General features: G+C 39.3%; 3 protein-coding genes and 2 long non-coding RNA genes across 12 annotated transcripts in view; 3 read left to right on the plus strand and 2 right to left on the minus strand.

Moving 5' to 3' along the window:
- LOC139755768 (uncharacterized) overlaps nucleotides 1-24,185 on the plus strand; it is a 189,266-nt gene extending 165,081 nt beyond the window's left edge. The window contains exons 2-5 of the long non-coding RNA XR_011714158.1: nucleotides 4,588-4,819; nucleotides 5,097-5,180; nucleotides 8,686-8,770; nucleotides 24,018-24,185. This is a non-coding gene — a long non-coding RNA (uncharacterized lncRNA). The remainder of the gene's footprint in view (nucleotides 1-4,587; nucleotides 4,820-5,096; nucleotides 5,181-8,685; nucleotides 8,771-24,017) is intronic.
- Nucleotides 24,186-40,388: 16,203 nt separating this feature from the next.
- On the plus strand, nucleotides 40,389-49,502 carry LOC139755839 (uncharacterized). The gene is made up of 3 exons (XR_011714178.1): nucleotides 40,389-40,470; nucleotides 46,126-46,262; nucleotides 48,491-49,502. It is a non-coding gene; the product is annotated as an uncharacterized lncRNA (long non-coding RNA).
- On the minus strand, nucleotides 46,672-79,348 carry LOC139755835 (spindle assembly abnormal protein 6 homolog). 4 transcript variants are annotated; one of them, XM_071674441.1, is made up of 14 exons: nucleotides 79,183-79,348; nucleotides 72,098-72,263; nucleotides 68,727-68,911; nucleotides 67,514-67,679; nucleotides 65,740-65,937; nucleotides 62,731-62,888; nucleotides 60,414-60,535; nucleotides 58,236-58,342; nucleotides 56,552-56,695; nucleotides 53,436-53,643; nucleotides 50,539-50,786; nucleotides 49,746-49,852; nucleotides 49,513-49,647; nucleotides 46,672-47,921 (listed from the first exon to the last, which is right to left on the minus strand). In XM_071674441.1, exons 2-14 carry the CDS (start codon nucleotides 72,251-72,253, stop codon nucleotides 47,774-47,776), a joined length of 2,082 nt encoding a protein of 693 aa, XP_071530542.1. In that variant the 5' UTR covers nucleotides 72,254-72,263; nucleotides 79,183-79,348; the 3' UTR covers nucleotides 46,672-47,773. The 4 variants fall into 4 exon arrangements, with proteins under 4 accessions (XP_071530542.1, XP_071530544.1, XP_071530541.1 ...); XM_071674443.1 differs by lacking the exon at nucleotides 79,183-79,348 and adding an exon at nucleotides 76,228-76,486 and having other exon boundaries at nucleotides 46,672-47,934; XM_071674440.1 differs by lacking the exon at nucleotides 79,183-79,348 and adding an exon at nucleotides 76,228-76,480.
- A 25-nt stretch (nucleotides 79,349-79,373) lies between these two features.
- Nucleotides 79,374-97,850, plus strand: LOC139755836 (uncharacterized transporter slc-17.2-like). The gene is made up of 9 exons (XM_071674444.1): nucleotides 79,374-79,585; nucleotides 81,347-81,624; nucleotides 82,936-83,172; nucleotides 83,670-83,944; nucleotides 85,535-85,727; nucleotides 86,669-86,795; nucleotides 91,934-92,178; nucleotides 94,446-94,576; nucleotides 97,194-97,850. The coding sequence occupies exons 1-9, from the start codon at nucleotides 79,504-79,506 to the stop codon at nucleotides 97,297-97,299; spliced, it is 1,674 nt and encodes a 557-aa protein (XP_071530545.1). The 5' UTR covers nucleotides 79,374-79,503; the 3' UTR covers nucleotides 97,300-97,850.
- Nucleotides 94,465-120,847, minus strand: LOC139755837 (uncharacterized). 5 transcript variants are annotated; one of them, XM_071674449.1, is made up of 9 exons: nucleotides 120,290-120,424; nucleotides 119,099-119,255; nucleotides 118,551-118,624; nucleotides 115,108-115,525; nucleotides 111,776-111,902; nucleotides 108,550-108,662; nucleotides 102,033-102,509; nucleotides 101,113-101,146; nucleotides 94,465-94,601 (listed from the first exon to the last, which is right to left on the minus strand). In XM_071674449.1, the coding sequence occupies exons 2-9, from the start codon at nucleotides 119,241-119,243 to the stop codon at nucleotides 94,586-94,588; spliced, it is 1,404 nt and encodes a 467-aa protein (XP_071530550.1). In that variant the 5' UTR covers nucleotides 119,244-119,255; nucleotides 120,290-120,424; the 3' UTR covers nucleotides 94,465-94,585. The 5 variants fall into 5 exon arrangements, with proteins under 5 accessions (XP_071530550.1, XP_071530549.1, XP_071530547.1 ...); XM_071674448.1 differs by lacking the exons at nucleotides 94,465-94,601; nucleotides 120,290-120,424 and adding exons at nucleotides 97,774-99,651; nucleotides 120,741-120,847; XM_071674446.1 differs by lacking the exon at nucleotides 94,465-94,601 and adding an exon at nucleotides 97,774-99,651 and having other exon boundaries at nucleotides 120,323-120,442.
- Nucleotides 120,848-121,956: the final 1,109 nt, after the last annotated feature.

The following is a 121,956-nucleotide window of genomic DNA, read 5'->3' on the forward strand; positions in this document are numbered from 1 at the left end:
TCCCAGATGGGACGCCCTTGAGCACGCCAATAGCTCCTCCACCCTCGCTTACCCAGTTGAATATTCTGATCCATCTCCCTGAAGTTACCCTTTCTCTCTCTCTCTCTCTCTCTCTCTCTCTCTCTCTCTCTCTCTCTCTCTCTCTCTCTCTGAATGTGTGCCCGCATGTGTGTCTATAATTCACTTACTCATTAGTATTGTAAGACAGGGAGTTTATTCTTGTGACGCCCGTCTCTTGAACTTTCTAAACAATAATGGTTCAACCTTTTTTGAACTTCTGTGCGCTACTGGGATTTACCACATCCTCGTTCAGTTTATTCCACTCATCCTCCTCTCTTATACTATTAAAGAACTTCGTATATTTTCATTAACATGTTTCATGCTTAAGTTTATGGTATGTTCTCTGGTTGTTTTTATCTTGCATTCTTCGAAGAACAGTTCACTGCTGCGACATTATCCTGTTGGATTCAAAACTTAATGTCTGTCATCAGGTTGCCGGTTACTCCTCTTTCATTTCCACTGGGAACAGATTAAGATCTTTAACCCTTCCTTGTAAATTAGATTTCTTGATTGTAGTGCCCCTTTTTGTTGCCTTCCTCAAGACCTTCGCTGTTAATCCTTTGTGCTTCTGTAAATGCAATGACTAAACTTCAGAAGTTTATTGTATTTTTGGCCTTATGTAAGATGTAAAAGCTTGATAAATACTTTCCCCTACATAGATGTTTCCTCACATGGAGATAACTGCAGCTTCTTCCCTGCTACACATCATTCATACTGAGGCCTTCATGCTCTGTCTCCCATCCTCATTACCTTCCATCTACTCGAAATGAATTTCATTAATTAGATGTCAGAACAACTTTGTATCTTGACTATGTTCCCTCGTAGGTGGATGCAATACTACTCGCTCTTGTCTCTTTCATAACTGGCATCATACAGACATATTCAGGTAGAAGTCCAATATTTCCAACAGGTCATTTACATGGATTGATAAGAGCAGTGGTCCTACAATACATCCCTGCGGCACTCTGCTCCCGACCTTCACCCATTGCGACACGGCTCCTCTGACATATTTCCTTTGTTCTCTTGTATCAAGGTAACCTGAACTCCATCGATATGGTCTCCCCTTTTGTCCTGCCAGAAGATCCAGCTTCTTAACAAATATTCTATATGGTTCGCTGGAGTTTAACTTGTATCTTTTCTACTCTACACTGCAAAATTCATTCGCTTTTTGACATTTTGTGTGTGTGTGTGTTTGTGTGTGTGTGTGTGTGTGTGTGTGTGTGTGTGTGTGTGTGTGAGTGTGTGTGTGTTTGTATGTGTGTGCGTGTATGCGTGTGTGTGTGTGTGTGTGTGTGTGTGTGTGTGTGTGTGTGTGTGTGTGGTGTTACCCTGTATAGTATATGTTAGAGTCACACATCATTCATTCTCATCAGAAGGCAGCCTCCAGATACTTCCAGATGATACATTTCTATTTTGGAAACAAAAAAAAAAAAGAGTTGGTCAATTAGAGCTCGAGGGAGGAGCTAAAGCCTCTCAGGTTCCAGAGAGGAATCTGGTTAATTAATTACATGAGTTCAAGATTTGGTTGCCTCTCTTGGTGAGGAACTCAGGTGTAAGACGTTCAGTTCCTCACGTTACCTGTAGGGTGGAGTAGGCCTACACGCCTGGTATGTTCCTCTACCCATTATCTCCCTCGCTCGTAAGGAGTCATTTTAGATAACCTAATTAGAACAGGTTAATCAGCTATATAAGTTACCTTAGCAGTTCATCTCGGGGCTTCCTCGTTATCTTAACTCGAAAAGGGAGGGTACATGGAGACCGTGTATTTTTTTCTTTGTAGACTGATTACACACACACACACACACACACACACACACACACACATACACACACACACACACACACACACACACACACACACGCACACACACACACACACACACACACACACGAAAACACACACGCACACACACACATACACACACACACACACACACACACACACACACACACACACGAAAACACACACGCACACACACACATACACACACAGCTGTACAGTAATATCCCTGCTAGTCTGACTCAGGCAGCAGCAGGGTTAAAGGTTTTGAGTAAACACTCATGACAGACGACGTGTGAGAGGTCGCCATCATATCACTTTACCATGAGGACATGATATGAAGTGTCACTCCAGCCACATACCATTACCATTGAGGAGATTCCCCATTACCTTCATTACCTTACAGGCCTACGTCTCTACAGCCCTCATGTAGTTAGATATGTCGCATAATGGATCACATGATGTACATTGCGAACTTGACAGTAACTCTTTGAAAGGTTGCCACAAGCCATGCTCACCGACCTGTATCGGTCGATTTAGAAATGATGTAAAGCAGTTGACATTTAATTGAAATTCCTGACTCATATTGTTGACAGGGACGCTGTGTCCACGTCAGAGGAAACGATTAAAGCTATAAACAGTTTCCCTCTACATGTTAAATGATTATCATAACCCAAGTATTACGCTCTTCTACAAGAACAAAAGATCATCATCTGTTTTATAGGTTCTTAACCTGTATGGTCTGAATTGTTGACCAGAATAGATTCATTATTTTTCGCCTTGGGTTTTCACGGTCGTCGTAACGAAGAGTAATCATTACCACTTTACATGAACTGAAGAACAATGTAATTTCTTCAGTTCTTCAGCAGTTGTTTCTAAAGCCTCATTATTGTTCCGTGACGTCACTCTCGAGGTTACCCATCCCTGGAGAAGGTCCTTATGGCAAGTGGCGAGAAGGGAAATAATCCTTCCACTAACAAGGTTATCATAACCCCAGAGGTCAGAGTTAAGCTGTGGTACGGCTCACGCGTCACATCCTGCGAGCTACCGTATGGTACATTAAGCCAGGCTACGTGCAGGCCGAGCATAAGTAACATGTTAATAATTACCATTTGTATGCAACTCATACAACCAGGTTGATGCGTCTCGCGCTGATACGTATGTATCCAATTGCTTCTTGATCTTGGCAAAGCATTCCCACGGAGGTCTGATGTGAAATGACATCAATACAAAGCGCCAGCCGGCATTCATATGTGAACAGCTTGAACATTTCCTCGAGGCATGCAAGCACATCTGCACAGAACGTAGACTCTACCAGTGATAACCCAAGGAAGGAATAAGTAGATTGTTGAATGAGTAAACTTGCTTGCGATTCACTTACCAGTCATGACTCAAGAGAGACTCAGTTATCATTCATGAGTATACAATCGTGTGTAAGGCAGAGCTAACATAACTCACCAGCCACAAGGGTACCTGTATGTGAAGCGAGATAAATGCCTAAAACAACATGTTTACTCACCTGTGCTTTACACTCATTAACTAAACCCGCCATTACCAGGTGACAAAATAATCACAACTGATGATAATGAAATTTCAATCATTATTGAATCAGTACATATGTTTGCGTTGTTAGGCAATACATCATTACTGCTCGCTGGTACAAATTGACATGCTCGCATACAACTTATTATGAAAAATACAAACAAGTTCCTGTACAATAAAAATCATTCGTACTAATGATGATTTGGGAAAACCTTTATACCTTAAAAGATTACCTTTTTTCAGCATTAGATTGGAAGTAATTTTGTGACAGTTTACATGAAGAAGTCTTAACAAATAACAAAAAATCTGAATTCTAGTGACTGGAGAACGCAGCAAAATAGAGATTCATTGTTTGAGTGAACTAATAGTGCCATTGTGAAGCAAAATATTTCCATACAATGTCAGGGGTTTACATGAGAGATTAAGAGGAAATGTTACGTGTGGAAGTGTGTAATGCAAGGATACAGTGGGAGCTACAGCTGCTTCCTGGCTGCCCCTGGCAACTGACAGAAATGGAGTCAGATCTGTAACTCATCACATATATCGTTACAAAATACGAACTACTGTTTGGTGTACAATACAGAATATATATATATATATATATATATGTGCCAGTATCTTTAGCTCATTCTATATCTTAGTCGTAAATGATCTTTTGGATAATAGTGTCAAGACAAAGGCTTGAGTCTTCTCTGTGTCAACACAGTAAAGTTTTATCGTCTATGTTTTTTCCGGACGTTCCTGTCGGGATGACAAACATTATCACGAAGCAAAATCACGACGAGATGAGATGTTAAATTTGCACATAAATTTTGCCCGGCAGTGTTTCGTTAAAAGTTTATATTTATTTGTTGCAAACAATGTAAACATTTGATTGAGATACAGAGGAATGTACTACCAACGCTTTACTTCCACAAAACATTTTTAAACTGCGTCATTACACCATGCCGTAAAAACAACAAACAAACTCCTAAACTGAAGCTTTCTGAAACATAATTTCTTTAACATTTGAGAGATGTTACTGAGCAGCAGCTGGAGGAGGGTTCAGCTCCACCCTCAGAACAGGAGGTAACAAGACCCACTGCTGTTCTTTCACTTCTTCACACGCACGTAATTGTATACATCCTTACGTGTTTATATAACTCTCTGAATCATTTTTAAGTCGTTACAATCTATCTTTCTGATTCATTCCTTTTCCCGTGCAGGACTGTGTAGCGTCTGTTGACGTGTGGCAGACGTGAGGCGTCACACAGAGGAAAACCAGAGACACATGTAACGACTGGTATTACGAGCAATCAGGTCGTTAGGCTCGTTCCTCACTAGTCCCACTCACTCTGCAATTACAAACAACTTTCATCCACTGGGTCGCCCGTCCTTACACTTCACTATTCTTGCCAGTAGTGGCTGTGTATCCTAGTGCTGCTGCTGCCGTGCGAGGTGAGGTCAAGTGCTTGTAGCTTCTCGTGTGGATTCCACACTGGTGCTTTGTGTGTGATGTAGGCCAGTGTGTTTGTGTGTGATGGTAGGTCTGTAGTGACACTTATAGGTTTAATGACGTAATTTGAACAGATATCATTTTACAATGTAACTATAAGTTAGTCTAGAACCACCCATACCCTTCCTTACCCTGGCCCGACTCTCTTGTCCCCCTGACAAAACCTGAAAGCAACCCACGGCTCTGGAGTGACAAACTTGGTCTTGACTTCTTCGACAGAGTGACTGGTGGCGTCGCTGGGCGGCGCAGGACCCAACGCGGCTGACGAGGAAGCAGGAGATCGAACGGTAATTTGGGTTTAAGGTAAGAAGTGCAGCCCAACCACTGGATGGGTGTTCTTGCTCAGGTCCGGTGATGGAGGAGTTAAGGAGTTCGGGGGAGATGGCTGAGGGAAGCGGTGGAAGGCAGGAGGGGAAGTTGGGGCGGAGGGAGAGAATGCGAGGGGTGGAGGTGAGGGGAGGAGATGGTGGACGGTTGAAAAAGAGGGAGGAGTTGGCTGGTGGTGGAGGTGCATCACAGAGGAAGTTTGTAGAAAATACAAAGATCCTGCAGAAAAAAGAGATATTGCCAGAGTTTAACACAGGGATAAAAGAGCATGACAGAGTACAGATATATTGAAGATTTATCTGTATGAATAAAAGAATCATAAAAAGAAATGTATCTTTACCTGAGAAAGAGAAACCATAAATCATTTACTTAAGATGTGGCGAGGAGGTTGGGATATCTGATAGAAACATCTGAGGCAGACAAAATGCTGGAGTTTTGGAAAGATTAATGAAAGGAAAGCTGAGGATCTCAGGATATATTTCAGGATTCTCCTGTGTGGGTATTAGCGAGTTCTGATGCAAGCTAGGGACACGCGAACCAAATTTCAAGACAGGTATATATGGGACGAGGGTGATGTAAGGATATATATATATATATATACATATATATATATATATATATATATATATATATATATATATATATATATATATATATATATATATATATATATATATATATATAGTTAGAAGAATTAAAACCGCTTATACACAAGTGTTGAAATAGGTGAGACCAACTACTTATATGATATACATCAGCCAATACATTGATGTGCGTTCTCAGATTACATGTTTACAGACACAGAAATGTACTTACAAAACAACGGTTGTCTTTGCAACACTTGCTAGAAGACACAATGGAGAGACTGTGGTAACCCCGTGATCTGCTACTGTTTGACTTTCTTGGTATTCCTCTGTAGATCAGTGTGGGAGTTCAGAGGTAACAAGCAAACTCAAAACGAAAATACGTGAGACAAACACGGACAAGAGTGTGTGTGAGAAAGGTGAGTGAATGTACAACAACAGAGTGACGATGATGCGAGAGCGCTAGGAGAAATAATAGCTGAAGCTGGTAGGGTCCATCCCGAGTGTTTGCATGTCATACAGAGGCCACAGTGCTTCCCACACGTCACCAGCATGGCTGAACAAAAATGTTATTTCTGTCAACCTCAGCAAGCATCTCTTATTTCTTCTTTTATTTCTATTGTGTGATCTTCTCTCGGAAATGCTGTGTTCACATCTAAAAAAGACATCGATACTGATACCTTTCATCATTCCTAGAATTCCCTTTTACCCTGAAGTTTTTAGCGTTAAGACTTGTAGTAAAGAATTCAATTAATGTCAGATATGTGATCAACTGCGTAAATCATATTACACCAGGAAAGCTACAGAAGGAGTTATCATGTTAACTTAAAAAACGTAAGTGACTAGGAAAATTTACGGTGTTGTTTCCCTCGTTCGCTGTAAAAGACAGAGATGATATATATATATATATATATATATATATATATATATATATATATATATATATATATATATATATATATATATATATGTGTGTGTGTGTGTGTGTGTGTCTGTGTCTGTGTCTGTGTGTGTGTGTGTCTGTGTCTGTGTCTGTGTGTGTGTGTGTGTGTGTGTGTGTGTGTGTGTGTGTGATCAATGAAATGGTCGGAAAAGAATGATAGACATTACTTTTGTGATGATGATTAATTTTTCTGCAGGCATGCCTGCACGTCCAAGCATGCCTGCACGTCCAAGCATGCCTGCACGTCCAAGCATGCCTGCACGCCCGCAGGCATGCTTGGACGTCTATTGGAAATTCTAATTAGCTATTGTGAGTGATAAACCTCATTTCGAAAATGGATTCTTCCTAATTGACTTTCTATTATTGTATTAAAAGTTTTTAACAGGAATAATTTCTCTCTAACTTTGATATATTGTTGAGAATTCGGACACAGCACTTAATTCCTAATAGTGTTAAAGAATATAAATATATATATATATATATATATATATATATATATATATATATATATATATATATATATATATATATATATATATGTATGTATGTATATCATTTTAGGATTTATTTTACGAATGAAAGCTTCAAGCACCATACCTGTACACACCCAGCAGGTGATCATTTCATGTAGGTGACGTGTTTCTCCACATTCTTAAAGGGGAATATCCTCTTTACGTTCCTACTGTCCTGTGGCTCACGTCTGCCTCCTGCCATACCTCACTCAGATGGCCTGCAAGCATCCTGTACAACTCAGGTTCTCCTTCGCAGATCCTTTTTCACGCCATCTTTGATACAAGAGACATCTGGACTACTCCGTGCCTAGTGTACCAACAATATCTATCTTTCATGTGTGGTTTTCAGGGAACAAATCTCCCTTAGTCTGTCTCCCTCCTGCATGAGACCTGTGCTACATCCTTAAGTTATTGCTGTGTGGAGCGCGCGCGCTCGCACACACACACACACACACACACACACACACACACACACACACACACACACTGCCGGCCACCCTTCATCCACATGTTCCCTCCCACATAACTCTTCTCACGCCTTTGGTAATTTCTGTGCCTTTCAATACTCCTACAGTTGTCTCGTCCTTCATAGATCCGTCTACACTAAACATGTTTCCAGATAATTCAATTTTCTGAGTCTCTTCGTAATGTATTTTCCTTCGCTCTGTAAACACAATCGTTTTGTTTCTTTTTCCAAAAAAAATATATATTTTTCACATAATCACTTCCAAAATTACTAAAAGAGTTTAGTAAGTGTGGGATATGCATTTCTAGAGTTCTTCTATAAGATCCATCAGTCCCCATTGTCTTCCGTCAAAACTTATCCACTTCTATTGTATATGTATGAAACAAGTTGTCTCTCATCAGACCATCCATGAAAATATGATATTTTTCTGACATTATAAAGATGCCATACCTTACCCCTCTCCTCCCCTGAAGCCATCTGCTTATCGTCTGCTACTGTTGTCAGAAGTTAAGCTCTCAACATGACACCACTCACAGCTTGACAACACCAACAGCCTCGAGTCACTTCTTACCAAGAATTGTGCTCCTGAGGCACTCTGTATACAACCAAATCTTCACTAAAAGTTTGCCAGTAAATCAAGAAAATACAGACAACATAATTCTTGAATTATCTTTCCGATAATGATGCTAAGCCCATAAATTCATGTCAATCGTTTCATTCTTCTCATTTGTCTTCTTTCCTTATAATTTGCTTGACCACTTCTAGATCACCTGTAACCTTGTATCATATACATCATAAGATCGTGTTTATAATGTACCTTTCATTATCCATACCTTTGTCAGTGTTGCAACCATTGCGTCAATAGTGTCCTCCACTGCCCTCCATCAGTGGTGATACATGTGATCTGTAGAGAGATGTTGCACCGCTCTCTCGCTGTACCATCCCTTCTCTCAAACGTTGTCTTTCTTTTTTACAGACCTAAAGTGAAGTGTATTCTCCATTTGCGTCTACGACACGAAGATGATATTCAAAATCTCATCCCTGATCCTCACTAAGAGCATGTAAGTACACCAACGATGTATTGTTCATGTCTACTGTGTACCGTACCGCCACCTCTCACTCTCTGTGCCTCACTCTTAACCATCACGTCATCCTCGTAGATCCTTGTGCTCAACCTCATCCCCATATTCTTACCATCATCATCTAATACGCAACAAGATTTCCATCGGTTGCCACCTGCGCTTCTCCATCCATCCTCCTCCTCGTACCTCCCACTTCCTCATTCCTGCCCCTCACACGTCCTTTCTTTTCAGCAAAACTTCCCTGATTGTTTCCATATCTACCTAATATTGTTCATATTCTTACCTGAAGTTCAGTTTTCTTCTGTCTTCTCTCACTGCTTCACTGGAAAATCTACGGTTATGGAAAGCGAGTCATGTGAATTGCGTGTTGTCAAATGTTTTGTGTGAGACGAAGAGATTGTGTGTTTGTGGACGGAAAACCAGCAGCCCATTTAAGGGTGACGTAGGAAATAAAGACAGTTACCTAGGACAAAGGAGCGAGATTTGACAGCCATTGAAGTGCTATCTCTGCGCAGCCGTGACTAACCCTCCCGCCGCTCAGGCGGGCAGCACCGGTGGTATATCTATCTGGTCGGTGGCTGCCTACCACCTGGAGAGAGAGAGAGAGAGAGAGAGAGAGGGGAAGTGAGGGAGAGAGATCAAAGGCAAGAGGAGAGAATTTACGAGAATAGAAAAAAATTTACTGCTTTTCTTAAGTTTTCCGTCACATCATTTTGAAAAAAAACTTATCTGTTCAGTGAATATTTTCACTTCAGTCGGCTATCGTTGGCCTTCTCTTTTCCTGCGTCTTTTTCTTTCTTTTAGTTAATATTCTCGTTTTTTTTTTCACTCACCTTCGCTCCAATTCATCCCAATTCATCTTTACACTGCTGGTTTTTACCCCAACTCCAGTCTGATTGGCTCAGTCTTGGCGAGTGTGGCCCCCTCCCCCTTACCCCACCCCGTCCCAGCGAGTCACCAGCAGCAGACTGCCAGCGGAGCAGAGGCGGCTTTGTGTCGTGATGCAGCTGTGTGGGTGATGCAGCTGACGTACGTACGTACGTACGTACGAATGATCGGGTGTTGTCGGTGTATGGAATACGTTATATGGTCATGGCCATCAACAGTCTTCGTAGGTACGCAGTGCCCGACAAACATCACGATAGATTATACATAAATGATCACCCGAAGACAGATGTCCATGAATGAGTTCTGGTGTTACCCAGGACCTTTCTGAAGGCTTCTGCAGCCCAAGGCAGCACTGCATTCAGAAGCAGGGAAACGTAGGCTCCTTTGGAGTGAGAAGCTCTATAACGAGACTGTACTCCTAGTGATACAGCCCCACCCATGATGACTTTTCACTCGTGGTGTAACCTCGAGCAGGCGGAGTCTGGTAACACCAGAAAGGTTCCTGTGTATATATATAAGTAAAGGTCAGTCAGAGATTTAAACCTATATATCTCACTTTAGTCGTTCCCTCAGAGTCCTTCCCAGGAAAGACCACAAATATCCTCAACCTCCTGATATCTTAAGTTGATCACAGACTTCCCTCAAGTATTGGCAGGTTATCTTTAAATGGCTTACCTGCGTTGCCCTGAACCATGAATCTCAGGAGGCAGCGTGCGCCCGGGCGGATGATGGGATGTGGTGTGGAGGCGAGTGTGGCCAGCCTGAGGTTGTGTGCGTGTGTGCAGCACACCCACCTCCACCCTACGGTACATTCAACTCCACTCTGCAGCACACTCACCTCCACCCTAGAGAGCCACTCAAGAACTGCACTACGGAAAGTTTTCTCTCCAAGTTACGGGTTTTTCCCAGCTGTTGGCATCTCTCTTGTGAACTTGCCTTTCTCGGAAGTCAAAATCTTTTAATCTTTGCTCGAGGATTCTGCAAGAAATTGGTTGAAGCTACGCGACTTCTTACTGACTCTCCTTGACGATGTTCCTCAGTATCCCCTCGTTCATTTCCTCACGTGAGAAAAATTCTGGCGTTGATTCTATCTGATACATCAGGTCAATGTGGCTTGGCATTGTCTCGCGGATATCCTCTTTGAGAATGGCAGCCTAGTAGACGTCACTGGTAAAGTTTCTGTTTTCCATGACCACTCAGTATTTTCTTCACTAATTCTGCTCTTCACTATCATCGCTACCACCACCGCCGATCACCAACGTTCACCATCACTCAAAATTGCCTCCTTACCACTCCACCAGCAACAACTCGCCATTCCACCATCAATCACCTCACCTCTCCACGACCTCCACCACAAATGCTCCACCACTGCCATTATATATACACGTTGAAGACTCCAGTCATGCACGAAAGTCTACATCAGGGCCGGGCCTTACTTAGGATATAGAAAGCATTACGAAAGGAAAAAATGAAGTGACAATGCAAAACATTAACGAATTTTGGAGGAAGTTAAAAACCTGTCTCTGAATATGTGCCAAGTCTTAGTTGCAAAGAAAGACACGAGACTGTAGAGATTTCCAAAGCTTTCAGGTGTAGGGAAAGAATGAGTTCCCATGATCGTTTCAAGTACAGAACCTTTCCATTATGTTATATTTCAGTTTTAATACAAAAAGCTTTTGGGAAAAAACCAAAGAGCCATTTCCTGCAATTTTTAGAATATTCTCAGGTTAACAGATTTCCTTGAAAATCTCAGTATAAGAACCATTTTTCATTCTCAATAAGAATCTTGAAGTGAAATATTCCTTGGGAGATATTAAGTCCTGTAATTAAGCATTTAAGGGATTCCATGTTTCAAAGATTTTTGATGATTAGTTTCGGATTAACTGGGTATCTGTCGATCTGGAGTAACATGAGGAGATATTACCCAAGATCATTTCAAGTCAGAAATAATAAAACAAAAGGTTTTCGAAAAAAAGATTACGAACTATATTACCTTCAGTTTACGGTATTTTCTTAGGTTAATAGATTTCCCTGTAAACCTCAACATAAGAACTACTTTTCATGCTCAACAAGAATTTCGGGATGAAGTGCTGTTTGGGTTACATCAAGTCCTACAATCAAGCATTTGAATTATTTCATGTTTCAAAGATTATTTCATAATTAGTTTCCAATTTATTGGGTATCAGGTGATCTAGGGAAAATTATGACCATTTGGAGTATAAAGCCTTTCGTTATATTTCAATTAGAAAAAATTATCATTGGGGAGCAAAAGATGCCCAGAATCATTACCTGCAAATTTTGAGATTTACTTAGGCTAATATATTTCCTTGAAAACCTCAGCATGAGGACGAATTTCTCATGCTCAATAAGAATCTGGAGTTGAAAGTTGTTTGGGGCCATGATGTCCTGTAATTAAGAACAGATTATTTCATGTTTAAGAGAGAGAGAGAGAGAGAGAGAGAGAGAGAGAGAGAGAGAGAGAGAGAGAGAGAGAGAGAGAGACTCTGGAAACCAAGATCATCTGGACAGCGAAGGATGATGGAGTCTGATATTTCTTCTTTAACTCTTAAATCAGTTTGCGTGTGAAGGGGCGCACTTGGGGCGCAATAAACAAGATGGACCCTCGCCTAGCCTTATTTCTTTGAGGTATTTTCGTCATGACGAATTGCTCTCTGGAAGGCATTGGTCTCACGACGCGAAAAATCGTCAGAAAAAGACTTGGAAGTGTTGGATAATGACCTGGAAACTCCTGGAAGGAGCCCAAAAAGAGGTACAAAGTAATGTCGTTTGGGGCTACGCCTTGACTCCCCCGCCACGCGTCAAGGATCATTGGAACTGGAGAAAGTTTTGATGTTAAACCTTTTTCTTATAAAGAGTAGAACTGCTGGATTTTTGCGGAACGAAGAGGTGTTACGGTAGCTTCATGCGTGGCATTCCAACCTTATCAACGAAGTGGTGACAAATTAGCCTTGTGTTAAGGGAGCAGCAACGTGTTAGTTTCGTTTATAGCAAAATGATATGATATGTTGATCTTGCCTTTAGCGAAATGGAAACACGTTAGTTAGTCTTGTCCCTAACGATGTGGAGTCGTGTTAGTCTTCAACAACGTCATCTCATATCTGGTCTCCATCATCAAGAGAGGAGGTACTCTACTATACTGTCGACAAAACATTCTCTTGTGTGTTTTGTCTGTTGTGTGGCGTGGCTTAGAAGGCAGGACGCCGCGGCTGAGGCACATGATCCCCACATGATGGCTCCACACACACACATACACACACACAAGCGCATCACTCACGCTTACATTATACATACAACGCATAGACAAAAGGGAAAGAAACAGTATATATATATATATATATATATATATATATATATATATATATATATATATGTATACAATATTAGATGTCCTGAAGTAGTATGGAAGAGAAGTGTGGGTAATACCACAGTCTTACCAAGATCGAAGAACCTTACCATTACGAGGGTGCCGGGAGGACTCGGGCTGGGATTATTGTCATATTATGAGTCACGAACGCCTGTATAGCCACGACGGTCGTGTCAGCACGGGAATTATTCACGACCGTATGCGAGGCAGGTCACGAGGGATGAAGTGAATCTACATCACTAGGACTCTTTGAACGGTAGTTCTTATCAGTCATGTCTTTGTTACCTCGGCCACCTCTTTCAGCTCGGTCCCCTACCCTACCCAGTGAAGTGGCCGGCTGTTTCGTCTATCTCACCAGTTAACCTATCCTGCCAACCTCCACGCCTAACCTACCCAGCCAACCTTAACAACTCGCTTACATAAACGATCCCAACCCACTTCCGGGTGTGCGACCACCCTAACCGACCTATCCATCCAGGCGACCGTCGACCTGCACCACCAGGAAACTTCCTCGACCTCAGGACGTCGTTTATAGAAGGCCAATACATCGATAGCAGGTATTGTTCCCCAGAACAACGTATCCCGCCACAATCCGCGGATAAAAAGAACAGAACCTCGACAATTGGAAATCATTATCGACTCTGAGCTCTCGTCCGACCACTCATAGTCTCCCGTATTTCTTTTCTTTATGAAAACAAAAAAGAAAGTTATTGTTTAGTCTCGTTTAAGTCTCTGTGATAAACTGGTCAGACACCTGCCCTGGAAGCCTGAGGGCTCTTGTCTCCTCATCCTTGAGAGAGAGTCCTCCCCACTCCACCTGGGTTGAAGAAGGTCAGGGCTGGGACCCCTCGCGATACACGTCATCTTGGGTCATCATGCATAGTGTTCCTCACACTTAGTGTCCCCTCACACCTGGTGCATTCCCACTAGGTGTCACCTCATACATGATGTATCTCATACCTATTGTTCCCTCGCACTTGTTGTTTCCTCACACTTAGCGCACCTACGTAACACTTCCTGATCATTTATCCTTTTAAAGTAAACAACCAGAAGATAATCATGCAACCTGCATCTCTAGTTTGTATACCAAAGGTGGAATGTAGTCTTATGTTGCTGTCGTTTATTGTTTTTTGGCAGCTGAACAAATTCTAACAAACCACAATTGGTGATTCAACCACAAGAGGAGTTTTTACCAAGCAACCAAATTTTCTCCGAACTTCTCAGCGAAGGTGGGGAAGTTTGTATACCTCTTCTTTGTAAAGGCAAAAAAGAATTTTTGAATTCCTCTTGTCATAAACTCACGCCTATCTGTACGTACCGTAAATATCCAGTCAAACATTAACACGTCTAGACTGAAAGCTGTATGTACGTTGTGCGAAAAAGAAAAGCAGTAAAAATATATCATAGTTTCTGCCCAGTGTTATCCTACTGTCACACTCTAGCATCTCATGTAACAAATGGAATCTTTGTACCTTTGTTAGTAGTTTGAGACCGAGGGTTCAAATATATCTTTCTGTAGTTTGTAGTTTTGTGAGTCTACTCAATCTTTTTTTTAAGTTCAACACAGAATAAAGAGTCTATAGACTCTCTCTCTCTCTCTCTCTCTCTCTCTCTCTCTCTCTCTCTCTCTCTCTCTCTCTCTCTCTCTCTCTCTCCCCGTCCCATCTCGTAAAATATGAGCTGCAGTCTTTATCAGCATCATCAGTGGAGAAGAAACCGTCGCTAAGACGACTCGAATCATCAAACTTTTGCAATTGCACTTTCAGGTTTTATCTGTGAGGTCGCAATTTTCGCCACGTCCCAATGAGATCAAGGAACTCTAAGGTCCAGAGTTGAAGTTGGGAGGAGGAATGGCATGGGATGAGCGTGTGGGAAGAGGGATGGTGTTTGGGCGTGGGAGTGAATGGGATAGGCTTGTGAAAAGAGGGATGGATGTGGAATGGATGAATATACTTGATACAGGATCATAATGGCAGAGGAGTGTGTGTTATTGTGAAACAAATGAGCTGAGTGACTGATAATCACGTGTTTTCTTTTATACTTTTATCAGTGTTGTTACTGACGGATCTATCTTAGAGGTTAGAGAAAATTTAGAGATGTTGACACATGTGAGAGCATATAGATGTTTGTCCGTTTATATTTTGTGAGAATAGTGATCGACCTAATTCTCAAAAAGATTTATAGCATAAGTTAGAAATGATCAGGCCGGTACTTTGACCTTTCAAGATCAGAACGAAAAACTAAATCTGAAAAAAATGAGAAATCGGTCTGGGGATCTTGTTAGCCAAGGAACTTCTGAAAAGTTCAAGATCGATCGTCTTAGGTTCACGCAATAGTACCTCGTTACAGCTATTTAAAAGACAAAAGAAGGAAGAAAATTGGAGAAAAAATGGGCTTCCCTCTCCCGACATAAAGTCATGTAAGAGAATTAATGCCTGAGAAGTAGAAGAATGGGGCTGGTACAGGACGTGTCCCTGGAGTCACACTGCTGCAAGGCATCGAGACGTCGGACTCTCACACATGAATCGTAAATGAGGTGTTGACTGACAACGTACCGCTGAACACTACTGGTATGAGGGAAGAGGAGGAATCCTCACGAAAAACTGAGTCATGTCAGCTGGGGTCATACTGGTAGGTAGTACTCCTTGTGACGTGATAATGACCGGGAGGAGAGGGACACCACAGTAGACCGTTGTGGACAGTTCTGGACTCGGCCAGAGCTTTGAGTAGTGCAAGAGAGACGCCATACAGAACAGGAATCAGCTTTGTTGACTCGGCCACAGATTTAAGTAGAGCAGGAGAGGCTCCATACAGAACAGGGACCAGTTGTTGACACAACCAGAGTTCTAGGTAAGGCAACGGAGACGTCAAACAGAGCAGGACAATACCATAGTCGGAATGAAACCTTAAGGAGGTTCAGTAAGGAATAAGAGAAGCGAAAATTAATGACTGTGTTGTAATGCGACTCGACTCGGCTTCACCTCACATTTTGTTCAATTTGACTCCAGACGGGATGAAGTGGACTGAAAATGGAAAATGTAATTGAATTTGCATTTTAATCTTTAGAGTTAACAACATTCGTAAATACAACTTCCCTTTAAAATGCGTACACGTTTGTATGCATATCTATAAATGAGTATATGTGTGTATATGTATGTGTGTGACTGTCTGTACCTTAGTTTGAATATACGTGTGTGTGTGTGTGTGGTGTGTGTGTGTGTGTGTGTGTGTGTGTGTGTGCGTGTGTGTGTGTGTGTGTGTGTGTGTGTGTGTGTGAACACATGACTGTGTTATTGAGTTAGCAAGCATTAAGGTGCATTGTATGAAAACTGGGTGTTCATGATTTCCATATGCATATACCCTGTGTGTCGTATGTATGCACGTATCATGTGTGTCGTATGTATGCATGTGAGTGTTTGGATATGTGTGATTTTTTGTTTGTGGGAGGAACGCAACATGGGGTCATGCACCTGTGTCTAGCATTGCCTTGATGAAATCTACTATGCACCTGACGTAGCATATATATATGAACAGTATGCATACACATATGTACCGGTATGCATGTATGTACACATAATGTATGAATATATCCACATGTGCTGTTGTACACATACAGCAACAAAATGTCATCACCGGCATCCACCGTGCACCTGGCACCTTGCGGCAATAACAAAGGCACAATTATGAGAGGAAGGCCAATTACTTGTGTCAAAAAGACAACTGGAAAGAAATTATGATTGATGAGGACGTTTACAAACCAGGGTACAACATGTAGGAATGTGTTCCTCTTAGAACATTTCTCGTAGACGCGAGATCCTCCAGGAGAGTGAGGCGAGTGGATGACCAGATGGGGAGATGAGACAAAGATCAGGTGAATGAAGAACACAGCTGATAGATATTCAGGCAAATAGAAAACACGCGTCTACGAATGTTGGAAGGGAAGAGGAGTAGATATAGGGAAAGGTGAAGAGCTTGACACATAAATATTCTGAAAATGGTGATAGAAAAAGAGAAAAAGACAGGAGAAGGTGGAGAGAAGAGGGTGAAAATAGGTGGCGATGCGGGATACATAGAATGTCGAAGAAGGAAAACGAGACATATTAGGAAAACAAGGAACAGAAGATAGATGAATAATATGAATAATTACTAGAAAAAATCATAGGAGGAAGACGCGTAAGAATATATATATATATATATATATATATATATATATATATATATATATATATATATATATATATATATATATATTTTTTTTTTTTTTTTTATACTTTGTCGCTGTCTCCCGCGTTTGCGAGGTAGCGCAAGGAAACAGACGAAAGAAATGGCCCAACCCCCCCCATACACATGTACATACACACGTCCACACACGCAAATATACATACCTACACAGCCTTCCATGGTTTACCCCAGACGCTTCACATGCCTTGATTCAATCCACTGACATCACGTCAACCCCTGTATACCACATCGCTCCAATTCACTCTATTCCTTGCCCTCCTTTCACCCTCCTGCATGTTCAGGCCCCGATCACACAAAATCCTTTTCACTCCATCTTTCCACCTCCAATTTGGTCTCCCTCTTCTCCTCGTTCCCTCCACCTCCGACACATATATCCTCTTGGTCAATCTTTCCTCACTCATTCTCTCCATGTGCCCAAACCATTTCAAAACACCCTCTTCTGCTCTCTCAACCACGCTCTTTTTATTTCCACACATCTCTCATACCCTTACGTTACTTACTCGATCAAACCACCTCACACCACACATTGTCCTCAAACATCTCATTTCCAGCACATCCATCCTCCTGCGCACAACTCTATCCATAGCCCACGCCTCGCAACCATACAACATTGTTGGAACTACTATTCCTTCAAACATACCCATTTTTGCTTTCCGGGATAATGTTCTCGACTTCCACACATTTTTCAAGGCTCCCAAAATTTTCGCCCCCTCCCCCACCCTATGATCCACTTCCGCTTCCATGGTTCCATCCGCTGACAGATCCACTCCCAGATATCTAAAACACTTCACTTCCTCCAGCCTCTCACCATTCAAACTCACCTCCCAAATGACTTGACCCTCAACCCTACTGTACCTAATAACCTTGCTCTTATTGACATTTACTCTTAACTTTCTTCTTCCACACACTTTACCAAACTCCGTCACCAGCTTCTGCAGTTTCTCACATGAATCCGCCACCAGCGCTGTATCATCAGCGAACAACAACTGACTCACTTCCCAAGCTCTCTCATCCCCAACAGACTTCATACTTGCCCCTCTTTCCAAAACTCTTGCATTTACCTCCCTAACAACCCCATCCATAAACAAATTAAACAACCATGGAGACATCACACACCCCTGCCGCAAACCTACATTCACTGAGAACCAATCACTTTCCTCTCTTCCTACACGTACACATGCCTTACATCCTCGATAAAAACTTTTCACTGCTTCTAACAACTTGCCTCCCACACCATATATTCTTAATACCTTCCACAGAGCATCTCTATCAACTCTATCATATGCCTTCTCCAGATCCATAAATGCTACATACAAATCCATTTGCTTTTCTAAGTATTTCTCACATACATTCTTCAAAGCAAACACCTGATCCACACATCCTCTACCACTTCTGAAACCACACTGCTCTTCCCCAATCTGATGCTCTGTACATGCCTTCACCCTCTCAATCAATACCCTCCCATATAATTTACCAGGAATACTCAACAAACTTATACCTCTGTAATTTGAGCACTCACTCTTATCCCCTTTGCCTTTGTACAACGGCACTATGCAAGCATTCCGCCAATCCTCAGGCACCTCACCATGAGTCATACATACATTAAATAACCTTACCAACCAGTCAACAATACAGTCACCCCCTTTTTTAATAAATTCCACTGCAATACCATCCAAACCTGCTGCCTTGCCGGCTTTCATCTTCCGCAAAGCTTTTACTACCTCTTCTCTGTTTACCAAATCATTTTCCCTAACCCTCTCACTTTGCACACCACCTCGACCAAAACACCCTATATCTGCCACTCTGTCATCAGACACATTCAACAAACCTTCAAAATACTCATTCCATCTCCTTCTCACATCACCACTACTTGTTATCACCTCCCCATTTACGCCCTTTACTGAGGTTCCCATTTGCTCCCTTGTCTTACGCACTTTATTTACCTCCTTCCAGAACATCTTTTTATTCTCCCTAAAATTTACTGATAGTCTCTCACCCCAACTCTCATTTGCCCTTTTTTTCACCTCTTGCACCTTTCTCTTGACCTCCTGTCTCTTTCTTTTATACTTCTCCCACTCAATATATATATATATATATATATATATATATATATATATATATAATCCCTTAGGTAAAGTAGATACTCGAAAAGAAAAGTGAATATACTTCTTTTGATACCAGATAAGGAGCATCCAAAGCCAGGTACCCACTTCTCAACCAGCCACAAGTGGAGGATGAAGAGATGAGTTGGCCGTGTGTCGAATGCAGCACCCAGGATTCGAACCCGAGCTGGCCCATGCGCGATTCATGACCGACAACCCATCATCTCCATGAAATCTGAACTATAAATCTGTGCAACGGAAAATTGTGGAATCTGGCCATAATCTGCAATTAAGGTCTGAGGTCAAGCACTGCCAAGAACCTCAAGAAAGGTTACAGTGGTGCACCGGCAACGTCTAAAAACTCAGACGTCAGAAATTTTCAGAAAAGTAAGGCAACACTGGGAGGACCAGGCGGTACTGGGAAGACCCGGTCATACTGGTGAGGGCAGATGTGCAATGTACACAATGTGTTCAGACCACATGCCTGCTTACCCTCGGACCAGGACACGTCTGGCTAGGACCCTCCACCACCAGCCTCACACCAGGACACGTCTGGCCAGGACACAAACACCCCCCCCCTCCCTCCCCCCCCACCAGCCTCACACCAGGACACGTCTGGCCAATTTTTCCCACGAGACAGAACGCCTCGCCACACTATTTATGTTTACATAACCTTCTGCCTTACATATATTCCAAGACTTTTATTAAATTCCTCACGAGGCGGGAAATATTTGCGTCGAATTGCTGTCGTTCCTGGATGTATTTGCATGTGTGTGTGTGTGTGCGTGTGTGTGTGTGTGTGTGTGTGTGTGTGTGTGTGTGTGCGTGTGTGTGTGTGTGCGTGTGTGTGTGCGTGTGTGCGTGAGCGTTACTAGAGAGAGGTTTAAACTCGTGTCGACCCATTTCTTGTAAATATTTACCATCTTTACTTTTATGAGTCTGCACATACTTACAATCCAGTTTATGAGTCTGCACATACTTACAATCCAGTTTATGAGTCTGCACATACTTACAATCCAGTTTATGAGTCTGCACATACTTACAATCCAGTTTATGAGTCTGCACATACTTACAATCCAGTTTATATCAAGTATGTATGTATAACAATAAAAAAAGTGATGATAATAATGATAATAGTAATGATGATAATGTTAATGATAACGATAATGATAATAATGAACATGATGATAATGATAATGATATTAGTAACATTAGAATAGTAATGATATTAATATTGATAATAATGATGATAATAATAGTTTAATGATGATGATGATGATGATGATGATAATATGATAATAATACTAATAATAGTAATAATAATAATAATAACAATAATAATAATAATAATAATCATAATAATGATAATAATAATAATAATAATAATAATAATAATATTGATAATAATAATAATGATAATAATGATAATAATAATGATGATAATGATAATAATATTGATAATGATAATGATGATAATCATAATGATAATAATAATGATAATCATTGACTTTCAGAACTAACTGCGGTCAAAGGTAGAAAACATACCCAGAAAATATATGCAACACTGAAGGGTTTGGGAGAGAGGGACGAAGGGGCTGTAGAATGACGGGTGTTGAACATAGAGTCTGTACACATATGTAAATGTGGAGGTTAGCACAGAGATAACTGGTTACTGATGACGTGTACAGTGGTTGGTGTGAGGCAGTTCTCGCAGTGGTCTGCATACCTGGTGAGGGATGATTGCTGCAACTCAAGGACAAGAAGGTAGTAGTTAGATGAGGTCCAGGTGGTGGCTGGTGAGGGTCCGGAGGACCAGTGTGTTCAGGTGGTGTATAAGGGACCGAGGATGATGTGACATGACCGCCTCTACACCTCCAGTTGCTCCTGTCGTGTGGGAGACACAGGGGAAGATCAGGCAGGCAAGGCATAAGTGAGTTAAGGATGACTGAGAGTTAGGTAGATGTTCTTGATATCAAGTGCAGGTAGCTGAAGAGTCTTGACTAGACGAAAAGTGTGGAAGTGATACAGTAAGAATTGAAGATGGTACAGATGAGTTCCTACCATCACTGCCTTACATATATCATCCATGAGGAATAGATAGGAATAACTTTAGATATTTGGGCACCACAGTAGTTGGGACGTCTTGGTCTGGAGATCTAGACCTCTGCATGTGGTAGATGTGTCGTCGTAAACATTGTTCAGCAATAGGCTTCCTGTCCGGGTGGCGGCCATTGCTTGTGTCTGGCTTCCTTCGGAGATGTTTTCTTTGTATTAAACTTTTTGTTGTTCTTACTTGGGAGGTATGCGAGCTGTGCGTGACCTTTCCACCGACAACAGATCGCGGCGCTGTTATTACCGTCGCATGGCATCAAGCACGTAGCATAGCTGCACGCTAGCTGCCTGCAAATGCCTCTTTATCTCCATATTTGCCGGGGAAAGCTAATAAAACGTATCGGATATGTTGCATCCGGGGTTTCCATAAGATAACATAGGAGATCTATCCACACTCAAGACTGAGGTCAATCGTCCTCGACCATTCCAGTCATACTCATGGCCATAGTACAGATAGGGTTTTCTTAATATTCCTTCGAGTAAGCTAACATTATACTGGGTAAAGATATACGTCTCGGGGTAACATACGCCAGCCAGCCTGACCAGATGCTCCTTGTGGAATATAGTATTCATGAGACTCCAAATGGAACGCTGTGGAACGTGTCTGTCTGTGCATCTGTAAGTAACATGTGTCAAGCGTTGTAAACTGAGTTGGACATGGTTGACTTCCCCATCCTCCCAAAAATGGTATCTGGTTGTTCTCAGACGTTCACATACTTCCCAGTATATCACTGCGTCTTATATAATTGCTATACAATAATTCGTTATATCTATAGTTCGTTCATTCCCTTCTGTGATTCTACACACGTCTTTTCAAACTCTCTTAGATAACTTTGGAAGACACAACACACTAACACATGAGCGACATCTGCAGCTAAAAGTATTTCTATTTCCGAAAGTTATTCCAAGACGGATATGTAAAGCAGGTGAATACGTCTTCTTGGTGGGCCCAAGATATGTCTCAGGAGGGATCCAAAAGAAGGGGAATCATCAGATAGGATGTTGTGCAGTGAGGAGTTGTTCTGTGAGGTGGATTTTTTTCATCTTGCTCATGGTAGGTAGAGAGCCTCAGAGAGGAGGGATGGAAGAATTCTCTTTAGGGACTCTCAGCAGACGGACCTGCGGTCTGTCAAGACAGGATCAACCCTAAGGGAAAGGAGTTTGGTTAGGAGCTACACCACCGGAGGGTTTGTTTCCTTGGGAACTGTCCTGAGCAGGAGACCTGGGAATAACACTAAGCTCAAGACCAAGAAGGAGTTGTCTGTTGAGGACGTATGTGAATGGCAGTGACATATAAGCTATTTTGTGGGCAACCGTCTGGCGGGGACTCGCTCTGAGGGGCAGCTGTTTGATGAGAGTTTGAGTAGCAATGAAGTATTGTGGGAAAATGTCAGATGGTGAGTTATTCAGTGGGTACATGCCTGTCTCGATGATAGTCACTGGTTGCGACACAATATTCTACATCTACCTACTGCGTGGCCCACGCCACTATCCCTCCCACCGTGTATACCACATCATACCACTCCCACTGTGTAGCCCTCACAACACTCCTCCCACATTACACCAGGTACGTAGAACTTATCTTCCTCTCTACACCTCTCACATTGCCTTACATAAATACCCCAGTTTGTGAGACAGCATCTGTTAAAAGCTCCTTATTCACTCATAATAGAGTCACAAACGTTTGGGGAAGTTGTACTTCGATGGTGAGGTGCTGTAAAGATCCTGTTGGAAGGATGATGTGAGGAGCAGCTGTGTTGGGGAGCCTTTTTTTAGCAAGAGCAGTACAGCGGGGAGCACCTTATGATATGAGACAAGAGAGGTTGCGTGACAGTTGATAGGGAATATACTGTGGTGGAAAAAAAAGTGAATGGAGAGGGTGCTTAGAGAGTGGACGTATGTTAGGGTTGTTATGAGTGAGAGATGTTATGTGGAAAGGAGACAGTGTGGTGATGTTATAAGGAAGGTCGGACGGTGCAGTGGGGAGATGTTGTTGGATGGGGAAGATGGGGCTGGAGGATGGACGAAAGGAGATAATTAAGGAGTCTGCCACAAAATCATGCGTCTGAATGGACTTGAAAAGGAAGAAAGGGAGGAAGGAGGAGCCAAAGGAAGGGACGTACACGTGTGGGTGACCCGCAGGGATGAAGGAAGAAGGAGCCGGCAGCGGCGGCAAGAGAGCCACACGTCCGGGCGACCTTACTCTCCTGCAGGGGAACGCCCAGTGTTTAGCTTTAATTACAACCAACCGAACACAATGACACTATTCTCATGTCAGTAGCGTCACGTTCTGGATTACTGTGAGGGGCTCTCGCTCTCGTGGTCGCTGTGGGTTATCACGTTGATCCCCCTTGTTTAGTGTGGGCAGTAATAGCAGTTTCAGAGGCTTTGATCTGTGTCCCGCCATCATCGAAGGCTTCTGCACCGGAGGCATCCGAAGCTCCCTGAATAAATATTATGCTATTGCTAATGCATGTGTCATCTTTGGTCATTTCAGGGTAAACAAACATAATGCTACTCATGCAGACAGCAACTGATCGCCGCAGGTGAATGTTGATCTCAAAACAATGCCGCACTCAAGCAGTAATATATGTTGAAAATAGTGGAGGTGAAAGATGTCTTGCCCATATCTCTACTGCTCTGTAAAAGTGATATCAGTATCCCAGGAAACAAAAATGTCCAAGTATTGTGCTTTTCAACACATCCTGTGCTCACGTTTGAACCACTTGCCGACGGCAAGATACAAGCATACCCATAATACGTTGAAACTAAGCTCTGAGTACGATTGTACTTCACAAGTGCTCCGAATCAACAGGTGTTAGTCGTCCTGCAACAACAGAAAACACCCAATCTTTAATATTTCTCAGCTACAACAGCGTCACAACAAAGAAATCCTATTCCATATTTCTCAGCACTAACAAGAAGTAGTTACCACTCTACATTTCTCAGCTACAACAACAAATAGCTACCACCTTATATATCTAAGCTACAATAAGAGGTTAGCCCCCACTTTATATTTCTCAGCTGCAGTAAGTGGTAGCTCCCATTCCAGATTTCTCAGCTGCAGCGAGAGATGGCACCCACTCCATGTATCTCAGCTACAACAACAACAACAACAACAACAACAGCTAGCTCCCACTTCTTCATAATTACACAAGTTTTGCAACAGTTGCCAACAAAGTCTGACAAGAGAGTCTTAAAGAGAATTTTAACAAGCAATGTTGACGAGAATTTTTATTCCCACTGATCTTGTGAAATGAGGACAATGGTGCAACTTGTTAAGAAGATTTAGTAATACTTACCTGCTCAGGTTATTGCTCATACTCTCAACATTAAGGCTCCTAACGACGACTTTATTCATTAATAACACAATTTCGCGCATCTGTCAACTCATGTCCAACTCTTCAGAGAAAAAAAGTATTTTTCTTTTCACGGTAACACTGTTGAATATACAACAACACACACTACACACACACACACACACACACACACACACACACACACACACACACACACACACACACACACACACACACACACACACACACACACTTTCATAGAATATTGATGAATCAAAATAAAAATACAAAAATAACAACGAAGTAACAATGAGGATGGTATATAGATACTGAAATATGCACTCATCAGAGATGCTGAAGCTCATATAATGGGGTATTTCAGTTAGGAAGTGACAGACTGTGAGAATTTAAATTCTCATGAAGACAGAATCATGGCGATACAAGTTCTTACTGAGGATACAGGAAAATTTCCTGTATAAACATGGCATTCAGCACAGTCGAATCAGCTGGCTTATCATCAGAGATAGTAGGACGAAAATTGACATGAGAAATGTGATCGTATGATGAGTATGATTATGTGGTAATCAAGGACATTAAAAAGAACAGAAACCACACCAGACTGAGAGAGAAAATATAAACGTGAAAAATACATAACGAAAAAATTTCTTTGGAACATATATTAGAAAATGGAGTTCTGTATCCATGATACAGGTCATTGTTGCCGAAGGTTCTGCGATACTAATAATGAATGAGTGGGAGCAAGAGCACCTGTAAATGTAAATACAGACCGGAACCTAAAAAAGAGAATGAGTTTGTTCAGTGAAAGATCAAAAGGCGAAAGATATGAGGAATGTGCTGTGGAGGTAATATAGTCGGCACTACGGTCAGCCAACATTCTGAACGTATATGAGAACAAGGAAGGAATGTGGAAGCGGGAGGAGAAAGGAGGAAATTTTCATAGATAATTATGGATGAGGCAGTAGATAATCGAAAATCTTTCCATAGATACATCAGCATTAAATCGTCCATTAAAGAACAAGTGATCAGACTAAGGGGATTCACATGGAAGAGTTGTGGAAGATGATGATAATGTTATGATGATGATGTGAGGGTGTGTGACGAACTGAATGACAAGCTCAAAAGTGTTGTCACAGTGGAAGACACTACAGCGCCTCCACCAGTGAGATGGTTTTAGAAGGTCTTGAAAATCATTAAGATTACTAGAGAAGGTATAAACAAATTGCCCTGACCCATTTAAGGCTCGTAGTCTTCATTAAATTTCTCCATGTAAGCTGATGTTATGTGCGCATTATGCTTAGCAGGACACGTGAAATGTTTATTATGTCGCTGGAGAATGATAAAATGTCTGGGGAGTGGAAGAGGATACATGAGCACTTGTAAAGGAGCGACAACGCGAATTCAGATAAAGGAGGTCGTGTGTAACAAAAGTTTTAGATTGCTATGAGAGAATGAGCTACGCTGGAGACAAAGGAGAAGGATGGGTGTAGATGGACAACCAAGAAGCATTGGACAATGTATCATGTACGAGCCTAGTAAAGAGACAGGATCTTCAGGTAGGAACAAGGGCCAGGGTCCTTCGATGGACAGAATATTATACATTGGAGGGTAACAAGACCCAGTGGGTTGACTGCATGACTCCATCGTGGGGCCACTGCCCTTCTTCATCCATGTAAATGACTCGCTAAATGGACTGGCCTAATGCTTGAATATGAGTGATGAGATTTGCATCAAAAGCTCCCCCCTCCCCCCCCCCCCCTCTCTCTCTCTCTCTCTCTCTCTCTCTCTCTCTCTCTCTCTCTCTCTCTCTCTCTCTCTCTCTCTCTCTCGGGACTCATAGTTAGCCATGCATTACGTTCTGCATTGATGATACTCTGCGGGGATTTTCAGTCATAGATCATGGAAGGATGATTGCTTGAGGCGATGTTGGGCCCGAGAGTTTGTGTTCACGGCCAACACCCGCATGACTTACGGCTGTAGTACGCACTATAATGCCTCCCCGCAGACTTGTATCACCAGAGAAAATTCTGATAAAACTCGAAGCTCAAGGTCATAAATCTCACTAGGTTTTCGGACCGCTAAACATGCACTTAAGACGGCGCTGCACCCTAGCCTTTTCGTCAAACGTTGTAAGTTCCTCTGAGGATTCAGGGCGTCACGCTAAGCCACATTCACGTCAGGATATTGATGTTGTGGCAGTGCGGAATGTTGTAAGTCTTTCCTAACTGATGCCCGTTAACACTGTGGGTGGGGGCAAGTCAGGATGTGAGCTCCGAAATGGGACGATGTGCAGGGGACGATACGCTGGGGTTCAGAGTCAACTGCCTGGTGATGAGAAGTCTTCGTAACATATCTTGAGCTACTCAGCAATCTTCATAAACTTCATAACTCCACTCCAGCGAAATACGAAACCTACAAAGAGGAAGCACGGAACTACCGGGAGAAGACTAGACAAATGGCAAAATAGGTTTCCGAATATACCAAAGATGCAGACTTATGCCAATGTTTTGTATTTCACTCAATTATTTCCACTTTGATCTTCAGCCACTTAATCCTTCGTTCGTCACTGCAGTTTACGCTGTTCCTTACGATGCCTCCGGTTTTGATGCACAGAACCTTCTTAGATCAAAATAAACCTTACGACGTTGCATCTACAACGGTGCACCTGTGTCATCTGCCTGCCTGGATATCCAGACACAGGCACTTTCGCTCAATTTCAGAAATCATTACAGATAGAGCACGTTCGTGCTCAGTGAGCCAACAACAACGACATGATTATTCAGAGGGCATCAATTTTTCCTTATCCACCAAAAGTTTTCTGTTACGGAATGGATCTCATAAAAAAATCCTAACCGTAGAAAAGGTGTTTTCTTCCAGCAAAACTGAAAAAGTAATAGTTTTGAACAACAATGAGCAGAGGAATTGTTCATGGCCGGTATGTACCATGGTAGCTGCCGGGGACAATCATGGAGAGAAGGCTGCAGTATTTACCTAATAGTAACCTTTGTTCTACGTGGGAGCAAGATTGACCTACATAGATATTGCAACACATGGTTGTGGGTAGGGAGCTGTGGCTTCAGTGCATTATACATGACAGCCAGAGAATGACGTGAGCGACTGCGGTATTTCTTCGTCTGTTCTTGGCGCTACCTCACTAATACGAGAAACTGCAATCAAGTGTGTAAAAGAAAAAGATTAATATATATATATATATATATATATATATATATGTATATATATATATATATATATATATATATATATATATATATATATCATCTGCATCACTTTTCAAGAAAATGTCTGAGATAAATATCAGGAAACCTTGATTTAGATACTGACTTTCGAAGTTTCAGAATAACTGTCTCATTGTTTGATTCCAGGATTCTAATTCCAGTCTGAGTTCCTTACCCGAAAAAAGTTTGGATCAACAGGTTTCTCTTTTCTTTGCGACTCCTTATCGCATCTTCATCATCTACTTGGAAGATTGAAGTATTTTTTCCAATGTATCCTTAAGACTACTTGTAGTAGTGCCAGAAGTAGTGGTTGCAGTGATGCCGGACAGTGTTAAACACTGTGCAGTTGATGTAGTTGTTGTTGTAGTAGAAGTAATGACCTAAGTGGAAGCTCTGTACCTCACAGCCTTACGTGGATGATTCTTTATACGTTTTTGCCTCAGGATTCTTTCTACAGGGCTCCTGCAGCTCTGAGAAAGCTGGCTATATACACCGGGTGGGACTATATAGATCAAGACATGCCATGATTTCCCGTGCATGTCCTTGTAAAGTGGATCCAGACCAGTTTTAGAGTATGTTCTCAGTGTCTTCAGCGTGGAATTTGACCATGAGGAGTCTAGTGATATGTTAAATCGAGTGTTGTAATGCTGGAACGATGGGCGTTGTTCATAATACAGACGACAATGAGTAACTCGTGCACGTCTGGGGAGTGTAGTTTTAGACGGAATAATGTCGAGCCAGAGGTTGTCTGGGACATTGTCCAGTCATCACAACGTCTGTATGTTTTATGACAGCTGTGTTTTTTGGGAGACGGATGGGGGATCCGTGAGTATAAGATGAAGAAGTGTGAGGCAGGAGTAAGATCTTACCATTGTTAGCATGGCGGTTGGTCATGTTTTGGGTGGGAGGGTTCAGGTGTTGCTGCGAAGAACTGAATTCTGAGCAAGTTGTTGCTGGGATGGTACTGGGAGTATTTTGTATCGTAATGGTGTTGAATGTCTCTGAGTGTAAGAAAGTCTATGATTGTTGTGATTTCCAGAATTAGTGCCAGTGAATGTTTTGAGGGCGTTCAGTTTGTATACGGTCATTGTGTTGATGTTTAAGAGAGAGAGAGAGAGAGATGAATAGATAGATAGACAAATAGATTGTGTAATGTACGAGAGATAATAGCCACCCATTATGGGAGAAGCACACGAGAATCAACTATTCTGTTGGATAGTAAGTTAAAGTTAAATTGAGTTAAGCTTGACTTTCAGCTTAATCTTCCCTCACCAGGGTAGCCAGAGTTAAGTCTCCTGTGAGGTTTTGCTTCGCATAAAGGAATCTCTTATGCATTGTGTTCCTGTTTTTAATTTCTTTAGTTAAACAATTATGTGCCTAGATGTAAGCACACACACACACACACACACACACACACACACACACACACACATATGTACGCATGCACACTCAGGAAAAGTCACCAAACACTCTGGTCCTCCAAATTCTTCAACCATCCACCTGAACCTTACACAACAGTTCAGGATGTGGCTACAGCACCATTCTCACCACCACCATCTCCTTCCACCTGAGATCCCTAGTCCCTGAGTTGCAGTTCGACACCACAATCGCATCGACCCCATCTAAGCTACAAGAACACCACACATCCCAACCACTGTGATCCCCAGTAGACTGTCATCTCAATGTTTATGTAAAGACTGTCTGTTTAGCCCTCCACCCCTAACCCCTGTTTTATAGCCCCATAGTCTATATCAGATGGACTTTATATTTCTAACCTCTGGCTTCAGTTATGTCTGTCAGTAAACCGTGGATTATCATTCTACTGTCACCATGATCACCATATCTCCCCCCACTACCAAGGGAAACATACTGTTCGTTTTGCTTCTCCTCACTTCTGTAATCAGCATCTTAACCTTGACCTTTGACCTACTCTTTATCGTTCATGTTGAACTCCTTCGGTGTCGAGGGTGAAGTGACGATCGGGGTGTAGAAGTCTTTGATCACACTTATGTTTGAGAAAGAAAGAGAGAAAAGTGGGTCGTGACTTGAACCAAATGATTAAGCGAGTTTGGAGATGTCGACATTTCTTGAAAGCTTCAAGCATGTTGAGATAAGCAAACACATTAAATAGCAAGAAGCTAAGCAGGGAACTTGTCTGAAAGATGTAAAGAACTTTTATATTATCGGAGTTTTGCATCAGTGGAATAAATCGTGTGAAACAATAGACGATGAGAGTGTAGAAAAGTTGAAAATATTGCATGATAAAGATCCAGAGATGTGGCCCCACAAGAGTAGATCTTCCTCCTCCGCACTGTTCAGGTAGATAATTACAAACGATTTCAAACAACACTTTTACTCCTACGACGCATTCACTCCAACACAACATATTCATCCTAACAACATACTCCAACAATACACTCACTCCAGCAACGCACTCACTGATCCATCAACATACTCATCCCACCCACCAGCACCAACTTGTGCACTCCGATACTTTTATCGTCGAGAGTGTCAACAATAGAATGCAAAGTAATTAGAGCGCTATTGTATCACACAGCCTTTGATGGGCCTCCCAACTTTGTGAGAAACAAACACCAGAGTTAAAAGACTACGCGATGCAGGCACGTGTCCTTTTTGGCCAGACATGGCGGTGCCTCTCATACCCTTCTCTGCAGCTGCAGAGTCGAACCCACCAGGGCCTGGCGCGTGTTGGCCAAGGCTCCTCCCCATGGGCCTGTGCTGCCCCACCCTGGGTTGAAGAACTCGTCCATCCCACCTGGGGGTGTGTCCGGCCTGTGCTGAAGACCTGGCTCACCCGAGCACCTGCTAGTACTGAGGATGTGCCTACCATATGCTGAAGGTTCGTCTGTGCTGAGTGATGTTCACGTTATATCCTTTTCGAGTAATGGACTTGCTTGGAGTCAGATGTACCGTAAACCATGACACATAGACTAAAAGACAAACACTGGACTTCTGGCATAACCTCCAAAAAAAGGAGTTGCAAATTACAAATGTATTTCCTGTTCTCCAACACCCAGAGACTTCGAAGGAAGAAAGACAGAAAACACAATCCCATTCATAAATGGCCTAACATAGGAGAGTCCAGTATTTACAGCTTTCACAACCTCACACAAAGGGCTGCGGTGACAGCGAAATGTGAGATCCCGACTGACAATCTCCTCAGGTATGAAAGAACGTCAGTAGAGCATGTTGCAACTGGACTCTGTGTTCAAGATTAACATGGAACTTTTTAAGATCTTCACGCGAAACTATGAAAGTGCTAACCAATGAACTGAAGAAAGCCTACGATTTTATCTGAAGAATGAGAAAAATCTCACCCAAAACAAAGGAAATATCCTAAAACAGTTTGCTAATCTAATGATGACAAGCCAGTTAATCAAGATGACCTTTCGTAACGTTACGAGTTAACAGCTGGAGATAGACCTCGCATGAGGTTGTGGATGTTAACCCCTTGTATGAGATAGACCAGTTCCAGAGGGTCAGTCACTATTCACCAAAGTGGTGACCAAAACGATGACCTGAAGCTGGTAAACATGGCAGGAGGGTTCTCTCGTCATCCCGCCTCTGTCGACCCCACGACCGTCACGTCGCCTGCTCTGGTTCCTGATGCCCTGTGACCTTGCCCGCAGCAGCGAGTGTTCTACCTCCTCGGGCATTACACCTCCATTAACTGACTACAGTATCTACGTAAAAGAAAAGAGAAAGTTATTCATCCTCGCTTGATGACGCCCACATCCTGACAGGAACTAAAGCAAGAATAAACTCTCTCTCTCTCTCTCTCTCTCTCTCTCTCTCTTCTCCTTATTTCCCATGTTATCTCTCTCTGTTCTTCACATGCGCTCTCTCTCTCTCCCTCTTACTTCCTTTGTCTTTTCTTCTCTCCTTCGTTCTCACGGTCTGGAACTCCAGAAGCATACCGTTGAATATTCATTACTTCCCATGATGATACGAGTTGCCACAAATTTTTCAGACATAAAGTATCAAAGTGTGAGCATGTGGGGGAGGTGTGGTGAGCGGCGGTGGTGGCGTTTATGGTGGGAGCAGCTGTGGTATATTGTTATAACACCCGCTATATTGTCTAGGCCCAGGCTCTTTATCTATAAGTTAGGTGTCTGGTGCCGGAGGAACGCAACCTACCAAAGGTGCCACTGGAAATCGTTATAATATTATTCTGGAGGTAGACAATTATTTCTTGACCAGTGACAGTGTACCTTGGACTTACAAAAGTAATAATATATGTTCCTGGACCCCAAGAGGAAGACCAAACTATAGATGGAAAGATGGAGTAAAAAATGTTTTGAATGCTCGGGGTCTCAACATGCAGGGGGGTGAAAGTTGTGCACGAGATGGAACTAATTTGTGCGATATGGTGTATACGGGGGATGACGTGCTGCCACCGGAATGGACCAGGGCATATGAAGCAACCGGGAGAAACCACGGAAAGGTCTGTGGGGCGTGACTGTTGATAGAGAGTTGAGATTTCTCTGCGTTGCACATGACAGATAGAGAATGGATGTCAACTAATGCGTCCTTTCTTCATCTGTTCTTAGCATTACCCCGCTAACGCGGAAAACGGTTTACGCGTATGAAAATAATATTCTTTTATATTGACATGAGAACGATCAATACAGTCTTCCTATGAGCACATACGTAAACACAAACAGAAACAGCAGGTAGAAGAAATTGCAGCCTTAGAGCTGCAGAAACCCTGCAGATAAGGTTCTGACTGAATCCAGAACCCCTGAAGATGAAGTTAGACGAGGTTTTCATATGATAGAGGGAGCCACATTATGCCACTCTTCTACTTACCATCCAAATTGTAGGCAACGCAGCTTGTGTTCCAGTGTACAGTTAGTTCTAAGACAGCATTTTGTGGCCATCAGTAATATAGGTACTTTAGGAACTAAACTCTGTCAAATTCAGATTCTCTGACGATAAGCAATACGTCATGACCCATGAATCATAGGTCAGAACACTCACGAAGGAAGCAAACTAAGATACACAATTTTTTGGTTACACAGAATCAAGATCAGATCGATGAGATTTTCTGATCAAGATTATCTTTATTAGGACCAAGACTTTACTTTGATCATTATTTTTAAACAATCCATACAAAAATATAGTCCTGTATATAGTAGCAGGTTTCGTCAATGGTTGATCATATGTATTCACATGCTGTCAAGGTTTTACAGTGAAGCAAATGTAAACCTGATTAGGTTTGATGTTTCTATAACCCAGCTTCTGCCCATCTCTCCTTCCAAAACCCATCATAGACCATATCTCTTAATGGATCTGTGATTCCACCAGGCAAGATAAAGTGTAGTGGAGATGAAGATGTACCGAAGATGCAGTGTTATGAAGATGTAGTGTTGTGGGGAACAAGAAAGTAAGATCCCTGGGCCTTACAAATCTATGACGCTCACTCAGTTTCTCAACTGTACCGTAAATAGCAAACCAGATGACGCTAATAAAAATGCACCCTTTAGCAGAGGAGTAATGATGTGACTACGTCAAAGAAACGTACAGTAACTGCATATTATGACGCGTTTGTCGCACACCACCCTCAACAGTACGGAAAAATGTATACAATTCAAACAACAGGTGGGAGGAGTGGAGAGATTGAGCGGGCCCCGGGAGTCGTCTCCCCATGAGGACAGAGTCTCACATGTAGTACACGTAGTACAAATACGGCCCGATGGTAACGAAGAGGACGAGGCAGAAGAAGAGCCTCTGGTCCTCGGGAACGTCGAACCCAAAGTAGTGCACGGGGTCTTCGTCCAAGGAGGACTTGACATTCGGCCCTTCGCGCCACCACTGACCACACTCCCAACAAACTTCACGACTACTGAACAGCCACATATTTATTGATGTTCTTTGAGTATTATCACTCAGCGTCCTCAGACGTGATTCGGTGTATGTTTGCCGTAACAACAAATATTGTACGGGGTGAAATATTCGAAGTTACCACGGTAGAGTGAATGGTAAGAAAGGCCAGGAGGGGGATTCACTCGTATCATTACAACCCTCCTACTGTCTCCCTCTCATCTTCCTTATGCTCTTTCATAACAACGTCTTTCTTTTTCCCTTTCTAATAAAAAGTTGAATGTCATTGCTGCGTTCACTACTCCTGTACGCCGTCCACCTCTGGGTGGCAATGTTTCATGTGGTCTTGTTTGAGTCAGAGGGGTCGAACATACGTTAACCTCTGAGTCCCCTCTGTTCTGATTTCTAGCTCCTTGAGACTGTAACAGATTCCGTAAACGATGAATGATCAATTTCAGAAAGAGTCGGAAGGATTAAAGAGATTCCGAATACAACTGGTCAAGAGGATAATGAGATTTTTCATTGACAAAAAGGAACGGTCGGCGTGTTCAAGGAAAGAAAACCTTATTTGCTTGTATGTTCTTAGTCATCATTCTTAGCTAACTTATTTGACCAAAGCTTCGTCATCGCTTCATTTATGGAACAATAAAAGAGGTGGAGTTCTCCTCGCAAACTATATAAATGGATAGATACATAAAAATCACGTAATTTACTGTCGTTCTTGGCAATGTCGGACAAGCCCACCCCTAACTATATAACAGATTTTTAGATGAATATTCGTCTCTCCTTTTTCATAGCTTCATACTTAACACACGACTGTGGCAATCAAGTTTATATACAAACTGATTGTCAAAATGTGGCAGACGTCGTCTGTTATATCTGCACTTCCATCACCAGCGGCATTTGCTGTGACCCCATAAAAAGCGATGATCATGCTCCTTTAAAAAGTCTGCGCCAGCTTACAATGTTGTGATCTATATCAATATTTTGGTAAGAAGAAACATATCATCTCAATAAGAAAGAGAAGTCTTGTGGCATCCAGGGATAACTGAAAAATCCGAGTATCTCTCCAGTTCAGTGTCTTGCTTGTTGACTCCCTCCCCGCTCACTGGCCATCGTCGTAATTCATGAGTTCGTTGTTAAGAGAAGTGCTGTTACCTGTTACTGGTGAGCGTAAATACCTCAGGCAAATAGAAGTTCATGTATGAGCCTCATATGATACCGGATTACTCACATAGTGACTCAGGATGGTGTGGGGAAACTGTCTGAATGTTAAGCAATGAAAGGGAGCGACATGACACTGACCAATGGGAACACAACGTAAGTTTGTTAGCAATATTCATGGCCGATATATCAGTTCTTGTATATAATCATAGTCGTGTAAAAAACCTATGATCAATTAGTAGTATGTGTGTTTAGCAATTTACTGCTCGTTTTTGTGTTACGTTATTATTCCATGACTTTACCACGACTTCAAATTAATCCCAAGATAATTCAGAGACAAAACAGGGTTTCGGAATGAAATGATTTTCAGGTTTTACCTCCAATGCACGTAAACTTGTAATGGACATGAACCTTAGAGATGCCCTTAGCATATGGTGCACATTACACTTACAAGGAAGCAACAGTCGCTGAAATTAGAGCAATGGAGAATCAAATAAGCAAACGACCAGTACTACTGTTAAGACTCTCGTCCGTATGCAGTTTCATTCCATTTCATTTGTTTGAAAATTGTTGAGTGTCGGTCATGAGAACCTTAAGTAGTCCACACTGCGGATATGGTTAAGCAGATTTTACGTGTAATTGCCCATGCGCATGATGGTCAACAAGATGTAAAGATTTTAACTTAGTGATAACCTAACATTTTTTCTAGTCCATGTCGCAAAAACATTGCTTTGAAAATGTCTTTAAACAACTGATGTCCTTTACAAAATAATTTGTTTCAAAATGATTTAAGAATAAGGAATTTTTCATTTATTGCGTATCTCAACTACGTAAACAAACTTCCCAACACCAAAGATGTGAGCAACACAGGACCAAACCAGCTACGTCCTGGACGTAAGAGAGTCTATTCAGAACTGTGATGTGAAGACCACATGAAGACATAATGCTGGTACCGCTCACACGCGTCTACAAAATCTATGCAATTTATATAAAAAGAAAAAACGTCTATAGTCGTAGCCAGTTATCTAATTTTCTTTGAGGATTGATTACTTCTTATCATTGATATATTAGATAGTTACAGATTTGTTATTCAGGTTTCGTATTGAAGAGCATTGTGAACTTTCCCTACAAATTAGCTAACCTTGAAAATCTTTTAACATATAATTTACTGTTAATTGTTTTCCTGCAGCGTCTAGACAACCATTTAACGAGTCACGATCGCATTGTTTGATGATGGATATAAAACTGTGGCCACAGTCGATAAGGAAATTATTTCCAAAGCAGATCTGGGGGGCCAAACATGTACATGGATGCATGTGGCCTAATCCTTTTCGAAAATGTTAAAGAATTTTCGGGTGGTTATGATTTGACTGACGGCCTTGATGACCCTTGCAATTCAGTGGCTTAAATCTCAACTACTCATTCATCCACCAAAACCGCGTAGCGTTTTATTATCATTATTATTATTATTATTATTATTATTATTATTATTATTATTACTGTTATTATCATTATCATTGTTATTATCATTATTATTCAGCATAGCAAGTGGTATCGTAACTTTGGGCACCCATGAATATCCGATGTGGCTGGTCCAAGCTGCATCGAACCCTGTTTCTGTCTTTCGAGACTAGAAGTTGGATTCATGTTCGATCGAAAGCGTATCGGGAACTTGTCAACCTCTGCACATGGAATACCTACGTTAGGTTAAGATAAACACAATATCACTTTATTAGACACATTTAAATCTAATTTGTACCTTAATGAAAGCCTAACAATACCATCTAGAAGTGGCTTTTCACTTAGTCATTAGGATGGCCTGAAACATTCAGAATGACACATTCCTAGACTCTTGTTGAATGCATTTGTCTTTGGATAGATGATATTGACACAAGACTGTTTTCCAAACGACTTTGTGAATCCTGGGATATTAATTGTTCACGCTAAGGTTGAAGACGTTTTAATCCTTTGATCATGATGGTATGATCCTTCAACACAATGGTATGTAAGTTCAGAATGAAGGTACGATCCTTTGAATCGATCCTGGAACACGACAGTACGATCCATGGGCACACGGTATGGTCAGTGAGCACGACAACAACAGTACAATTCGTGAGTATGATGTCCTGGCCCTTATCCTGCATAAAGGTCTTACTGTTGTGGTTAAGGATATCACTGCTGCATTCAAGGGAATAAGAAGTAATGTTGAGCTGTTGCCGTGTTAATGATACTGAAGACATACATTCTTTTCGAGCGCTTCACGTTTTCTTTCACCACTGTAAATCAAATCAGTGAACCCGTGGCTTCAAATTGCCCTCCTGCACTGTGATACTTATCGAGTGTCCCACATTTTCCATATTCGTCAAAGGATGAGCAAGGCTCTGGCTCAGACTCGGATGACCGAGAAATGGGAAGATCCTGCCTGATGCTGGAGTTGTCTGAAAGACATGCCTCAAGCGAGAGTGTCAGTAGGGTTCCGTCCAGTGGATATCTGGTTCGAGTGTATCATGCGGTATAATCTTTTTTTTCGAATGCCATCGTCAGTCTACGCTGGTAGAGACTGGGAATTGTAAGGTTGAACCTGGACCTCAATAGATCCCCCCCCCCCCCACTCAACGGAAAAATCAGGTGACTGATGTAGTATTACGAATTAAAAACAAATATGGAGTACTTACAAGTATCATTTTGTTCACTAGCCATGGCCATTGTTCTTAAAAGCATTTTCCTCTATAAAAAGATACAGTTACCGCTTACTTCACAACTCTCCTGGTGGAAGCAGTTATTTCTGGAGGTCGTGTTTCATTTCACATTTATACATTATCCAAAAACTTCGAAAAAAGCCAGTTTGTCTATCATGCAATCCTTTCTAGAAGTTTAGAGTTCTTGAGAAAGTCATGATACTATATCATCCGCCCTATGTTTCATACTCTGGTGAGGATTCTACCTTCTACAAAGCAGCATTTGTAGAAGCAAGTTTTCTATCGCTGGAGGCGTCTCCCGCTAATAACAGCCATGAACAAACCCCAACCCTAACCAGCTTTTGGGTAGCCTTTGAAAATGGGAAGGGGGAGAAAATTCTTTCTTTTTACAGGTACATGCGGAGATGCTTCATGAGTACTTAGTAGGGTCATAGGTGTCACACACTGAATTACTCTAAAAGATGCTGTCTTCAAGTGGTAAACCAGTACAGCTGCCAAAAATGAGCAGATTGAATAATTGCTTAAGTTCCCAGCTTAATTTCAAAGGTGGCTCCTCCAAACAATTCACGTTATATTAAGTCTGATTTAGCTCCGCATCGAAACTAGCTTTGGGAGACTATGAACTGCATGTTAAGAGCTTTGTTTGGTTTATTGTAATCACAGAAATACTTGCAGAGGACCAATCTATCTTTTGTAAGGAACGACATTATAGCATGCAGTAATTGTATATCATGAAAACTGATTAATCACTGAAAAGTAAAAACTCGCATGAAAACCAAATCTAATCTTACTAAAAGTCAAGAGCTATCTATCTATTTATTTATTTATTTATTTTCCTTTGTCGCTGTCTCCCGCGTTTGCGAGGTAGCGCAAGGAAACAGACGAAAGAAATGGCCCAACCCACCCCCATAACATGTATATACACACACACGTCCACACACGCAAATGTACATACCTATACCTCTCAATGTACACATATATATATATACACACAGACACATACTTATATACCCATGCACACAATTCACACTGTCTGCCTTAATTCATTCCCATCGCCACCTCACCACACATGGAATACCATCCCCCTCCCCCCTCATGTGTGCGGGGTAGCGCTAGGAAAAGACAACAAAGGCCTCATTCGTTCACACTCAGTCTCTAGCTGCCATGCAATAATGCCCGAAACCACAGCTACCTTTCCACATCCAGGCCCCACAAAGCTTTCCATGGTTTACCCCAGACGCTTCACATGCCCTGATTCAATCCACTGACAGCACGTCAACCCCGGTATACCACATCGATCCAATTCACTCTATTCCTTGCCCGCCTTTCACCCTCCTGCATGTTCAGGCCCCGATCACTCAAAATCTTTTTCACCATCTTTTCACCTCCAATTTGGTCTCCCACTTCTCCTCGTTCCCTCCACCTCCGACACATATATCCTCTTGGTCAATCTTTCCTCACTCATTCTCTCCATGTGCCCAAACCATTTCAAAACACCCTCTTCTGCTCTCTCAACCACGCTCTTTTTATTTCCACACATCTCTCTTACCCTTACATTACTTACTCGATCAAACCACCTCACACCACACAATGTCCTCAAACATCTCATTTCCAGCACATCCACCCTCCTGCGCACACCTCTATCCATAGCCCACGCCTCGCAACCATACAACAAATGTTCAATATTTTCGTCCAAATATAACCATCACACTCATGAAAATAATCCGCCAACATGGCCACAGATATCAACAAACAGATGACACAGTAGCATGAAACAAATATAATATTGCTCTGGTTGAGAAAGTTGACTGAAGAGGCTGTACTAAAATGGTTTGGACATATGGAGAGATGAGTGAGAGGCTGACAAAGACGATGTAAGTTTTAGAAGTAAACGGGACCTAGAAAAGAGGGGAGTGAAAAAGATTTTGAAGAAGCTGGAGAGGTAAAAGGCATGTATGGTATTGAGTGAATTGGGGCTTAATGCTGTCGGTGGACTGAACAAGGGGATGTGAAGCAGAAGGTAAAACCATGTGAAGGTCTATGGGGCCTGATTGTGGATATGGGGCTGTGGTTTCGGTTCATTATACAATATGGTTGTTAGCAAGTGAGGCTTTTGCTTCATCTGTTCCTGGAACTACCCCACTAATGTGAAAAATGGCAAACATGAAAGAAGAAAAGAAATATTTCTGCCATCATTTCGGTTCCTGGGTCATATTTTTGTATAAACTCTAGTGATATTGTATAAATGTTATCTACTTTTACATTGAATAGTCTTTCCATCTCCCTTGCTGGGCCCTTGTGTGGTTTGTGAAATAACTTTTTTTTTCCAAGCAAGTAAATTGATCCCACATTTTCTGTTATACATAACCTTTCCTGCCCTCTCCAGTATGGTTTGATAAAATGCAATACCCCAAAGCAAGTTCCATAACTGTCAATGCATTCTCTTAACACTATACTGGCACTGCAGAACACAATTAGTGGATATTTGTGGCTAATAGTGATGCAGAACTTTTCCAATTACAGTGTATTATCATTACTCTATTATGAGAATGTTGACTTTTCTTATAAAATTGCACCTCTTTTAACATTTCACTTACCCTTTTTTTCAGTGATATAATGCAGTTCAGTTTAAAGCAGATGTATGAAAACTAATGCATCAAAATAGTGCTCCACATCAACTAGGTACTAAGGTACTGATACTTTACCACTTGTGTTTTCAAAATTCTGCTGGTTAAGAATCAGTTTAGTCCTGCCACTTACTTCTCCATGGAATTGAACCAAATTCATATCATTAATAATCTTGTATGTAATGGAAAGCAGCAAGTATGGATTATCATATTATTATTTTGCTTTGTCGCTGTCTCCCGCGTTTGCGAGGTAGCGCAAGGAAACAGAAAGAAATGGCCCAACCCACCCCCATACACATGTATATACATGCACGTCCACACACGCAAATATACACACCTATACATCTCAATGTACACATATATATATACACACACACAGACACATACATATATACCCATGCACACACTTCACACTGTCTGCCTTTATTCATTCCCATCGCCACCTCGCCACACATGGAATACCATCCCCCTCCCCCCTCATGTGTGCGAGGTAGCACTAGGAAAAGACAACAAAGGCCCCATTCGTTCACACTCAGTCTCTAGCTGTCAAGCAATAATGCCCGAAATCACAGCTCCCTTTCCACATCCAGGCCCCTCACAACTTTCCATGGTTTACCCCAGACGCTTCACATGCCCTGATTCAATCCACTGACAGCACGTCAACCCCGGTATACCACATCGATCCAATTCACTCTATTCCTTGCCCGCCTTCCACCCTCCTGCATGTTCAGGCCCCGATCACTCAAAATCTTTTTCACTCCATCTTTCCACCTCCAATTTGGTCTCCCACTTCTCCTCGTTCCCTCCACCTCCAACACATATATCCTCTTGGTCAATCTTTCCTCACTCATTCTCTCCATGTGCCCAAACCACTTCAAAACACCCTCTTCTGCTCTCTCAACCACGCTCTTTTTATTTCCACACATCTCTCTTACCCTTACATTACTTACTCGATCAAACCACCTCACACCACACATTGTCCTCAAACATCTCATTTCCAGCACATCCACCCTCCTGCGCACAACTCTATCCATAGCCCACGCCTCGCAACCATACAACATTGTTGGAACCACTATTCCTTCAAACATACCCATTTTTGCTTTCCGAGATAATGTTCTCGACTTCCACACATTCTTCAAGGCTCCCAGGATTTTCGCCCCCTCCCCCACCCTATGATCCACTTCCACTTCCATGGTTCCATCCGCTGCCAGATCCACTCCCAGATATCTAAAACACTTTACTTCCTCCAGTTTTTCTCCATTCAAACTTCCCTCCCAATTGACTTGACCCTCAACCCTACTGTACCTAATAACCTTGCTCTTATTCACATTTACTCTTAACTTTCTTCTTTCACACACTTTACCAAACTCAGTCACCAGCTTCTGCAGTTTCTCACATGAATCAGCCACCAGCGCTGTATCATCAGCGAACAACAACTGACTCACTTCCCAAGTTCTCTCATCCCCAACAGACTTCATACTTGCCCCTCTTTCCAAAACTCTTGCATTTACCTCCCTAACAACCCCATCCATAAACAAATTAAACAACCATGGAGACATCACACACCCCTGCCGCAAACCTACATTCACTGAGAACCAATCACTTTCCTCTCTTCCTACACGTACACATGCCTTACATCCTCGATAAAAACTTTTCACTGCTTCTAACAACTTGCCTCCCACACCATATATTCTTAATACCTTCCACAGAGCATCTCTGTCAACTCTATCATATGCCTTCTCCAGATCCATAAATGCTACATACATATCCATTTGCTTTTCTAAGTATTTCTCTGTACATGCCTTCACCCTCTCAATCAATACCCTCCCATATAATTTACCAGGAATACTCAACAAACTTATACCTCTGTAATTTGAGCACTCACTCTTATCCCCTTTGCCTTTGTACAATGGCACTATACACGCATTCTGCCAATCCTCAGGCACCTCACCATGAGTCATACATACATTAAATAACCTTACCAACCAGTCAACAATACACTCACCCCATTTTTTAATAGATTCCACTGCAATACCATCCAAACCTGCTGCCTTGCCGGCTTTCATCTTCCGCAAAGCTTTTACTACCTCTTCTCTGTTTACCAAATCATTTTCCCTAACCCTCTCACTTTGCACACCACCTCAACCAAAACACCCTATATCTGCCACTCTATCATCAAACCTTCAAAATACTCACTCCATCTCCTTCTCACATCACCACTACTTGTTATCACCTCCCCATTAGCGCCCTTCACTGAAGTTCCCATTTGCTCCCTTGTCTTACGCACTTTATTTACCTCCTTCCAGAACATGGATATGTACATGTATATATATGTATATGTCTGTATGTATATGTATGTATATGTTGAATGTATAGGTATGTATATGTGCGTGTGTGGGCGTTTATGTATATACATGTGTGTATGGGTGAGTTGGGCCATTCTTCCATATGTTTCCTTGCACTACCTCGCTAACGCGGGAGACAGTGACTAAGTATAATAAATAAATAAATAAATGTAGCAGAAGTAATTGACCATGGTTGCACTTTGTGGAGCATTTGTCTCTTTTAATCCTATGATTAAAAAGAGGTAATGGAGAAGGTTATGAGGGTAAAGAAACTGGGTTTAATTAATGTACAAGTAGGTGCAAAACTTGTAGAAATCAAATAAATGCATGAGTACCTCACATGAATTCCTCAAACAACAAAGATTAATAGCAAAAATATAGCATTATCAATGTATGCTGCTGTCAGGGACTGTGTGGAATGGCTGCTTTTCAGTTGGCAGGTTGGCGTGGCCATCAGCTTTCTGGTTTATTGCCTGTCTATCTTGCATGCCAGTTGAAAAGATATTCATTTGGAAGTTTTGGGAAATAGGTAAGGTTTCCATTGGTTTTGTCATTTCTTACCTACTTCTTTGTTTTCTTAAGCCTTTCTACTTAAATTTCAAGTGGACTTGTAAAGTCTGTCAGTCACAACCTCCTAGTAAGTCCTCTACACTCTATCCTGTTGTCCTACTCTCTCTTTTCTTCAACTTCCTCCACTGTCTTATCTCTTCTCTCTTGTGCTCTTTCTTGGCAACTGCAATCTGTCTCATTTTACTAGATATCTTCTTTCAAGTTTCCTTTTCAAATGCTTTTTACCATTTATTATTTGTATGTAGCCATACCACCTTAGCTTGTCCTTTTCATTTATTTTTGATATAGATGTAACATTTATATCTTCTCACAAGATATTCATCCCCCTCATATTCCTTGATCTTATCCCTCACCATCATCGGGGAGGAGGGGGGTGTCATTTCATGTGTGGCGGGGTAGAGACGGGAATGAATAAAGGCAGCAAGTATGAATTATGTACATGTGTATATATGTATATGTCTGAATGTACATATATGTATACATTGAAATGTATAGGTATGTATATGTGCGTGTGCAGACGTGTATGTATATACATGTGTATGTGGGTGGGTTGGGCCATTCTTTCGTCTGTTTCCTTGCGCTACCTCACTAATCCAGGAGACAGCGACAAAGTATAAAATATAAAATATAAAAAAATGCTGGTCTAAATCACTTCTACTATGCATAAGGAATGTGCTCATGCTACTTTTCACCCTTTTCTTTATGGTTCCTGATACGATATGGACAAAAACATGCCCTAGTCATGGTTATGTGACTGTGGCATGTCTGTGGGAAAAAATTAAGGAATCAACAAAAAATATTCAGAGGTGTTTGCAGGCCTGAATTTTAAAGGTGGAAAGGTAAATCAAGGATGAAAAGACAAATCAATGAATGGAACTCCACAAATAGGCTGTTTGAGGAAAGAAAGTGGTATCATAACGGACAATGTTCATGTGGCTGGTCTCCGTGTAGAAACTGTGGGAAGTGCAGCTAGACAATTACCTTGGCCAAAATGGTGATAGGAACACACACATAATTTATGAAAGCAGAGTTTGAAATAAAAGGAAGAGGGCATCAGTATAATGGCAGATGAAAAGATAACTGAGGAGAGTTGCAAGACAGAGAATAAGTACATTGGTTACTGTCGAAGTCACTGTGGACCTAGACTCTCGAAGAGCGCCAGAGAGAAGTTGAAGAATCGCTATATTCTTATTAGAGGAGGAACCTGTGAAGCTGAAAATCAATCTGAGAAGAAGGTTGCAATTCCCATCTCTGTCAGGCAGCTTGAAGCTATTGTTCATGTAGCTGAGTCAATGGCCAAAATGTGCTTGGAGTCATTTGCTACTGAAAGAGATGCTGATGAAGCTCTCAGGCTCTTCCAGGTCTCTACCTTTGATGCTGCTATGTCAGGATCTCTAACTGGTGCTAAAGGCTTCACAATAGAGGAGGATCAAGAGATACTGTCACACATTGAGAAACAGCTAAAGGGAAGATTTGCTATAGGATCCCAAGTAACAGAAAATGCTGTTGTCTAGGATTTCCTGAAACAGAAATATCCTGAGAGTGCTGTGTACAAGGTGCTACACTACATGATCCAATGAGGGGAACTTCAGTAGCGTCTTCAGCGTAAAATGTTTTACTGTATCAAATAGAATTTTGAGGATATTTGCATTATTTATATACTCACTTTAGTCTCCTAGTATTTGGTAGGGGACCCACTGGGGCCAACTGTCGTCTTTCATCTACACATCCTGTTTGGGACATTTGTACACTGCTCTTCTTTTTACTTCCACCCATCAAAGATTACTTTTTATCCAAGTATTTTTTAATGTTCTTCAGAACCAGTCCTGATGAATGCTATTAACTTTATACTTATACATACACACACATAAGGGACAAAGAATACTTCCCATGTATAGTGGTTCTAACAGTGTTATATGGTTGCAAGGCACAGGCTATAGATAGGGTTGTGCAGAAGAGGGTGGATGTGTTGGAAATGAAATGTTTGAGGACAATATGTGGTGTGAGGTGGTTTGATCAAGTAAGTAATGAAAGGGTAAGAGAGATGTGTGGTAATAAAAAGAGTATGGTTGAGAGAGCAGAAGAGGATGTATTGAAATGGTATGGACACATGGAGAGAATGAATGAGGAAAGACTGACAAAGAGGATATATGTCAGGTGGAAGGAGCAAGGAGAAGCAGGAGACTAAATTGGAGGTGGAAGGATGGAGTGAAAAAGATTTTAAGCAATCAGGGCCTGAACAGGAAGGTGAAAGGCATGCAAGGAATAGAGTGAATTGGAACAATGTGGTGTACTGGAATCAATGTGCGGCCAGTGGATTGAACCAGGGCATGTGAAGCGTATGGGGTAAACCATGGAAAGTTTTGTAGGGCCTGGATGTGGAAAGGGGGCTGAGGTTTCAGTGCATTATTACACATGACAGCTAGAGACTGAGTGTGAACGAATATGTCCTTTGTTGTCTTTTCCTAGCACTACCTCGCGTGTGCGCAAGGGGAGGGGGGGGTGTCATTTCATGTGTAGCGGGGTGGCGATGGAAATGGATGAAGACAGCAAGTATGAATATGTACATGTGTTTATATGTATATATCTGTGTATGTACATGTATGTATATGTTGAAATGTATAGGTATGTATGTGTGCATGTGTGGGCATTTATGTATATACATGTGTATGTGGGCGGATGGGTTGGGCCATTCTTTCGTCTGTTTCCTTGCGCTACCTCACTAATGCAGAAGACAGCAATTAAGTATGATAAAAAAAAATAATATATATACCCTTGCCTAAGCCAGGTACCTATTTTACAGACCAATCCTTAGGGAAGGATGAATATCTGGGTTGACCATGGACCAACTGCCACAACCACGATTCGAACATATGCGCTTGACCCCAGGCAGCCTATGAATACATCACGGTCAGCAGCACTAATTACTACACCACTGAGGTCTGTATCTAACCTTCCTTGTTTTTTTCCAGGAGATAATCTAAAATTGCTTTCAGCTCACAAGATTAGAAAGAGATACATAAAAATTATGTTTAAAGAATAAACTTTGGAAAGAAATTGAATTAAGGATATTCAGTTTGTTCACAAGAAGAAAAAGTAAGCAGTAAAGATATGGTAATAAGACAAGATGTCAATATGTTTTAAAGCAGCATTAGTTTGAATGACAGACAGTAAAACCTGGGAAGATTTTCTACTAACATTGCGGTATCTTAGGAAACAAAGTAACATAGAGATACATAACTCTCATTATGACATTTTCAGTTTCTTTGGCTACTTGATTCTATGTCTGCATTTTTTCAGTAGCTTTAATGTTGCCAATAATCTCATGTAAGGATGATCACATACTGCATGATTTCTCCACCTTTATATACAAAACTTTATACACAAAGTACAGTATTATTATCAAAAGATGAGATCACATACATCCTTTAAAAATATCAAATTATATTATTCTACAATAATAGAAATTTATTATGTATGCACTGGATTCATACAACTTTAAAACTTTAATTACAAAACAATGATAGCACAGAACATGAAAATCCTCTTTGGACTTACAGATGCAAAGCAATTTTCAGAGACTTTCCATTCTTATTCTGATCATCCTTATTACGGAAGACTGACTTCAAATTATCTCACTCTCTGGTAAATACTCTGGGGGGATGGATTATGGTGCATAATAAGACAAAACTAAGAAAGCAAGTCATAACCCTGGCTTGAAGATCTAACTAGCAAGATTTTATACAACAAAATTTACAGCTTTATTTTGAGTGTGAACAAAAGTGGCCTTTGTTGTCTTTTCCTAGCGCTACCTCGCGCACATGGGAGGGGAGGGGGTTGTTATTTCATGTGTGGTGGGATGGCAATGGGAATGAATAAGGGCAGACAGTATGAATTATGTACATGTGTATATATGTATATATCTGTGTGTGTATATGTATGTATACGTTGAGATGTATAGGTATGTATATTTGCGTGTGTGGATGTGTATGTATATACACGTGTATGTGGGTGGGTTGGGCCATTCTTTCGTCTGTTTCCTTGCGCTACCTCGCTAACGCGGGAGACAGCGACAAAGCAAAATAAATAATAAATACTATAGACAACATTAGCTAACTTCTTTAATTCATAAAGTTCACCAGAAAAATGTTGAAAATGGATTGCACTTCACACCATACCAATATCATTTGTCAATAAATCTCAAGTAAGAATAATTTCATAATGGTCTTATCCAGTACAAATATAAAAATATGCCTAAAAATGGCAATATCATTCTGGTCCATAGGCTCTAACAGCAGTGTTATATAACCACATGACCAGACAGTTCCCAGTGAGTAGTTATGAGTGAACAATTAAACACAGATATCATTTAGTCCATAAACCCCATATATATATGACACAAAAAGAATTTAATGATGGTACGAGTCATAAAGCAGTATTTATATATTAGTTTATGGAAAATAGTTTGAGGTATGTTTCGTCAAAACTCCAGGCTTCTTTCTCTGAGTCTCTAATTCCTTTTTATCTCCTCTACCAGTAGCACGTCTTCCATCTCGTCCTCCTCTTGTAACATCCACTATCCCTCTGTTTCCTCTGGGCCTGCAACAAATAACTGTTATTATACATAAATGAGTAACATTCAACAGTCTAGTTCATCAGGCTTTCACCCTAAAAGATTGTTCACAAACTAAGCTGTGGAGATGAAGAAAACACTTCTTCTCAGTGTAATGTATACACATATAATCCGGGAGACAGCAAAGTATAATAAATAAATAATAAAGGATGGAGTGAAAAAGATTTTGAGCAATTGGGGCCTGAATATACAGGAGGGCGAACGGCGTGCAAGGAATAGAGTGAATTGGAACGATGTGGTATACCGTGGTCGACGTGCTGTCAATGGATTGAACCAGGGTATATGAAGCATCTGTGGTAAATCATGGAAAGTTTTGTGGGGCCTGGATGTGGAAAGGGAGCTGTGGTTTCGGTGCATTACACATAACAGCTAGAGAATAAGTGTGAATGAAAGTGGCCTTTGTTGTCTTTTCCTAGCACTACCTCGCATGTGCACGGGGGGAAGGGGATGCTGTTTTTCATGTGTGGTGGGGTATCCCAAAAAAATTTACTCAATTTTTGACAACCTATAACACTGGATTTTTTTCTTTTTTCAGATCCAGTTGACCCTAGAAATGGTAGAAGTCCCCCAAAAATGTACTCACTCTAAATGACAATAAATGCAGTGGTTACTGATTTAAAAACAAGATCATTGGTGGAAATTAACCAAATTCAGTGAGTTATTGGGTGTCAAAAAATGAGTACATTTTTTTGGGACACTTCTGTATATCTACTCCAAATGCCTCCAATGTCAGTGTATGGCATATTTACGGTATTGCCTCCAACCACCTCTGCCTATTAACCCTCACACCCTGGCAATCTTGAGTCTTTTTCTGCATGGCATGATGGTAGGCAACAGTGTTTTTACTATTAGATATAAGGCTTACCTTTCATCATTCAAAAAGCATGCCACTTTGCCCAAGTGCACTTGCATTTCTACAGCATATAAAGCTATAGAATTTACAGTACATACCCAATTTCATGAAAATATGTCATTCGCACATTATGTATACTGGGAGAATGGATGTACAGTGCCACTGTATAAAGGCAAGGGGGACTAAGGTGAGTGTTCAAACTACAGAGTAATAAGTTTGTTGAGTATACCTGGTAAGTTGAATAGGACAGTATTGATGGAAAGGATGAATGCATGAACAGTGCATCTGGTTCGGGAGGAGCAGGGGTTTCAAAAGTGGTAGATTATGTATGAATCAGGTGTTCGCTTTAAAGAACATCAAGCTTTCTTTCCTTAAACACATTACCTATCTGTCTTCTCTTCTCACTGGTGACATCCACACACATGTAGACACCTGGGTGGATCCATGAATGAATTCATAGGAATGCTTATCAATACAGTGCATACACCTGTAGAAGCCTTTAAAACAACAAAGGAGAGCACTAAAATAAGTTTGTCTATGGAGAATGAGAAAAGAATAACACTGATCATGATGTATCAATTCACCTGTGTAAAATACAACACTGCACGCATCCTTTCCAAATAGCATGACACGTACACTTTTATAAATGTATAAATGTTTTCATCCTAAATCTTTAACTATCAAAATCTTGTATCATCACTTACTTGCTGTCTTTGAAAATCCCTTTTGGGTCTGATTCTGGAGACGAAGCTCTACGGTAATTTGCTTGAAGTAATCCACGAACAGGAACAACAGGTGGATTAGCTGCCTCCAAGTACTTTGGATTCAGTCCACCCACACTTCAAAACAATAAAAAAAAAGGCATCAGAAGCTGTGTGCTATTCATTCAAAGACAATGCAAGAGAATGTTATAAATATACTAAATTTGAGCACTTACTTTTCTTTCTCAGTAGGAGACTTCTTGTTTGCAGGAGACACAAGTGAACTCTGTGGGCTGATTTCCTCCGGTATGGGTTGGATGCTACCAAAGTTACGAATGGAGCCCTGCAAAGGCAATGCTTATGTGTCAGACAAAATTCTTAAACATCAATCCTTTTTCTACAAACAGTCTGACAGGCTATTCCCCATTTTCACTAAACCTATTTACCCAGTCTCCAAATTTCACCTTCAATAGCCACATCATCCACTCTTGCTTTCAAATCCTCCAACAGGAGGATTCAATCCCTTGCAACAGAATTGCCCAAAATCTCATTCATCTCCTGTGAAAGAATTCTCTCCATCACTCTTCCAGCTACCAAGAGTGTAGACACTGACAATCACCTATTTCTTGCAGTCTATTTTCATCTCATTTGTCTTGAGGTCACTTCCTTATGCTCTTTAACACATTTCCAAAGCTCCTCCTCCACTTGTCCTCAAACTAACACCTGACTTTACCTTTTAAAGATTCCTAAACTATTCTTCCCCATTACCCTTGAGTTTAATTCCACTCAGAACCAGAATGTCTGGATTCCTCTCAAAACACAGCACCAACCACCTCTTCTCATCTTGGTTACATCCACACACACCAGCCTGAGCCTTCAAGGTCTGTCTACTGTTCATTTTTTTGGATGCATCAATACTCAAATTGGTTATACTTCTGAAAGCTCAAAACTTTGTACTGAATCTCTACAAAAATATATATCTTAGATACATGCAAGGCTGCATGAACATATCTTTAAGTGAATACAAACCACAGATGTCTGAGCAGATCCTGACCATCCACCATTGATGGTGGGAAGTGATCCTGGAGTATTTGAAAGAGGTGTGGAATGTGCCATCATTCCTGGTAATCCACCTGTTGTCAGACGTGAACCTTGCTGAGTCAGACCATGAGTAGAAAGCTTTTGTGAATTAAGATATGCTTCTGTAAGTGGTGCCCGCTTTGCAACTGCTCCTGCCATTTCTGCTTCATTAAGTTGCTTGTTGAGCCAGGAGATTACTAAACATAATATTACATTAGTTTCTAAGAATGCACTATTTCTAATCTTAGTCACAAATCTTTATCTACACACTCTTAATGTACCCTTCCAGCATGCATTTTTCCCCTATGTGCTTTAATAATGTCTTACTTATCAACCTCATCCTAACATAATCATTTCTTACTCTTATCAGTCAACCCTTCTCATACCACATCCCAGTCTCTATGGAAATCCAGCTCCACAGTTTCCAATCTCTCCCCTAATCTGTTACAGTAAACTCATTTTTCAATCCCATAGATCAAGTTAAGCTTATGGATATCTTTTAAAATCTCCAGTGTGCAACTTATTTTCATGGATTCCCCAGCATGCAAAAAGCACTTTTTTTTCTTATTTATGAATAAATGCACAAAAAATATAAAATCATAATGGTTTTTTGTTCTCAAGAATTAAGACAACCACTTCTTGAATAGGATAAACACCTCACTTAGTGGACTGGACAATACTAAGTATATAAAAAACTTTATCTATGTACACAAAAAATCAAGACTTAACATTCCTAATTTAGGAAACATTTATGACCAGAATGGTCAGTTGTAATTGCATGTACAAGGAAATGGCACCACAGACAGCAGGGATAATCAATCAATGAATAGAAAAGTAGTAGTTGGTAGGTAGCCAACAACCAGGGAGATATATTACCAGTACTACCCGACTGGGCATCAGGAGGGTTAGTGACAGCTGTATGGTAAGCCAGCACTTCAGTGGTTGTCAAGGTGAACTCCTCTGACCCAGGAAGATGCCTTTTCTTTCTGCCTCACCCATATGTGGACTACAGGCATTCTGTCCACAAACATACAGTCTATCCTTGTCACACATAACACTTAACTCAGTTCATTCTTTATAACTAGATTTTTCCTGTGGTGAGTACTATGTGCTAGCCCTGCCTTTTGGAAAAATGGTAGGAGCAATAAAAAGAAATAGTAGCTAGGAACATTTAGGTATGAGCATTAAGTTGGATTATTAGGCAGAAGCATTCGGTAGAAGTAGTCAGTAGGAACATAAGGTAGAAGACTATGTTAGCCTTGCCCTCTGCCAGTGGCCTGTTAAGGGTGAAGCACTAAAGGCTAAGAAGTGGCAATGGAATTCACTGCTTATGAAGACTCTATTGCCATGGCCACCCTCTTGAGGGAGTTCCAGAAGGGAAAAGGCATCAGAGATATAGATAGATTGAATAAATAATGGTGCATTGGATGTAGGCAGCCATTTGGCTGAAAATATGCAGTTGAGATACCACAGATATTACAGAATTGGGAACCCATGATGGTTGCTAGTTACCTAATCATACAAGAGCTTAAAATTAGTGTGAGTTGGATACTCTTCATTTTGGATAAGCATATGTTATGTTTTACACATTATGAGCTTAAGTGAACAGTAAGAGACGAATATATTACCATAATACAGTATTTGACATACCACATAGCCCAGTTAACAGGAAACTGAGTTGTTCACTTGCATAGCTATGAAGTTGTTCATGGATTGCTTAAGAAGTTCTTAATGATAGGTATAGGACTGTTCTTATAATTGTTTGCACAAGTTCTGATTGACCAAGTTGACTGTGGTGACAAATGGCAGTCTGTGGTGGCGGTATGGGAGGGGTCTCTATGACAGGATTGTGTCAACAGACTTCAAAGAAATGGATTCTGTAAAGAAAAATAAAGCAGGTATGTTTCTGTATTTTTGAAGCAAAACCCTTCACAAGGACCACAGAGTGGTGCCACCAAGTGGTCCATCTGCAAGCACTCTTAGTGTGAATGACAACAAGTTAATAAGGTGTAGCAGGGAGGTAACACACAATGGTTTGTGAGTGAAGTTGAATGGGGATAACATGAAAAACGTGGAATCTTTTATGTACCCCGGAGTGATTACACCAAATGATCGAACCTTAGTAATGGAAGTGCATCAGAGTGTGAGAGAGGGGGCACAGGTCCTGGGTGTACTAAGTGTGAGAATGGAGACATCATTGTCTGTTATGGCAAAGATAGGTATGTCTGAAGGTATACTAGCAACAACAGTGTTGAGTGAAAGTATATTTAGGTCCTAGGTGCAAAAGATTAGAAGAGTGGGGATGAGTTGGAAATGAAATTCCAAAGGACAAAATGTGATGTGAAGAGGATTGATCGTGGAAGAAATGACAGCATAAAAGCGTGTTATGACCGAAAAAAAGTTCACCCAGGTAGAAAGATTGAAAAAAAAGAGACATTGATAGGGCTTACATGTCAAAGGTGGAGTGAGCACGAGGGAGGGGGAGACCGAGAAGGCGATGGAATGATAACAGTGAAAGAGGCTTTGAGGTGCTTGGCTTGAACATTCTGGATGGTAACAGACCTGAACGGGATATAATAAATTGGAGTGATGTGGCATATTGGGGTGTGATGTGCTGTCAATGGGCTGAACCATGCCATAGAAGGTAGTCAAAGGAAACTACTGAATAGTATTTGGGTGTAGGCTGTGGATGGCAGATTCTAGTTATGGTGCATATTACATGACAGATAGAGGGAGAATGTGAGCAAATGAAGCCATTGCTTCATCTGCTCCTGGTGCTACCTAAATATACCAAGAGGTGGCAAAGAAATGTGAAAGAAAAAATATAAAATTGGTTTGTCTTTTACCATTTTCATTTGTATGAAGTGTCATCTCCTGCTCCCGTAACTTTTCTGTTGTGTCCTGCAATTGCTGTTGAAGATTTTCTTTGTCCAAGGTGATCTGTGACAGCTTGGTTGTCACCAGCTGCAGTTGTTCGCTCAACTGTGATATTCTTGAGTCCTTTTCTGTAACAACCTTGTCCTGCTCTACAAGTGCAGCCCCTCGAACTTTACTCTAAAGAAAAAAACATGCTATATATCAAATAAAAATAGTTGAACATACAGTTTCACAGAGTTGAATCCTGAAAATTTTTAAGCTCAATTGCTACCAGCCAGGAAGGGGTTATATACCCTAAAAACATTGCAGTTAACTTAGAGAAAGAAAGGAGGTTTATTTTTCATAAATGATTGCCGTTTCCCCTTGTTAACAAGGTAACATCAGCAACAGACGAAGAAAGGCTGCATCCACTCACATCCATCTCTAATTATCATGTGTAATTCACTGAAACTACAGCTCCCTATCCACAAACAGGCCCTATAAAACTTTCCATGGTTTACAGATGCTTCACATCCCCTGGTTCAGTCCACTGACAAAACATCATGAAGGAGATAAACCCATATAAAGCTCAAGGAATAGATGGTATCTCACCATTTGTACTTTACAGTGCACAAAGACAATTCTACAATTTCATTGGATACAGTAATGTAACCACCTGCATGGCACCACCCCATCTACTTGCATAGTTCCTATAGCAAACCTACACCACTTATTGCCATCATCAACACTACTCTACACAGTCTTACCAGCTCTGAATCTAGCCCACTGATGTCTGCCCTACATAGCATCAACAGCTCTGTATCTAGTTCACTGACATCTACTGTACATCACCTCACCAAGATTGTCATCACCACCAATGCCACCCGGGCAGCTTGGCATCTCATTGGACTACTTTAATCATTATAAGCTTTGCCACCATCAAAAATATTAATGCCTAACGTTATTGTGTTGGCTCTGCATGTATGTCTTCAATCCATGAGGCTTTGATGGAGTTACACTGCTTCTACAGGTTGTTGTAAAAAGTGGGGAATTCACTTACCTAAGTTCATAGGTAAGTTCACAGGGAGATCTCCCTTTGGTTGACTAGACATTCATTAGAAATCATTGACTGCATCATAACTAGCTGACACTTCTGCTTACTTAATAGCTTGATTCAAGAACTCACATTCTAACATCTACTGCATACAAGTGTTCAAGTGTAGGTGTAGGAGACAACTGCTGGATGGTGTGAAAACCTTCTACAGAGGAGCAAATGCATGTGTAAGATTGGATGGAGAATTGAGCAAAAGTTTTGGTATACGTATGGGTGTGAGGCAGGGCTGCATAATGTCACCATGGCATTTTAATATATATATGGATGGAGTGATAAAAGAGATGAAAGCAAAACCACAGAAAGGGGGTGCACAGATGAAGAGTGGTGGTGAGGCATGGTGGCTTGTAGCAAGCTTGTTTGTAGTTGATATTGGGTTGTTTGTGGACGATATCGTGTTGTTTGTGGATGGTACTGTGTTGTTTGCTAGGAGTGAGGAGACGTTGCACTATAAGCGTGCTTGTGTCCAGAGAGAGAAGAGTTTAAAAAGATATGACAGGTAGGCGCATAGGGTTAGTAAGAGGACCATCAGAAATTTTACAGTTGTCCAAGATACAGCTATAGTACCATCAGAAAGGAAATGAGAAGGAAAGGTAGAGCAACAGAAGTTGTTAGCAATGCCCTTGCTAAAGACCACAAAGACCTATCAGTGGATGAAGACAAGAAGTTATCACACTTCCTTTGAATGAAAGAATATTTTGCCTCACAGATAACATACTTGCAATGAATATGGGCAGTGATAAATGCTGAATGGGAATCAGAGAAAGGAGAGTTTTCCAAGCCCAATATGCCTGATCCCATGCCTTTATAGCCTGAAAACAGGAATAATTGAACTATGGGTTGGAAGAAGAGGTCATCTTGGAGGAATAGGGGATACATGCTTCCACTGTCACAACAATAATCTCTGCTATGCCTCTGGTGGAGATTGGAGCATCACTACAATAGGGAGTACTTTGCCTAAAGTATGTCTGAAAAGAATTTACTAAAGTTATTCCAGTCAGCTTTGTTGAAGTGCCAATATTTACACTTAAGAACTGCTTGAGGGGCAGGTGCCATTAGAATAGATACATCTATGAGAGTGTGATCACTTAAACTAACTTGAGGTGAGATTGTGTAGTTAAAGCAGGATGGATTAGAGGTGAAAAATAGACCCAAAGTATTAGAAGAGTGGTCACAGCTATCAGATACATGGGTAGGGTGGGAGATAATTTGCACTTGATCCTTGAAAATGGAGAGCATGAAGGCTTCAATCCCCCTACCATTAATATGGGAGGAATTCAATCACTCCCAGTGGTAAACGTTAAAATTCCCAATAAAAGTAGAGGATCTCTGCTTGTGGGTGAGAAGATGCTACAGTCTCAATGCAAGAGTTTAGACAGTCAAAGAAAGATATAGAATTTGTAGAATTAGGAGGGCAATAGACAAAACATGGAATATGTAAACACATATACATATTCATACTTGCTTGCCTTCATCCATTCCTGTTGCTACCCCGCCCCACAGGAAAACAGCATTGCTACCCCCTGCTTCAGCGAGGTAGCGCCAGGAAAACAGACAAAAAAGGCCACAATCATTTGCACTCAGTCTCCTAAAACATTGACAGAAGCACACAAAATTGTAACATACTCTTAATGAAAAGATATTGTCATCCATGGGATGGAATAAATCAGGCTTCTAGCAAACATTCTATCAGCACTCAGTCCCAAGGCACTATGTGCTGCTGAGCAGCTGGAAGTGAGTGGGTTGATAATGTCATCCCAGTGGACACAGATGATTGGCTGAAGGTGAGCTGAAAACGAGCAAGCCACTTATACTAAGGATGAGTGGTCAGCGAAGGATGAAGAAGGCAAGTGCTTCACCAGAAATGCTAAGGTTTGAAAAATACTGACCCTAATTTTCTTAGATATATCTTGTAGAATCTCTAACACTCACAGGGCAGATCAGAAGAAAGGAAAAATCTAGTTGCTAAAGAATTACATTAAAACTATTACTGACCGTCATGTGCTCTTCCTTGACTCTTTTCTGGAGCTTCTTGATGACCTCAAGACTTTTTTGTAATTCAGCATATAGCAACTGAATAGAGTTTTCCCGTTTTGCTAATTTTTGTCGTCGTTCCTCTGAAACTTCTTCTAGATTTTCCTACAAAGAAGATAACTTTCATCAAGTTACATCAAGGACTATTAGCACACTAAAACTAAAAAACTAACATATGTGAAAGTTAAAGTCACTTCAATTTTTTACTATGCCAAAGGCTCCAATCATAGACATAAGTCCTCTTGGGGTCTACGACTTAAGTGAAAAATATCTGAAAGCAGTAATTAGCAGCCGTCCAACAACCAGGGAGGTATATTACCAGTACTAACCACCTGGGCATCAGGAGGGTTAGTGATGCCTACATGGTAAGACAGCACTTCAGTGGTTATCCAGTTGCACTTCTACACAGGTAGCTGTCTCTTCTTTCTGCCTTACTCACACGTGGACTCGTGCAACACATCCTCAAAAATACAATCTCTCCTTGTCATATATAACACATGAAAACACTTAACTCGCAAAGCTTATTCTTTGTAACTCTAGATTTTCCAACGATGAGCACTATGTGCTAGCCCTGCATTTCGGCAACATATTAGGAGCAGTATATAGTAATAGGCAGGTACATTTAGGCAGGAGCATTAAGCAGTAGTAGTACCCTGGAGTGAGCATGCCAACTGATGGAAAAATGAAGGATGAAATAAGTCACAAGCTGAGAAAGGGGGCTAAAGTCCTGGTACATTAAGAAGCGTGTGTGTTTGTTATGGCAAATATGGGTAAGTTTAACGGTATAGTACTCCCAACATTGTAGCATGGATGTGAGGCTTGAGCCTTGAACACTTAATAAAGGAAGAGTAGATGTGTCAAAAATGAAATACCTGAAGATGGTATGTGTGTAAGGAGTGACAGTGTAAGAGACAGGTGTGGCAGTCAGCAAAGTTTGAGTGAGAGGGCCATCAAAGGTGCTGAAACAGTTTGGGCATATGGAGATGGTGAGTGAAGAAAGATTGATAATTAGGATCTACATGTCAGAAGTGGAAAGAGAAAGGGAGAGATAAAGGCCAAAAAGGAGATGGAAGGACAGACTGAAGGAAACCTTGAGGTATCAGGGCCTTAATATTCAGGAAGGCAACATTCAGGAGAGTGTGAATATGAATGATGCAGTATATTGGGGGGAGGGAGGGATATGCTGCCAATGGGCTGAACTAGAGCATATGAAGTGGTCAAGGCAAATCATGGGGCTACTCTGTAAGGCTTGGCTGTAGATGGTGGGTCCTGCTCCCTGTGCATTATAAATCATAGCTAAATATGTAAGCATGCAATTCAGGTCACTTTTCATCTGGTCCTAATGCTTCCTTGTTAAGGTAAGGGAAGGCGATAAGATAAAATATATGAGTTTATAATGAGCATGAGGTTCATGTTTCACTTTGCCAAATTGGGCATTGGCTAAAGATGAGCATAAGTTATTTGAAAGGCTGTTTGCATTTGATTCATTCACCTGTAAGGCTGTATGTATATGATCTTTCTCATGGAACTGGGGACAAAGAGATGATGATGACATAAAACAGCCAGAAGTAAGTGCAGTACATACAGCATTTGTAGTACCTTACAGTTAAGATTCAAACAATAAGACTTAACCAGAATAACTAACCTTTTGTTGCAGCAAAGTTTCAACTTTCTGTTGTGCTTGTACTAAACTTGTCTCTTGATTCTGTAACTCTCTTTCAAGATGAGACACCCTTGATTCTAACTCTCGTGCTGTGTACAATAAGGCAAATTTCTGGTTAACATTTTTACAAAAAAATAGGATTCATTCAGTTCAATTTAAAGGGCATAATCAACAGTATATTAGTTGAACTAAATATATACCTAAACTTGCAATGTTTCAACTTGTCATTTCAAACCTGCAACACTTTATAAATACGGTATATTGTATCAATGTGCATATTGCACACTGACTTGCAACAAATTTGTAAAATAAAATGCCTTTACACTGACAGCTAGAAAATGGATGTGAGGAAATGCAGCCTTTCTTCATCTGTCCCTGGAGCTATCTCATTAACATGAGAAATGGAAAACAAATGAATTATATATAAATATGAGGGCCTGGGAAGTGAGTCAATTGTTCGCCTATGACACAGCAATGGTGGCTGATTTGAGTGAGAAACTGCAGAAGATGGTGACTGAGTTTGGAAAAGGATGTGAAAGGAGAAAGTTGAGAGTAAATGAGAAAAAGAGCAAGGTTATTAGGGTCAGCAGGGTTAAGGGACAAGTTAGTTGGGATGTGAGTTTGAATGGAGAAAAATTGGAGGAAATGAAGTGTATTAGATATCTGGGAGTGGATTAGCAGCAAATGGAACCATGGACATGGAAGTGAGTCATAGGGTGGGGGAGGGGGTGAAGGTTCTGGGAGCAATGAAAAATGTGCGGAAAGATAGAACGTTATCTCAGCAAGCAAAAATGGTTATGTTTGAAGGGATAGTGGTCCCAACAATATTGTACAGCTGCGAGGCATGGGCTATAGATAGGGTTGTACAGATGAGGGTAGATGTGTTGGAAATGAAAGATCTGAGGACAATATGAGGTGTAAGATGGTTTGATCAATTAAAATGAAAATGTGAGAGGTAAGTGGTAATAAAAAAAAGTGTGGTTGAGAGAGCACTCTCTGCTTATGCTCTGGACATCATCCATCACTGTGACATTACAAATACCATTTCATCATATCCCAAGATCCTTCTTGCCCACTATGTAACCATCATAAAGAAGAAATCAAGCACTTACTACTTAATTTCCCTAAACTTTCTGAACAGTGATGCACACAAAACATCACAACACTTTATGACATATGGTTCTAAGCAGAGGATGTGGGCAGCTTCCTGGGTGGTGCAGGACCCTCATACAGATAAAAGGGATTCTTGGAGCAGGAAGTATGAAAGTATGAAGCACTGATCCCGGGCTCTGCCTGCAAGAGGTTACACCAACAAGTAACCTTTGGTTAAGCTGTATCATTAGGAGTAAACTCTTGTCAAAGAACTTCTCATTTACAGGAGTCCACATCTCCCTGCTAATAGGAACAGCATGGTTTTGGGATGCTAAAGCCTTTGGAAAGATGTCCTGAGTAACAACAGAATTCTTTCTAAGACTGGTGTCCTGGGGGAATTATAAATAAATAAAAGTGTATGAAGTTACAAAAGTAATGAAAAGAGTAGAACTTATTCCAGAATACAAAATGGAATATAGAGGTAGAAGCAAAAATTGAAACAACTAATCACAATTGCTAGGTTTTTAAGTGCTATATGTAGCTGTGTTGCACAGAAAGCTTCACTTTTCCAATTTCTCTTCTCTCAAACATTTTTGTCTGAAGCTTTTTGGATGTATTTTTGGGAGTTATTTTTTCATATCTATGGTATATGTTAAGACAAAACAAAAAAAAATTCAAGAGCCCAATAAGAAAGATGGAGAGACTCCTAAGTATGATGCCTTTGGCAATGAGATATATGCAAGGAATGTATAGACAAATCTACAAGTAAAGAATAGATAAATAGGTGATAGTAGTGCCAGAAAATCCAAAACTGAAACCTTTGCAATATACCTGACAACACAGATTAACAGTATTCTGAAACAAGCAGCAATACACTCTTGCCTTGCCTCACGACAAAATCTTATCATGACCACTCTTCCTCCCTCCCTCCCTCCTCCCCTTCTTTCCTGTAACTCTCTCTAACCTCTTTTTATCTATTTCTCCTCTCTATGCATTTCCCACAGTTCAATATATATGGGATCAGTATAAAAGCAAATAGCAGAGACAGATTTCAAAAGGTCTACTTACCTGCAGTGCTCTTCACATGATTTTCGTGGTCAAGGCGCGCATTTTGCTTTTTTGTATGAGTAAGCTCTTGCCGACATCGGTCTAAATCCCCCTCAGAAGAGTTTAATTTTCCTCGGAGTTCTCTATATATGAAACAAATTATCTATGTGTAAATGCCTAAAACCTTCCATATTACATTTCTGTCAATACAGCTAATAAAATTTTTCACTCTGGTTTAAAAGCTTTTGATAACCATATATACACAGTAATTACCCCCATTAGTCTCTCTTAAAACCTGTGGCATTCTTGTGCAAACCTCCAATAAAGCTCACTCAAAATCATGCAATCATATCACAATCAACATATCTCCAAATAAAATTCAGTACCTTTCTTGTTTATAGTGACTGACATGGAAGGGGTAAAACATACCCCAATCAAAGAGAAAAAGAGAGTAGAAATTAAGCATGGCTCTGCAAGTGCTTATATACACGACTCTTAAAGGTAAAAGCTTGAAACAAAGAGGGAAAGACAACAGGAGGAAGAGAATTCCAGAGTTTTGCAGTCTGAAGGATGGAGGTATCATAATGGTCATTTCTCAAGTGGCTGGCCTCCACACAGAAACTGTAGGAAGCAGCAGCAAAATGTATCTTCTATCTACTACTTTGGGGCTGGGACTCTGTCTACTACTTCAGGGTTAGGACACATGCACACAGCTCACTAGGAAAGTGACCAAAATAATACCAGTAGAAAAGAGAGACAGCTGCATATAGAGAAGGAAGATTTAAAACAGGTGATGCCTGTTAATAGCCTTTATCTTACCATGAAAGAGCTAAAGAAAAACTCTAAACATAAGGCTTCAGCCACATACGAGATGTCACATTTTTAAAGGAAGGATTGAAAGGCTTTCCAGACCATCTGGAGTTATCTTAGAGTTAAGTACAAATGTTATGTTAATGATATCTGTTAAGCATTCACCAAACCTTTGCCTGTACAAGTGTTTGAGACAATCCATATGTGTTAATTCCAGAATCCAGGGCTTTAAGTCAGGGTCCTGCAACAAAAAAGCTGTGGAGGTTTAAATGAACCTGAGGCATCACAAAGGCCCATGGAAGCACTGAAAGTCTCTGGTACTAAGGCTGTCTTTTTCCATTTGGGGGCTACGACATCAATAAATCTATCCCTGATACCTGTTCCCACCTAGAATTCCCTCAAGATGGTGGCTAAGGCAATAGAGTCTCCATAACTAATGAACTCCAGTGCCTCTTCTTAGTCTTCAGTGCCTTATCCTTAACAGGCCACCTCTAACGCAGTGTTTACAGAGGCCCCTACCTAATGGTTCTACTGACTACTGTTACCCAATGCTCCTGCCTAATGTTCCTACTGACAGCCTCTACCTAATGCTCCTACCTACCACTTGTATCTATTGCTCATACCATAATGCCAAAAGGCAGGGATAGTGCATAGTCCTCGCCACAGGAAAAGCTTACAAGTTATGAAGAATGACCTGTGCGAGCTAAGTGTTAAGCATGACACGGAAAGATTATATGTTTGTGGACAGGGTAGTTCACTTGTGGGTGAGGCAAAAAGAAAGACACCTACCTGGGTCAAAGGAGTGCACCTTGATGACCAGTGAAGTGCTGGCTCACTATGCACCTGTCACTAACCCTCCCAATACCCAGGTGGGTAGTACTGGTAATAAAATTCCCTCGTCATTGGTTGCCTACCATTTACTACCTACCTACATACATCAATGAACATCCATAAAATAACTAGTTGAGATATAAATGCCCACACATTCGAAACTGGAGTTCCGTATGTTGGTAGTAACTCATTGGTTCTTGTGGTAAAGAAATCCATACTTAAGGAAAAGATCCAAATGATATCTTCCTTCCTTATTGATATTTCTGTTGACATTGCTTCTCCTCATGACAGGGGATCTGCCCTAAAACAACATTCTCCTAAGAGACCTGAGGCTTGGACAAAGAAACCGTTGAAAATTGCTACGGGGAGAAACTTTTACACTAACTCTAAGTGATATGCAACAGTGTTAATTCATCAGGCAGTGGAGAGCCACAGCAACATCCATCAGAAATAAAATTCAACACTGGACTCGGACACATCAGGAGATGGAAAATCAAGGCCTGGAAAACTGTAATCCTGGCTTTCCATGAGATATTCAACTGAATGTCTCTCATGCTCACAGGACAGACTGCAGAGAAGAGATACACAAAATATCTATCATAAGGAAAATAAGTACCTGTTGCTTTTAGATATCCTAAGATAAACTTTTATCTTTCTCATCACTAAATGTTAGCTTATATCTGGATCATTAACTTACCTTATATTACTTTCAAGTCGATACTTCATTTCTGAGAGATCTTTGTTTTGTGAGGTGACTGAAGATAATTTTGTCTGGAGCTGCTCAATTCGATGATGCATGCGTGCCTCCAAATCACGGCGCTCACGGTCAGCTTTCCTGTCTGCATCACTCTGAACCTGAAATAACAAGAGAATAATTTCTCCTATGAGTTTACAATACCAGTGATCCTATTTCACTCACTGCTAAAAAGGCCTATTGAATGACATATGTTGCTCAACAGACACAATGCCAACATCTAATAGTAACCTTCATCCATACAGAAATTTCAAGGGAACATACTTCCTAAGTAAGAGAAGGAACAAATAAGCAGATCAGCAAATATCTATGTTGAAGACATTGCACTTATTAAAGAGGTACAAGAAGATCCTTCATACTCTTTGACAAAGTGATTTAAGTATGTTCCATTTATCTATCATTGCTTCATATGTAATTTCCCACAGTTTATGCAAAATGAAACATAAAAAGTAGTTTCTACCCATCTTAGGCCCTTCACTTCTGCAGATTATGATGACTGAAACCAAGCAGCAGTCCTAAACATATTTGACAAAAAATTCAAGCTAGGCTGGGCAGCAGATGAGATATAGTTGCCAGCTCCTCACTTTATAACTAGAAGGGTGTTCTATGGAATACTTGTGTCACCTGCAGTAAAGGTGAAATAAGAAAGGGTGGGAATGTTATTTGGAAAGTATCAATAAAACATGCATCAAGTTCCTTGGTCTACGGAGGAATTTTCTTCTAGTCACGAATTAAGTTCCTGTTAAATATTCTTATAAGTGACCTAACTCAGGCAGAAGTCATACAAGAGCTATGGGTCTTATATCAATCATTCCTTAGGTGCTGGGATCAAACAAGAGGTAAGGGTCTCATATCAATCATTTTCTTATATGCTGGAAAATAAGTGGATAAAAGTGTCACAGGTACCATATTTAAACTTTTCAAGGTACATCCAAAGTTAAGTTGCTAGTTAAAGTGTAACTATCAAAGATGGATGTCAATGATGAATGGATGGATGACAGATGGCAAACAAAACAATCCCTTCGTATCTGCCATGCTACTTGAACAACAGAAAAATTATGCTATTGAAGCATAACAAAAAAGTATGGCATAATCACCAAGCAGGTGAGGAGGTCAGGTAAGATACAAGCACGATAAAAAGGAAATGGGAATCACAAGAAATAGTTTTTTCTTTTTTCTTACATGCGTGTTAACTATTTCCTGCATGAGCAAGGTAGAGTCCAGAACAAATGACTGAGCCTTAGAGGATAAAAGATTCTCATTTCACTCTTTCCTCTGTCCCTTCATTTGGAAAGTACAACAGGAGGGGAAGATTTCCAGTCCCCTCCCACCTGGTTTAGTTGCCTTCTTCGACTTATAAGAGATACATGGGCAGTATTCCTTCTCCCCTATCCTCAAGGATACACAAGAGATAGTAATGATTATAAGCCTGAACTAAGTTTCAGTCCCTATGACAATACATCAGCTGAGAATGAAGTGTTGATCAGTGAAAGAAAGTCAATAATACAATGTAAGAAAGGTCATAAGGAGAGCAATCTTTCTTCTGATCACCAAATCTTCCTCCCAGCAGTGCATGCTTAGGTAACTGTGGCCAGCCATCATGTCATAAATCCACAATAATCATTTACATGAAACTCATAATTAACTAATCATGATACAGTTCATAAAAAGTTGAAATGTCAGAGAACTAAAAAGTTAGAAGGTTGACATAACACTGAGAAAAGTTATATATGGTATGACAGTAAGCCTAAATGTAAAAAAAAAAAAAGTTTGTCATATGCTCTTGAGCTTATGATGATACTTGGGAGGGAAACTTGGGTAAACATAGCATATAGCTGGGAGAATTAAATGTGAAGAAAAACCTCGAATTAAATGTGAAGAAAAACCTCCCGAGACTTGGACATGGAGTAAAGAAAGTGTGAGGACAAACATATTCTAATCGTATTTTTTATCTATAAACAGAACAGCAAAACTTTTGCTACAACCTATTTTTCTTTCCCCATCCATCACTGAGCAAAAATTACTCGGAAACCATGCTATCTATTTATCTATCTGTCTATATCTCTGATGCCTGTTCCCTTCAAGAACTTCCTTGAGGGGATGGCCACAGCAAAAGTCTCCATGAGTGGTGAACTCCAGTGCTGCTTCTTAGCCTTTAATGGTTATCTATTAGCAGGCCACTGATAGAGGGCAACTCTATCACAGTGTTTTCATGGTCTCTAACCTAATGTTCCCACCAAGTACTATTACCTAATGTGTTTACCTATGTCCCAACCTACTGCTTCTACCAAATGCTTCCACTTAATATTCCTACCAATCATTCCTATCTAATGTTTCTACCTACTACTCCTGGCTAATGCGCCATCCTATTACTTCTACCTATCTATCCAACCATTTTGCCATAAGGCAGGGACAGTGTATAGCATTCATCACAGAAAAATCTAGAGTTAAGAAGAATGAGTTGTGTGGGTTAAGTGCTTGTCAAGTTTTATGTGTGCCTAATCAAAACATCAAGCCATCCCAACATGACTAGCTCACAAACTCTGCTAAAGAAAATTCACTATAGCCTAAGTCAGTAGATAATTAAAAAAGAGTCAGGGTAATGCTGGAAATAAATGGTATCCCCCCACACACCATTAGGCTCACTATGAACTTCATTCAGTAACTCAATTATTTAAACAACTATGTAAAGTAAGACTTTTCACATTCAAGAAGTAGAACATCAAATTGTAAAGGAGTGAAACACAGCTTGAGGTCATTTTACTTTTGTGCAATATAGCTATTCTAAGACAATTATAGAAATATGAAGTATCTGTTGCTCCTTCAAATAATAATATCATGTTTATTTATACCTCTCTTGCTTCTTTTGTTGCAGCACAATCAACCATATAATAAACTTCAGACATGACATCTTTTGTTTTACCATAAAGCATGTCCATTTCAAACACAAACCTTTAATAATTTCTCATTCTCTTGGCTAATGAGCTGAGCCTGTTTCTCAGAGGATAATGCAACTTGCTGACTGATATCTGTCCGCAACTGTTGAACCTCTTTTGAAGTTTTGTCAAGAATTTCCTGTTTATGATGCAACTGTTGCTGGAGAAAGATCTCAGTTTCTGCTGCCTTTCTCTCTTTGGTAGCTATCTCAGCCTGTGTTTGGGTACAAAATTTCTTAAAAAGGTGTATGGCACATTTGAATCCTAAAATTGTGGCTTGTAAGATTTTCTTAATATAATCAATAATATAGAAAAGGTTGATAAAGCCAGAAGTGGAGGGAACAAGGAAAAGGAGAGACCAATACTGCTAATAGTAGCTTTTTTTTTTTTTTTTTTTTTGCTTTGTCGCTGTCTCCCGCGTTTGCGAGGTAGCGCAAGGAAACAGACGAAAGAAATGGCCCAACCGACCCCCATACACATGTATATACATACGTCCACACACGCAAATATACATACCTACACAGCTTTCCATGGTTTACCCCAGACGCTTCACATGCCCCGATTCAATCCACTGACAGCACGTCAACCCCGGTATACCACATCGCTCCAATTCACTCTATTCCTTGCCCTCCTTTCACCCTCCTGCATGTTCAGGCCCCGATCACACAAAATCTTTTTCACTCCATCTTTCCACCTCCAATTTGGTCTCCCTCTTCGCCTCGTTCCCTCCACCTCTGACACATATATCCTCTTGGTCAATCTTTCCTCACTCATTCTCTCCATGTGCCCAAACCATTTCAAAACACCCTCTTCTGCTCTCTCAACCACGCTCTTTTTATTTCCACACATCTCTCTTACCCTTACGTTACTTACTCGATCAAACCACCTCACACCACACATTGTCCTCAAATATCTCATTTCCAGCACATCCATCCTCCTGCGCACAACTCTATCCATAGCCCACGCCCCGCAACCATACAACATTGTTGGAACCACTATTCCTTCAAACATACCCATTTTTGCTTTCCGAGATAATGTTCTCGACTTCCACACATTCTTCAAGGCTCCCAGAATTTTCGCCCCCTCCCCCACCCTATGATCCACTTCCGCTTCCATGGTTCCATCCGCTGCCAGATCCACTCCCAGATATCTAAAACACTTCACCACTAATAATCACCACTAATAATCTAAAAGAAGGCATTATAGGGCAGGAAGGTATGGTAATAATCTAGCCATTTGTGTTCCTCTACTATTACAACTGTTGCTCCACTGTTAATTCTCTTCCTCTTATTACTAACTTCTTTTCTGTCATCCTTCTCATCTTCTTCTACAGTGTATACATTGTTTGGAACCTTCCCTAATTATTTCAGTCACCATACATATCCGGTTTTACAGAGCCATAAGCAGTCACAAAACTTGTGCAAAAGAATTATGTAAACTTGGTTGGCTATCAGTAAATAAAATTGACTCAATCACATTACAAAAAATCAAAAAAATAAGTTTAGGTGTCTTAGCACATAAAGAGAACTGCTCAGGTTAACTTAAAAAGAGAATGGAAACAGTTTGAGAATGTGACAGATATGTCAGGAATAACTGCCATGCTAATCTAGCAAATAAAGATACTAGCAATAAACAGAGGGGCATTATACAGAACTTTTGAAAATCATTCTGTTTCTTAGGATACCTAATTATATATATGCTCTAATACTACATGAAATTCAATCCAGGGGATTGCCATAGGTAAAGGTGTCCTTATAATCTTACACAGCCTTACTGGTTAATAAACATACCTTTAATTTCTTACAACAGTCTGCTAGATAGGTAAGCTTTAACTGAGTGGATGCTGGTGAAAGGTTCAATGCCAAGTGACATAAGTGCTTGAATATGTTCACTTCCACAATTTCCAGTGTAGCATTGCCTCCACTGTCACCAGAGCAGCGAAGAACAAGTAAAAATCTGAAGACAAAGTATGTGCATAAATACCCTTAAAATATTATAACTTACTCAAAATATAAAATAAATCTTATTTTTCAGACAGTATACACCTAAAACAAAGAAGTAAACAGTTTCAACAACAGTATTCTTTTGTATATCAACCTTAATCAGGAACTACAGAAGGAGCTGCTTAGCAGGAGTTCCTAAAGTAATGCTACACAACAGCAACACTCTAGAATTACGATACAAACCTTTAGAATGAACTAATGCTTTTACACTAGCAACAGCCATCAAAATCTTCACACATTAAATTTACAGTGAAAAATATTATTTTCCTTAAATAATGAAATATTCTCATTGATCTAGAGCAAATCATCTGCCAACCTACCCATATTTCTGACCAGTGTGACCACTCTTCTAATATTCTGGATCTGTTTTTCACCCCTAGTCCATCCTGCTGTAACTCATAATCTCATCCTAATTGGTCCATCTGATCACATTCATAAACATAAAGAAAATGAATGACAAAAATTTGAAAAAGAAGATATATGTCAGAAGTAGAAGGAAAAAAGAGAATGGGAGGTCATATTGGAGATGGAAGGCTGGAGTGAAAAAGATTTTGAACAAAGGGGCATGAACGGGCAGGAGGACGAAAGGCATGCATGAAATATAGTGTACTGGTATGGACTGAACCAGGGCATGTGAAGCATCCATGTAAACTATGGAAAGGTCTGTGGGGTCTGGTTGCGGATAGGTAGCTGTAGTTTTGATGCATTACACATGACAGCTAGAGAATGAATGTGAGTGGATGTGGCCTTTTCTTTGTCTGCTCCTAGCACCACCTCACTAATGCAAGAAACAGCAATTGATTATGAATGAAAGAAGGTAAAGAAGGAAAAGGGCTCAGTAATTCAATCCAAGTGCTACATTGCTAAGGCAGGAAAAGCAAGTGAGTATATATTAACTTCTTAATCGTAGTTCTAAAACTTCTGTACCAAAAATCCAAGGGTAGCAAAGAAAAGAAAAAATTCTTGGGAAGAGGAGTTTCTTCATTAATTCAAAACTTACTTAGGAGACTCCTTTTCATTTTCCTTGATGCAAGAATTGACAAGTTCTACAAACTTGAGTGGGAATGCATTAAAGTCAATTAGCAGTCCTTGACGCTGACGAAGTGTGTAGTAATCATCCTCATGAACAACACATGTATAAAGAACAAAGGGATCACAGTCGTCTGTAAATTGCACAAACAGTTCCTGAAAATCAAGAAATTCCCTTACTTAAATTTCAAGTTAGAAAATTAATGTTGCAACATGGACTGAAAAAAATTATTTTTCATACGACTGAAAAAAAGGAACACTAATATAACAAAATTGATAAATGTTGCTTTCAAAGTTTCTCAGGGATAAAAACAAATCATACCCTCAAAAAATAAACATATACAATTCCTTTTGTTTCCACATATGCAGGTTCCCTGATACTCACTTCTTAGCTCTGAGACAGCAAACTGATAATGCTCTCTTACATGCAGCAGGACAGCTAATCCAGTGAAAAAAATTTCCATACAATGTCATACTGATATTACGACTATTTAAAACAGCATATTTGTATTCAGCACTTAACACACACACAAAGAAAAAAAAAAAAGCCTGCCAAATCTGTGCCTCTTTTTGCATGAAAACCAGTTAAAATACCTGGGAAATGCATTTTGGCTCACAGATGATGTAACTAGGTATAGTAAAGTTTTGCTCCTATGGAGTTCATGTTTTTAAAATTAGAACAGGATTAGCAAGAACTCCCCATATTCATCAAAATACAAAACATCTATCTTTTGGTAGTCCCTAGACAATGAAATGCTTATGTAAGAACTTAATTCTTTTTTCACTCAAAACTATGCTAACAAGGTAAGATAACTTCATAAGGCCTCAACATAATCTTGATCATAAGTTAATCAAAGTTCACCTATATAACTTAAAGTGGTAAAAGAAGCACATGAAATAACTCTAGAAATACTAGATATGTTAAGAGATTTTTCTCATAATTCTGTTCCGATTATACTACAGTTCATAAAATTGATTAGAAGACCATAAGGGTAATAATCCAATCCAGAATACTATAACCAATTTTGACTGTATCAGGCATGCACCCCTATGAAAGTCATATACATGACTTGCCAGAGGCAGGCATAAGCCTGCCAGAAGCAATTATATTGACAAAAAGCACTTCACCCCACATTAAATAGTGTTGGTGTCCACTAGTGAAATTAGCATCCTCTAGCTTGTAGTGAGAAATAAATAACATGCTAGCATACCACATGAGCCTAACTCAGGAGCAGTTTAGTTATTGTAGGAGGTAATGACCTGTTGCAGTCTCCTGGATTATCATTGTTTTTCCCTTTTCTCTACCATGGTTTGAAATACTCACCTTACAAGTGACAAAATAGCTTCTATGGTTGCACTTTACAAGGAAAATAAACCACATAAGTACACTGACCCATTTGAAATGGCCTGAGAAGGTCAGAAAAACCCCTTCACTCTGAATGTTCTAAAACATCAACGGGATGCAGATCTATGCCTGAGAGCAAAAGAATTGAAAGGAGGAGCCTAGACTGTTCAGTGATGTGTCAGTAAGGACAGAGTAGCGCCGCTTACACATGGATCTTAAGTATCAGAGCTGCAGGCCGCATCCCAAACCACTCATAACCTGTAAACTGAAGGCAAGCTGTATGTAGTGTAGCAAACGGCTAAGTTTAGAGGTGTCTTGTGGAGTGATGAGTCCCCCTTTCCTGTGGAAGGTGGCCATGTTGGGCATGTGTATAGTCGACCAGGCTATGATCCATTTGACGACAAGGACATTGCAAGCATTGTAAAGTTCCCTGCTTCACTTATTGTATGGGACTGTTTCAGTTATTATGGTGTTGGGAATGTTGTACTGTTGCCAAAGAATGAAACTGCAAACAGAAATAGTTACCTCGAGCTAATGTACGACCATCCTCCAGATTCATTAAAAAAAAATGTAAGGTCAAAGTGTTCATGCAGGATGAGGCTCCCTGCCAAACCACTAAACTAGTCACTGATTGGCTTAAGGGCTGTGCAGCGAATTTTTCAGTGACTGGCATGGGAATTTACATGATATGAATCCAACAAAAAATCTGTGGGCCCTTCTGAAAATAAAATTATGTAGTAGAGATACTTCATTGCTACCTAAGCTGGAGACAGCCATTCATGAAATCTGGGCAAAGATGAACCCAAAATGGCTTCAGGACCCTGCTGATTCAGTTCCTGTTCATTTCAAGGAGTTTATAAAAAGGAAAGGGAAACCAAAACAGTACTTGTTGGTGGTGAACACACAGTTTTCATTGTTTTATTTCATGTTTATTTTTGATGGTTGTGCTGCAGCCCACTCATCCCTGCTTCACTGGCAGACGCTGTATATTGGAATTCATGAACTGGTAAATGAATCTATTCCTGAATACATGGCATCCTAAAATTCCTAAGCTAATCTGATAAAAAATGATCTGAATATGTTACACCCACTTAGATGAGAAATGATTGTAAAATCATATGAAATCTCTTTTCCCATTATTGTTTTAGAAATCATTGTGTTCTCTAAAGGACAGAAATGAACTACTGCACACAAAATCCATCAACATATCATATCTGGGTAGTACTTTCATAAACATTTCATTAACAGATAAGTCTGCTTCTTAGAAACTGGGAGTCCCATTTAGATGTAGAAATTCATTTTCTTTCGAACAGTGGCTCCGTTTATACAAAGGATTGATCTGTCCTCATATAAGGCTCTGCTCTTACATCTGGGGTGGCTCTCGCTCTGCATCCTTACTTGACAAAGTTGAGTCAAAAGCAGTCTGATTTAAAAAATGTTCCAGGTTAACTTCAAAACATGATTTGCCTGCCTTACACCACAATGTTGGCTCAGAGTCCCTCTTCTACAGGTTTTACTTTGGTATTTGCTCAGAGGGAGCCTGACTCTCATGGAGGCTGGGTGGAATAACAAGCCCAACACCCTACGCCCAGTGCTTAGGTCCCTCACCACAGGCGGGCCACCCTAGTGCACTAGGCCCACACCTCCTGAGTTTTGGGAGGTTTAATCTCAAACAACAACGGTATTTGCTCCTAAGAGTTGGCTGTTTCTGTACCACCCACCAATAGCTAGACCACACAATACTCAGTAATCTGCTGTGTAACATGATTACAACTCAAGGGTGGGCTGGTTAGATAACTGTTTCTTTCCATATACCTTGAAGCCTTGGAAATATCTACCCTCTCTTTTTAAAAGACAAGTTTTTTACCTTCTCCAAAATTTGTAAATACTTTCCCTTGTCTCTTCTTTATCCCTTTCATTATTCTCTCTATATTTCACAGGAGTGGACTTTTACTCATGACTGGGGCCTCCCAAATAAAAAAGTAAATAAATTCTACCTTTGATGAAGCAGGAGGATTAACTCGTAGCTCCACCACCATTTTTAAAGAGCGCCTGATGGCTGAAGCAATGGCAGCACCACCCTCCACAACTTGCACCACCACCTCTCTGTCTGCTAGGACGTCTCCACTGGTAATACATCTGGGCTTCTCCATGGTACTTCACCTGAAATAACATCAGTTACATCATGAAGCCATTTTAGGATCTAAAAACACCAAATTGTTAGAGGTAACACTGAATCATAAAGCATGGGCAATATTATATGAATACATCAGGGTATAGTGCTATAACATTATTTTCTAATAGAAAGTAAGATATCTCCTTTTTTTTTTTTTGCTTTGGTGTGCTACCAAGACTCATCTTTCAAAACAATGTTCTTCATACCATTAATACAAATATAAGGCCGTTCTTAGTTTACAGATATCTTACACTAAAGATTTAACTGGATATCATCCTAAATGCTTCATTTTGCTTCTTATTTCTTATGAATATTTTTTCAGCAATCCAATTACTTACTGTAAACCATACAGAGGCCACTAGAATTAAAATACTGGTATGAGTCAAACAAGTTCTTCTTTAGTAAAGTATACACTGGATGGACTTTGAGATGATTTAGGCCACTCAGGCTGCCCACAAGCCAGACCCCAAGCCAAGCATGATGCATAACTCTCGAGGGTATACAGCATATCTATATAGTTAATGAAAATGTCACAAGGCTTAAAATCTGATTGAATGTCAACCTTTTTTAACACAAATACAATAAAAAAAAAATTCCCATATGCTTGCTGCAATACATGCCCACCCATTCCTTGCATACAGAATGGAAGATTATTTGTTGGTTCATATGATCCTAATTTACATTGCATAAGCTTCTCCATTTCTATGTACAACATACAGAAGGACAACATAGATCTTTCCTTTCATCAAATTCAACCACTGTACTATGAATATGAGCTGATGCAGAGTTCTTCATCTGTTCCTGGCACTATCCTGCTAGTATGGGAAGCAGCCATCAAGTATGAAAAAGGAAAAAACTTTTTGATTTCAATGTATGTACAGTGTACTGAAGATCAACACAAATTCTTCCCTTCATCAAACTGAAACAATCAGAAGTGCAGCATTACCCTATGCTCAGCACATAAGCTAACCTGAGGTCAACCTTGCTGTGTAATCCACAAATACTATAAATATTATCAGTACTCAACTACAGCATAAAACTATTAAAGCTTAAATACTTGATATAAATCAAAGTTGAACAACTAAACCAATTTTCCTTACTATTTTTGACAGGAAGCAGGTAAATATCTAAATCTGCAAGTAGACAAAAATGGTTTGGTGTCTTGAATGACATATTTCTACAACAACCTACAAGAGGTTAGGTTTCATTTGCATCAATAGCAAACCTTCACACCCTTAACTTAATCCATGTCAATTAATGTTCTTGGAAGTTCTATCATCTTTAACAAAATATGAAAACTAAGCTAAAATTGCTGCAATTGTTTTATTCACTGTAATACACGTAATCATAAATTTTACGTCATCTTCTAACCCCTTCCCGTCTTAGCCAAAACTTACTTCTAACATGATAAATAGCAAAACAAATATAAACAAGTCATGCAAATGTTAATTCCTTTTCTGCATAGTAACTACAGCCTTAAAAAATATCTAGAGTTGTTATGGAAAAGGTAATTATCTCCCTAAATAGTAATTACAGCATCAAAAAATATCTATAGTATTATCCATGCCTCTTTAGTCCTACAATCTCCCTAATCTGACAAATCCAGTGCTTCACTGTCAAGATTTAAAGTCTGACACAATTCCCACATATATATTTCTTTTTCATACTATTCGCCATTTCCCGTGTTAGCGAGGTAGTGTTAAGAACAGAGGACTGGGCCTTTGAGGGAATATCCTCACCTAGTCCCCTTCTCTGTTCCTTCTTTTGGAAAATTAAAAAAAACAAGAGGGGAGGATTTCCAGCCCCCCGCTCCCTTCCCTTTTAGCCGCCTTCTACGACACGCAGGGAATACATGGGAAGTATTCTTTCTCCCCTATCCCACACATATATATATATATATATATACATTTCAACATACACATATATATACATACACTGACATATACATATATAAACAAGTACATAATTCATACTTGCTGCCTTTATTCATTCCTGTCGCCACCCCGCCACACATGAAATGACAAACCCCTTCCCGCATGCACGCGAGGTAGCACTAGAAAAAGGCAACAAAGGCCACATCTGCTCACACTCAGTCTCTAGCCGTCATGTGTAATGCACCAAAACCACAGCTCCCTTTCCACATCCAGGCCCCACAAAACTTTCCATAGTTCACCCCAGATGGTTCACATGCCCTGGCTCAATCAATTGACAGCACATCGCCCCAGGTATATCACATCGTTCCAATTCACTCTATTCCTTGCACGCCTTTCACCCTCCTGCATGTTCAGGCCCCGATCGCTCAAAATCTACATATTCCTATATGAGTCCACAGGGAAAATGAAACATAAGTACCCTGTGGACTCATAGGAATATACTTGATAATTCAATCACTTTAGTTAATTAACCCCTAAATTTTTCCCCCTTGTCAAGTTTTCAATTTTGACATAACATTAAAGATAAAAAATATGTAATCTCAAACAATATAGAAATTTTTCAAGAGATATTGTAGATCCTAGCTTCCAATCAGTAGCCTGTGAAACATGATCAACCTAGTAAAACTACATTTCTGAAAAATAAAGAAATTTTTCAACAATAATATCCCCAATTCCATTTAGCAGCTTGTTGGACACAATCAACCCAGAAGCATTATAGTATTTTGATTTCCACAGGATAATATGATTATAACATCCAGTAGCTGCCTGGATGATAAAACTTGGGTCATTGGTATTCAATGAGTTTACAAGCACAGGGAATTGATTGGTGGAATGTTACAACACCAAGAATGTTTTGCAATGTTCGTTTAATGTACTTTCAACAGCATGTGACCTGCACGTCATCCTATTAACTATCTGTCTTATTCTGCAACAATGGATAATTCAACAGTGGGAAAGGCAATGATGATCAAGAATAATGTGGGAATACAGAAATAAACAGGGGGCAACACCTCTAAAACTAATAATCAACAAATCCATAAAAACCCTACTTAACTTTGACTAAGGATCAAGAAATACTGTAATTTCCAACACTGTCAAAATATACCAATGAAATTCTCATCAGCTGCCTCCAACCACACGGCAAAGTGTGTTCGTTGGACTTATTTCATTTACTGAATCATTTGTGTGCACATGAACACTTAAACCAAGACGTAAACAAAAGACCATGTCAATTACATATTTTTCGACGGACAAAGATGAAGTAAATTTTGGGTGCTTGAAAAGTTGGTGTAGTTTTCCCATACTTTGCTTTTCATAAATTAATCATTCATCTACTTTTATATTATAAATCTAACTTTATATTTCCTGCAGTTTTCAAAGGCATCCTCACTATCAACACAGCCTCTGTCAGAAGATAAGTAGGAGTAAAATTACCACCTGTAGATCAAATTCTACTCTTCTTACAGTAAACTGACTATGAAAGCATCCTACAGTTCAACTTGCCTGTACTTTCAAATATCCATATCAGCAAGAAGACTAGGTCGATATTGAGCTGTAAAGCTTAAGAACAGTCACCTTATTTCAAAACTATCTAAGGACTATTTGTTATGATTATGCTCGTCATTTTCACATCAATATGTTGTGGACATGAACACATAGCAATATCATAATTTGTACATATTCTTAATCACAGAATCATAAATTGTTACAAAATAAACACTTTATTCTATCCCACAATTCCAATTTTCCTATCTTTCATAGCAAGTCTCACAATTAGGAGGTAAACTAAACTTTTACCACAAGCTCTAACATGAGTCAAACAGTCCACTGTTATGCTTTTCTTCTACTTCCAAGACATACCTCCGTGCTAGTAGCATCATTAAAGTAAGATATTAACAGTTTTGTGGTTTAGATGTGCCTGCACAATTTTGATATCAGGGAAATGTGAGTATGATTTTCAAATCACCGACCGAAAAATCGGCTGTAAATTACCAAACTGTCAAAATGAAGGACTTACTTTATGTGACAAACCGTAGTTCTGTTATGAGTGCCATGTGTACTTGGAGATGATTTATACATAAGCTTCAAATTTCTCTTTTATCTTCTATTCTACAAAACAATTAAAATTCACGGCTACATGACGTTATAACCTTCAACGTTAACCTCAGATATTTTGTTTACGTTTAAAGTTGGTGGCAGAGGATACGCATGTATTAATATTTTCATACAGTTGCACAATAATTTCTATATAGTAATGATAATATGAAAAAGAATAATGAGAGTAAGAATGATACTAATATAATGATAACAACAAAATAGCTCTCTATGCAGATATGAACGATTTTGAAACACTGTAAGGCGTATCAGATTCCGTACGTTGATTCAACAATCACTCGAATATATATATATATATATATATATATATATATATATATATATATATATATATATATATATATATATATGTGTGTGTCGGAGGTGGAGGGAACGAGGAGAGGAGGGAGACCAAATTGGAGGTGGAAGGATGGAGTGAAGGGGATTTTGTGTGATCGGGGCCTGAACATGCAGGAGGGTGAGGGGAGGGCGGGGAGTAGAGTGAATTGGAGCGATGTGGTATACAGGGGTTGACGTGCTGTCAGTGGATTGAATCAAGGCATGTGAAGCGTCCGGGGTAAACCAAGGAAAGCTGTGTAGGTATGTATATTTGCGTGTGTGGACGTGTGTATGTACATGTGTATGGGGGGGGTTGGGCCATTTCTTTCGTCTGTTTCCTTGCGCTACCTCGCAAACGCGGGAGACAGCGACAAAGTATAAAAAAAAAAAAAATATATATATATAAATATATATATATATATATATATATATATATATATATATATATATATATATATATATATATATATATATATATATATATATATCCACTCCCAGATATCTAAAACACTTTACTTCCTCCAGTTTTTCTCCATTCAAACTCACCTCCCAATTGACTTGACCCTCAACCCTACTGTACCTAATAACCTTGCTCTTATTCACATTTACTCATAACTTTCCTCTTTCACACACTTTACTAAACTCAGTCACCAGCTTCTGCAGTTTCTCTGGCAGCGGATGGAACCATGGAAGCGGAAGTGGATCATAGGATGGGGGAGGGGGCGAAAATTCTGGGAGCCTTGAAGAATGTGTGGAAGTCGAGAACATTATCTCGGAAAGCAAAAATGGGTATGTTTGAAGGAATAGTGGTTCCAACAATGTTATATGGTTGCGATGCGTGGGCTATAGATAGAGTTGTGCGGAAGAGGGTGGATGTGCTGGAAATGAGATGTTTGAGGACAATATGTGGTGTGAGGTGGTTTGATCGAGTAAGTAATAATAGGGTAAGAGAGATGTGTGGTAATAAAAAGAGTGTGGTTGAGAGAGCAGAGGAGGGTGCTTCGAAATGGTTTGGTCACATGGAGAGAATGAGTGAGGAAAGATTGACAAAGAAGATATATGTGTCAGAGGTGGAGGGAATGAGGAGAAGTGGGAGACAAAATTGGAGGTGGAAAGATGGAGTGAAAAAGATTTTGAGTGATCGGGGCCTGAACATGCAGGAGGGTGAAAGGCGGGCAAGGAATAGAGTGAATTGGAACGATGTGGTATACCGGGGTCGACGTGCTGTCAATGGATTGAACCAGGGCATGTGAAGCGTCTGGGGAAAACCATGGAAAGTTCTGTGGGGCCTGGATGTGGAAAGGGAGCTGTGGTTTCGGTGCTTTATTACATGACAGCTAGAGACCGAGTGTGAACCAATGTGGCCTTTGTTCTTTTCCTTGCGCTACCTCGCACACCTGATGGGGGAGGGGTTTTTTATTTCATGTGGCGGGGTGGCGATGGGAATGAATAAAGCAGCCAGTATGAATTATGTACATGTGTATATATGTATATGTCTGTTTGTGTGTACATATGTATACGTTGAGATGTATAGGCATGTATATTTGTGTGTGTGGACGTGTATGTATATACATGTGTATGTGGATGGGTTGGGCCATTCTTTCGTCTGTTTCCTTGGGCTACCTCGCTAACGCGGGAGACAGCGACAAAGCAAAATATATATATATATAATATATATATACATATATATATATATATATATATATATATATATATATATATATATATATATATATATATATATATATAGAGCTGAAAGCTCTATTCACGTGGGGACCAAAGTCCGCATCAAAGCCGGGCCTTAATTGAAATAAAGAGAGTTATGAAGTGAAAAAAAAGACGAGAAAGTATTTACGAAGAAAGTATTTTTGAAGACGTTTGAAGACGTCTTGAAATGTGCCAAGTCATAGTTACTGGGAAAGACATCAGAGGGTAGAGCTTTGACGTATAGGAAAAGAAGCAGATATCAAAACGCTCCACCCCTGAGTTACTGATGGCCACACAATAATCATGTGACGCAGTAGCTTGCCGAGAATTGCGTGGTTTGGCTAGTGGTGTGGGAATACAAGCAGCTAACTCTCGGGAGCTAAAAGCAAAGTAACACCTATAGAAGAGGGGGAAAGTGAACCAGCATTGTGGCGTAGGAAAGGGAGGTCAAGTTTGGAAATTAGTCTGGGACCGCTTTCGACTCAACTCTGTCAAGCAAGATAGAGAACTACAACCACGCCAAATGTGAGAGCATTACTTCTTAAAAGGATGAATCAATCCCTTATATAAACGGAGCAACTGCTCAGAAGAGAAGTTTCAACATCTGAACAGAACACCAAGTTTCTTAGCCTGTAATGTATAGAGTGGTTGTTACAGTATTACCAAGTATGTTCATTGTGTGAAGAGGTGGAAAATATAGCTACAGCTATAATGAAATGGCCCGTGCCATCTTAACTATCATAATAAAAAGCAGGTAGTATTTTAAGCCCTTACTAACCTTTAGAAGTTTAGCTTCTGAATAGTTCACTGAAAATCAAGATCATTAACGTACCTAGTTTCAGAATTCTTCTAGTCATTTTCCTACGTCTTCGTCCTTGGTCACTTGACAACTTCCCATATACTGTTGATGTGAGGTGTCTCCCATGCTGCAGTGTTTAGCGTGGATTAATGATGAATTGTATTGTACAACGTGAGATGTGGCACAGCTTGGTTGACTAAAAATACTACGTCACATGGCTGGAGTATGCGCATAGCGTCCCACCCACACACACACACACACACGCAGTCTACCAGATGGACTAATAGTAACCTTGAGCTTTGTGTAACACCAAGCAATAACTTTTAAGAACAGTTTTTGTCATTTTTCAACAAAATGAGCAACAAGTTAACAGTACCTTCTGAAGATTACGAACTGGATATAAATGTGCCGGGGGACGAAGCCACTGAAAGCGACTGTAAGAGTGTCCGTATTTACTGTAGATTTGTTTTCTGAAGGTCATGTTTAGCTGCTTGATATGATAAAAACAGAACACTGGAGAGTGATCAATGAATAGGTCTGGACGGTAACTGTGGTGTAACTGCGAAAGGAAGAGTTACTCGAGGAAAAGAATGGAAAATAAATGATAATGTTACTAGTTGTACATCAGTAGTATCAAGATCCTTATTGTACTCATTCTATTATATAACGGAAGAGTAAATTCTAGTGACGCACGATAAGAATATTGCTTCATTTTCTTATTGTCCTCATATCCTACGAACATAATGTGGCTATGTCTCTTCCATACTGTTTCTGTAATCCTTTGCCTACTTGCGCCTGTTTATCTCAAAACTATTTTGATCCACTATTTACTTCTTACCCATCCGTTCTAATTTCCCTATATTGTCACCAGCTCTTGCACAGCTCTGCATGGCTAAGCTCCTCTACTGTGATTGTTTCCTCCTTATCCTGTTTGGAAAGTGCTCTTACTTGTCCAGCCTCCTGAATCTGGGTACATTCTATTCACTGTACTTTAGATTTAAACCATAAGACCATCGTTTATCTTTACTTCCCGGAATTTGATAGATTTCCTTAAGTAGACAGAAGGCATTTTCTTCCCCTGTTGTCAACTCTGTTTTCATTAATGTTGCAAGGTATTGCTAAAAAAAGTATCCCTTTCAGTTTCTTTGCTGGGATTAGTCACAGATATAATTTGTAGACTTCAACTGATATCCGCGAACATTTATAACCATTCACCAAACCAAGACGAATTAAAATCAGATTTGATATGGACTGTTTTCTATTAGCATATTTCTCACAGACAACGTTTGGTAAATCCTTGGTAAGCACTCTCTGAAAAGAAATATTGACTGATAAATATCAACGTCCTTGCTCGGAGTGAAGGTCGATGATTCCGTCCTTCCCGCTGCAATATTAATGTGAGGGAAAGGTAAATGTCAGTGGAGCTCAGATGTAGTTCACCATATGCCACCCGGGATAGAGATGCCACCACCTCTCAACAAGGGATAGTAGAGCCACCACCATCACCTCCAACCCCTGGGATAGAGCCACCACCATCACCTCCAACCCCAGGAATAGAGCCGCCACCATCTTCTCTGTCCACCCCTAGATAAAGCCGCCGACACCACAGGATGGAGCCACCACCACCACCTCCAACCCCAGGGCTAGAGAGCCACCACCATCACCTTCCAGCCCCAACGATAAAGCCACCACGACCACCTTCATCGCCAGGGCTAAAGCCACCACGACCACTTCCCACCCTATAGTTAGAACCACCGCCACCACTTTCCACCCCCTAAGGATAAAGCCACCACCACCACTCCAAACAAAGGGATAGAGCCACTACCATCATCCACATCTAAAGAGAAAGCCACCACCACCACCACCTCCAACCCCATAGTTAGAGCCACCACCACCACCTCCCATCCCAGGGTTTGGGTCACAACCAACGCCACTACTTACCACCCCAGGTCTCGAACAATCACTTCTATTCCCAGCAGTAGGCCATATCGACTACCTCTGACCCTTCCCGAGAAGCTTTTAATCTTTCTCCTTCTTGGAGTAAAAAACTTTAACAAGACCATCTCTGATGACTCCTGTTTCTAGTACATTTGGTAGTTTGCTGATGGGCAGTGTCTTTCCAACATAACTCCAGTGGCTCCTCTCTTCAACATAACTCACAGTAACCTAGAAACTATAAATTTGTATCCATAAACAGGTCCATTGTTGACGTCATGGCGGCTGTGGACCATTTTTCTGGTCATGGTTGGAACCCTACAGTTGATGCTGGGACGGATGAGCCTGTCTATGGCTCTGGTATGCATGGCGAGTCCATCTCCTGGCACCACTGACTACAACTCTGACTCTGGCAGTGCCTGGGATTCCAGCCTCATGCCCAATTCTTCAAACTTTACCAATATAGAACCAAGCCAAAGTCCTCAGGCTTTTGTCTCATTGGATCTGCTATTGGAGGATGATAATGCTACCGTGCATCAGGTGAGCTAACTATTTCACCCAAGAGAACACTATCAGAATTTTATGATACTACTTACAAAACACATGAGGCCTTCATGATCTACAAGGCACACATGAAGCCCTCATAAGATCTTAGAGAACATATTAAGCCCTCACCTTAAGTCTCAGAGCACACATGGAGCCCTCATGGTATCTTACAGAGCTTATATGAGGCCCTCATGATATCTTACAGAGCACACATTAAGCCCTTATATTACATGGCACCTAATATCCTTATGATATCTTAAATGCAAAGCCTCAATGATATCTTGCAGAACACAGGGGAAACTCTTACGGACCTGGCAGAGCCATGATAAGGCCCTTGTGTTTCCTGGCAGGGTCATAGTGAGGCCTTTTCAGCATCTAACAGTCATAGTGACACCCTCATGGCATATGGCAAAGCCGTAGCAAGGCTCTAATGGCATATTGCAGAGCTATAGCTATGGTGAGGTTCTCATGGTACATGGCAGAGCCATAGTGAGGCTTTTGTCACACATTGCAGAGTCATGGAGAGAACCTTATGGCTTTTAAAATTCACAGTGATCCTCACATGGCCCCTGGCAGATCCAGGGTGAAACCTTAATAGCATCTATCAAAATAGTGTCGAGTACCTAATGGTACTCTACAGATAAGACTGTCTCTTAAAGTAACCTACAGAGTAGGCAAGACTCTTATTGCATCTCACTAACTAAGCGAGATCTACATGTCTCACAGAGTAGATGAGAAGCTTAAAAACCTTACAGAGTGGACAAGACCTTTATGGCATCTCACTAACTAGTCAAGATCTACATATCTCACACAGTAGGTGAAATGCTTGAAACACCTCACAGGGTAGGAAAAGACTCTTATGGCACCTCACCTATTAAGCAAGGCCAATATGGCATCTCTCAAAATAGACGAGACCTATGTAACTTTATAATTCATAGAGTAGGTAACATCCTTATGGCACCTTATAAAGCACAGCTGTGACTCGCTTGGCATTTCACCCAGGCAGGTAAGACAAGCATTTCATTGGTTTAAGAAGGGATGGATAATGCAAAGATAATCTTGAAATATAAATGCAGACCACAATTGGAGTTATATATGCTGTTTTGGTGATGAATCATTCACAGGCATTTACCCTGATGAATTAATCCTTAACATTCAAAATTCTGTCTTTTCCCAATTAACTGTCATAACTTAAAAAGTAAGCATCAAGACACCTATGAATTCTGTTAATGATGGCATTTTGAGCACAGAAATATACTAATTATGACCATGATCACACAGTACAACCTTCTTCTCATATCACAGATTCATGGTGATTTCAACTGGAGCAAGACCATTCAAGGCCACCTCCTCTCCAGCTACTTCTATGGCTACACTGTGGGCATGCTTCTAGGAGGGTGGGCATGTGATCGATGGGGTGGCCGCTTTCTCATGCTCTTTAGCCTAGGAATGAATGCTGGTACAAATCTGTTACTGCCATCAGCTGCCCATGCCCACTATGGAGCCCTCCTCACCATTCGGGTGATACAGGGGTTCACAGAGGTGAACAGATCAGTTCCTGCTGTGTGTTGTGATCTTGAAATGTGGCTGATATCTTGTCTTCATTTAGCAGGTTGGGTATTTGTATTTGTTTGAAATGCTTTGCAAGAAGATACTTATCTGACTGCAACAACATAAAGCCCAATCTCAGGAGCTTCTCAAGCTTCTGTCCACCATTACAGGGTTACATGATCCATAAGAGAATCTGAGCCTGACTGATTCCTCCTTCCATGGATAACTTAGGCCTCGGCTTGCCACATATTCATCATCTATATATATTGAAAATTTGATTTTGTCTTAAGGCAAAACCTTTTTATGTCCTTATGAGCTTAACAACCCTTTAATCTCTGTGCAATGTTTTGTTTTTCAAACTCAACAGTGTTACTTGATACAGTATCATCAATCCCTACAAATCATTTTCATGTCTTGAGAAACCTCATTAATTCTAGCAAATCATCATCTCATCACTGCAAGTAGGTAATATTTCTTAATTACTACAGGCTCTGGGGCTAAACACCCACCCCTATCTCCTGACTCGCTGGGGGTCACAGAGGGACCTAAGTTTCTTGACTAGTATAGTCTACTCTGGCTTTCCCCTGGGGGTAATGGTGGCACATCCACTCATCTCAACCCTGTGTCTCCATGGCCCCTTAGGTGGTTGGCCTTCTTCCTTCTATGTGATGGGTCTGATGAGTGCCAGCTTTACCCTCACTTGTGCAGTGCTCCTCCATAACTCTCCTTCCACACACCCGTTCATCTCAGAAACAGAATTAAGGTACTTTTATTCTCCTGTGCCTTCTGGTTCTGCCAGGGCTTCTGGTGCAACACTTATCAATGACTGAATTACACAAACCTTAATGTAGCACATCTCACAGCTTTAGTATTGAGAAAATCATTATGTAAAACAAGAAAATCCAATTTGGTATAATAGCTCTATACGTTCCATAAACTATGTGTGATGCTCTTTATACATTCTATAAGCTATGTGTGTGACCCTTTCTCTATACTGTGTCATTAAAGAATACTTTGCTCCTCTACATCTTTAAAAAAAAATCCATAATGCATTGAAACAATTATAATTTGCAATATACTTGGTCCCAGCCAGAAGCCAGCTTGAATGAAAATAGAGGAAAAAAGAATATGATACACTAAAAGCATTATTTTTGCAGTTGCTACTCCTGACATGTTATCTGCTAAAGTTATCTTGTCATTCAGTACCAGTATTGTATTTCTTGTGAGCAACATAAATTTTCATGTATGGAACATTAAATGCCAGGGAAATAATCATAAAAAAGAAAAATGATTTGAAGTATCTGAGGCAACTGAAATAAAAAAGTTTTAATTAAAAATAAACGCTATAAGTAAAAAAGAAAAGTAAAATGACCCAAAGAGAAGAGATTCTTAAGGATTTTATCCTGCAAAAGCTTATTTCATGAAAACGAGACTAGTGCTTCCATGACTCACAAGGCCATAGTGCAAGGAACAGTTACCACCAGTAGAAATATAGAAAAAAAAGGGTAATCCCATAAAAATCCAAAGTTTAGGTCAGTAAACACAGTGTTTCTGTAAATATGACATGGGGAAAGTTTTAAAAAGAGGATATTCAAATGTTGAAGTATAATAAGTCTATATGAAATAGGAAATTTTAAAATAAACTTGTTTAGTATGTTACTACATTTTCTTCCCATCATTGATATTTTTGCCCTTGAACTTGTTCTCAGCGATGTAACATATTACTTAAATCCGGTTTCGAGAAAGTAAATTAGGATATATTGTTAATTTCTTGGTAGACCCAAAACTTTTTTCCTTTTAGTTAACTTGATCCCAGTATAGAGAAGTGTTCTCAGAATATTTTCAGTTTGATATTTCATATCAATGGTTGAAACTTGTAGCAGATGAGCCCGCATAAGGGTATGAGGTTTTTCATGATTTTACAGGTGAAGGGTTCACAAATGGGCACTTTGGTATCATATTCAAGGCTAATACATAAATGTTTATCTTATATTGTACAGTTTCATCAACTTGACATTTCCAGTGATGAATACATATCTTTAGAAGGTATAATAAGATATTTTTTATTTATTCTAAAATGGCAACTGGCCCTTTGCATTCATTCCAAGCAGAACAAAGAATACAAGAAAGTAAATGTGGTATAATGCATGAAACTATGAATTAAGTAGGCAACTTTTCATATTACAGATAAAACTTACAAGGTATTTTCAAAGCCTTGCAACATTCACTGAGTCTGAGGCTTCTATGCATGTGACATTAACCATGTCACTTGAAGATCTTGGGATGATATATTTTCTCATTGAGTATTAGAGCATCTTTTCCAAGTTAACTAAAATACATGACATCATTTCAGATACTTCCATCGTTATGGTAAAGAATTGGATCCTGAAGTGGTATCTAGGCCAGCTCCACTGCTGATGCTGGCCAGGAGCGTGCCTGTGTATGCCCTACTGGCTACCAGTTTCTTTAGTACCTTTGGTTACCAAATCTTCACGCTGCATCAGCCAGTCTTTATGAGGGACACTTTTGGTTTCTCTATTGATCAGGTGAATTCCTCAAATTCTGAACATATGACAAAAGAATGTGCCCATTCTGTCATCTCTTCCACACGATAAAATCCTTACACCCTTCCACAGTCTCCAGCCTGAGATACTCCATTCATACCTTATTCTGTTTCTCCTGCTTCCTCAGCTCTTCTGGCCAATTTTCTCCCCATGCCATTCCACCTCACTAAACAATCCTGATCAACCACTTTCATAATAATCTAATTTCCTTAAGTCTCCTTTTTTTCCACTAAATGACACATTGACTTAAAAGATGTTTCTCTACCAGTCATTCTACTATGTAGATGCATTATTAATAACTGCTAGCTAATATTTCCTTCATTTCACTCCATAAATTTCCTTTCATACTGTGCTACCATCTTACTCTGGGTACTAGTTTATTTCCATTTTCTGTGTTTCAAACCACAGTTCATAATCTCTTTACCTTCAAAATTTCTCTTCTTCCATCAACCGCATTCAGTGAAGTATGTAAACGTTCCCAACTCTTACAATCTCGTCTTCAGTGTATCCATCCATAACTCAAACTCTGACTATCCTTCATAATGAGTGGTGCTACCATTGCTGCTTATGGAGAGGGATATAAGACTGTTATCAGTGATCCTGGTGGATGGAGAAAGATGCTGTGTTGATTACAGATAGAAAAAATTACCAAGGAGTACCAAAACCATAATTTATCCATGTATGATTTAATATGACATCCTTATATCAAACTTAGGACTATGACTGGTATTAGCACTTCAAGGATGAGGTCCCAATACTTTTCATCTTGGAAAAGCATGTTTTCCTCTTTCCAGTCTCTACTGGAAATTACCTCTTTGTGTGCCATTCTCTTCCCAAATTGTTTTTTAAATTTTTTGTTTCTAGCAACCCTGTGAGGCCTTCTTTTTGATGTAGTAAGTGCTGGTTAACCATACCTCCTTCAGAATGGTCTGATGTCCTCCTTACCTTGGGCACTGGAGCTTCCGATGTCTCCAGCTGTGGGCTTGGTGGTGGATGCTCTCAAACACAAGATGACACTCACCAGAATAAAAAAAGTCTTCAATACTTTGGGTAAATGTCAAAAGCAAACTAAGGTTACCTCAAAAATAATAAAAGTGAGCCAAAGAAACCAAAATTAATTTCATCCAATGGGAGAGATAATGAAAGCACTGCTAAATAAAACTGATATCTGAAAGAACTCCTACTGTTGGAGAAACATCTAGGTTTCAAAGCATATTTCTTCAAAAGGATTACCATTCCTTCATATCTTGTCCCTCAAGTCAGTATTTCAAATATATATGATAAATCTTATTTTAAGAAATACCATAAACCTTGCAAATTACAGTGGTGTGAGGTGAATGACTGATGATAGGTGCACAATATTTTGGTATGAGATTAATGACACTCATAGCTCCAAGGATGTTAGAAGGATATTATGGTGTGAGGTGAATAACACTCACAGCACAATGGATAATAGTGTAGGATACAAAGTTATGACCAAAATGACACAGCACCTAGAATGTGAGTGTAGGATACAGTGATGTAAGGTGAATGACTCAAAGCATTATGGTCCTGGTGTAGGATACTATAGTATAAGCAGAATGACACTCTCTGCATCAAGAATGATCGTGAACGTTACAGTGATGTAGGGTGAATGACCCTCAGAACATCAAGATGTAATAGTAAAGGGTACTGTGAAGAAAAATGAATGATAATCACTGCATCAAGGGTCCTACTGCAGGTTATAGTACTGTGAGCAGAATGATACTCACACAGTGAAAAGCAGCCTCTGCATAATTCCTGCGAAGTGGGAATAAGCTACAGGAATCAATGTATGAGAGATTTAGTGGTCAACATTGACCTAATTTGTTGCCAGGGCTTAATATCTAGAAAACTGTGAAAAAAGTGAAGTCTCCTGATAATTACTGGAATTGCATTCAAGTAATATATGAATAAGTAGTAAACTATTCACAACATGAACTAAAACTGGATTATGCCTCTCAAGTTTGTTCTCTGCACCTCAAGAAACACAAAGATATAATTAGGAAAGTCCATAGAAGAGCAACCAAGATGATACCAGAATTAATAGACTTGAGATACAATGAAAGGTTGGTTACAGAGCTTTCCACCTTCAATGAGAAAAGAGAAAAAGGGTGACCTGAGAACAACCTTCAAGTTCTTTAGTCAACTGGATGATATTAACATTAAACTGTTCTTCATGAGATGCAGTACCAGTTACCATTTGCCATGATCAAAAATGAAAAAGAGGAAGATTAAGAAGGATGCATATATATACTGGATTTGTGTAAGAGTAGTAGATGGTTGAAACAGTCCAAGCAAACAGAATGTGAATCCTGGTGGCTTACATAGACTTAAAAATCTTTATGAAGATACAGATGTGCAAGAGATGGGGCCCCTTATGTGCAAACTCTCCCCATAATACACAAGCTGTTAAGTAGGATACTATATCTTAAATTTACATGTTGTAATAAGGAAATGGAAAACATCATATAAGATGCATGGCCAGGTAAAAGGGATCAAATAATACAAGAGTTTGGCTATGTTCTTAATAAGATAAACAAGGGGTCAGGAGAGAACCATACTATTGATCAACTTATATCTCTGATGCACATTCCCTCTGGGAACTCCCACCACGGGAGGTGTCATGGCAAAAGAGATTCCACTTATCCCTCTCCTTACATGCCTCCTTAACATATACCATTCCACACATTCTTATCCCTTTTCTCCCCTTCCACTCTATTTACCCATGTCACAGGCAGTCTTCCTCTCACAACAACCCCTTTAATCTTACCAACACACACTCTCCTTGTAAACTCCCCATCTTTTATTCTTTCCACATACACAAACCACCTCAAAGTATTACAGCTCACCCACTCTACCACTCCCAATTCATTCTTTATACATTCCTTGCCATACTAAATCTCTCATACACCTTGTCATTACTTTCTTCATTCCATCTAGTCATACCATATGCTCCTCCCAAAGAACTCATTTCCACAGCCTGGATTCTTAACCTCTGTGACTTATCCTATGTCTATGTTTCAGCTGCATAGGTCAGGGTCAGGAAAACCTCGTTGTTCTTTAATCCTCTCCTCACTTCCTTACTTACACCTCTGCTCTTCATTATTTTCTCAAGGAGCCCAATGACTTCTATCATATACTGCTCTCTCCCTTATCTCTCCTTCCATGTCACCAAAATAGCTTCCAGATACATTCTGTCACTCTTCCAGTCCTTCTTTCCCCATATCCATAACAGAGTTTAGTACTTTCTGATTTAGTACTTTCTTCTCTCACTTTATAAAGCTTTGCAGAAACTATACTCTCACTCTGTTTCCTTTCAAATCCCATTACGCACTTTACTTTTACACGCATTTACCTTCAGTAGTCTATGATTACATACGACATAAAACACACAACCTTCTGCAACTCTTCATTCTTCGCAGGCAATGCAGTATCATGCACAAACAGTCTTGTCACTAGTCACCATACCTTAGTGCAACACTCCACCTCTACATTTCTTTTTATAGTGTTTTGCTTACATCTCTCTTATCACTCAATCCAAGTATATGGTAAAAAGTCATGGTGACATCACACAGCCCTGTGTCACACCCACATTTATGCTCAACTCTCCATCTACTCTGACAAATGCATTTGCTCATCTATAGAAGGCCTTCATGCCATCCTCTAACCCATATATCCTTAACATATTCAATAAAGCATTCCACTCGACTCTGTCATTTGGTTTCTACAGATCCACAAAAGCTGCATACAGCTACTTACCTCTCACTATTTACTTTTCCACGGTCTTTCTCACAACAAAAATTGGATCCACACAACCCTTCCCTTACTTTAAAACCCCCTTGCTCCTCACTTATTCTGCATTCAGTCACTTCCATCGCTCTGTCAGTCAACACTCTTGCATACACTTTTCCTGATATATTTAAAAGCCTTATTCCCCTATAATTGCTAGATACATTTTTAGCACCTTTCCCTTTCAATGAAGGAAGAGTACTAGCTTTCACCCATCCTTCTGCTTCAGTGCTAAATAACATATCAAGTGCATTGACTTTATCACACTTTCTCCTCAAAGAGATACAGTCATGGAAACAATTCAAGCTAAACAATATCTTTAAACTAGGAAATGGAGTTCCATACCCAAGATATAAGCCACTGTAAAGACAATTTTATGGAAATCTACAGTGAGGGAGTTAGAAATATTGTTCAATAATGATAGAAACCAAAGGAGCTGAGGATGCACTATGTATGAGATTTAAGAGGCATATTAGCCAAGCAGCATATGAAAGCTATAACAGAGCAAAGAACAAAAGCTGCCAGATGTATAAAGAGGACCAGAAAACCTTTGGAAAATTTTTGTGGAGAAGGGGAGGGCAAATTAAAATTTTTCATCATTCTATCTTTAGATTATTTCAATATCAGTTCATCAGGAAAAGGCATTCAAAAGGTGGATCTGTAAAAGATGGCACAGCAATACAGGTGACACCAGATGACACCAAATGAAAAATTCAAAAGTTCATTCACAGTGGAGGACACTAAAGCCACAAAACCAGTGAGATGGGAGAGAGAAAGGGAATTGGAAAGCACTAAAAATGTTAGAAATGGTATGAGCAGACTAATAAAGGGTCTGAACCCACATAAGGTATGTGGTTCTTGGTGAAATCTCACTATATGTTTACAAGCATTGGTAGAAACTGATTACAGAATGCTCAAAATCTTATTCCATAAATCAGTGGATGAGGGTGTAGTGCCTATGGAGTGAGGAGAACAAGTATCAAGCCTCCCTTTAAGAATGGAGATCAGGAAATTGTTTTGAAGTACACACCAGTCTTATTGACAAGTGTGGTCCGTAAAATACTGGTATAGATAATCAGAGAACATGTGCATAATTACTTGCAAAGGATAGACTATCTCTGTGAGAGACACTGTGGGTTAAGGAAAAGGTGGTCACGTCTGATAAATCTCTTCGACTTCTTTGAAAGTGTCAAAAGGCACTGAACAATATTCTACATATGAAGCTGGTAAAGAAGCAAGATTTTCAGGCATGTGTAAGGGGAAGACTCCTTTGATGGAAAGAAAACTATCCTTGTGGAAGGGAATATGAGAGGCATGTCTGAGAAACTTTCTCAAAATGGGTTGAGGTTACTAGTGGAGTGCTGAAAGGCTCAGTCTTGGGATTGTTGCTCTTCATGAGCTATGTAATTTAATGACATGGTAAAACAACTGGACTTGCACTAAGTATATTTGCAGATGATGTTAATATCTTGAAAAAGGTTAAGAATGAAGACTGTATCACTTACAAAGAGACTTAAGCTCCAAAGTTGGTTTGACACATGGATGATACAATTTGAAAAGAAATGGGCTCAGCAAAAACTAAAGGGCATTAATATGAATATAATCCATGAGAGAAACCATAAGAATGTGTGTGTGTAAAGGACGTGGAGGTTGACATTGTCCATAAGTTGAAATCAAAATGTCAAGTCAGAACTATAAAGGAGACAAACTGTCTACTAGCAAATACATTCAATACATGATTTGGGAATGTTCAGTATGCTATTCACAGTGTAAATAAGAAATGAATTGGGAAATACTTTTCAAGTTTGGGAATGTACATTATGCTATTCACAGTGTAAACAAGAAATGAATTGGGAAATACTTTTCAAGTTTGGTCAATGCACTTAAAAAACAAAGAGCTAACAAAGAGGGACCAAAGGAGATAAAAAAAAGATAGCTCCTGAAATAAGAGAGATGAGCTATACAAAGAGGTCATTTGCTATATATTAGTCTTCCAAAGAAAAGAAAATAGCAGGGGAAGACCTTCAAGTATCCAAACCAGCTTCAGGACTGATGCCAGCAAACAGTTCTTTAAAAGATGTATATGCAGAGTAAGAATGTACAAATCATGAAACTTAACAAGAAACATGTTGGAAAGAAAAGATAATAAAGAAACATTCTTAAAGTGTCATAGTGGATAAATGTAATAAGTGATGAGATTCTGAATGCTGAAAATATATAAAAGTCTAAGAAGTTGTACAATAATAAAGAAATATCTATAGATCAGACCCTTAGAGTGTAAAACTAACTTCACTACACTGTACAAATAAATGATTACATACAGTGGTGTGAAATAAATGACACTAATAAAGCAAGTTTTCTCACATTTTGAACATCAGGGCTGATTCTGGCTGGCATGACACCTGTGCTGGTGGTGGAAGCACCATATGAGTGGCGATGGTTGGCAGCATCCACCTTGCTGTTGGTGGTGGTGGGAAACTGCATGATGTTTGTGGGTGGTTACTTCTACACACCCATTGACCTGGCACCTTCCTTTGCAGCTACACTCTCAGGCATGATCAACATCTTTACAGGCATCAATGGTCTCCTGGCACCCATATTAGTAGCTCATATGACGCCTACGGTAGGTTGTCTTCAATTGACATGGCTACTTTTTATGTTACTGTACTGCACAAATAACACATTTCTGGGGCTTAACAATCTCCTGGCACACATGGTGATGACTTATTTGATGCATGTTATGGGCCATCTCCTGTTGATTTGATACTACCAAACACCACCACATTCTATGGCATGGCCACCATTTTCACAGCTTCAACAGCCTTCTGGCATCCATGATATGGAGTGAACTGACACTTATATTAGGTCATTTTTCACTGATTTGTCACCCTTCCACAGTGCTGCAGTTCTAGCCATGGGCACCAACTGAATGAGCCTTACTGGTCTCCTGGCCCCCAAAGTGTTTGTTTGTTCAACAATTATGGCAGCTAATCTTTAATCAACCTGGCATCCTCCTGTGCTGCCACAATCTCAGTTATGACCATATTTCAAAATATTCATTAGTCTTCTTGCACTCATGTTGGTGTCAAATTCAATTATTATGGAGGGTCATTTCTTACTGACCAGGCATCCTCCTACATTATCACACTCCCAGATATAATCACTTACAGGCCTCAGTAGGTTCCTAGCTTCCATAGTGGTGGCCTGTCTAACAACTGCAACAGGAGAGTTCTTGTTAACCTGGTATATTCCTAAACTGTCTTAGATATGATAATCACTTTTCACTCATACAGGTAACTTGTCTTACAGTGGCAATAAGTTATCTCCATCAACATCTGGCATTCCATGGTAAGCTTCATATCAATGGTTCACAACACAGAGTTCAGCACATTCCTAGTATTCAGGGTACTGTACAACAATAAGGTTCATCCAGCTGTATTGCTGTTACAGCTATGGGTACAACCCAAAGCAAATTATGTATTATTAAAGGCTAAAGTCACAAACATTTAATAAGACTGGCCAATAAATAAGCATGGCACTTTCATCAAATGCAATGAAAGGCTAATATGAGTTCACCAGATGGCATAAAACAGTTTCATAACAATGGGACTGTTAAAATCCTATTTTCAAACACCATGTGCTACAAATCCTGTGAAAGGATTTAAGATATTCAATGCCTGATGTGCTCTTATGGGCGACATGATCACCAGGATAATTGCCAACTAGGAGAGATGGATCAACCACTGTAATATTGTGTCAGTGTTTCAGTATGATTATGATGTAATGCAGCTTGAGTGTTATCTAATTTTAGTGTTTATTGAGTTACATTTATTAGTTACATTTTTTAGAATCTGCCAGTTCATTCAGTGGAAGCCCTTCATATAAAAACAATGAAAGCTGTTCACTGATAAGGTACTGCTTTGTGTTATCACAATTTTCTAAGCATAAGACAATAGTCATTATCTCCATGGGATAAATCATATGATGCTGTTTTTTCAGAATAAATCAAGAACATCTAGTGATATTAGAGACAACATGAGAGAACCCTGTACCCATGATAGGTAGAAATCATCCAAATCAGGTGTAACCTTTCTGAACTCCCTTAGCCCATTGGTGCTACAATTTACCCTTTTCTCAAAATAAAAGTACCCAGTGTATCTTTACTCTGTTTATATTGTGAATGTCACTTTCTGTATTCATAGTAGGATGATCCATATTTGACAAACATACTGAGCATCACCCCTAAACACCTGCATGCATTTGAGATCTACAATGATGCTAAAAACACTTTTTGAAAGAATCCTGGTAGAAGATTTGGATGTCACATAAATAAATCAGTGTCTAATTGCTAGCACCACAAAAATCATGAGGAAAAATAATGAAGCCTGCCAGAGCAGGAATATCAAAGAAGGAAGGCACAAAAGGGAAATTATGGAACAGATATGTGAATGTTAATAAATGGAACAATGAGCTTTTGTAGGGTAATGTAGAGCTTGAAATGGCATAGCATACTACAAACTTTTGCTACTGAGAGAAAGTAGCCAAAAGTATGAATGGCAGATGAAACAATGGTGTTCTTTTCCTTTCATGGTAGTGTTTTCATAAGCAATCCAAGTCTGCTATTGACTAAATTCAAGAATAATAAAAGATAATGTATAAGCAATATAAGCAGAATTATGCCCCACAATTCATTAAAGGAAGTGACATGATGGGTATCAGTGATTATGTTAAAGAGATAGTTATTCTGAACAAAGCAGTCTCTTACACTAAATCAGTCACTTCATACTTATTTGTAATTCATTTTATATCTGTAATCAAAACTGTAATATACTTGAATGCTTTCCTCTACAGCTAACCCAAAAACTGAGTGTGTTTGTGTGAATATTGCAGGGCAGCCGCAATGAGTGGCGGAAGGTGTTCTGGGTGAGCGCAGCCATACACTTGCTTGGTATTTTCACCTTCCTCATATGGGGCAGTGCTGAGACTCTGCCTTGGGCCACCAACACCAATATACTCTCCAAGTTGGTTTCTTAATAGCAGATATCCCTGTTGTGAATATATTGCAGGTCAAAAGCACTGAAGAAGAACCAAGTACTTCCCTGCAACACTATAACACTCCAGTACCACAAACTACCTACTCACCTATGTTGTAGTGCTATAATGACAGTATTCACTTCTAAAGTTAGCTCTGTACATGGGCATACAGTGTTATTAACCCTTCACTTGCTTATACAACTACCTAAGAAGTGAGAATTTCACCATGCCAGTTGAATCACTTAAAAAAAATCTCTTATTGTTCCAAAAAGTAGTTTATGTTTTAAACACTCAAATTGTTCACACCATACTTTCTTATCACTACTGTCTCTCACACATGCAATTTTTAATGCTTATCACCCATGCAACATCTAGGTAATAATTAATGCCTCTGAGAAACATCTGTAAGGTTCAGGGGACCTCACTAATTCTACTTTTATACAGACATGTGAAGATTAAACAAAAAGGGAGGTTTTTAGCTATGATGCATTTGTGGTACATCCCCATGACCTCTAGGTAATGGCTTATTTACGATTTTGGAGCCCTGGAACCAAAGTTCTCAACCCCTCCCTTCAGTGGTTCTACATGAGGCCCTCAAAAATTTTTAAGTTTATCTTGATTACATAGGCTAGATTGCAACTAAAGTTCAGAAATAATAAAAGCAATTATACTGTAAGGAAAGATGAATCTTCTTATTTCTAGGGCCCCCCAAACTATCAGGCCCTGGAATAAGTGAAAGAAAATTGGATCCTTTCATTATCAGGGCCCCTAAGGCTAACAGGCCATGGGGTAATTTAGGAAAAGTCAGCTGTGTTCATTTTCAAAACCCCTCCTGCTATCAGACCATGGAATGATTTAAGGAAAACTGAATTTTTCCATTTTCTTGACCTCCAAAACTTGGATACACCCCCTTCCCCCAATGCTACAGCCTTTGGAAACTGAGGCTGTGTAGAACCTCACTCAAATTTCAGTGCAAGGCTGATGTGGTTGGTCAAGTCTGTGAGTTACCGATACATATTGCTTATGTCTATGACTGGTGTTTCCAAAACCAAAAGAACTTACCTGTTCACATTATACACTTAATTGCCTTGTTCCTAAGCAGTATCTGAAGAGATTGCCTGTTTGCACACTGATAAATGAAAAGATGAGAAACATTACCTTCTCATTCCTCTGCTTACTTGTCAAAGGCTTGGGGATTTCATAGCCTTCCAGAAGCCAAATCTTTCACTGTGATAGTGTTTCTTTCTTAATCAGTTATATGATGGACAGAAGAAGAGCACAAAGACAGAATGGTCCAGAATATACTGTTCAGAGGTACGTGCTTTTGAAATAATGAAATTCAAATAACCCCTAAAAAAGTTGTTAATGCAACTATCTATCTATCTTTCATCATTAACCCTATTTTCTGATTTCATGATGTGGATCATTTACATGTAGCCTCTGAAATCACTCGTATAAATCCCTAACCCATGCCCAATGTCTTCAGGCAAAATGTGAACAACCACTTTGAACAGTAACATTATAAACTCCCACTTTGCACAGTGAGAGTAACATCAATGTCTCCATTCAAATCACCTCTGTATACAAAATGCTTCCACTGTACCTGATCCTTTGTTGTTCCTCAAGCATCTTTATCTAAATCATCCCTAGTCCTAATCAGTTCTCTCACTGGAACTATCTGTCTCTTCAGAGGCCTAACTCCTCTCTTTATACTTTCAATTGGATTACTGTACTGCAGATCTCCTTAACCAACTTGTCATCTGACTCATGTTCTACATGGATATACCATCCTAAAAATTTTTCATCCACATCCTTTCTAATGATTTCTTCACACTGGTTATTCTCCGCACATCTTCATTTTTCATGATGTTTATTGTGTTGTGCCAAAGCTCTTGACTATCACACTATCACAGCACATACACATCAATATGAAATTAATTTCTAGTGGATGCAGAGTTATAGTACTCCTGAAAACTACCATACCATTACAGTGCATTCAGAATGGTATGCACTATGTCTTATTTAAATGTTGCACAACTACATTAATCCTGATATTTTCAGATTATAGCACACACACATGGATACTACATATGTTTTATCATTCTGGTGAAGAGCTCCATTAATCCTACACACTTACAACATTCAGTTACAAATATATGACAAAAAGAATAAAGTTACAGACATAAGGAATGTAAACCACTACAAAGACAAGAGCTTTTAAGATGCCGTATACCACAATCTGAAATCTAATTATCTCCTCTTAACACAACAAAGACAATGATTTTTCATTTTACAAGAGACAATGCCTACAAAATGGTATTCATCTAATGGTTCAAGAGGGTGTTAAATAATTCAACATCTATCACAAGAGAGGGTTGCCATTTCCTGCATCTCAAAATCTGTGTTAAGTGGTTTTCACTGTTACATTTGTCTCATTTATTCCTAAGCTTTCTAAAAAATTTCATCATCTATGAATGCACTGGATATATTAAAGCTGCAATATGATTTCCAACACACAGTATTTTCAAGACAAAGTATCAATGAAAATTCCCATGTTTCATGTTCTAACACAACCTATCTATTCTAATCAAAAGTTTTCCACAGACGAACTTCACTAAAGGACCTAGATGAAACAAATGAGACCTCAGCAAACATGTTAACCTGCAATGACAAAAGCATCATAGAAGACAATGCATCAGACAGTGAATGATAAACTACAGATGATGGTTCTCAGAAACTCTGTGCAGAAGCTCAAGTTCCTCCATTAACAGAAGCAAGCTCAACACTGACCTTGTGAGATCTCATCAGATACTTTCCCATGTTAGACCAAATTGTTAGTTACCCTATCAAACTAACTGTTATTGTTTTTCTGTAAACCCAAATGAAGTGCACAAGGGCTCAGGATCAGTAAGTGGTTCATCCAAGGACAACGGTAGGCTCAGGGGCAATTCTTTTTGGAACCCTAATTATTACTTTCCCTTAATCAACATCTTTATATACAGAGAAACAAGTGTTAAAAGATTCAAGAAATATTAATGGGCTAAATTCTTCAGTAATTTTTTGAACATCTGGGAAAAATATTGTCTCATGCATATGGAATTAGTAACATCTGGAAAGCAAACAAATAGAGACCACAACCCTTAAATCTTTTGTTCTATTATTACATTACGTTTTTTTGGGGTGCCATATGTAACCAATTAACTGCTAATATATAAAGCCCTTATTTGACACATCAATATTTAATAAAACTCTCGGAACCAACCAGTACATAGATTTTGTAATCTTATATATTTTAGAAACAAGGCTCACACATTACAAGCTGTGGTCTGATATCTTGTAACTTTAACAGTGTTTTCTATGCCTTATGCATGCTCAAATGGTATTTCTCTGTAGAACAGTGAAGTCCTAATGAGGAAAAAGCAAGCAAGGAGCATGGAGAAGCAATGAGTTGGGAAGGTAGGAGAGGAGTGGGTGGGGAAGGTGAAAAAGCAGTGAGTGGGAAGGATGGAAAAGCAGCAACTGGGAAAAGTATGGATGTAGTGAGAAAGAAGAGTTAGGAAGCAATGAGAAGAAAGGTTACAGAAACAGTAAATGGGTTGGCTGAGGATATGCAGAGGGTGGAAAGGGTAGGGGTGTAGTGAGTGGAGAAAATGGGAAGCAGTAAGTGAGGTAAATGGAGGAAGAGTAAGCAGGAACAGTGGGGTAACAGAGAGTAAGGAGGATATGCTGTGTGCTTTCTATGGAAACATACATGGGAAAAAGTTTATGTAGTCAAATGAATGGTTTGTGTCGGATTATGATTCAAAGAAAAACTGCAAAAAATGCAGATAAAACATATGGGTATTTTCTGATAAAATAACTTTTGTTTTGAAAATGAAATATAATGAAGGGCAAAATGATAGGAGCAGTAGATGGAAGTAGTAGGTAGGAACATTTAAGCAGGAGCATTAGGTAGAAACATTAGGTGAAAGTAGTAGGTAGGAGCATTAAACTGTAGTAGTCATTAGGAACATTAGGTAGAAGTCTCTGCAAACACTGTGCTAGACGTACCCTCTGCCAGTGGCCTGTTATAGGTGAGGCATAAAGGCTAAGAAGCAGCACTGGAGCTCTATAGTTATGGAGACTCTGTTGTCATGGCCATCCCTTTGAGGGAGTTACAATTAGAACAGGCATAAGAGGTATAGATATAGAGAGAATGAAGGGCTTCTACACTTGTAATGATATACCACATAAATATGAAGCTAATAATCAAGAAGTATTTTAATCACAAAATCATTGGAATGGTTTGTTATAAGAATTAATGGTCCACAAACAACCCTAGAATCATATTCAACATGAGGAACATGGCCTATAATGAAGTTTTGATGCAAATCAATTTTCCAAGGAAAACAAGGAAAAAATGCAGGTAAAAGTTTAGGGTATAGTTCAGGCCAAAACCTTTTTCTTTCAAAATGGGATATAACATACTCAAATGCTTCTATAAATGAAATGACACGGTAAAATATTTCATAATTCCTGCTTCCTCTGGCTGACTAGTACCAAATAATTATGGACTAAATAATCATGAAATATTCTAAGCATTTAAAAGTTTACATTTTCTCATACCCTAACTGAAATGAAGAGAAAAAATTATTGGGGTACATAAGCCCCAGTTACAATGAAAGGATTACCAAGAAAGAGCAATATTTCCCTCATAAAGCTTACAATATATTCATTAATATCTTTCATGCAAAGTTATAATTATGACATCATCATGGTCACAACTATTAACAAACCAGATGAAACTGATTTAAGTATCAAAACTGCTTTAACCAGTCAAAGACAGTGCTTATGAACTATTAGTTATACCATGTTATGAGGCTGAGGAAATTAAAAGAAAACAGTTTTAAGCTAATATATACTAAAACATGTCTTATTTCATAAAATCTGAGGTTCTAAATGATTTTACAATATAAAAAAAACAGAATTCCATCCTCCAGCAAAAATTCTGGTGATGCCCTTACTGAACACTTCAGCAGGCACCTCTACAGCTTCAGTATGACCAAGGCCAAGTTGTCCATATCTGAAAATTTTCACCATATCAACTCTGTGCATCTAAATAAGATATGCTTTCTTCTTACTATTCCTCCTTGTTGACAAAAGCTCATACAGAATCCTGTCCTGCAACTACCAAAGGATGATAAAATCTAGCAAGAAAACTTACAATAAGTATAAACAAAGAAGACATGAGGCTGAGGAAGAAGTAATGCAAACAGAAGCACTTTCTATGGTCAAATCCTTAAGAAACTAACCCTGTGCAGAAGAGTCAAGACTATTTGTATCAAAATGCTTGAGACTAAGGGCCTTCACTGAAAGCAATTTCTCTCTTTCCTGGAATATTACCTCTATGAGAATTCTGTAACCTGTTTCAGAAATCCATCTATATTTTTGCACCTGTCAAACCACAAGTGGAAAAATGGAGCTGAGGGTTACTTGAGATCATCAGTTACTCAAGAAAGTGTAATACTACTTGCATTTGAACCTGATGGCCTTTTCGCACACATCTTGAGAGGAAATACACTGCAGAGTATGGAAAGATATGGAGGCAGACCATAACTGATATGCTGGATGATTCAAACTCAAGCCTGGCACCTATGTCATAAACAAACACTCTCATCACCAGTATGGCTTCTGCAAAGTGAGATCCACTGGTGATATTCTTTCCTATCTTATTGATGTCTAGTCATCATTCCTGAACAATTTTGGGGGATCCTAGGTAGTTGCCCTTGACATATCCAAAGCTTTTTAAAGAGTATGGCATCATGGTTTCACTTGTGAGCTCCCCTCCCTAACTATGCTCCCTCATATCTAGCTTCCTCTATGGCTGATCTATCTCCATGGCTGTTGATGGATCAGCTTCCTCCCCTTTCTCCATCAACAGTGGTGTCCCTCAGGGTTCTGTGCAGTTCCCTACACTTTTTCTAAAAACCTTTTCATCATTTGCATGTAGCGAGAGGGTAAAGTGGTTGGGTCTGAAGCCACACTGTGTGTGTGAGAGTGGGATGTTTTGTTTCATTCTGCTGTAGATGAGTTTTTCCCAGAATTTGGATATTGAGGATAGAAGTGATATAAGGTGGTAGGAGGAGAAAGAGTTGAGTGGTTTGGAAGGTCTTTAGATCAGTATTATGCTGTAAGGGATTTTGTTGTATAAAAGGGGATGGTTGAAAATATCATTCAATGCTTGGATTGTAAATGAGGAAAAAGTGTTTTACATGAAAGTGTGATATGTTGTTGAAGCCTTAGTAGAAAAATTCTCCGAGGTATCATCTCATTACAAATCACATTTTTTCTCAACAGTTAGAATATACCACTGTTCAAAAAGAATATTTTCCTTCACAATGGCTCTGGGTAATTCTCATTTTTCCCTTCCTTTTATGGTCTGTCCCTGAAGACTTTTGTTTATGACTGAAACCTTCAACATTAAAGATGAAAGACAAATTAAAGGAACACACTTGCAAAATAAACAAATTTTTTCTTTACTTACTTGTTCATGCCAGCTGACCATACACTTCCATCATCTGAAATATACAAATTACTAAATTACAGACATGTTTTGAATACAGTAAAAGATCAATTTCAACAGTGCACAAATGAATGCAATACTTCAACATTGTGTTCCCTACTGTTTAACTAAACAGTGGAATTTTTCCCACTCAAAACCTTCTAGAAGTTAACAATATATTCACTAGCATATCTCTGACACTAGTTTTGCTTTAAGAGTGGCGTGTGTAAAATCTTATGCATCTGGTTTTTCATACATCGACATAATGTTCAGAATGGTATTACAAGTGCATTTAATCTATGTTAAAATATGCATCACTAACTCAACCTTCTCACTTGGGAAGACAAATAAGCCTGCAGAAGAAAATTCATTAATGTGTTAGGAAAGGTGGCAAAAGTAACAGGGATGAGTTTCAGATCAGACCCTGTAAAGGTGGCAATCATCTTTGTAATCCCCAGCAACCAAAGTGACATTAAAAAAGACCAGTTCTTTATGGGAAAAAATAATTGAAATAGACTAAAGAACCCTTTGACATATCACATCTACAAACTTTGTTGTTTAACAAATCCACAGAAGACACCTAAATGCAACATATAGTTGCATGAAGCAGTATTCAAACCAAAAGACTTTTGTATGTTGATTCACAAAGAATTCTACTTGGAACAAATTGAGTAGATATCAAACAGCTTTTTGTATCCAACAATAAATATGCAATGATATCAAAACAATTCTGTCCTAAAGCTAATGGAATCAGAATACAATTAAAGCATTTTCAAAACTGGGTTAATCCTAATAAAAAACACTAAGTTAAAGGAAGTATGATAAATTTAGAATTGCAAAGCAAAAGTATTTAGCATGAAACTTCATTTTTGGGCTCAAACAAAAGAAATCAGTGTGTTTACCTAATTGAAACAAAGTGTGTCTGTCTCCACACTGAACATCCACAATGTTTACATTTTCACTCCAGAAGTCCAGCAGTCTGGGAGATGCTTGAACATTAATTCTATCAATACTGTGCTCTTGGTTTATTCTAATATCTGAAGGCCTATAATTCTGCTTCTTTCTCTTCACTTCATCATATTTCCCCTTAGAGCTTCTATCATCTTCATTATCTATGTTTGAAACAGTGCCTGGATACTGGCTAAGAGATTCAACATGGGGGTCTGTGCTACCATGTGATGACTTGTGGCTGTCAGACACAGTTATGCTTCCAATGCTTTTGCATATCCTCCTGCCATCAACTGGTAAATTCTCAAGGCAAAGACACTTGTGTTCAATTGATTTAATGACTGAATGGTTACCCTGAGAATTTGGTGGAAAGCCCAGCTGTCCACTTTCATTCCAACCCCAAACATATGCATCTCCAGTATGACTCAATGCTGGAAAGAATACAAAGCAATTAGAAAAAACAAAAGCTGAAAAAAAATGCTGATCAAATTTAGGTATAATATGTTTTCTTTGATTCATATCCATCTTCAAAGGAATGGCAGGAGGAGAAACTGCTGATAATATGGCACTCTTGCTTTGAAAAGTTTCATTTCAAACTTCACTATCAGAAAGTTTGTCAAGTAAATACTGGAAGAGGTTATACGATACTATATTCAGCATTTAGTTTCTAAATCTGAAAGAATCAGCATGGCAATACAATAAATATGCAGGGATTGTAGGATATACCATGAGACTGATATAAAGAAAGGAAAAGTTCTCAAACCTATTTAAGGTTGTAAATAAAAAGAGCAAAATTTGTCCTACATTTATCAGTGAATGAAAGGTTAAAATCAAGGAAAAATAAGGATGACATACATGATATAAAAATATGGCCATTTTATGTTTTATCAGTGGATGAAAGATTGAAATGTGGGAAAATAAGGAAGATTTATATCATATGAAAATACAAATGTTTAAGGTTTTAATGGGTGGAAAATGAGAAGTTACAAAGAGCAGTGCATGAATATGTGGTGCACTGCAAAATGCTAAAAGGAATAGGAGGTCAAAAGAAGTTACTTCAGATCATATACTTAAAATGTTAAATAAGATAGGATACAGGTAAAGGCAACACGTATGAATGAGAAAAGTGAATTAATATGCTAGAACCCAAACACATCTGTTATCTAACTTATGTTACATTAATATCTAAGATTAATTCCCCTAAATGGACACAGCTGAAATACCAGGCCAACACTTCCATTGTGATGCTACGTGAGAGTTAATTTTAAAAATCAATGCCTTTCCTCTTTATGCTAAAAATCTTGAAATGATACTGTGCTTTTCATCTATTTGAGTTACATTCATTACTTTAGTATCAATCTACATGATTAGCTGAAAATAGGTTAATCAGCCTTATACATCTTATTTCATAAGAACATCCACTTTCTACTTACACTGGTTATAGTTGTGAACTAAACACCTCTGTTCTTTTCATACAGTGACATTGATGACTGGGTGGAAATAAGTCTTCTCAGTATGAAATAATCTCAAAAATGAGTTCTGAATTCATGGAAAGCCATTTCTCCCTACAGAGAAGACTAGTGAGCAAGAGAAATGAAGGGTCAATTCCTTTTCAATAATTTTTTTTTTCTTCTTTTTTTGCTTTGTCGCTGTCTCCCGCGTTTGCGAGGTAGCGCAAGGAAACAGACGAAAGAAATGGCTCAACCCACCCCCATACACATGTATATACATACATCCACACATGCAAATATACATACCTACACAGCTTTCCATGGTTTACCCCAGACGCTTCACATGCCCTGATTCAATCCACTGACAGCACATCAACCCCGGTATACCACATCGATCCAATTCACTCTATTCCTTGCCCTCCTTTCACCCTCCTGCATGTTCAGGCCCCGATCACACAAAATCTTTTTCACTCCATCTTTCCACCTCCAATTTGGTCTCCCACTTCTCCTCATTCCCTCCACCTCCGACACATACATCCTCTTGGTCAATCTTTCCTCACTCATTCTCTCCATGTGCCCAAACCATTTCAAAACACCCTCTTCTGCTCTCTCAACCACACTCTTTTTATTTCCACACATCTCTCTTACCCTTACGTTACTTACTCGATCAAACCACCTCACACCACACATTGTCCTCAAACATCTCATTTCCAGCACATCCATCCTCCTGCGCACAACTCTATCCATAGCCCACGCCTCGCAACCATACAACATTGTTGGAACCACTATTCCTTCAAACATACCCATTTTTGCTTTCTGAGATAATGTTCTCGACTTCCACACATTCTTCAAGGCTCCCAGAATTTTCGCCCCCTCCCCCACCCTATGATCCACTTCCACTTCCATGGTTCCATCCACTGCCAGATCCACTCCCAGATATCTAAAACACTATACTTCCTCCAGTTTTTCTCCATTCACACTTACCTCCCAATTGACATGACCCTCAACCCTACTGTACCTAATAACCTTGCTCTTATTCACATTTACTCTTAACTTTCTTCTTCCACACACTTTACCAAACTCAGTCACCAGCTTCTGCCGTTTCTCACATGAATCAGCCACCAGCACTGTATCATCAGCGAACAACAACTGACTCACTTCCCAAGCTCTCTCATCCCCAACAGACTTCATACTTGCCCCTCTTTCCAAAACTCTTGCATTCACCTCCCTAACAACCCCATCCATAAACAAATTAAACAACCATGGAGACATCACACACCCCTGCCGCAAACCTACATTCACTGAGAACCAATCACTTTCCTCTCTTCCTACACGTACACATGCCTTACATCCTCGATAAAAACTTTTCACTGCTTCTAACAACTTGCCTCCCACACCATATATCCTTATTCTTTTCAATAATACTTAGACATAATCCAAATGCCCTGAAAGGCAAGATCACCTTCCTAAATCCACAGTTTGTTAATGGCCCATACATTGCCATTTCACAAATCCAAAGATGTCTGTTAGCTATACACTTCATGGAACCTATTCCTGTGAAATATGAAATTACAGGATAGAAGAGACAGTGAAGAAGGAATGATAGGACAGGAAGGTAAAAGGAAGCCTTGATTATTGGTGTCACTGTAGAAAGAAATAGCTTTACATAAGTTCAGAAATCATTTTCTTCCCTTCTGCCTTCATCATGTAAAGAAGTAGATGACAGCCTACCCAAATGGATGGGAGTAGAAGGCTCTCAAACGAAAGAAAGGAAGTGACAAACAAGAGTTAAAGATGAGGAGCCCTTCAAAATCCCCATAAACCAAGCACAACTAAATCAACTGTTTTGGGGAAACTCTTGAAACTTCAGTAAAGGGGCTGTGAAAAGAAAGTAGTTATCTAATAAGGCCTTCTGAGACAAAATTTAATTTTCAAACAAATTACTGCTCTTTTGACTGACTGACTGATTTTTTGGAATTTGTAAAGTACCAGAACCTATTAATTACTTAGGATTTTTTAGCAAAAGATATATGAAATCTTAAAACTGTTCATACAGAAATACATAATTTGCCTTCCTTCAAAAACTTAATCAATCTATTAATCATTAACATTATATCTAAAACTGCTCTAATACTCAAATTTCTTCCATTGTTAAAATATAAGTGATCTTTCCATTCAGAGACTATCATACCTTTAGCATTCTATCAGTATGTTCCATGATGATATTGTAAGTATCAAAGAATGAAGCAGGCCTCTTCCTCATCAAGTAACCATAGGTCAACACAGTATGACTAATCACTAGATGATAAAGAATTATCTCATAACGGCAATTCCTGTTGAAAGAGGAAGACCATACTTCAAAATCATTCACCCTCCATAATTTGTTGTTATTTTGGGTTCTCATATATCGACTGTTAGATATGCTGCTTTAGCCTTAGCATCTACAATTTCATTATCATTGATAGCTTCATGTCCAGGACACCAGCCTAATTCTACGCTCTTATGATTTCAATGGACTCTTACTAACTAATGTTGGACTTATTGAATTATGGGATGCATTGGAGCTTAGTGTGATATAGTTTGGAATACACTCTAGACTGTTAATTTATCTTTTTAGGATTGCTCAATTAATATAAGTGCAGCTTCAATACCATATAGTTTTGCAGTAAGTATAAGTGATTCTTGGGTCAATTTTGCTATATGAGATCTGAGATCAATATTCATTAAGTAGAGGAAAACCTACACTTTAATCACATTTTGAACAATCAGTAAATATCTTTATTTTATTTCCATGAAGAGCATCAATCTATAAAAATTTACTCATACAGAAGTCATGATACTTTTAGATGTTTTCATATAATCCCTAAAAAGTTTGACCTCAGGAACCTTCTAGGGAGGGAATCAAACAAAATCTACTTCTCGAACTGATCTGAAATAAAATTACTCTCATTAATGGTAATTTTTTCTGTTCTCACATTAAGAGGTTCTGAGAACTTTAAATGATTGAATATCTGTCTTTTCACATTAAATATAGTTTTTTCAGAAGCTAATGGTAAACTTATATGTAGGGTTAGATGATGTATTTACCAGGGCCTAAAGGGAACTTTAGGACAAGTACATCTTAAGTACATCAGATTGGGGAAGAGCAGTGCGGTTTCAGAAGTGGTAGAGGATGTGTGGATCAGGTGTTTGCTTTGAAGAATGTATGTGAGAAATACTTAGAAAAGCAAATGGATTTGTATGTAGCATTTATGGATCTGGAGAAGGCATATGATAGAGTTGATAGAGATGCTCTGTGGAAGGTATTAAGAATATATGGTGTGGGAGGCAAGTTGTTAGAAGCAGTGAAAAGTTTTTATCGAGGATGTAAGGCATGTGTACGTGTAAGAAGAGAGGAAAGTGATTGGTTCTCAGTGAATGTAGGTTTGCGGCAGGGGTGTGTGATGTCTCCATGGTTGTTTAATTTGTTTATGGATGGGGTTGTTAGGGAGGTAAATGCAAGAGTCCTGGAAAGAGGGGCAAGTATGAAGTCTGTTGGGGATGAGAGAGCTTGGGAAGTGAGTCAGTTGTTGTTCGCTGATGATACAGCGCTGGTGGCTGATTCATGTGAGAAACTGCAGAAGCTGGTGACTGAGTTTGGTAAAGTGTGTGGAAGAAGAAAGTTAAGAGTAAATGTGAATAAGAGCAAGGTTATTAGGTACAGTAGGGTTGAGGGTCAAGTCAATTGGGAGGTGAGTTTGAATGGAGAAAAACTGGAGGAAGTGAAGTGTTTTAGATATCTGGGAGTGGATCTGTCAGCGGATGGAACCATGGAAGCGGAAGTGGATCATAGGGTGGGGGAGGGGGCGAAAATTTTGGGAGCCTTGAAAAATGTGTGGAAGTCGAGAACATTATCTCGGAAAGCAAAAATGGGTATGTTTGAAGGAATAGTGGTTCCAACAATGTTGTATGGTTGCGAGGCGTGGGCTATGGATAGAGTTGTGCGCAGGAGGATGGACGTGCTGGAAATGAGATGTTTGAGGAAAATGTGTGGTGTGAGGTGGTTTGAACGAGTAAGTAACGTAAGGGTAAGAGAGATGTGTGGAAATAAAAAGAGCGTGGTTGAGAGAGCAGAAGAGGGTGTTTTGAAATGGTTTGGGCACATGGAGAGAATGAGTGAGGAAAGATTGACCAAGAGGATATATGTGTCGGAGGTGGAGGGAACGAGGAGAAGAGGGAGACCAAATTGGAGGTGGAAAGATGGAGTGAAAAAGATTTTGTGTGATCGGGGCCTGAACATGCAGGAGGGTGAAAGGAGGGCAAGGAATAGAGTGAATTGGAGCGATGTGGTATACAGGGGTTGACGTGCTGTCAGTGGATTGAGTCGGGGCATGTGAAGCGTCTGGGGTAAACCATGGAAAGCTGTGTAGGTATGTATATTTGCATGTGTGGACGTGTGTATGTACATGTGTATGGGGGGGGGGTTTGGGCCATTTCTTTCGTCTGTTTCCTTGCGCTACCTCGCAAACGCGGGAGACAGCGACAAAGTATATAAAAAAAAAAAAAAAAAAAAACATCTTAAATTCATTGGAAGCTCACCAGAATCTGCATATAGACCTTCAGCTTCTAATACCAAAACCATAGAAAACATCAACCATATCTAGAATGTCATCAGTAGCCAATGAATATCTCTAGCACTTATAGTCTCGTTATAATCTCAGCATGGTTTTCCTAACAGCTCCTGAGATATTCAATGTGACTGGCTCATGTCAATCTTCTAGTAAAAATGACTCCTAAAAATATTGCATCATCTTCATATTGACATGTGCAACTGCTAATCTCTTCAATGTTCTTATGAAATATATAGTTATAGTTGCAATTAAAAACAACATCAGTAATAGGCACACAGTGATATTGGCATTGATAAAATAATAAATAACCTTTTCATTTAAAGCTTCACACTGGAAACCAGTCACATCTGAAAATGGACTGTATGATGGTTCTTTTATCTTTAATAATGGTTATGGACAGTAATACTTACCAACAGAGTGCCAGCCTCCACAAACTACAGAAGAGATAACAATACCCTGAAGATTCTCTATGACCACTGGTTTTTCACTGTGGCACAATTCACCAATGCCTAATTGTCCACGCCTGAAAGTTGAAAAAGATTTCTGTCTTATAATACAAAAACAAAATTTTCAGAACTAATCATGTGTTTCAATAACATTTCTAAAACAGGTTCACCTTACAGAATAAACTGTACTATAAAAAAATAAGTTCAGATGGATGGACACAGTAATATAGCACATATATGAGACAGTTGCAAATCTATTGAAAAAGTGAATATGGCTATCAAAATGTTTGGAATATAATATGTACTCTAATTCATACTTTTACCCCAAAGTGCATCATGAAAACAGTCCCTTAGCAACGAAGTGCATCATAACAACAGTCCCTTAGTGAAGAAAAGGAACATGACAACAGTTACTTGCAAAAAGAAGTGCATGCATCATGATAACAGTCCTTCAGCAAGTTGAATTAACCTAAATTTTGCTTTTAATCCACAACATTTAGAGGTCCAAATGTTAGTGATTAAAACAACAGCAATATGATTTGATGATATTCTAAATATGTCTAATCCAGAGCCTACAAATAACAGGGCAACTATAAATCAAATGGAATACTTTCCCAAAGTTCAACATGTATAGATATCTTTGTGTCTTGTAAGTGTCTACTGATCAATGAGTTCCAATAAGATGTGGATGTGGATAGGGAGCTCTGGTTTCAGGGCATTACACATGACAGCTTGAGACTGAGTGTGAAAGAATGTGGCCATTTTTTTGTCTGTTTTCTTAGCGCTACCTCGCTGGATCAAGGGGTAACGATGCTGTTTCCTGTGGGGAGAGGTACCAACAGATATGGATGAAAGCAAGTATGAATATGACATATGTATATATGTATGTGTCTGTGCACAGGTATGTATGTGTATATGTTGATATGTATATGTGTGTGTAAGGGCATTTATATATATATATATATATGTGTGTGTATATGAGTGGATGGGCCATTCTTCATCTGTTTCTTGATGCTACTTCGCTGATGCAGGAAATGGCAATCAAATATATCAAATATAAAGTAAAGATATTCAATTCATTTATTTACTTAATAAATGTCTATATCCACACTGTTCTGTGTACACTATCTTGAAAACCACTTCTGAATCATGATCAAAGGTATTAATGGTTATCCCAGGGGATAGGGGAGAAAGAATACTTCCCACGTATTCCCTGCATGTCACAGAAGGCGACTAAAAGGGAAGGAAGCAGGGGGTTGGAAATCCCTCCCTCTCATTTTCAGTTTTCCTAAAGAAGGAACGGAGGAGGGGGGCCAAGTGAGGATATTCCCTCAAAGGCTCAGTCCTCTTTTCTTAACGCTGCCTTGCTAATGCAGAAAATGGCAAATAGTATGAAAAAAAAAAATAATATGGCGAGCAAGCATGAATATGTACATGTGTATATATGTGTGTATGTATGTATATACATGTATATGTACATGTATGCACATATATGTATATAGTACATGTGTATTTGAGCAGATATGTCTTTCTTCCTCTGTTTCCCGGTGCTACCTCACTAACATGTGAAACAGCAATCAAGTACGAAAAAAATGTAATACTACACTAATATCATTCATGTGTGACAGAAGGGGCTATGATCTACCAATTCAAAATATGTCATTGGTAAAAGACATCTCTGAACACCCAACTATGGCAAGAAAGAATGAACTGTCAAAAGATGTTAAAATTATTCACTTCTGACTCTCACTAAAAGCTGATAGTAAAACCAAAATGATTCTCATGTTTACAGGAACCTTGAAACAAAACAAGTCATCCCATAAGGAACATGTTCTTGCTTATTGGCTCACTTGAAATTCATCTCAAAGGAAGAAGTTTATACCTGTAGAATGAGGTCAAACATTTAATGAGAGATCATTTACAACTAAGACAAGGCCCTGACAGTAACCTATATATAGTCATATGTAGGAATATCCTTAATATTCAAACAGAGAAATGCTCAAGAATAAAAAGACAACACTATATCACCATCTAAAACAACTACCATCAGATACAGTAAAGGTACAGGATATAGCAATCTAATTAAGCAATTACAAATTTTGATCTAAAGATCCCATAATGCTCCTAAGGACTATATGAAGCTAAGTATAGCACAAATATATTGTTCTCTAACATCGGAGATCAAAATGTGAAACTGACTGGTCATCAGTTTTACATTCAATCTTATCATGGTTGAACAGTTCATACTAAATTATATGCTGGCCTCTTGATAAGCCATGCAAGCTTCATTTTAAGACTGATGTAAAATCATTAGTACAACTTAGGTCATCAATATAACACGAGACTGATTTTCATCTTTGAATTCTTTGAAAAGTGCACAATCTATGAAGTCAAATAGACTTTTTTCTATGATGGGGGCAAGGTATGGGACTACTCTCTAAATCAAAGAATAAATAAGTCAGAACTACACTGCCACTGAAAAATGTTTAAATGTTTGATGTAATTTTAAGACCAAGGATGCATACTGAGTAAATATGGAGCAGTCACTGTTTTTAACAGCTATATGTCAGCCACCAGGGGAAGTACAAGATAATCTAGGGAAGAGGAGGTGCATGTCTTTCCTATACCACATGAGTCTTACTTAATCCAAAGGATTTGAATATGAAGTGAAAAATTGTTTAAGCAATTAAGTCTGTTATAATACTGGGCATCCTCATAGATGATCATCCTCTACCAAAAAATATTAATAATGTAATCTGTCTTTCTAATATCATCCTTGGGGATAGGGGAGAAAGAATACCTCCAACATATTCCCTGTGTGTTGTAGAAGGTAACTAAAAGGGGTGGGAGTGGAGAGCTGGAAATCCTCCCCTCGTTTTACTTTTCCAGAAGAAAGAACACAGAAGGGGGCCAAGTGAGGAGTTTTTCCTGTAAAGCTTAGTCATCTGCTCTTGAATGTTACCTCACTAAAACAGGAAATAGTGAGTATGTATGATAAAGAAAATAGAAATTTTCCAATATACTTCTAAAATAGTCTGTAAGATTGTGCCTAATCAGTATAAAGAATAAAAGTGTCCAAAAATTTTCCAGTATGAATATGAAAACCATAAAATACCATACAGGACTATTCTTTGATTAATATTTTCCAATACATGTTTGATGAGTCAATGGCCTTCAAAACTGCACGTACATTCCGTCCCCCCATGTCAGAAGAACTCCATCTGCTGTCAATGCCACATTATGTTCCTTTCCCAGTGCAACTTCAGTAATCTTCGGTTTAAGTGAGACGGGAACACAGCCAGAGAACAACATTCCATCTGTTGAACTGCATCGTATTAATACTTACACAAAGCAAATCAACTAAAGCTATCATCTATCTATGATACATCATAATAGTATTATGGGGTTTGGATGGTATTTGAGTGGAATTCATTGAAAAGGGGGGTGACTGTGTTGTTGATTGGTTGGTAAGGACATTCAATGTATGTATGGATCATGGTGTAGTGCCTGAAGATTGGCGGAATGCATGCATTATGCCTTTGTACAAAGGCAAAGGGGATAAAGGTGAGTGTTCAAATTACAGAGGCATAAGTTTGTTGAGTATTCCTGGGAAATCATATGGGAGGGTATTGACTGAGAAGGTAAAGGCATGTACAGAGCATCAGATTGGGGAAGAGCAGTGTGTTTTTAGAAGTGGTAGAGGATGTGTGGATCAGGTGTTTGCTTTGAAAAATGTATGTGAGAAATACATGGAAAAACAGATGGATTTGTATGTAGCATCTATGGATCTGGAGAAGGCATATGATCGGGTTGATAGACATACTTTATGGAAGGTTTTAAGAGTATATGGTGTGGGAGGTAAGTTGCTAGAAGCAGTGAAAAGTTTTTACCAAGGATGTAAGAAAGGAGAGTGATTGGTTCCCAGTGAATGTTGATTTAAAGCAGGGGTGTGTCATGTCCCCATAATTGTTTGATTTGTTTATGGGTGGGTTGGGTAGGGAGAGGAATGCAAGAGTTTTGAAGAGAAGGGCAAGTATGCAGTATGTTGTGGATGACAGGGCCTAGGGAGTGAGTCAGTTGTTGTTCACTGATGATACAGCGCTGGTGGTTGATTCGGGTGAGAAACTGCAGAGGTTTGTGACTGAGTTTGGTAAGATGTGTGAAGGGAGAAAGTTGAGAGTAAATATGAATAAGAGTAAGGTTATTAGGTTCAGTAGGGTTGTTGGACAAGTTAATTGGGAGGTAAGTTTGAATGGAGAAAAACTGGAGGCAGTGACATGTTTTAGATATCTGGGAGTGGACTCAGCAGTAGATGGAACCATGGAAGCAGAAGTGAGTCAAAGGGTGTGGGAGGGGGAGAAGGTTCTGGGAGCGTTGAAGAATGTGTGGAAGGTGGAGAACGTTATCTCGGAGAGCAAAAATGGGTATGTTTGAAGGAATAGTGATTCCAACAATGTTATGGTTGCGAGGCATGGGCTATGTGTGGAGGAGGGTGGATGTATTGGAAATGAAATGTGTGAGGACAATATGTGGCGTGAGGTGGTTTAATCAAGTAAGTAATGAAAGGGTAAGAGAGATATGTGGTAATAAAAAGAGTGTGACTGAGAGGGCAGAAGAGGATGTGTTGAAATGGTTTGGACACATGGAGATATTGAGTGAGGAAAGATTGACAAAGAGGATATATGTGTCAGAGGAAGAGGGAACAAGGAGAAGTGGGAGACCAAATTGGAGGTGGAAGGATGGAGTGAAAAAGATTTTGAGCAATTAGGGCCTGAAAATACAGGAGGGTAAAAGGTGTGCAAGTAACAGAGTGAATTGGGACAATGTGGTATACCGGGGTCAACATGCTGTTAATGTACCGAACCAGGGCATGTGAAGCACCTGGGGTGAATCATGGACAGGTCTGTGGAGCCTGGATGTGGACTGGGAGCTGTAGTTTCAGTGCTATACACATGACAGATAAAGACTGAGTGTAAACAAATGTGGCCTTTTTAGTCTATTCCTTCTAATCCAAAAAGAAATAAAACACAATAAGTTCTTAAACGCACTTTCATGTAATGATCACATCATCAAAGGAGGCACAAAAAACAAACATAACAGTCAGTTGAAAGAAATATAACAGCCATTTGGTAAACAAGTGGCTACCCGAATGGGGGTCAGGTGCGTTCAAGTCTGGCAACATGTGTATCATAAAATCTATCATGTTGACAAGAAAAGGAACTGTTTAAAGATCTCATCAACAATAAAGCTATCCAATTTGTATAGACCTTCACTAATATTTAATGTTACAATTCTTTGTGTATTGAATTATAGAAGATTCAAAGATATTTCTCGTGGTAAAGGTACCCATTTTATTGACCAACTCATAGGAAATGATAAATAACTGGGTTGACTGTGGACCAACTGCATAAACCAGGATTTGAATCTATGAGTATGATCCTGGGTGGCCCATTAATGCATCACAGTCACGAACGCTAACCATTTCACCAAAGAGGTCCATTTAATATTATAGAATACAATTAAACCTACAATACAAGAATGAAAATATATACAATTTGAGTAAATTGAAGAAAAAAAAGAGCATTAATATATGAATAAAGGCATTGTGAAATACTACAAAGCCTGTCATAAACACAAAACAAAACATATATGCTGACATCATAAAATACACACAAGATATTCATCAGCTGTTAGAGATTTTCCAGTAACATATCACTTTTTACCCGAGTTCTACACATTCATTATGCACTATATCGGTGATATCACTCTCTGACCTCTTGCATACTTTTTTGTTATTCTTTCTTACCACTTAATGTCCATATTCTAAACTATGTTTTTTTCACCCTCAACTTCATTTTCAGTCCAGTTTCTGTTCATATTTCAATTTGTCATTCACTAAATATCACATTGCTTTTCTGGAGTCCTCTCCAGTGTTCACAAATGGTTAAGCATACTACTAGCATAAAAAATGTCAAATCTGACAAAAAACCTGCACTATAATTTCCAAATGAATTATAAGTATTCATGTTATTGTGTTATTAATACTTCTGCCTCCATTCTTTAAGTCACATTACATATACCCATATATATACATTCCTACTTGCTCTTTTCACATCCATCCTCTTCCCTCTCAAGCAATACTGTCACTCAATTCAATCTCTATCACTCATCTTAATTTCATAACCTGCAGTTATTATTTCATTTGCCCATGTTCCACCCATTTTGTAGCTTCATACTTGTTTTATCTATCTATCTATCAATTTTATTCAGCTCCATCACCATCTATGTGGAATAGATCATCTGCAGATAAACTCTCACTTTGCTCATGCATGTCTACTGTATTATAGAGAAGATTCTGTAACTCAACTAACACAATCATCCACATTGCAAATTAGCCTGAACAACAGCTTGTGTGGCTCAAGTTATATACATCAATATAAAGAATAGTATGAAAAAAAAAAATAAAGAAATAGGTCTGATGGCATCAGCAGCTCATTTCTATTTCAGCTGTATAACATTTACCTTTATCAAGTGCAAGGAGAGCATTATCCTCCAAAGCAACTTGGCAGATAGCCAAGTTTGAAGTACCTCTTGCATGGGTATGGCCTTCATTTTGCACCAAGCCTGCATCACATACTTCACTCTGATGCTTGGGAAAATGCTCAACTTCTAACTTCTGTTTATTGCTTTCATACATGGTATCTAATTCCTCTCTTTCACACTCATTAATGCCAATTTTTTCTGAGCAATCTTGTTCTTCAGTCCTTAATGCTGAACTCATGTCCTGTATGGATAATTCACTCCTTAAACTACTACAGGGTTCATGCTCTTCCTTTCCATGATCTTTCTGGAAATGTAGATTCCTCCATCCCTTCTTCTCCCAAACTACCACTGAATCAGAAGTATTGATTGCCACTATACGGTTCTCACTGACAAAAATCTGAGGAAAACCAAGCTTGGAATTAGGATAACCCATCATGGTTAAGATGTATGTAGATATCATATGGGAATAAGTCTGCATACCATAAAATGTATATGCAAGGGTGATGATTGACAGAGTGATGATACTGTATTGGTTGCAGTTTACAAGGAGAATAAATTATAGTAGGATTAATGGGTTGGTGTGAAAGGAAGACCACCTGTGAGATGGTAAAAAAAGTGGAGGAGTACTGGAGGGAGAGAAATGGGGAAATAGTGCATGGAATGGTGTATGTGAGGGAGGCATGTAAGGACAGGAATAAGTGGAGACTCTTTTGCCATGGCCATCCTGTTGATGAGAGTTTCCAGAGTGGAACAGGCATCAGAGATAGAGGTAGACAGACAGAGTGATTTCACTTATCTGTGTCAATCCTATTTCGAAAGAAAACATGCTAATACTTCAAAACAATGCAACTTATGAGCATGGTACAAAAATGTATTCTAAATTCGTTTCTAGTCATTAACTAATCTTATTGGGATCCCACAGCTTCAAATGCTGCACTTCATCCACTGTAAAAGATATGATGAACTTCTTTGAAGTGAGAAGTTCTTTACCAGGACTGTACTCCTTTTCATCCACTGATGGGGATGCAACCTGACTGATCGCATATTTTCTTGTAACCACAAATAGGCTGAGTCTGATTATGCTAGACATCAAGTAGTATAAGAAAAACAATAAATTGTATATGGAAATCTACAGTTCAATTTGGAATTACTGAATAGATTAATAAATATACAGAATCACATTTGAAAGTGCAGTGAAAGTCCAATTATCCAACCACATTGGGGCACAGCAAATTGGCTAACGCAAAAAGTAAGATACTTGGAGGTTTTCATCAATACTGTATTAAAATGTTCATAACAATCTAATCAAAATTAATCATGCAATACTTTTTTGTATACATGCTAATCAAAAAAAGATGCCAGAATTCCTCTTCAAGTCTTGCAACATATCAGTGGTGAAATACTCTCCATTAAAGTTGCTTTACCTATGGCAAATTCATAGCACAGTGTATCCTTAGGCTCACCTTTTTCACTGCATTATGTAAAGTTGATTTTTTACTGAGTATGTAATGTCATATGCCTCCACTTCCTTGTACTGCTTCCTGATAGACTAGTCCAAAAGTTTACATTATCTTTAGCTGACACTGTAAATAGGTGACTTTTTGTTTGACAAAGTCCATTATCAATGGGAGCAGCCATCATGAAAAAAAGTGAGGACTCCAACAACAGATCAAAGGCAACTGCAGATGCTTGAAGAGTAGCACCTTTTTACAGCCAATATATATATAACAGGAATACATTTTTAAGACTAGATCAAAGAACAACGAAATGTCTGGGCCTGAAAAAAATAAAAAGGGGAGGAAATAGTGAAATTACTTTGAGGTAGCATGTTTTGCCATTTAGAATAATAAAGGCAATAGCTGTTGGGAAGAAAACTAGGCAAAGAGTTTCAGAGCTTTGCAGTGTTAAAAAAAAGATGAAAAAAAAGCAATGACCTCAAGATGATCATCTGGAAGATGAGGACTGAATACAAGTATGTGCTGTATCAGGAAAATTGTAGAATAATGTCAGAGAGATTTAGTGCTCTACTGAGATGCTTCCAGAATTATCAAAGAGCATGGAGATTTAATCACATTCTCAAATCTATTTCATAATTAATTGACATTCATTCATCAGAGCTTTGTGACATATGTATATTAGACCTCCAAAACAGATTTTGTGTATCTACCTCTATCGACCATTCTCTTTAGGAACTTCCCCAAGGGTGTGGCCACAGCAAAAGTATCTCCACAACTGTTCAACTCCAGACCTGCTTCTTAGGTTTCAGTTCCTCATCCTTAACAGGCCACTGGCATTGGGATACTCTAGCGCAGTGTTTTCAGAGGCTCCTACCTAATGTTCCAACCGACAACTGAAGTCATCCATTTATGATAATTTTTTTCTCTTTCATAATACATCTCAAGGAAGCTTCCATTTCAAAAATTAAAACCCAAAATTACTAGGTCAAAGAGATAAAAACTATCACTAGGTTCAAATGGAAGAAAATACAGGCATGAAACCCAACTCACTTCTACTGTACAGTTGTATCTACTTAATCTTATAACACAAGCAGCATGTAACAGACATTCCTGATATCCATATTTAGTCTTACCATGCATCAGATCTACTTAATTGACAAATCTTATGTGTTCTTGTATTTGACAATGGTTTGCCAAAAATCACGTCAAATCCTTGATATGAGATGTCAGATGTCTATACAACACATCAAGTATGCATCCAACTCAATGTAACAATGGTAATGCAAGGTATTAAAAAAATCATATGAAAACACTGATAATGACAATTAGTGAAGTGGTAATGTAATACTAGCTTACAACTTTTCAGTCCCAGATATGCAATACATTATCATAATCGTGATGCCAAAAGACTCATTTAGCAGTGTAAATGCTGAAGCAAACTTAAAATGCTTGAAAAATTACCAGGGGGTTTCTTTCTGCTGAATATCAAGTTTATTCCATACTTTTTGGTGAAAAAGAAATACACTCTAGACAAAAGCTGGAGATAAGTGGGAGTATATAATATGTTGCATGCACTTTGATCACCTTATATGAATGAAAATGAAGTTACAGATAACAACAATACCTTATTCTAATGCAGTTTTCAATTTTCAAGTCAATTTAAACATAACCTACATTATTGTGCTAAGAACTACATCTTGAGGAATGGGACAAAGCTTGTCTTTGTACCATACTTCAGTGCAATCTGCTCAGCTTTTTCTAGCATATACCAATCTCCTGGATTATATAAGGTAACAAAACTAACAGCCAAAAATGTTGGCATTCATGAAGTGAACTGTTGTAAATCAATTTTTGCATAAAACAGTACTGTATAAGCATGTTCGTGGTTCATAAACTGAAATGATATGTTTAGTATCATAATTCATTGTATAATGTGTATGCTGAATTATATTATGTTCCATTTACCTTCCAAAGCAGGTCTAGCTCTTTTAGATCTAGAACATCATGATTCTGGTATCCTGTCCACTTCCAACCTAAAGCTGAAAAAGAAAAGACAACATATAAAAGAATAAAATTCTGATTAGATAAACAAAAATATACACTTTGTGCATGAATTAGTAAACTGATAAACAGACTGATAAACACAAAAAATACAAAAATAGAGCAAAGAATAATCATGTATGTTCATGCTTGCCTTCATCCCCTCCTGTCACTACCCTGCCCCACAGGAAACAGCATCTCTACCCCCGGCTTCAGCAGGGTAGTGCCAAGAAAACAGTCTAATAAGGCCAGATTTGTTCACACTCAGCCTCTAGCTGTCATGTGTAATGCACCAAAACTACAGTTCCCTATCCACATCCAGGCCCGACAGCCCTTTCCATGGTTTATCCCAGACGTTTCACATGTAGTATATCCATTAAATAATACTCTACATATCAGGATTAATCCAAATGATAAGAAAATACTTATAACATATACCTTGCTTTTATTGGCTCATATATAAAATCACTTACATGTCTTCCAAAGTATATGGCTGAAAGTCACTTGCACTTGGCTGATATCTTGAAAACATGTTATTGGAATGGGGCAGCACAATATATAAGGGCCACCTTCTTGAATTTGACCACATGCATTTATACCACAGGCAAAAACTGGCATTTTCCAAATACACTGGAAATAAAGATACACTATAAATATGATTGAAGATCTGAGGTGAAATATGAAAATAATGAGGACTAAAGTTCTCTTTCGGTTAAACAAGGGAGTAACCTTATCAAGAATCTGTTTATGAATACTTATATAGTTCTGTGAAATGAATGCACACTGTTAACCATATAGTGTCAAATCAAAGATGTCTCAAAAAACATCATTTTCATAGACTGTTTTTTTTGGTCTGTCACAATTTTTAATTCTTCTAGAATGAGGTTAGTGACTGCTCAATTCTCTATTAATAGTTTTTAATGATATCTAATCAATTCCATTCTGTATTTACTGTAGCTACATTATGTTTGTACTTTAAAATGTTTATTCTATACTGCGTGCCATCAATCATTATGCATGTATTACGACAAGCATAAAGGAAGTGATCTGAATAAACTTATGAACTATCTCCAATGAAATATTAAATTATAACTATATCTTTATCATATTACCCAAAAAATTCAATCAATCAAACATTCCCTCCACCACTACACAAACCTGCATGAAATCTATGGGAAGACCTTTAACACATATGACAAAGTTGTACTTCAATCAATTATATTTTTAGAAGGCAGACTATTAGCTATGGGGTTCAAAAGTGGAACATCCATCTCAACAGAAAGCCTAAGGCAGAGCGAATAACAAAGAGAACTATCACTAGACAGTACCCGAAGATGTTATTTTTTCTACTCTTTATGTGTTCAATTTGTACAGAGCCTCTCAGCTGTTCACAAGGATAATTCTAACCTCGTTTATTTGTTCACATTTGATCAAGTGCTGTCATGTATGGCTAACGACAAAAATCGAGGCTTCACGAATTACCCAGTTATCTACTGGACTTTAGAAGAAATATAACTGGTTGACAGAAAGTACATTCATTCACCAAGAATACCAAAACTATTAAATCAAGGTAGAATTTAGTTTTCTGTTAGCAGAAAAAAAGTCTCGCTTGTCATGTCCATGTGTTCATCACCCAGTAGCTTTCCTACAGCACGAAGCTTCACCTTCGCGATACGGAAGATTTGCAAATCAATTACTTTCTTCACAAAGTTCAAATAAAACGAGTCAATCTTCGACCCCTGTCATTGTTATGTAAACATTCCCATGCAGGAGTTGCCAGAGTTTTAAGTGAATGTATTCGTTGAGGATTTAGTTCGCTCATGTAAGTCTTCGTTGAAAGTGATCGCTCACTCTACTAGAATGGCGAGCTAAAAGTCTTCTAATATAAATATGGCAAAAGACAGTTTATGAATGAGTTTGAGGTTATCTTCTACTTGAATAGTGTTGCTGATTAATAAAGTCAGTTAGATAATCAAGTATTGTCAAAAGACTGTAATTCAAGAACCCGTGAGAGATGACTGCCTTCCCAACCCAAGACCCAGGCTAGTGCCAGCAGAGCGTAGGCACTAGTGAGAATTCCAGTTTTGCTGATCACTATGCCCATCAAACACTCACCCTTGAGGACGTTCATGTGACTGTTGAGCACCTCGCTTCAAAATACTTCGGCATCACAATAGTCTTTAGAGATGACGATGGTTATTCATAAGTCAGTACACGGTCAACGCAACTACGTTAGTATAATAATTGGCGTAAATACTAACCTGAACGAAGTTCACAAGTTATGCATAACTAGGAATAATAAACTTAAAACAAATAACTTCTTTAGATCAGGTTTTATGTACTCAAATGAATAAATGCAATTTTTAGCACCTATTGAAGACATGCCTGTTGCTTTATATGCTGTATAGAAAGATAAGAAAATGGAAAAGAGGTGATAAGTGGAAAAATGAATATCAGAGAAAGTAATTAAGAATGATAAATGAATTTTAGTGACGCCAAATGCAACTGGTTACTTCCACTGATCAGCGATATTCCCCTGTTGTTCTGACAATAGTTTCGCTATGATTTGGAATCTTTTTTCTTTTAAAGAGTAATTGTAAAATGTCAACGAGTCAGCTTTATACCTATTAAGATGTGCTGAGTCTAAATGAGGATATCCTTGTTTCTATGACATGGCAAATGTACCTTTTAGATGTGGATGTAGGCCTTTGTCCGTGATTAGAACCTTTAACATTGAATACGAAGATATTTCTCTCAAAGCCTGTAACGTTTAGAGTGATCTTAATTACCTCCTACCGTAAAATTCTATTAGACACCTACTGATACGTGCATAGATATAGACGCTTCTATGCTTAAAACAAATGTTGGATTTGGCCTGGCAGGCGATGCGCGCCGCCCCCATCGGATTACAGCAATCCTCTCAATAGACTTTGAAAAGACGGAAAATATTAATCATTCAGCACTCAGTCACCCACAGCAAAATTCCATATTCTCTACTGGCATTATGATATATCTCTCAAGACCAGAAATTCTGAATAACAAAGAATACTATTTAAAAAAACATTTAAAGTTCCCGCTGTAAACAACGGGTTTTAATTAAATGTCATGTATTTAAATGGATGAATTGTTGATTTTTAGGACAACTACTCACGACATATCTGTTGCTTTGTCTTATATCTTTCACTAATCTTTATCTCGCAAGATTACGAGTGGTTTGCATGCATTTAAAGAATTCTTACTTAATTCTTAGGTATGAGATGTTTGGAAATGAGTTTGATTTGATACACCTTGTGTACAATGGACCTAGAAATTAACTATCCAAGATTATTAG

This window comes from Panulirus ornatus, chromosome 20 (assembly GCF_036320965.1).
Source record: "Panulirus ornatus isolate Po-2019 chromosome 20, ASM3632096v1, whole genome shotgun sequence".
Classification (NCBI taxonomy): domain Eukaryota; kingdom Metazoa; phylum Arthropoda; class Malacostraca; order Decapoda; family Palinuridae; genus Panulirus; species Panulirus ornatus.

Excerpts from the sequence above, each read along its gene's own strand:
- LOC139755835 (XM_071674441.1), bottom strand. The coding sequence starts at position 72,253 with ATGGAGAAGCCCAGATGTATTACCAGTGGAGACGTCCTAGCAGACAGA. Across the intron at positions 67,680-68,726 it reads AATGAAAAGGAGTCTCCTAA|ATTTTTACTTGTTCTTCGCT; the intron begins GTAAGTTTTGAA and ends CTTTGTCTTCAG. Across the intron at positions 62,889-65,739 it reads AGAATGAGAAATTATTAAAG|GTTCAGAGTGATGCAGACAG; the intron begins GTTTGTGTTTGA and ends TTGTTATTTCAG.
- LOC139755836 (XM_071674444.1), top strand. The coding sequence starts at position 79,504 with ATGAGCAACAAGTTAACAGTACCTTCTGAAGATTACGAACTGGATATA. Across the intron at positions 86,796-91,933 it reads AAAAGTCTTCAATACTTTGG|GGCTGATTCTGGCTGGCATG; the intron begins GTAAATGTCAAA and ends TTTGAACATCAG. Across the intron at positions 92,179-94,445 it reads TAGCTCATATGACGCCTACG|GGCAGCCGCAATGAGTGGCG; the intron begins GTAGGTTGTCTT and ends TGAATATTGCAG.
- LOC139755837 (XM_071674448.1), bottom strand. The coding sequence starts at position 119,243 with ATGCCAGTTTTTGCCTGTGGTATAAATGCATGTGGTCAAATTCAAGAA. Across the intron at positions 118,625-119,098 it reads CCATATACTTTGGAAGACAT|CTTTAGGTTGGAAGTGGACA; the intron begins GTAAGTGATTTT and ends TTTCTTTTTCAG. Across the intron at positions 108,663-111,775 it reads CTGACATGGGGGGACGGAAT|GCGTGGACAATTAGGCATTG; the intron begins GTACGTGCAGTT and ends TTCAACTTTCAG.